The following is a 107,346-nucleotide window of genomic DNA, read 5'->3' as shown; positions in this document are numbered from 1 at the left end:
TGTGGGTCAGAACTTTGGACAGGGCAACCCAGGGATGTCTTTGATCTACCACGTCTGGGGCCTTAGTTGAAAGGCGAGGGGCTGGAATTATCTGAAGGCTCATTCACTCACATGCCAGTTAGTTATTGCTAGCGGCCTCTTGGGAACCTCGGTTTCTCTCCATGTGGTTTTTCTGCCCGGTTTAGTTTGAACTCCAAATATGACAGCTGGGTCTCAAGGGCGAGAGTCTCACAGAGTGAGGGAACCAGGCAGAAGCTGTACCCACTTTATGGCTCAACCTTGGAAATCACATCGCATCCATTCTGCCATGTTCTGTTGGTTGGTGCATCACAAGCCCCCACCCACTTTCCAGAGGTGGGGACATAGACCCCCAACTCTCAGTGCGAAGTGTTACTCACATTGTAAGAGGAGCATATGAGATGCACACATAGTATGGAAGATATATATTGGTGCTGTCCTTGGAAAATCTGCCACAAGCAGAATAACAATGGCCAATTGTTGCACACTTACTATATGCAAGTACTGTCCTATACCCTCGCCTGTTAATTCTCCCAACATCCGTATGAGTTACATACAATTTTTGTTCTCATTTCAGATAAGGAAACTGAGGCCCAATGGAATTAAACGTCTTGCCCAGGGTTGCATAACAAGCAAGTGGTACAGCCAGCATTTGAGTGTTGCTTCATCCGGTGCGGGGTGACAGGCTCAATAAGGTAATGAAAATGGATTATTATAAGGATTAAATAAATTAATACATGTAAAGTGCTGCAAACAGTGCCTCACACATAGTAAGTGCAGTATATGTGCTTGCTATTATTAATGCTGTCATTATTATTATTACTACATTTGAGTCACCAGATTGATACCTCTGCTCTAATAGAAGATATTTGTACTCTGAATCTCTCAGGTGGTTCCAGAAACAGGGAGCCAGTCCAGGGGCGCTGGGTGCAATATACCCTGGTCCCAGTTGCCTCCACTTGGGCTTTGGGGAATGGACTTGAGTTTCTATGATGTCAGCTGGTCCAAATCCCCAGGGCTCGTTTTTCCGGTTTGGAGCACCCCATCCTCCCACACCCAGGCCTCAAATGTCCTCGCTGACCATCCAAGGCTGTCTGACACTAACCTGGCTAGAACCTTTGATGAAGCCGACTATTGGGCTGGCTCAAGGTCAGGTCTCCAACTTGAAAGGACATGGGAGAAGGTTTCATCACAGCCTGCAAAGGGTCCATTGGGAAATAACTTGCCCTAGGGGTTTACGGGAATCATGGCAGCATGACCTGGATAGGAAGTGAGCACTGCACCTGTTCCAGGGCCTTTCTCTTGCCATCTCTTGGTTTCCCAAATTTCAGATCTTTGCATCCAATTTTTGGAATTTTGCCATAACCATGCACTTTCCATACTAAGAGTTACTTAGTATTTTTCTTTGAGTTGCTTCACATTGTAAACTTCAATAGATTTAACTTAAAAGGAGGATTGTTTTAAAATCATGGGCTTTAGTTAAAAAAAAAAAAAAAAGAAATCATTGTCCTAAGTCAAAAGTAATTAGAAGAATAAATAAAATAAAAAGAAACCAGTGCTGTCCAGTCGCAGCAAGATGTCGAAGTCTCTGGCCCTGAAGTCTTCTTTGGCTGTTACAAAGAGAGGAGTTACCAATGATGAGGTGTTAAAGGGACACTGACACCCAGCCGAGACCCTCTCTGTGGTGTAATGAAGAGTTAAAGAAAATTGACACAGGGAATAACTTTCACTCTGTGGGATTAAATGTTATTTAAATACTGTCTAGTACAACATAAAATGATCTGTGTTTCCTTACGGGTCTGCCTCTCACGTGTTGAGAAATATTCCACCATCTAATTCGGTCTCAATGACAGCTCCTTTCTGTCCCTCCTCTCAGAGATCTGAAGACATGTCCACAGAAAAACCTGCACACAAATGTTCATAGCAGCCTTATCATAATAGCCCAAAAGTGGAAACAACTCAAATATCCATCAAGTGATGCATGGATAAATAAAATGTGGTATATTTATACAATGGAACATTATTTGGCCATAAAAATGAGAGAAGTACTTATACATGCTACAGTGTGGGTGAACCTTGAACAAAATCATGCTAACTGAAAGAAGCCAGACACAAAGGACCACATATTATATGATTCCATTTATACAAAATGTCCAGAATAGGCAAACCTAGAGAGACAGAAAGTAGATCAGTGGTTATCTAGGGCTTTGGAGGTTGGGGGGAGATTGGGGGTTGGTTGAGACTGTTAATGGGTGTGGGGTTTCTTTCTAGGGTGATGAAAAATTTCTATAATCGATTATAGTAATGATTGCACAACTTTGTGAGTATACTAAAAACTATTGACCTCTTGGCTTTAAATGGATGAATTGTATGCTATGTCAGTTATATCTAAGTAAATCTGTTACTAACATAATGAAAGCAGAATCTGTCACTCTGCTTAAATCCCTGCAGTGGCTGCCCTTGTCATTGAGGGTGGAATGCAAAATCCTTACTCAGCCTTTCAAGATCCTGTGTCTTCTAGGCGCTGGCTGCCCTTCTGATCACACCTCTGTACCCAGTTCCTTGATGACTCTAAGCCAGGTCTTGCTTGCTCTTGCCTCAGAGCCATTGCACTTGGCTTTTCCTTCCTCTTGGAATGCTTCCTTCACATACTCAGAGGGTCCACTCGCTCACTTTCCTTGGGTCTCTGCTTAGCTTAAGGCCCTTAGTCACCTAGTCATCCAGGGCTTCCCTGACCACCTTACCTGAAATGGTACCCCCGCCCCCCCATCACAAGCCATCTCCCTCTCCTGCCTTGTTTTCCTCCATAGCACTTGTCATCTTCTCATCTTTATGCCATAATACATTTTACTCATTTGTTTATCATTTGTCTCCTCCAACTCCACCACCCCCCCCCAACTAATTGAAGTTTCCAGGTAGGCAGAGATTTTAAATTTTTGGTCTTATTCATGATTGTATTCATAGCCTGGTATATAGTTGCCATGCAGTCAATATTTATTGAATAAAAGGAATAATGAAAGGTATGTATGATTAGCCCCAAGTTTACTGATGAGGGAAACCAAGTCTGGTATTTAAATATTCATTTAGTAAACATTGACAGAGCACCTACCACAGACCACGCCCGAGCCCTGGAGATATTAAGTGGCAAAATTTTGGTAGAACTCAGGAGGGCCATGAGAACCGGATTGAAGTCTCTAGATGTGAAGTTATAGAAGCCAACTCAGATTTTGCATCAGGGAAATGATTCCACCAGAATCTGACAAAAGATGGATTAGCTTTTAGGGGTGTGGGGAGTTGGACAGCAGGGGAGTTGTTCCAAAAGTGGCTCTCAACCCCAGCTGCACATTAGAATCTGCTGGGAGCTCTTAAAAATCCTGATGTTCAGACCACATCCCAGACAATTAAATCAGACTCTCTAAGGGCAGTGCCTGGGCTTCAGCATTTTTAAAGCTTCCAAGGTGATTCCAAGTGCAGCCAGGGTTGAGAACCACTGTGTTAGATGGTTAGAGGAGTGTTGATGGCCCTTGTTATCTGATGGTACTGAGTATTAGGAAACAGCTTCTTGAGTGCATATGCTCAAATTGTTGACAACTCTCAAATATTTGAGGGGATGAGGTGTTATTTTACTTTAATGTTCACCATAAAAGTCATATTTCTTGTATCTAATAAACACACCTAATGAAACATATCTAATAAAACATATACTCTGAGTCATTACTATATCATGGTTAGGCATGGGGACTCTGGAGCTGGACTACTGGGATTTGAATCCTCCTTAATAGCTGTGTGTCCTTGGATAAGCTACTCAGGCTCTCTGTACCTCAGTTTCCTCCTCTGCAAAATGGGAATATATTAGGATCTACTTCATAAGGTCATTTTTGTGTTCAGTGAGTTAAATCATATAAAGCTCTTAGAACAGGGCCTGGCACAGAGGAAGTACCCAGTGAATGTTGGCTGTTATTATTCATTAATAAATAAGATATGAAGCCAACATTCCTTGAGCATTTGACATAGATCACTAATTTGATTAAATTCTCTTGAACAGTATAAACTGCAATTATACATTTTAGTAAATCTGATTCTTTTGAATGGTTCAAGCATATTAAACAGTAGACCAGGGACTTCCTTGGTGGTACAGTGGTAAAGAACCTGCCTTCCAATGCAGGGGACGTGGGTTCGATTCCTGGTAGGGGAACTAAGATCCCACGTGCCACGGGGCAACTAAGCCCGTGTGCCACAACTATTGAGCTCATGTGCCTCAACTATTGAGCTCACGCACCTCAATGAGAGAGCCCGGGTGCCGCAAACTACAAAGCTCATGTGCCCTGGAGCCCGCGCGCCACAACTAGAGAGAGAAAACCCGCATGCCACAACTAGAGAGAAGTCCGCACGCTGCAACTAGAGAGAAACCCGAGCAGACCGTGAGCCATGACGCAAAGATCCCACATGCCTCAACAGAGATCCCGTGTGCTGCGACTAAGACCCGACACAGCCAAAAAAAAAATAAGGAAAATAAATAAATAAATAAAATAAATAAATATATATATAAAAAAACTAGTAGACCAAGTATATACAGATTCATTGTGGATGAAACTCATGCATACTCTTACACCAAGATAGGTTACAAAAGTGATGACCCCATGGAATTTAGTTTATTTCTTATTCATATTTTTAGAAAATCATAGTTTTAAAAAATTTATAGATAGAACTATAGAAATTACATAAGCTGAACACCAGAGAGAAAATAGACTGAAAAAATGAACAGAGCTTCAAGAATCTGTGGGATTATAACAAATGGTCTAACATTTGTGTCATTGGAGTTCTGAAAAGAGAGGAAAAAGAGGAAGGAGCATAAAAGTATTCAAAGAAATAATGGCTGAAAACTTCTCAAATTTGGCAAAAGAATAAACCTACAGACTCAAGAGGCTGAGTTAACTCCAAACAAGATAACTAAAAGAAACTACACCAAGGCATATAGTCAAACTTCTGAAAACTAAAGACAAACAAAAACACCTTGCAAGCAGTGAGAGAGAAATGACATCTTACCTCTAGAGGAAAAACAATTCAAATGACAGCGAATTTCTCACCAAAATTCATGAAGTCCAGAAAAAAGTGGCATAACATTTGTCAAGTGCTGAAAGAAAAAAGCTGTCAACTCAGAATCCTATATTCAGTGAAAATATCCTTTAGGAACAAAGGGGAAGTCAAGACCTTCTCAGATGAAGAAAACCTAAGAGAGTTTGTTGCCATTGGACCTACTCTAAAAGAATGACTAAAGGAAGTTCTCTAAACCAAAAGGAAATGATAAACAAAGGAATATTTGAATATCAGGAAGGAAGAAAGAACACAGCAAGCAAAAATATAGGTAACTGCAATAAACTGTTTTCCTCTTGGGTTTTCTAAATTATGTTTAATGGTTGAGGCCAAAATTATGACATTGTCTGATGTGGTTCTAAATGTATGAGGAGGAAATACAAGATAATAATACTATAACAGGGTAAAGTAAAGGGACATAAAGGGAGATAAGGTATCTATACTTTACTGAAATTGGTACCAGTAGACTGTGCTGAGTTATGTACATACAACGTAATAGCTAGAATAAGCACTAAAAAATCCATACTAATAAATGCACTCAAAATCACTATATAAAAATCAAAATGGAATTCTAAAAAATGTTCAAGTAATCCACAGGAAGGCAAGAAAAAGAAAACAGAGAAATAAGAGAGATAGAGGTAGAGATAGAAAATAGATAGAGAACATATAGAAAACAGAATGGCAGATTTAAGCCCTAATATATCAACAATTATGTTAAATGTAAATGGTCTAAAAACACTAATTAAAAGACAGAGCCTAGCAGAGTGGAGTTTTTAAAAGCATGCCCCAACTGTATGCTGTCTGTAAGAAACACACTTCAAATATAATGATATATGCGTATTGAAAGTAAAAGGATAAAAAAATATATATGGCAAATGGTAGTCAAAAGAAATCATAAGTGTCTATATTAATATCAAAGAAGGTAGACTTCAGAACAAAGAAAGTTCCCAGAGACATAGAGGGACATTATATAATAATGAAGGAGTCAATACACTAAAAGATTTAGCAATCTTAAATGTGTATATGTCAAGCAACAGAGCTACAAAATATGTGAAGCAAAAACTGATAGAACTGAAAAGAGAAATAGACAAATCTACATTTATAGAGACTTCAACACCCTTGACTCAATAATTGATAGAATAAATAAACAGAGAATCAGCAAGGCTATAGAAGAACTTGACAATACCATCAAACAACAGAATCTAGTTGACATTTATAGAACAGTCCGCCCAGCAACAGCAAAATACACATTCTTTCAAGTGACTATAGAACATATAGAAAGATAGTTATGCTGGACCATAATACAAACCTCAACAAAGTTAAAAGAATTGAAATTATACAAGGTTATGGTTCTTTGACCATAGTGGAATCAAATTAAAAATCAGTAACAGAAAGATCATAGGAAAATCTCCAAACACTTAGAAACTAAACACCTCACTTCCAAATAATCCACGGGTCAAAGAAGACATCTCAAGGGAAAATAAAAAATACATTGAACTGAATGATAATGAAAATACACCACATAAGATTTGTGAGACACAGCTAAACCAGTGCAGAGAGGGGGAATTTTTATCATTAAATGTATACATTTGAAAAGGTGAAAAAGATCTCAAATCAATAATCTAAGCTCCCACTTCAATGTCCTAGAAAAAGAAGAGTGAGAAGCATGGAAAAAAGAAAGATAAGCCTAGAAATCAATGAAATTGAAAACAGAAAGACAACCTCCAAGCATTGTTTCTTTGAAAAGAGGATTAAATTTAAAAATCTCTAGTAAGACTGACAAAAGGAGAGAGAAAAATGCAAGTTACCAAATGAATGAATCAGGAATGGATGAATGAATCAAGGATATCACTATAGAACCTGCAGACATCAAAAGGGAGTACTAGAAACTCTACATGCAAACATTTAACAATTTAGATGAAACAGACCAACTCCTCAGAAAATATAAACTACCACAATGTACTCAATATGAAGTAGATAATTCAAATAGCCCTATAACTATTAAGAAAATTAAATATAAAATTTTGCAAAAAATAAAAAAAAATCTATAGGCCTAGATGGTTTCACTGGGAAATAATACCAAACACTTAAACAAGAATTAACACCAATTCCATGCAATCTCTTCTAGAAAATAGAAGAGAAGGGAACAATTCCCAGCTCATTTATGAGGCTAGTATTAACCAGATACCAAACCAGACAAAGGCAATAAAAAAAGAAAAACTACAGACAATATCCCTCATGATTATAGATGTAAAAATCTTTAATAAAATATTAGCAAATAGAATTCAACAAAATATAAAAATAATTATACATCATGATCAAGTGGCATATTCCCCAGGGATACAAAGCTGGTTCACTACAATCACTGTAATCCATCATATTAATAGGCTAAAGAAGAAAAATCATTTGATCATATTAATTGATGCCCCCTCCCAAAGCATGTGATAAAATTCAACACTCATCCATGATAAAAACTCTCAGAAAAATAAAAATAGATGGGAACTTTCTCAATTTGGAAAGGAGCATTTACAAAACACCTACAGCTAACATTATAGTTAATAGTGAAAGATTGAATGCTTTCTCCCTGAGACTGTGAATCATGCAAGAATGTTCTTTTTCAAACTCTTATTCAACCATAGTGCCTGAAGTTCTAGCCAGTGCAACAAGGCAAGAAAAGTAAATACAAGACATACAGATCTGAAAGGAAGAAATAAACCAGTTCTTATTTGTAGATGACATGATTGTCTATATAGAAGTCTGAAGGATTTGACAAAAAAAAAAAAAACACACACACACAAAAAACCTCCTAGAATAATTAATGAATTGAGCAAGATTTTAGGATATAAGATAAACATACAAAATTCAATTTTATTTCTATATACTAGCAGTGAATATATGGATCCTGAAAAAAATAGAATACCATTTACATTGCTCAAAAATGCAGTACTTATGTGCAAATCTAACAAAACATGTATAGGACTTTTCGGCTGAAAACTATAAAATGCTGATCAAAGAAATCAAAGAAGATCTAAATAAATGGAGAGACATACCACATTCATGGATTAGAAGAGCCAACAGAGTAAAGATGTCAGTTATCTCCAAATTGATATACAGGTTTAATTTTTGTAGATATAGATAATATTATTCTAAGAATTTACATAGAAATGCAAAGAAACTAGAATATCTGAAACAATTTTGAAAAAGAATAAAGTGGGAGGAATCACTGTCCCTATTTTCAAGACTTATTATACAGTTACAGTCATTAAGACTGTGTGGTATCGGTAGAGGGATAGACAGTTAGATCAATGGAACAGAATAGGGAAACCAGAAGCAGATCCACCAAATATGCCCAACTGATTTTTGACAAAAGTGCAAAAGCAATTCAGTGGAATAAAGATAACTTCTTAAACAAGTGAAGCTGCAGCAATTGGTCAATGGTAGGCAAAAAAAAAAAAAAGAACCTCAATCTAAGCCTCATACCTGATATAAAAATTAACTCATGGACTTAAATATAAAACATAAAACAATAAGCTATCAAACTTCTAGAAAAATCTTCAGGATCTAGGGCTGTGCAAAGAGTTTGACACCAAAAGCGGGATCCAAAAAAGGGAAAATTTGATAAATTTGACTCCACCAAAATTACAAATGTTTGCTCTTTGAAAAGTCTGTTAAGAGGATGAAAAGCCAAGCTATAGACTGGGAGAAAATTTTTGCAGACAACGTATCTGTCAAAGGACTGGTATCTAGACTATATAAAGTACTCTCAAAACTCAACAGCAGAAAAAACAGTCCAATGAGAAAATGGGCAAACAACGGGAGGAAATAATTTCCCCTAAAGAGGATATACAGATGGCAAAGAAGCAGGTGAAAAGATGTTAAACATCATTAGCTGTTAAGAAAATGCAGACTAAAACCACAGTGAGATATCTCTACACCCCTATCAGAGTGGCTGAAATAAAAAATACCACCCCAATGCTGGCAAGGACGTGGGGAAACTGGCTCACTCATACATGGCTAACAGAAATGTAAAACAGTGCTAACTCTTTGGAAAATCGCTTGGCGGTTTCTTAAAAAACCAAGGGTGCAACTACCATACAATCCAGGACTGTACTCCTGTGCATTTATCCAAGAGGAACAAAAAGACTCCTCCACGCTCCAACCCACAGATGACTGACCCACCGTGGGAGAAAATAAGAAAAACAATATCAATAGCAATAACTGCCAGCAGACCTCTTGTCTAGTAGAGACCATTATTGTCATCACCCCCACTTTGTGGTTGAGAAGACTGAGGTTCAGAGGCGGTTGTCAAGGCCACGCAGCTAGTATGTGGCAGAGCCAGTACCTGAACCCACTTAGTACTAGTAAGTGATTTCATCTTCCGGTTGTCAGTATGGCCCTTTTCACGGGAGAGTAAGGAAGGGTTCAGCCAGTTGCCCCAGGCCACATAGCTGGAAAGTCAGGAGGTTTAAACCGGAGGCTACTCTGCCTTCTGGGCTGGAGTCCTGTTCCTTAGTTCTAGGGTCGAACTTTTCCTAACTTTCCCGGATCTCTTTCGCCCAGTCCCAGGGGAGCAGGCACCACCCTTTTCCTCCGGGAGGCGCAGGGAGAGGGCGGGTCCCCAAGCGCAGTCCCCTCCCCAAACCCTCCCCCAGGCTATAAGCCGGAGCCGGGGGGCCAGGCGCGGGCAGTCCCGGACTGGCCCGCTCCGCGGGGCGATCGCGCAGATGGCGGCGCTGGCGACAGTGGCCAAGAAGGTGTGGAGCGCGCGGCGGCTGCTGGTGCTGCTGTTCACGCCGCTCGCGCTGCTGCCGGTGGTCTTCGCCCTCCCGCCCAAGGTAACGCCTCCTTTGCCTGTGGGCCCCCCGTTCCGCGCCCTGGGCGGCCGCGCGACAGGCAGGACCCTCTCCTCCCGAGCCTCTGAGGCGGGACACCGCTGAGATCCCAGTCTAGACAGATTTCACCAGACCCCCTCGACCGTCCCCCCTTTACCCTGACTTGGACGGCTGTGAACACCTCTTGCCGCAGTTCCCCTTTTCCAGCTGCTCCTTGGAGCCTGGGTCCCACCTAGCCTTCTGGATCTTCTCACTTCTACAGGAATGATTTCTTTTTATTGAGCTCTAACTATGTGCTTGGCGCTGTGTTGCACATTTCACTTGATAATCACAAGGAACACTTGATGAATGCCAAGACTGTGTAACCTGGGGCAAGTCATTTAACCTCCCTGAACTTCAGTTTACTCGTTTGTAAACATGGGGGAAACGATAATGCCAATCCACTGGGTTGTGGTGAATATTAAATGAGGCAATCTATGTAAATCTCTTAGAACTGAGCCTGATAGTAAGCTTAGGCAGAGTAAGTGCCTACGACGAACGCACAGGCTGGTCTTATTTCCACTCGCCTTATATGATGGGGACGGCCAAGATTTAATAAACGCTTACCGGGAGCAAGGTGCAGTGCTAAAATTTGCTTTATGTGCATCATCATATTTAATCCAGACTGAAAGTGCCCCTCAGAGGGGGAAGATTATTTACCCCATTTTCCAGAGGAGAAAACTGAGGCTCGGAGAGAAGTGACTTGCTCACAATCACACAGCAAGCAGCTGAGTGGGATTCAATCCCTGGCTTATCAGAATCCAGAACATGACCTGTTTCTAGACTCTCAAAGGAAGTAATCCCTAGAAGATCAAAGGCTGTAGATTGAGGTCAGGAGTGTCATGATAAAAGTCACCACCAATGGGAGCTGGAAGGAGATGGTACTGCAGGTCCCTGTTGGGTCCCTCATCTCTGCTCAGCCCATTTGCAGCATCATGGGAGGGCACTAGGCTCATTAGACAAGGCTTCTACCTCCAGGAAGTTGTTTCACTTTCCCTCAATGAGATAGTAAATGTTCATAAAAGTAAAAGTAAAGAGAGTGTGTAACTTAGTGGTGGATTACCCAGCACCACCAGCAGAGACCAGGGGAGCTTGGAGAGGTGTTCAGAGAGGGACGCCTGGAGGAAGGAGCCCTCCTTGGGCCCAGGGGGTGAGGAAGTGATACGAAGGAGATGGTGTCAGAAGATCCAGGGCAAGTTCTTTGGTGTGGAATTATCCAACCAATTAGACTTTCTTGACATGCAAGAGAAAAACAATAAATCCTGGTGTAAGGATTAGGTTGCTTATTCAAAAACTAGCCCACCCCAGACCACTCGCTGACTTCAGGACCTTGGACCAATCTCCTTTCTTCTTTGGGTCTCCCTTTCTTTGTCTATAAAATGAGGCGATCTCCATGCTAGCTTCTGAGATTTGATGTGAGGGGCTGAGTAAGGAAGTTGCCTCGCTTTGTGAAGCATCACCGGTGGAAGGCTGGATGGGTCTGGGAGGTCCCAGGCGGAGCTCTGGGGAAGAAGTGATGAAACACACACAGTCTCTCTCCTCAGCAAGGGGTTCTGAAAGCTTCTCTCTGCTCTGCCCTCTAGCAAGATTTGTGACCTCAGGGGCAGGTCCAAGTGTTACGGGGCCTGAAGCATGTACTATTTAAGGGGCTCTCTTTAAGAAAAAGCATACAGATTTACAGATACAAAATTCAGTACAGGATTTGGGAGTGGCTCTGAAGCTTAAACTTCATTAGCTTCACAGAGAATCCACTTCCATATGATCCCCAATGTGCACATGTAACAGCGAATGCCTGACCCTCTGCGAGGGTGGTGAGCCTAATAAATAAAGTGTTTCACTGAGTGCTTCACTCTTCTTACGTGCCAGGCTCCATGCTAAGAGTTTCTCAGGCATTGTCCTATATAATGTCCACGTAATCAGGGAAGCAGCTGCTGTTAGCGTCCCTGTAGTACAGGTGAGGAGATGGCAGCTCAGCAGGGTTACGTGACTTGCCGAAGGTCACACAGCCAGTACAAAGCCAGAATGCAGTGTCTGTACTTCTAACAGCTGCATTTTATACTCTTTCTTTCGTTATAATTGACTAAGAACCTCTCCTGTTTCCCTACAGATCCCTGGTGGGTACTCTTGGTGTGGCCCTAGATGTCACTACCTTTTAAAGTGGCTGATTAGCCAGGGCCTCCTCCCAGGAGGCAGGTCTGACGTCTTGGGAGATCTTAGCCTCCCTCAAAATCTCTGTCGGCACACTCAAAGCCCCCTCCTCCATGTAATGTGCACGTATTTATCGTATTATATTATTATTATATCCTTGGGTATTACTAACTGACATGTCTCTTAATGTACAATGTGAATAAAAGCATCCTTAGAGAATAATGAACAGAGAAAATTGCTGTTTTTATTGATCTGTGACATACATTTAAAGCAAACAGAGTGGGTGTGCTCTGCACACATAGTTTCAAGACAATTCCTGTAATCGTAACCAGTTTTAATCCCGTGATAACCTCCCCAAACAAAGGCTGGCAGTCTAAAAAAACATTGTGCTTTCTGTGCAAATGAAGCTTCAAGGCAAGTGTCCTCCGTGTCCACCCCACCCCCAACATCAGATTGCTGCTTCTAAGCCGCTCTCACCTGGAAACTCTGGAGCCACCAATGCCGGTCATAGGGTACACCTGGGCCCCCAAAAACTTTTGCAAAATTGTAGGTATCGGGAAAGAAGTTTGAGATCCTTGGCACTGATCATTTGCCCCTCGCTGGGTTCTGTTTTTCGGCTTGATAAGGTCTACAGGCCATTGCTACTCTGATGTTCTAGAAGTCTGTGTGATCAAAAGGGTTGGTTCTCATACACCTGTCCCCTGGCGACTGGTGAGGGAGGCTGCAGGGAGGCTGGGGTTAATCTGAAGGGTAGAGCCAGGGGGTGGGGATGGCAGGGGATGGGAACAATTCTTACATTATGTCCTCCTGGCTTGGAACCCTGTCAGCAGGGGTGAAAAGGAGTGGGATGCCCTTCTGGAATGCAGTGGCTGCAATTTCCAGGGCCACTGGGGATCATGGCTCTTGCCACAAAGAGTGCCAGAGACTAAGGAAGTCAGGACAGTGCCAGAGGGACCACCTCAAAGTTTTCCAAGAATGGGCATCTTGGGAGGTGGATATTAGAGGACCGGCCTTGGGCAGCTAGAGGGGACGGATGAGACAATTAAATCAGGCTTGCAAATCTGCACCAGTCCCATGTGTTTGCAGAGAAATCTTGCCTCCTTTCCCTCCTTACACCCACTGAAAGCAAATTTAGCTGGACTGACCATCTGGCCAAGATGAGTTCTTACAGCAGGTACTCATAAGTGACTCTTTCTAAGGATGCTTTGAGGAGGAGGAGTTTGGGGGAGGGGGTGCTCTGGGCAGGACTGCTGCAGAGTGTTCTACAGGCTGTGCACTGCACAAGGAGACCTGAGGAGGCAAAATGAGACTGAACCAACCTGCACTCCACATGCCAAGCTGTGTACTCTGGTGCAGTGCTGGATCCACCTGAGGAAGAGCCCCTTTTCCCAGTTTGCACAAAGGCATCAAGTCTGGCTAGCAGCACACTTGTTCTGGGGTGGTAGTACATCTGTGAAGTCAGAGGCCCACTTTTTTTTGCATATGCCTAATTCTTGGGTGGAGGAAATTCAGGTGGGTGACCAGGAAAACGGTTATTTCATTCCCAGTTTTGAGTCTTTGGAATCAGAACTGGATACTCATTCCACATCATTGCTCTGTGACCTTGGGCAAATCATTTGGCTTCTCTGGGCCTCAGTTTCTTCATTGATACCATGCCCATAACATCACCTTCCTCCCTGGTTATTATCTGGGCCCAATGAAATCGTATATTATACTTGCACCATAACGTCTTACTTTTTTATTCAACACTCAAGGTATGTTTTAACTCTCCTATTTTGCAGATGAAGAAACTGAGACTCAGAAGTAAGATGATCAAAGTAGCATGGGCCTTGGAGCTGGGAAGACCTGGGTTTGGGTCTTGGTTCTGAAACTGTGAGTCAGGGAGCTTGGGTTGGAGATTTCACATTTCTGAGCCTCGGTTTCCTCACTTGTGAAGTGGGGAGAACTCACATGCTTCCCAAAGGGCTACTATGGGACTTAATTAAGAGAAGATACAGAAGTTGTCCAGTGCCGTGTCAAACATGGTGGGAGTTTATAATAATAATAATTGCTAAAAATTTTTTCCATTTGCCCCACACTGTTTTACATGCCTTTCACATTTTAGTTCATTTACTCTTCACATCAGCCTTAAGAAGTAGGAATAATGATTATCCCCATTTTTACAGATGAGGAAAGTGAGGCCCAGAGAAGGATGGAAGTTGCCTGAAGCCTCACAGTGAGCTGTGAGTGGCAGGGCGGGGGTGAGTGCCTCCATCTCCCTCTTCTTGTCCAGTGATTCCCCCATCTCAGGCTCCCAGTCATCACTGTTTTATTCTATCGACATTTCAATTAATCTCTGAAGCCTAACTTCTAGATTAGGGATGCGGGGAAGCAGAGGTCAAGCTCCCTTATTTTCGTTCAGATTATAGTAAGCCCTCAAGAAAGGATAGGAACAGCTAATATTTATTGATTACTTACTAGAAGCTCAGGCCCCCTCTCTCCCTCTGCACCAACCACACTGGCCTTCTTGGTGTTCCTTAAATATCCCAAGATTAATCTCACCTCAGGGCCTTTGCACTTACTGTTCCATCTGTCTGAACTGCTCTTCCCCCCAGGTGTCTGCAAGCCTTGCTCCCTCACTTCATTCATCTTAGTTCAAAGATGAACCTCCTCAAAGGCCTTCCCTGGCCACCCTATCTAACATAGAATACAAAAAATCCTTTACACTTTCTTCTCTGCCTTATCTTACTTCATGGTCTTCATCACTATCTGCCAATATATTATGTATTTAAGGAACGGGCAAGTCAGAGTAAGCAGACTTAGGACTGGCTAGTTCAAATAATTTCAGTGGGCTCTGGGACATAGACACTGTCCCTAGTTGTTTGGTCCCTGGCCTTGGATGATTACAGCAGGCGGATAGTGGCCTGGAGTGAGAGAGCCCAATAAAGGAGGTGGTTGGGGGTGTGGGCTCTGGATTGGCTGGCTTACATTTGAAAAACTGTTGCACAGGTGAGTTGTTTACCATCTCTAGGAATTAGCTAGCACTGGGAGAGGCAGACACTCCAGGTTTAGCAAGGTCCCAAGATGCCAGAGCATCAAATTCAGAAACTTGAAAACATGGTTGTTACAATCTCCCATACTCTTCTCTTCTCTCACTATGGTCCAGCCTCATAGGCCTTCTTTTGGTTCTTTAAACCTGCCAAGCTTGTTGCTGCCTCAGGACCTTTGCACTTGCTGTTCTCTGCCTGGGATGCTCTTGCCTCTGATCTTCCACAGCTGGATCTGTCTGGTCATTTGGGTCTTAGCTCCAAAGGCACCTCCTCCAAGGAGTCCTCCTTGATTACCTTTTCTCAAGAACACTTACTCTCCTCACCGTACAAAGCACTCTCTAAAACAGCTTCCTATTTTATTTCCTTCATGGCATTCATCCCAATCTGAAGTGTTCATTATCTGTTCACTGTCTGCCTCCGCCACTAGGCTGTGAGTGATGTAAGGGCAAGACCCGTGTCTGTCTTGTTCCCTGCAGCATCCCCAGTGCCTAGGACAGCGTCTGACACATAGTAGGTACTCGGTAAACAAGTGAATGAATGAATTTGCATTTGAACTCAGGTATCTCTGATTTCAGAAGACGTGCACTTTCTAAAACCCCAGACTGCTACTAATTTGTGGAAGATTTGAGCTGGAATCGGTGTTTCCAGCCCTTTCGTTTTTCAGTTGGGAAGACTGAGGCCCAGAGGGCACATGGAGGGACTTTCCCAGCCCCTCCCAGCCAGGTGGTCCCAGAACCCTCATCTGTGCCCCCTCCATGTTCTCCCGCCAGGTTTCACCCGTTGCCCACACAGACCCCTTGGCCTCGGAACCGCTCCTCTGAGGTCCAGCCAACTTTCCACTTTCCCGGAGCTCCTGCCAGGTGTGTAAACAGGCCAGTGCGATTCCTGGTGATGCGGCGGGGAGCAAGATCGTGTTTCCTGACCTAACTCGGCAGGACAATGCCCTCTGGACTGATGAGCAGGATTTCAGACACCCCCAGACCTTGAAGACACAAAGTCAGCATCCTAGCTAGGCTGGACCTGGCCAGGGCCTGGAACAAGTGACACAGGTGTGCCCGAACTGCTCTCTCCAGCGGAGGTGCACCAGGGACGAGAGAGATACACAAGGCCACGCCATCTCTGGCAAGCCTCCATTTCCTCATCTCAAAAATGGGCATAATGAAACCCACCTGCTTGGAAGACTTGACAGTGCCTGACGCATAGCAGGTACTTGGTAAAGAATTGAGGCTCTTTCTGTTATCTGCAAAATAGGGGTACCAGGCTCTCAGCTCTATGTACTTGTCCCTGAAATTCATAGGGGGAGGGGCAGCCAATGGGAAGGAGCCTGTGCTGGGTGGGGGGTGGAGGAAGGCAGGAGGACTGATACACAGGACAGAACAGTGATCCCCAGTCCGATAAAGACATTGGAAAAGGTCTGGGGAGGCCAGCATGCCCCTCCTGGCCAGCCCAGTGGTTCCCCTGCCCAGTTCCTTTTGCTCTACTCTCCTGTGGGGTCCTCTCTCAGTCTGGACTGAGAGAGGGATTTGATTTCAGCCGTATTAAGCTCTCCTACAGGAATGTGCTGGTCCCTGGGAGGCTCAGGAAGTGAATTCAAGTTTGTTGATGTCCTGGGCCACATGCCTTATTCATACTCTGTCCTCTGTCCGCCAAGAGGCCTCCTAAGAGCCATAGTCAACACCTCTCTAGCATTTATGAAGTGCCAGGCACGGTTCGAAGCACTCAAGATATGCTTGCTAGCTCGTTTATGCTCGCCCTGGCTCTGTGGCGCAGGTGCTGCTATTATCCACATTCATAGATGAGGAAACCGAGTCACAGAATGGTTCAGTCACTTTCCCAAGCTCCCACGTTTTGGATGTGGCAGAGCTGGGATTCCGACTCTGGCATTCAAGCCCCAGAGTCTGTGCTTTTAGCCACTGTGTGACGCAAGGGTGATGGACCCATTTTACAAATGAGAAGGCTGAGGCTCAGAGAGGTGAAGTCACCCGCCACCTCACGGCCACTGAATGAGTAGTGAGGCTGCCAATCGAGCCTACGTCTGCCTTGTTGAAAGCCCACACTCCTTCATGGTTCAGTGGAGGCAACGGGGAAAGGAGTGATTGTGCTGGGTGTGGTGGGGGACATTAAGAAAGGCTTCCCAGAGGAGAGACCTGTCATTCTGACACTGGAGTGGGAGTTTGGAGGTCTCAGAGGGCCCTGAAGATAGGAACTAACGTGGCTGGTCAAACATGATAGGTAGGAGCTTGGATTTGGGTGCTTGGGTTCAAATCCTGGCTTTTTAATATGCTGTGTGACCTTGGGCCAGTTACTTAACTTCTCTGTGCTCAGTTTCCTCATCCGTGAATGGGTATGATAATAATTAATGATGCTTGTAAAGGGCTCAACAGATGTTGCCTGCCTTCATGGATAAATCACTGCCTGTGTCCTGGGCTCTGGGAAATCCTTTAAATCAGGGTTCTTAAGCATTTTGCTCCCCAGGAGACATTTGGCAGTGCCTGGAGACATTTTCGATTGTCACAACTGGAAGGAGCTGCTACCGGCATCTAGGGATGCTGCTAAACGTCGTATAGTACACAGGATGGCCCCCACAACAAAGAATTCTCGGGCCCCAAATGTTAGTGGTGCTGAGGTTGAGAACCTCTGCCTTCAATGCGTTAGTTTGTTTCATCCCCCAGCAGGCTGTGAGGCAGGCACAGTCAAGTCCAATTTTCTGTCAGGGACACTGTGTCCCGGAGAGGGGAAGTGCTTGCCTGTGGACACACAGCCTGGCCACAGAAGGCCTCCCAGGGTGGAGGGGATTTGGAAACGGAGGGCGTTCCAGGCAAGACAAAACACCCCCTGGCCCTCCAGCCCCGCTCCGGGCTCTGCTGTATGGAGCTGACCCGTTCCCTCTGCCCTCTGGGCTGTCAGCGGGCGGGAACAGCCTCCTTTCCCTTGGCTGGGAGAAATAACAAGAGAGGCCCTTGTTTGCTGCCACCCACAGCCCTGATTGTCCCCTCGATTTCACATGCTGCTTGCACCTTACTCTCATGACAATCCACTTTGCTGGCTGGCTTGGGAAGCCTGGAGAGTGGGAGAAGGAAGGAAGAGTCTTCCTGCTCCTTTTAGCCATTTCCTGCCCCTGTCTGGAGCCCCCTTGGATTTCTCTGGAAAGGGCTGGGACTCAGCAAAACTTCTCCTGGTGCCCAAGCAGGGCATTTTACAGCACAGAGTCCAAAAAACAGAAGTGTAGGCAGTTTCCTGAGACATGAGTCCTGGGAACGTGGTCTGCTGTGCCGACATCTGGGACTAGAATGTGGGGTCTCCAGGCCTGGGGGAGCTGGCAGAGGCCTGATGCAGGGCCCTGCCCACGACCCAGCTCCCACCTCTTGTTGGGGAAACTGAGGCTGTCCTGAGAGGCTCTTCCTACCTCTACTAAATTGGCCATCTACCTGGGAGACCTGGCTTCCTTTCCTGCTCCTGATCTTCTGTGGGATCTGGACCTCCTTCAGACCTTGGCTTTCCTCCACTGGACAAGGGGTCTGCCCAGAATCACTGGGTTGGTTTGTCCCCCAGAATCACTTTCTGAGGGGGAGGGGCAACATCATGAGAGTATGAACTCTAACACCAGATTTCCTGGACTCCAGGACGGCTCCCCCACTTCCTGGCTGTGTGACCTTGGGCAAGTTACTTAGCCTCTCTGTGCCTCAGTTTCCTCCTCTGTGAAATGAGGTGCACTAATGGGACCTACCTCAGAGGGGTGTTGTGAAGATTGGTTCAGATACCTAAAATACTCTGGGCTGCTCCTGATCATAAGAGGTATTAGGTAAATGTCTGTTGTTACTATGGTTGGCAGTGGTAGTATTGTTATTTGCATTACAAATGAGCCTGTGGATCCCGTGGAAGTGCTTTATAGGGGATGAGACTTTCTTCTGCATCCTACTGGATTCTTCCCTTTACTCTCTGTGTAGGTTCTTGGGTTCTCTGAGCCTCCATTTCCTCCACTGTATATGGAGTAAAGCTCATCTCCTAGGAGCTGCTGGGAAGATTAAATGAGATAGTGCTTATTCAGAGAAGAATCCCAGTGAAAGTTCCCTTTCCATTCTTTTTTTTTTTTAATTTATTTATTTTATTTATTTTATTTTTGGCTGCGTTGAGTCTTCGTTGCTGCATGCGGGCTTTCTCTAGTTGTGGCAAGCAGGGGCTACTCTTCGTTGCGGTGCACAGGCTTCTCTTTGCAGTGGCTTCTCTTTGTTGTGGAGCACGGGCTCTAGGCGCACGGCCTTCAGTAGTTGTGGCACGTGAGCTCAGTAGTTGTGGCTCATGGGCTGTAGAGCACAGGCTCAGTAGTTGTGGCGCACGGGCTTAGTTGCTCCATGGCATGTGGGATCTTCCTGGACCAGGGCTCGAACCTGTGTGCCCTGCATTGGCAGGCGGATTACCAACCACTGCGCCACCAGGGAAGCCCTCCCTTGCCATTCTTATTCTTGCCCTGAAGCCCAGAACCCCAAAGGCCTAAGAAGTGAGGGATTGTGGGCAGTGGAGGGTCATTGTCAAGAGGGGCTTGGAAACTCCACAGGTCAGGCCTTAACAGCAGGAGTCAGCTTTCCCATCCCCCACTGCATCAGCTCCCAGGATGCCTGGGGCAGGGCCAGCTGGACCAGAGTGGAGGTGGGATGATGGTAAACGGTAGAGAATTGAAAATGTCAGGGGCAGGGAAGACCTCAGTGCCCAGGAGAAGTTAGGCTAAGTGGTGGGCACACAGGATGCAGCCTCAGATGATCCAGGATTGATCCCTGCCAAGAACTTGCTCTGTGGGGGGAAGCAAGACACTTCCCTTGCCAGCCTCAGTTTCCTCATCTGTCTCATGTACCCGCTTGCCTCATGGGGCTGTGAGGAGGAGCCAGGGAAACCAAGCACTTTGTAAACAGCGAAGTACCCTTCAAATAGTAAAGTACAAATAGGGATCCTGCCAATCTTGTTCTCTAATATACACCTAGCACTTGGCAAACAAGGTGCTTAATAAATATGTCCAGAATGAATACGGAATCAAAACAATATTTCTTTAGTGTTTCCTGTGTGCCAGACACTGTCCATAAGTGATTATTACATTTAGTTTAAAAGTATTAATTGAGCACCTACTACATGCCAGCTACTATTGTAGAGGAACATGGCAATGAACCAAATAGTCACAAATCCTTATACTTAAGGAGCTGACATTTTAGAGGGGTAAACATTAAAAACAAACAAACAAAAAAAAGCAAGCAGATAAATAAGTAAGATCTATAGTATGTCAGATGTTGATAAGTGCTATGGAGAATAAAATCAGAGAAGGCAGAGAGCCTGGAGTGGAGGTAAGTGCAATTTTAGAGTCAGGAAGATTTCGAGAAGGGAATATTTGAACAAATACCTGAAGGAGATGACATTGAAGCAAAGACTTGAAGGAGCCCTGAGTGCATATAGAGGAAGATCATTCCAGGTGAGGGGACAGCAAGTCAAAGGTCCTGAGGTGGGAGCATGGAGAGTGTTCAAGAAATATCAAATGGTCTTTCTGGGTCCTCGTGACAGCCCTTCCAGGAGACTGACCCCTGGCCCCCTGATCACAGGGAAACTAAGTTGAAGATCTTAGAAGGGATTTAAAGGCAGATCCCAACATAATGCCTTCAGGCTGGATTTTACTTCAACCAGAGAAAGGCTTCCTTTCCACACCAGGCCTCCAAAGGTGTGGGACAGGCTGTCAGGAGCAGCGAGAGGTGGAGAAGCCCTGAGCGGGCTTTAAACACACCCGCCACCCATGTTGGGAACTGAAGGGCCCTTTGGACAGATGGGGAGACTGAGGCCCACACAGAAGAAGGAACTGCCCAAGGTCACACAGTCAGTTGGCCTCTTTTTCAGAAGCACATGCTCTGTCCTCCTCTGGCTGAGCCAGGCCGCTGGGGACTCCTGGGTCCCATGCAGCTGCCACCCTGCCCCCAGCTGCCTGTCTGGCTCATGAATGATTAGCGAGGCCTGGGCGGCAGTGGGGTGTGAGCTGCCCCAGGAACGCTTTTAATGAATGGCTCGAAGAACTTTAACTTGTGACAACACCTGCTAATAAGTCCAGGGGTCTAACACAGTCCGTTCCAGAGGAAGGGGTAGGAGGATAGAGTGGCTGCCTCAGAGGTCTCCTGGGACAAGTCCCCCCCCTCCGCTTTCTCCTCTTTCCCCCATTGAGTCTTGAGCCCAAATAGACACAGGTGGCTCCTAGCTGCTTTCTCAGAAGAGAGGGTAGGAGGGAGCCCTGCCTGGGAATCAGAGACCAGACATCTGCGCTGTCTCAACTATTTCCCTCTGGGTCACCCTGGGCTGGTTTCGGTCTTAACCCTCCATGCCTGTCTCCTCCTCCAGAAGGTGGGCACTAAGATCAGCCGGGCTTATCCTCAAGACTGAACAGATCCAGAGAGGATGTGAAAGGGCCTGTAAAGTGCTTTTCTGTTGAATATCTGTCCTTCCATTTCCAGAAACTACCAGAGTGTGGGAGGAGCAAAAGTCACAATAAGTGTAAAAGGCTTAGCTCAGCACCTGTACATAGTGAGTCTCAGTAAATGCTGGCTGTTACCATCACTACTGTTACTCTCCTCACTGAGCCCAGGACCAGAGCCCAGGGGATCAGGACCATGGCCCCGAGCTCGGACCACTATGCTGAAATCACGGCTTCATCCCTTGCTGGAGATGCACACATGGATGAAGAAGCTGCTGGACCTCTGTGTGCCTCCAGTTTCTCATTTCTAAACAGGGTTGTGAGACGAGCAGGTGAGCTAATGCAGGCAAGGCTTGCTGCCTGGTCATAGTAAGCCCTCAATGAACGGTAGCTTTATTATTCTCACCCGTCATTCACACTGAGGCAGTGTGAACTTGGGCCAGTCACTCAAGCTCTCTGAGCCACACGTAAACTGGGAACAGCGGTCGTAGCTGCCTCGTGGGGCTGTGGGTAGAGCTGAGTGAGGGAATCCACGAGCCGTGCCTGGCACATAGTAAGTGCTCAGTGTGGGCAGCCACCTTGAATAACAGCGCTGCTGCTCTGAGACCATGAGGGACAGCTGCTCGGGAGACCACGGAGAGAGATGCTGCCAGCGTTGCAGGGCTTCCAGAGAACAGCCGCATCCATCCATGTTCTCTTTGATCTCCTTCCCAGCTCTCTCAGGATGGCGTAATAAGCATCCTGATTTACGGATGAGGACGCAGAGGCTCAAAAAGGCCACCGGTCCTTCCGAAGCCTGAAGCTTGTAGGTGGTAGACCAGGATTTGCACCGGCAACTCTGTGACTCCTAGTGGCCTTGCACCCAGAGCCTCAGCTGGCCTTACTTAACTCCCTTTTTGCAAGTGGAGGCTCATGCCTCAGTGCCTCTCGGCCTCAGCGGAGAGGGTTTCTCCTGGGTTGTCTCGTCTTACTGGGTCCTTTGCCTGGGCCTGCTGTGTGTGCTCCAAACTCCTTTCCTTTTGGGGTCAATATCTACCTAGCATCATTGCCTTCATCCCCACATGGCAGACTGGAAGTGCTTTAGGGATCACTGAGATGAAACTTCTGATATAAAGAGGGCAAGAAATGTGCAAAAGTAACAGATTCCATCAGTAGGAGGTAACATTTTATATATATTCCTTACTCTACCAGCACTCTGCTCCCAGCACTCAACCTGCATTCACTTTATTTAATCCCCATAACAATAACTCTATGAGGTTGAAATTCTTATCATCATTATCATCATCCCCATTTTACAGATGAGAAAACTGAGGCATGGAGTTACGTCACTTTTCTAGGAAGCGGTAGAGACAGGATTCGAGCCCGGGCACCCTGGCACTGAAAGCCAAGCTCGTGACTCAGGCTCTTCTGCTCTCAGCATCAGGTCCTGATTTCAGCCCCCGTCTCCTAGCTCCCTGTCCACTGCTCTTTCTGCTGATCCCGACAGCTCCAGCTTCTCGGGAACTCGTCATTTTCCAGGTGCTGTACCACTGTGACTCTGAGATGCCATCGTTCCTGGGTTATCTGTGAGCTAACTGAGCTCCGAGCCTGCCCAAGGCCACTCACACCAGTCATGGATGCCTGAGCCACCGTGCTTCAAGCCCTGAGTGGCCCCAGGGGTTTTGACCACTGTGTAGGCCCAGCCTTGGGCTGGGGGTGATGAGGGGATACTGAGAGGTTTAAGGCATGGCTTTGGCCTTTCTAGAGTTCAATGTTCAGGGCTTCCCACAGCCCTGGCCCTGGACACTCCTGGGGAATGGGCCTCTAGTGGGCAGCAGGAGGGCACCACTGTGGGCAGCTGGCCCTGGTCCTGCTCCCTGAAGGGCCTGGCATGGAGCCTCCAGTGCCTGCTGAGAGCCTGGTCACAGCCCAGTGCCTTGACAAAAACTCAACCCAGCGGGGAGATGGGGCACAGGAGGGAAGGTAGTGGTGGATGCAGTTTCCGGACAGCTCCTGCCCTGGGCTCGGAGAACACACCATTTCTCTTTCTTTCTTTTCCTGAGTGAGGGGGGCAGACTTGAGGGCAATGGGGGAAAAGTTGCCGTGTGTCTGCCTGGAAATCATTCCCCAGCTCAAAAATTAACCGCCTGACATGGCACTTTCTTCTTTCTCCCCTGTCACCTCTGCGTGTTTTGCCTGCAGACTTTAATCCCCGTGGTTATGGATTGGCTGAGCCTGAGAAGCTGGGATTTCTTTGGCGGGGGGATTATAAAGCTTCCTGTAAGAAATGTCTGGGTTGGGTTGGCATGAATCAGGCTGGTCAGGGACTAAGGGGACCCCTGGCCCAATTCTTGCTCCCAACCAGGGTCAGGACTAGGGAGAGCCAGGTGAGGCACCCTGGGAACAAAGTTTAAGGAGGGACTCACTGTCAGGGTCATGCACCTGCCTCACCCTGGTCCCAGCCCAGCTCTCAACTCCTGCTGTCTGATAAGCCTCAGGGCACAATGGTCTTTCCATGAAACAAGGTAAAACAAGTCCTTACTTCTGACTTGCTGTGTGACCTCAGGCAAGCTACTTTCCTTCTCTGGGCAGTCATTGTATTAGGGGTTAAATTAGACCAGGGTTTCTCAGCCTCAGCACTGGTGACATTGATCCTATTGGGAGCAAATAATTTTCTGTTGTGGGGCACTGTAGGATGTCTAGTATCATCCCTTGCCTCTACCCACTAGATGCCACTAGCATCATCCCCTCCAATCACCCAAAAATGTCCCCTTGTCCCCTGGAGGTCAAAATCATCCCCTATTGAGAACCACTAGATTAAGTAATCTCAGGTTCATTCTGGCTCTGATATTTTAGGATTTATTTAAAGATTTAAGAACAATGTGTTTGAAGCTCAGCGTTTAAGAAATTAAACTTGTATTATTAAGAATAAAGTAACATTAATATATGATTTTTAATAATTATTACAACGTAACAATAGCTCATATTTGTTGAGCATTCCCACGTGTCCATCACTGGGTCAGTGGTTATTTTATATGAAATAAATCACTCTCCGAGGTAGGTACTATTATTATGTGCCTATAGCACACAGGGAAACTGAGGGTGAGGGCAGTTAAATAACTAGGTCACACAGCTAGAGTGTGGAAGGATTGAGCTCAGGCTTGTCTGATTCCAAAGCCCATACTATTTCTACAGTGCATGTTTATTGAAGGAAGATTAGAAAATACAGATAAGCAAAAGGAAATATAGTACTTTCTGATGACAAAATTATTAGGTGGAAGGCACTTCTGGTTTAAGTTGGTGGAGTCCAGACTTTTCTGTTCCATTCACCTTTCTGAAGCAGTCTGAAAACAGCAACAAAAAGCAACAAATGGAGAAGAAAATGCCATCTCTGATGAAAGAAGGGCAGACCACAATCCCGCCCTTGGTTTGTGAAGAAGAGCTGACAATGGTGGTGGGATTTGGACCAAATTGCAGGAGGGAACCAAGAGCTTCTGCAGCCCCTGGGCAGGAGGCAGAATTCTCCAGAAGTATTTTTCAACTCTATGAGCCCTTCCTAATCCCAGCAAAGCCTGAAGCATGCACACGGGAAGGGAGAGTCGCTGAAATGCATGTGACAGTTTAGAGTTCAGATGGACTGGATGAAGAGGCTCGAAGACCATTGGTAAGAAGCAGGATGTTAAAGTGGCAGGTGAGAGAAGGATGGGTAACGATCAACCATATGGTTGTATGGGTTCTAATTTTCTCTCTCATAAGTCGAAGAGACTTACTCAAGGAGATACTGAAGAACTGTGACATTCTTGGGTCTTTACACTTAATCTCCACACTAAGTCTATTGCTTAGAGTAGAGATATATTTCAGGGAAGTGGTGGTGAGGAAGGGTTCTGAGATAATCCACAGGGCTACTGCATAGACACCTGCTGCCCCAGCTTCCTCCTAGCCCCTCTCCCCACACTTTCTTTTAACAAAGAACTGTGCTAAGTAGCCAGCATGGGACCTACAAAAAGACTGTGTGAGAAATAAGAAGAAAAGGAACATCAAATGAAAAGTAGACAAAGAATAAATACTGGAAGAGCTGTGTAATGAAGAGAAACTACTGAACAGACATTTCTCTGTGAAATACACAAAAAATGAAAGAAATGATGGCCTTCCTAAAATAAATCTCAAGATGAGAAATAAAAGGTCAAAGAAGAGATAATAAAAAGTAGATGGAGATGAAAAAAACAGTCTTCTGGAAGTGGAGGGAGGAGAAAAGTAAAGCCACTCTATTATAAAAGCTCTTTTAGAAACAGCAAAATGGAAAATATTAAAAACATAATTAAGGACATGTTACACAGGCTAAAGAAGATTGAACAAAATGAAGTGGGAAAGAAAGAGTAAAAAAGTATGAAAGAAAGATGATCAATAGGGGGGACAAAGGAAATCTAACTTCTGCATAATTAGTATTGCTGAAGAAGAAAGAAAAAGAAATCAAACAAGTAAAACAGAAAACAATATTGGAATCTTTAATAGTAGAAAACGTCTCTGAAACCAAACTAACTTAAAACATATGCAAATTTTCTGTCTCCCAGAAAAAAACTTATAGAGACTCATCAACACTGGTATTCATGGTAACATGAATGAACTTGAGGATTCAACCAAAAAATCTTATGGCTATCCAGGCAAAAATTTTGATGAGCTGTAAGAGGGAAGAAATCAGGCTGGCCTCAAATTTCTGCACGGTGAAATCTCTCCTAATTCTCAGAAAAAGAAAGCATAACCCCAGAATTTTACAGATATATTAACTGTGTATTCAGGGAACGTCTACTTTAAAAAATATATATATTTATTGTTGAAATTTGGAAAAGCAGAGCATATAATGAACACATTTATTCATAATCTCACTCCTAAAATAGTCTGCCTGTCAAGTACATATTTCAAAATGCTTTCACGTGCATTCATTCTAATGGGATCCTCTGTGACGTAGACATCGCAAAATTATTTCCAATTTGCAGATGAATGAACTCAGTGACTTGACGCAAGAATTCAGTGGCCAAACCACTACACCCAGGCTTCCCGGCCCTCAGTCCCGAATGCTCTAGAGTAGCTCTGTCCAACAGAACTTTCTGTGGTGATGGGATGTTCCAGATCTGCTCCATCCAGAAAGGTAGACACTAGTCTCACGTAGCTGTGGAACACTTGAAATGTGACTCGTGTGACTGAGTAACTGGAATTCTAAATTTCATTTAACTTTAATGAATTCAAACTTACATAGCCACAGGTGGCCTGAAGCTACTATATTTGGACAGCCCAGCTTAGAGATTTCCTTGTCATTCTTTTCCCTTCTGAAAAATAAAGCTGACCACTTTCCACTTCAGCCATCTCCCAAGCACATCCACATCAAGTTCTTCCAAATTCTGGCCTCTGGGATCATTCAGCCTTCATAATTAGGACCAGCCTTCTGGCTTCTGGCCCCTGTCTTCTCGGGCTGCAGTCTCCTTCGGGCTTGTCCACCCCTGGAGGTTTCAGCTGAGTCACTCCAGCTTCTGCTGGCAGAGGGGACAGGCTGGGGATGTGAGAGATGTTTTACCTGGAGCCACGACTCCATCTACCCTGGGCCACCTCAGCAAGATTCCCCTTCCTGAAGCTGAGCCTCTGGACAGAACAAGTGGCAAAGTGGCAGACTGCTGACTCTTGAGATGACCCAGAAAGTGAGCCTGCAAGATCAGACACTTTCCCCCACCTCTGGACTCCAGAAGTTAAAATTCAAAGGAACAGGGTCTCGGGATCATGTGACTCTAGCCTTCTACCCTCCTTCTACCCTAATCTGCCCTTGAGGGATCAAAGGAAGATTCCATTCTGCAGACACGCAGGCTGACTCTCCCTGTGTCCAGGTGGCTGCTCTGAGTTCACCAAACGGGGCCCAGAGGTAGAGGTGGGTCAGACGTGCTGTGCACTGGAGTAAAATCATGGATTCACTGGACCCCACTCCCTGATCCACTATTTGGACTGGGAGCCATGAGATCTTCTCTTGTGCTCTGTGTAGTCCTGAAGAGATCACTCCTCCTGTGACCTCAGTTTCTATACCTGTAAAATGGGGATTTTAAGACGGAGCAGGGATTTTTCACAGAGCATCCTGATTCCTAGTAATCTGTGAAACAACTTGACATTAGATTCCAAGTTGTGTATGTGTGAGCACTTTTCTGGGATTTTCCACTAATTAAAACCATTTAGACGAGAGGTCATAAAGTGATGACCATGGGTCTGATGCATTTTGCAGATGTGTTTTTTGGCCCACACTTTCCTTTTAATGAGCAAATCATTTAAAATGGTGAGATTTCACATAAAAGCACAATTTCAAGCTTCTCTTGAAAAAACAGGAGATCTGGCATCATGGGCCCCACGTTTCCCCATGGCAACAGCCAGGAGCTGAGCAGCAGTTGCTGTTTCCAAGGGGCCTATATTCCCCACTTCACCACGGTCCCCACTCCTCCCTACTGCACCCATGACACTAAAGCCCAGTGCCAGCTGTAATTTATCATCAAACTTGGGCATTTTTTTCCCTGCTAAAAGGATGGTTTTCTGTACCCACAACACTGTCAGAATTGCAAATCAGACTTGAGAAAACAAGGTGATATTTCTTACGCCAGCCCACTTCGTTCATTAAATTGTCCCTTGCATTTGAGTTTGTGATGCCTGATTTAGAGTACTTAATCATTCATTTAAAAAATGTCCATCGAGGCCCTGAAGACAGAGGTGAACAAACACAGACAAGGGCCCTGTTTGTATGGAGCTTACAGTCTGGTGGGAAGAGAGCTAATGATAAGTGAACAAACAAGAAATACTTCGGCCATTGGTAAGTGCTTGACAAGAACAAGGCTGGATGGTGGAGATCAGACCACAGACAATAGCGTGGTCTGTGAAGAGGTGACCTTTGAGATGAGACCGAACAACAAGAAGGAATGAGCTGGGCAGAGATCAAGGGGCCAGAGATCAAGGAGTGAGGGCCAGGCAGAGGAGACAGCAGGTGCAAAGACCTGGAGGTGGGAACGGGCTTGGCCCGCTGGATGTCTGAGAGCCCACCACTTAGTGTCCACAGGCCAGCTCTCTGGTCGCTGCCTCCATGCCTCCTGGGAGACTTTTGCTCGGCCCACCAGGGTGGAGGGGTGGGGGTGAGGGGCAGTAGTACTTATTAATTCCTCACCAGATGTCTGGCATCCAGATGGCAATTCTGAATCCAGTTTGCCCACAGGAAGCTCAGCTGGGGCAGGGAAGCTATTTGGGGTCACCTCAGCCCTGCTGCAATCCCTAACCAGCAAGGTAATGAAACACTCTTGACCCACTCACTGCCCAAGCCCCATGTGGGCCAAGGATCGACTTCCCAACTCTTGTCATTTCCCTCACGTCACCTCCCTGGCTGACACATGCCGTATCTGGAATCATTCCTCCACAAAGGATTGATGTTGACATCCCGGCAAGAGCACCCAGAGAGCGAGGAGAGAATAGGAGGGAGCGAGAGAAACAGAGAGAGAAAAGAGGGGAAAGAGGGAGAGGGAGAATGCATGCCTGGGACTCAAGGCCTTTGAAAGGCAACACTTGCAGCCAGAATTTACCAACACTTCTCCCCCTCCCCCCCCATTCTATAATGTGCAGAATTAATACATTGCACTAAAGAACTGGCAGAATGTCACCCCCGAAGCAGAAGTCCTTGAATATTTACAGCAGCTTTATTCATAATAATGCCAAAATGGAAACACTCCACTTTCCACCAGCAAGAAGATGTACAAAGAAAGAGTGGTATATTTACAGGATGGAATACTATGCAGTAGTAAAAAAGAATTAACTGCTGATACATGCAACTTCATGGATGAATCCACAGGCATTATACTGAGCAGGAAATACAAAAGTACATCATTTCATTTAAGTAAAGTCCAAGAACAGGAGAAACCAATCTATAGCAATGGAAATCACAGCAGTGTTTTGGAGGGGACGTGAGGATTGACCTGAAAGGGGCTAAGGGGAACTTTCTGGGGGATGGAAATATTCTATACCTTTTTTTTTAAACTATAGTTGATTTACAATGTTCTGTTAGTTTCTGGTGTACGGCAAAGTGATTCAGTTATACGTATATACATATATATATATTCTTTCTCAGGTTCTTTTCCATTACAGTTTATTATAAGATATTGAATATAGTTCCCTGGGCTATGCAGTAGGTCCTCTATTTTATATATGGTAGTTTTTATCTGCTAATCCCAAAGTCCTAATTTATCCCCCCAACCTTTCCCCTTTGATAAGTTTGTTTTCTATGTCTGTGAGTCTGTTTCTGTTTTGTAAATAAGTTCATTTGTATCATTTTTTTAGATTCCACATACAAGTGATATCATATATTTGTCTTTCTCTATCTGACTTACTTCACATAGTATGATAATCTCTACATCCATTCATGTTGCTGCATATGGCATTATTTCATTCTTTTTTATGGCTGAGTAATAGTCCTTTGTATGTATATTTCTTTATTGGAAATGTTCTATGTCTTGACTGGGATGGTGGTTGTATGGGTACGTACATTTGTTGAAATGCAAACTGTACACTTACAATGGACGCATTTTATTGTACGTAAACTATAGCTCATAAAGCTAATTTTTAAAAAAAAGTCATGTTTATTTTTCTCGCCAGCTATTGCTCTAAAATGTATTCAGTAGGGGACGTCCTTCCCCTATAACCTGGACTAAAATTCCTGCAGACCATGACTTTCCCCATCACTCTTGAGAAGGAATTAAAATCCTCCAGTTACTTGAATATACAAACACGATCTCTATTCAGAAAGTCAATGTTCAGTTCCAGGCAAGGATCAAAATGTGGAACTTGGTTCGAGGAAGTCTTTTTCCCTCCCCTACCCGGGTGCTCCACGGGCTGGGAGCCACTGAGAGGGAGATCCTTCTCTCCCGGACTCCCCCTTTAAGTTCTTCCTCTTCCTCATGTTCTAGAGAGAGGTCTCTGCCATCCAGTGTGAGAGAAGCCAGGAGGGCAAGAGGAGCCTGGGGAGCAGGTGCGTGCTTGCGGCTCCTCTGCTCGGCTGGCTTCCCCCGCTGGGGGCCTGGTACGTCCCCTGACACATTGTCTTGCGCGCATCGCAGGAGGTGGGGGAATAGAGGGTCCCCACTCCAGAAACACTTTCCTTGTGGGATACATTTTCTCTGATAGGCTGCGCCCCTCCAGTGCCTGGTTTTCCATTGGTTTGCTGCATGTGAACTTTTTGGGGGGTCCTAGATAGAAGCAGACTTCTTAGGCAGGATTTAAAGTGGCCCTGGTGACCCACCTCTGGCCCTCAAGGAACACTCGGGATTTTCCTCCTCACATCTTTGGAGTATCTGTCCAGCTAGGGTTGCCAGATAAAATACAGGGTGCCCAGTTGACTTTGAGTTTCAGATGAACAGTGAATAATTTTTTTAGTATAAGTATATCCCAAATGTTACATGGGTTATACTTATGCTAAAAAATTCATTCATTGCTATTCATCCGGATGCTGATTGGACATTTGGAAGTAGCCTGCTTAGCTTCTCTCCATCTCCCCCTTCTGTACTGACATAATGCTAAGCGGAGGCCCCGGAACCTGCCTGTTTTATCCAGTAGGCCGCCCTTGTGACCTTGGCCAGGTTACTTAATCACTCTGTGCATTAGTTTCCTTATCTGTTAAATGGAGATAATCACAGGACCTACTTCATAAGGCTGTTGTGACAATCACAAGTAAACTGAGATAACACAGGGACAGTAGTTGGAATGGTGTCTGGCACATAGTACATTCTCAGTAAATGTTGAGTCTTAGTAGTCTTACTGTGGTGGTGGTGGTTGCTATCCTATGAAGAGAGGGAGGACTATAGCTTCCAGTTAGATTATTCTCTAGAGAAAAAGAGCCAAAATGGAAGGAAGGATGAGGCTCCTGGATGGGAGTATTGGGAGGGGACATGGTGATTATTAAAAGCATGCCCTTTGGAGACAGTGGGGCACAGACGAGAAGTGATGGAGGGACATAGATGGCAAGGCCAGGCTTGAGAGGGGTTCTTTTGGTCTAGGAATGCGAGAGATTCCAGGGATGCTAGAGAGTTAGAGGCTGCAGGAATGTGGCAAGGGCACCCATGGATCATGCAGAGATGTGGAGTGGTACAGAGTGCAAACTCTGGAGTCAGACCGCCTTGGGTTCAAATCCTGGCTCTGCCTCAGCAACCTCGGGCAGGTTACCTGACTTACCCTCTTTGCCTTAGTTGTCCCATTGCTAAAATGGAGATAATAATACCTGCCTGCAAGCGTGGCTGTGGAACGGAATGAGTTAATGCATGTAAATTACTAGGAAAAGTACCTGGTCAGTTGTAAGCACTTGTTCATTAACTCTCATTATACTCGGAGCCCTTTAAATGTTTAGGGGAAGAGAGTTTAAAGATTAGAATTTCTGTTTAGATGTGCAGTTCATGAACAGCAACACTACCCTGGGACCGAATTACCTGGGTCACAGCTTTACATGCATGACTAAATCGATGTCATTTATAATCCCCTCTGAAAAATAATAGGACCTCTCATTAAATGAATTAATACATGTAAAATACCTGGAACTTAATAAATACTCAAAACATGTTGGTGGTTTTGGTTGTCATTATTATCATAATTATTCTCCTGCATAGTGATGTGAGGCAGGATAGAAAAGGCAGCTCTGAACAGAGCTTCTTAGGGTTCATATTTTCCAGGTGGCTTTTCATGCCACTGACCTCAACCATTATAATATTCTCTTTTCTTTTCTTTTCGTGCCCTTGTAAGGATAACCCAGGTAGCAGGGTTACCGTGGCCTCACAAAATGAATTGGGAAATGCTCCTCTTTTCTCTATTCTCTGGAAGGGTTTGTGTAAGATGGGTATTACTTAGTCCTTAAATGTTTAGTAGAATTACCATTGAGGTCAGCAGGACTTAGAGGGTTTTGTTGTTGTTGTTGTTTTTTGAGGGGAGTTTTTAAATGATTGATTCTCTTTAATAGACAATGAAATATTCAGCTTTTCTTTTCTGATAGTTGGATAAGTTATGTTTTTCAAGAAGTTTTTCTGTTTCCTCTGAGTTATCAAATTTATTGGTATAAAGTAGTTCATACTATCCATTTAGTATCCTTTCGAAGCTGTAAGATTAGATTAGTTCATGAGGGCGGGGGGGCCCCCATGATGGAATTATAGCCCTTATAAGAAGAGAGCTTGTTTCTGCATGCCTGGCACCAAGGAAGGACCATGTGGGGACATAAGGAAAAGACAGCCGTCTGTAAGCCAGGAAGAGAGCTCTCCGCACAACCCAAATCTTCTGGCACCTGGATCTTAGATCCTCCAGTCTCCAGAACTGTGAGAAATAAATGTCTCCTGTTTAAGCCACCCAGTCTGTGGTATTTGCTTGTAGCAACCTGAGCTGATTAAGACAGACATATTATTCTTCAAACTGGAATACCTATTGGTCTGTCAGGTGGTGCATAAAACAGGATAGTTGTGTCTTCCAAAGCCAGCAGCAAGTTTCCAACTTTGACAGCAAATAATTGTATATTTTTAAACAATGGATGCATTATGGAGCATGATACCACACATGGGTTGAAGAATGTCAAGTTTGCACCAGAATGTGACCCAGATTCCTTGAGGGCTTTCCATGGATGTTCTTCTGCCTGGAGGCCCACAGAGTGACTGGAGCCCATGTACTGGCTCACGAGACCTAATGGTTACATTTTCATGAATTTTGCTAGGTAGTTGTTAAACATAGATACTATTTTAAATGAAATTTTATTAATTGGGGTTAAAAAATTATATCAAAACAAAGGTAATAGATAGTCAAAACTCATCACTTCCTAATTGTTTTACTATTATCTATGGTCTTGAGGTTATTTACATCTACTGTTATTTACATCTATATGTGCGGAGGAATTACTGTGGAGTGTTGTGATACAGTCCATCTCTTTCCAACACTGTGCTCAGTGATGTAACTTGGTGGCTTGAAATCAGCCATGTGGGCGTATTTACACCATAGAAATCACTAAACACTACAAATCAGGGCTTAGCTCATTGTTTGGTTGCTTGTCTAGACTTAAGAAGGTAATGGGAAAAGTTAGTAATACAGATCACACTTAAAATGTGTTGTCTATAGCTGTTATATTGTGACTAGCACAAAAAATGAGGAACTATTCTTCCGGTATTTGAAAACCATCATTTGATTCAGTAAAGAAGACACACCATTGGTAAGCGAATGACGTTCTGACATATTCCTTCACTGTGTCTGTTTTGTCTTAATAATTAATGTAAATGAAAACATAACCGACATTCATAGTGGAACTAAACTCACTGGTCAGTGACATGAGTGACTTCTTAGCTGAATTGAATAATAATCAAGAACTTTTACACACACACGCAAACATATACACCCGCAGTTTTTTCAGAGAGCCAGTTGTTAAACATTTACCAGCACACCGCTTGAGGGATATTTGGTGGGTAGAGTCTGATAAGGTCATTTGAGTTTGCGAAGAACTAGCCATTGAGAATGGTCCTATGATTGGCACTGTCAGATTTCCTGGTAAAAGTGCCATGACTATGTCTCAGTCATTTTCGTAGTCTCAACTCCCAGTCTGGTGCTTAGCACATGGTCAGGAATAATGTTTGCTGAATGTATGATAGTGAACATGTTGTAAGCACTGTCTGAGTTGCAGAAGCACGTATTAGTTATTCAATAAATATTTTGGGTTCCTACTATGTGCCAGGCACTGTTCTTGGCTTCAGGGACACAATCCCTGCCCTCCTAGAGCTTACATTCTAGTGGAAGAGAAAACCAGTAAAGTATAAAATCTGCTTACAGGTTAATTTTATGTCACCTTGACTAGGCTAAGAGATGCCTAGTTAGTTGGTGAAACATTATTTCTTAGTGTATCTGTGAGGATGTCTCTGGAAGAGATTGCATTTCAATCAGTAGACTGAGATCTGCCCTCACTAATGTGGTGGGCATCATCCAATCAACTGAGGGCTTGAATAGAACAAAAGGGTGGAGGGAGGGCAAATTCCCTTCTGCTCGATCAGAGCCATCCACTTTCTCCTGCCCTCGGACATCGGTGCTTCCGGTTCCCAGGCTTTTGGACTCAGATTGGAACCTACACCATCAGTCCCCTGCTTCTGAGGGCTTTGACCTTGGACTGAATTATACCACCAGCTCTCCTGGTTCTCCTGCTCACAGATGGGAAATCGTGAGACTTCCTGGCCTCCATAACTGTGGGAGCCAAATCCTATCACAAATCTCCTCTTATATGTATCTAGATATGTCCTATCCATTCTCTTTCTCTGGAGAACACTGACTAATCCAGGTGGCAGCAATTGGTTATATGAAGAAAAATGAAGCAGGATAAGGGGATGGAGACAAGTGGTGTCACGCTTCTGCCACACAAGGAGCCAGGACATGGCCTTCTACTTAAAACCTGGCTCCATCTCTAGGAAGCTGTGTATCTTCAGAGTAGTCACTTGACCTCTCTGAGCTATGAAAACTGTCTCTAACTGATATTCGGGTCCATTTGTGGACTCACAGGTTCCAAGCCCTAAGAAGACCTTGTTGGCCAAATTTGCTTTTTTGTGGTCTGAACCTTTGGATTCATTGGCTTCCCGGGTGGTCCCTGAAACTCCACTGGCAGAACGTGGGCATTCCAGAAGCTTCTGTAAATGGGGTGCTGTTTATTGTGCTGCCACTTTCCTGCATCTTTGTTTGCTGTACTAGGAGTACCTGGGTTGGGTCTGCCCCTTTGTTTGCCTCTGTGGAACCCTGGAACGATGCCTTTTGGCTCCAAGCACCCATTGAGACAAAGAGGTCCTTTTCTGTAACAGATGCAGCGCAGGATCTCAGCTGCCTGGGAAACCCCAGTTTGGGGTTCTAGAAACATGCCTGACACCTATCTGTTGCCTCTCTGGTCTCAGTGTTCATATCCGTAAAGCAGGGGGCTTGGCGATGGTCTGACTGTCCTCCATTGAATTCCTGGATCAGGGAGGTATTCGGTTTGCCAGGGTGGGTGGGAGGGAGGGAGCGAACAGGGGGCCTAGTAGAGAGCTCCTCTTCCCACTTCTCCCAGAAAAACTCCTTTTAACTAAATTTTACTCTCAGGGTTTGTCTGTTTTATATTGTGATTCAATATACAATTTTGCTTGGACAAAGGGCTGGAAGTTATAAATACTTATAAATCTGTGATTATCTAAGATCTCTCATCCCTGATATGTAGGAATCTGCCTGGTATAGGAACCAAAAAGATGTTAGGAAATCAAAACTTAGGCAATTTTTAGTCGTGGTATTTGATTCCATATTATTGCTTTTACTTTCGATCTTTAAAGTGTGTGTCCAATAATCTGACCTCTTAAAATATTCGTTTCAAGTGGTGTTGATTTGTTTTACAATTATTCTTCCCTGACCCCTACAACTCAAAACTGTGAGAACTAATAAATGAATTCAGCAAGGTAGCAGGATACAAAGTCAACACACAAAAATCAGTTGCATTTCTATACAATCTAAAAAGGAAATTAAGAAAATAATTCATTTACAATAGCATCTAAAGGGATAAAATACTTAGGAATTAACCAAGAAGGTGAAAAACATGTACAATGAAAACTACAAAACATGGCTGAAAGAAATGAAAGACATAAATACAGATCTTCCTCAACTTGCAATGGGGTTACATCCCAATAAACACATTGTAAATTGAAAATATCATAAGTCAAATATGCATTTGATACACCTAACCTACTCAACATCATAGTTTAGCCTAGCCTACCTTAAATGTGCTTACTTACATTAGCCTACAGTTGGGCAAAAATCGTCTAACACAAAGCCTATTTTATAATAAAGTGTTGAATATCTCATGTAATTTATTGAATGCTGTACTGAAAGTGAGGAGCGGAATGGTTGCCTGGGTACAGAATGCTTGTAAGTATATCGGTTGTTTACCCTCATGATGGTGTGGTTGGCTGGGAGCTGAGGCTCGCTGCCACTGCCCAGCATCAGGAGAGAGGATCAGACTGCATATTGCTAGCCTGGAAAAAGATCAAACTTCAAAATTCTACTGAATGCATATCACTTTCACACCATCATAAAGTTTAAAAAATCGTTAAGTTGAACCATCAGAAATAGGGGACTGACTGTAAGTGGAAACATATCTTGTGTTCATGGGTTGGAAAACTTAATATTGTTAAGATATCAATACTACCCAAAGTGATCTAAAGAGTCAGTGCAATCCCTATCAAAACCCCAATGGTTTTTTTTGTGGAAATAGAAAACCCATCCTACAATTCATGTGGAATCTCAAGGGACCCCAAATAGCCAAAACAATCTTGAAAAAGAACAAAGCTGGAGGACTCAGAAGTTTTCCTGATTTCAAAGCTTACTACAAAGCTGCAGTAATCAGAACAGTGTGGTACTGGCAAAAAGACAGATATAAACCAATGGAACAGAATAGAAAGCCCAGAAATAAACCCTCACGTGTATGGTCAAATGATTTTTGGAGAGGGTCCCAAGACCATTCAATGGGGAAAGGACAATCTTTTCACCAAATTATGCTGGGAAAACTGGATATTCATATGCAAAAGAATGAAGTTAGACCTTTATCTAACATCACATACAAAAATGAACTCAAAATGTGCTCATGATCTAAACATAAGACCTAAAACTATAAAAATCTAAGAAGAAAACATAAGACAAAAACTTCAGGACATTGGATTTGGCAATGATTTCTTGGATATGACACCAAAGGCACAGGCAACAAAAGAAAAAATAGAGAAATGGGAAAAGAGGATTTGTTTTACAAAAATTCCCTCTGTAAGAGACTTTTTGTAGGTCTGTAAATTGCATGAGAGAATGTAAACACTGGTACAAAAGCTAAGGCACTTGGGAAATGGAAATTCTCCAATGTTGGGCGTGTTAAGCAGTCTCAGGATATGTTTTCAAGGTTTGGAAATGGATGTAGGTGTGTCTTACAGTCTTCCCTCTCTCAGTAAGGGACAACCTCATTCTTCCATTGAGGCCAACAACTAGAATTACCCTGGGCTTCTCTCTTTGCCTTACACATCATAACAGATCCTTGGCAAAGCTATCTTAGAAATAGATCCAGAATTTGACGACTTCTCATTACCTACAGTGCTCCCATCAGACCCTAGCTGCCAGTATCTGTTGCTTGGATTATTGCCAAGGCCATCTCATTGGTCTCCCTGGACCATTGGACCTTGCCCCTTTAGATGGATTAACTAATCGTAGTGTCTGCACATAGTTTGATGCCTGTCCTGTGTAGCTGAAGATATGTTCTATTAGGATGGTGCTTGTTAGGATGGAATTCAGTTCAGTGTGCTGTGGACACTGAATAAAGTCGACAAAACCTACTATGAGTAAGAAGTAAGAAGAATAAATGGCACCAAATGGCACCAAATCCAAGAAATAGTCTGTGTTCACTGGAACATGCAAGATCATTGCCTTGAGAGAATATAAGAAAGCAAGGTCAGGGCAGTAGGCAGTTTTATTTAAATAGTGACTATGGGAATAACAAGACACTATTTATTATGGATCCTGTGGGACACTGATGTATCGGAAGACGTTACCATTACTGAGCTCTTGTTTCATCAGCAGGTGAATAGTTTCACAGGTTTTGACAAATGTACAAACCCATGTAACCACCACCCCAATCGAGGTCTAGAACATGTCTGTCACCCCAGTAAGTTTCCTTTGTGCTCCTTTGCCGCTCCCCCTCTGCAAAACACAAACATCCTAACCCCAGCCTTGGCAACCACAGATCCGTTTTGTTTTGAATCTTTGAAATTGCATTGTCAACCTGAATGCATAGATTCTAGCATTCAGCTGATAACAGCTGTGGGGTACTTGGTTAAGAGAGTTGGCTCTGGAGGCAGATTGTCTTGTTTGCACAACCATTGCCTTGCTACTGACCTCCTGGAATCTCAGTTTCCCAATCCACCAAATGGTCATAATAATTATACGTACTTCACTGGGATTTTGTGAGGAATAAACAATAGCTGGTACCTACTAGCCCAATAAATATCAGTAATTATTATTACTATTTATAGAGTGGGTACCAAGTGTTGGACATTGTGCTAAATGCCGTGTATGGATGCGGCAGTTGCTACTGGTGCTCTGTCCACATCCCTGTTGGCGGTTACCATTCTGCACATGCCAATAGCTTCTTGCAGAACCCTGGATGCTCTGCACGAACTTGTTATCTGGCTGCTGCACACGGCAGGTCGAAGTGCTGGAGAGTTAACGCTCCCATGAGCAGCCCTCAACCAGTGATGACCAAGAGCTGGCAGATAAAGAGCCAGCTTCCTTGCCTCCCAGGGGGACTACTCTGAGGCATGATCTACACTGTCTTCTAGGGTCCCCATCAAGATTGAGCCCCAGCTGCCCTCCGTAGTAACCTTCTTGTTAATACACTGTCTTGGCGCCCTTCTCTGACTTCCTCACTGCCCTTCCAGAACTTTCTGAGATTCCCTGTCGAGCAAACTACTTTTCTCTCTCATGCTCATCTCAGGGTCTACTTCTAAGACAATGGGGGTATTTCATTTTATCGTCAAACAATCCTATAAAATGGACAGATATAGCTTCCCCATTTTATAGTTGAGCAAAATGAGGCCCAGATAGGTGACACCACCGGCTCAAAGTCTGAGCCTTGGGCACTTACCCTCTCCACTGCCTCTCCGAGGAATGGGCCCTGATGGGCCTTGCTCCAGGACCTCTTCTCCCTCTGCCACCCCAAGCTCTGCTGACCCTCCTGGGCCTGCATCTCCCCCCTGCAGGAAGGTCGCTGCCTGTTCGTCATCCTGCTCATGGCGGTGTACTGGTGCACAGAGGCCCTGCCCCTCTCGGTGACGGCCTTGCTGCCCATCATCCTCTTCCCCTTCTTGGGCATCCTGCCCTCCAACAAGGTCTGCGCCCAGTACTTCCTGGACACCAACTTCCTCTTCCTCAGCGGTCTGATCATGGCCAGCGCCATCGAGGAGTGGAACCTGCACCGGAGAATTGCCCTCAAGGTCCTGATGCTCACTGGGGTCCAGCCGGCCAGGTAAGGCCAGGTAATGGGTCCAGCCCAGAGGTGGCGAGGCAGAGGGACCACATCTCTTGGAGCCCAAACCCACTCTTCCTCCTCTGGTCATCCAGGGCAACAAACTCATCATGTCCCACCATCCACTTGTTTATTCGTTTCTCAAATATTTAGTGAGCCCCTCTGTGTGCCAGACACAGTGCTAGGCCCTTGGGCAGTTCTCGAAAGTACGTAAGAATCACATGGGAATCAGTTGAAATGCTGATTCCCAGACCTCACCCCCAGGGATTCCTGTCCAGTAGTTTTAGAGGGGGCCATATTAGCAGTTTGACTCAGACTACTTGGGGCTGAATCCCACCTTTCCTGCTCTGGGAGGTGACTTAGCCTCTCTTTGCCTGTAAAATGGTGATACAGTAGCTTGGACCTGCACAGTAAATGCTGGCTCTTATCATCCTGGTTTTCTACTTACCAGCCACGGTGACATGGTGGGTGGGGAGTGGATGGAAAGATGGCCTTGGAGAGACAGGGAGGTAGGGTCCATTCCTAAGGGCCTCGGGCCCCCTAGCTAGGATTCCAACTTTTATTTTAAGATGATTGAATGGCCTTTAAAATAAGGTCATTGTTGTTCTTTTCATCTTTTTTTTTTTTTTTGCAATTTGTTGAATCTTAAGGATTCCTTCCCAGTAATGTTTTTAAATGCATAAAGCACAACACATAGGATTTAAAACAACAACCACAACAATTACAGCAAAATGCACTTATCCAAACAATTTTTTAAAACCACGCAAATTTGTGATAGAATACTATGTGTACTTCTTTATTAACACAATAAATGATGAGATCTAGCAACAGCCTCATAGCTGTAGTTTTGAGGCGGTTCTGAGTGTCAGTGATATTCCAAGATGTCTCAACTATTATAATGTGATATGGAAGTGTCTGTGATCTTTATTGGTAACAACTCCCCTTCTAATAGAGAAAAATTTTTTAAATTAATTAATTAATTTATTTATTTTTGGCTACATTTGGTCTTCGTTGCTGCACGCGGGCTTTCTCTAGTTGTGGCGAGTGGGGGCTACTCTTGGTTGTGGTGCGCAGGCTTCTCACTGTGATGGCTTCTCTTGTTGCGGAGCACAGGCTCTAGGCGCGTGGGCTTCAGTAGTTGTGGCATGCGGGCTCAGTAGTTGTGGCTTGCGGGCTCTAGAGTACAGGCTCAGTAGTTGTGGCGCACAGGCTTAGTTGCTCTGCGACATGTGGGATCTTCCTGGGCCAGGGCTCGAACCCGTGTCTCCTGCATTGGCAGGTGGATTCTTAACCACTGCACCACCAGGTAAGTCCTCCCCTTCTAATAATACTGAACTTTTTTGCCTATGTTTATCACTGAAGGAAATATTTAATTTCTATTAGATGTTAGTAAAATAGAGGTGTATTTTCCCGTATCGTGTCCATTCTGAATTATATCCATGGCCCCCCTGGTTATCAATCTCTGCTTTAAAAAATTCTAAGCTGGGGAGTGACATGACCAGATTTGCATTTTTAAAAAAATTCCTCTTGGCTGCCATGTGGGGATCAGATGAAGGTGAGAAGCTGGATGCAGCCCAGGTAAGAGACTGTTCTGGGGATCCAGACGAGAGATAGTGCCACCTTGGACTAGGGCGGTGGCAGTGGAGAGGGACTGAATGGATAGGTTTGAGAGCTCTTTTTATGGTGGGGATGGGGGTGGCGATGAGGGAGAAGGAGGTTCTGAATAACTCATGATTTTCTAGTGTCTGCTCTGGGCCAGGCATTCTGCTAGGCTCTGTAGCTGTTTCTTCATGGAGGAACTGTCAGTCCTATGGGAGAGACTCCATCTATAGAACTGATCCCAACACAAAGCAGAATTTAATACCTAAGGGACACATGGTGCAATATGAGCCCACATGAGAGCTATAGGGTGACTTCTTGGAGGAGGTTACATTTGGCCTTGAAGAATGGATGAGGCTGCTGTCAAACATGTTTTAAAGTTACAACAATGAAAACAGTATGACACTAGTTCAGAAATAGATTTTTAAAACACAATAAATAATCTGGAAGAAATCTAAATCCGTGGGAAAGGGAAGGATTCAAGAAGTGGTGGGTGTTGGAATAATTTGTGTATTCTTTAGGAAAAAATTCTACTTAGATCCGACTTTGTTCTATACAACTAAATAAATTCCAGGTGGATTAAGAGTTCAATGTAAAGAAAAACAAATCACTAAACTTAGATTCCTGTTGGTGGGAGGGACCAAGCAATGGCAGGCAGGCAGGACATCAAGGTGTGTTTGGGAGCTGGCGAGAAACTCAGCAGAGCCTGAGCAGGGGTGCCTGGGAGGAGTGGGAAGGGAAGGGGGAGAGGAGGCTGGGAAGACCACTTAGGGTGAAACAGTGGAGAGTCTTGGTGCCAAACCAAGACACCTTTATTCTGCAATGGGAGCTATCCAGGATTTGTGGGCAAAGGAGAGAAAATTTCAGGGTTGGTGTGTCTTTAGAACTATTTTACCTTGGGCACCTGAGGTCAGTTCACTTACATACACTGAGTCTGTTTCCTTAGATCTAGAATAAGCACGGTGAATGGATTTGGTTTCCACTTGGTCACTAGCTTGTCCTCTCTGGGCGTTAACTTTCCATGTGTAAACAAGTGGGATGCAAACCAGAGGCCCCAGTTCTAGGTCTGCCTCTAACTCCCTCTGTTCCCAGGCTCATCCTAGGGATGATGGTGACCACCTCCTTTCTGTCCATGTGGCTGAGCAACACGGCCTCCACGGCCATGATGCTGCCCATCGCCAGCGCCATCCTGAAGAGTCTCTTTGGCCAGGAGGTTCGTAAAGACCTCAGCTGGGAGAGTGAAGAGAAAGCAGGTGAGTCTGTGGGAAGGGACTGGGAGGAACTCCACCAAGGTGGAAGAGTGGGAGTGGGGACATCCAGAGGGTGTTGGGGAAAGCCAAGGGGATACACTTATTGAGCACCTACTATGTGCCAAGTTTAATAATAATAACTGAGAATTCACTAAGTCAAACCATGGTACCTTTTTTAAAAAATTGCATTTATTGAGCATTTACTATGTACTAAGCAATGAGTTAAACACTTTACGTACATTAACTCCTTGGCCTCTCAAAACAGCCTCATGAAGTAGGTACTACGCAACTTGAAACAATGATGAGATTTATTTCAATGAGATTGGCAAAAATAAGAAAGCTGGATAGTGCCCAGTGTTGGCAGGAATGGGAGCCATTGGAACTCTGTGCACTGCTAGACAGTGTGGACAGTCAGCCTTTCTTAAGGGCATTCTACAAATATTTAATCAAATTAAGTGTGCATATAACCTGGAACCCAGAGGTTTGGCCCTGAATGCAAGTACTAAAGGCATTCTGACACTGGTTCATGAGGAGACACGTGTGACCACGTTTAGTGCAGCATTCCCTGTGGTATGCTGGTTAGGGTTCGGGTTCGGGTTCGGGTTAGGGTTGTGGTATGGCCACCATCGCCAGTAAAGGAGGGGATTGAGGGTGGTGGGTGCACGTCACTGAGCACTATGCTGCTTTTAGGAAAAAGGATTAGAGGGACATATAGTTACATAAATAAATCTAATAAAACCTAGTTGTGATTGGAAAAGCCAGAAGGAGATATAGAACACAATATCGTTATATAAATTAAAAATACTCACAGAAGACAAAATGTTTGCAAGAACATAAACAAAGGAAAAGCTACACATTAAACGCATCCCAGTGGTTGCTCTGGGAAGGATGGGATTGGGAAATGGGGATAAAAGGGACCAAATTAATAAATAAAACAAAAAGAGTGGACTTGTGCAACAGATAGTGAGAATGTGCCGTGAACTGAGGGATTGGATTCACTTAAATCTCTGAAATTGTGTTCTAAAGAAAACAAAACACACGTAGCTGCCATGTTTTTAAATGACTAACTGAGAGCTCAGAGAGGGGAACTGACTTCTCCAAGTCACACAGCGAGCAAATGGTAGAGCCCAACTTTGCACCCAGGCAGTCTGGCTGCAGAGCCCACCCTCCTCCCCATGAAATCAGCTGCATCAGTGAGAATTCTTTTGGCTGCAGGTAAAAGGATGCCTGTCTGCCAGTGATTTAAAGAACAAGGGTTTATTTTCCTCAAATGTCAAAAAGTCAGAGAAGGGCAGTTCCAGGGTCATTTCAGAGGCACAAGGATGTCAGGGCTGTTCACTGGCATCTCTGTGATTCCCCTGGTCTTTCCCTCATGGTTGCAAAATGGCTGCCACATCCATCTGCATTAAAACGTCTTTCTTTACACACATGTATTTTAAAAGGAAGTTTTAAATTGGTATATATGTGGGCAGAGATTGCAGTATTAATTCTCCCTTTGTTCTTTTAGTAATAGAAACCCCTACCTGGGCACATGCTTGTGCAGAGAAAAGACTGAATGTCTCAGCTTCCCTTGTGATTAGATGTGGTCATGTGACCAAGATTAGCTAATGGAGTATGAGTGGGAATGGTGTGTGCAGCTTATGGGTGCTGCCCTTCCTGCTTCCTACTCCTGCTGGTTGGGATGTGAATAGGATGGTGCAGATGAGAGATGCTACCTAGGACCCAACGATGGAAGGTGTGTGTTGAGAGAGGGGATCGTAGATCTGCTCCAGTAGCTTTGGATCATTTACTCCAGTGAACACAGCATTTCCCACGAAACCATGGGCTTTGTGTGCTAGTTATATTTTTTCGAATATGCATGAAAATAAATATATATCTGTTAAAAATCTAAATATTGATCCATGTGCCATCTATGTTAATCTCACTTACTGTGGTATGGGTATTTCCCCATCATGCAGTAAAGGATCTTGATTATTTTATAACTGTGACAGCCCTGAAAGCTAGAAATGATTATAAGTACTTTACAGGGGAGGTTTAGAGAGGTGAAGAATCAGTCACAGTGTTGGTAAAATAGTAGAGCCGGGATCTATGCAAGGTCAAAGTCTTCCACATGGAAGGGAAGAGATGTTCTATAGCAGAGGTTGGCAAACTTTTTCTGTAAATGACAAGACAGTAAAATATGTTTTGCTGGCCACTTGGTCACAACTACTCAAACTCTGCCCTTGCAGGGAGAAAGCATCCATAGACAATATGTAAATGAGTGGGTGTGGCTGTGTTCCAATGAAATTTTACTTGTGGGTGCTGAAATTAAAATTTTGTATAATTTTTACATCACAAAGTATTATTCTTCTACTGATTTTAGCCATCCACTTAAAAATGTGAAAACCACAGCTGGCAGGCAGCAGGCCAGATTCAACCTGTGGACCATAGTCTGCAGATCCCTAGTATTCCTTAGTAGAAGCCTAGTATTGGCTTTGTCAGTTTTCAAACTGTTTCCCCTGAGTCTTGGGGCTCCAAGAGAATACCTCATAGTCACCTTGGGGTGGCAGCAAGCAGTTAACTGTGCTCTGTCTCTCATTTCAACCCAGCTGCCCCCACTTTACCTACTTTATACCCTGAGCTTCCAAGTAACAATCACCGATGTTTATTGAGCACTTACTTCTATGCAAGGTCTCATCTAAGGGCCTTACATCTGAATGATGTGGAGCTAGTTTTGACCTCATTTAGAGCAGTGGAAATGGAGGAAGAATTTTAAAAGTGGTTAAAGTAGTCCCCAAGGTCACGTAATTCCAAAACAGGAGCTCTGGTGTTTTGAATCCAGGTTGGTTGATTTTAGCACCTGTACTCTTAACCTCTGTTGTTCTGCCTCCCATAGAAGATGTTTTTTCTAAGAGTTTAGTGGCCAAAAAAAAAAAAACAGTGTGAAAACCAATTCCCTCATCATATGAAAGAAGATGAAAAACCTGAGACTCGGGAAGGGGAAGGGACTTGCCCAAGGTCACACACAGCGTCAGGTGCATAGGCGAAATCCAGAGTCTTTTCCCTTACGCTGCAGGATGTCAGGAGGCAGGAGACCCTGGGAGGCTGGGGCAGACCCCTGCTTTCATAGGCGGCGGGATCAGAGAGCGGGGATTAGTTAATGATCAGCCCCAAGACCTAAAACGGGTAATTCCAGTGCAAAGAGAGATGTTCTCTTTCATACAGTTTCTGTGCTCTGTCCTGGTGGCAGGAGGTAAGGACAGGAGTGGAGGGAGTGGAGACTGTGTTTATGGTCCAGGATAGGGACGAGGAGGCTCCTGGAGGCTTTAAGTCCCTGAGGGACACCCAGAGCAACAACTATAAGGATGATGTGAGCTACCATTTCCTGAAGACCCACCCTATGCCAGATACTGTGCTAAGTTTTTCATACCCATTAGCTCATTTAATCTTCATAACAGTACTATGAAGTAGATGACACCCATTTTACAGATGAAGAGACTGAGGGTCAGAGAGGCAAAATGTTTTGCCCAAAGCAACATGGTGAGTTGGTTGCTGAGCTTTGTCTGAATCTGGAATCTGTGCTTACAAGCCAGAACAAGATAGAGCCAGGGGCAGGGCAGGGCTCACTGGACAAGACCCTGGGGATCCTCAGCCTTGGAGGGCAACCCTGCTCCTTCTCTTCAGTTCTTTTACACACTCTGCTCCTTGCACTGCCTGGGGGACCAGGGCCACATGGGTGGTGGCTTCTCCTTCTACATGCATGTTCTCATTAGACCCTCCACTTCAGCCCTGCAAGGGTGGCCCTATCATCATGCCCATTTTACAGAGGAGGAAACTGATGCACAGAGTGGTGAAGTATTTGCCCAAAGTCCCTCAGCCAGTAAGGGGCCCACTTGGCTTTTGAATCTAAACTCTACCACTCTTTCCCCCTCCTTTTTTCTGCCCAAAGAAGGCTAGGTTGCCACCCATGCCTTTCCTTTAGGAATGCCCAAGATGCTATCATTCCAAAAGCAATCTTGTAAGCTGAGTTAAGCATTGCCCTCCTCTTCCCTCTTCATTCATGAGGCTGGGAGAGGGGACCTCTTCCTGAGGCTCTTCTCTCATCTATAAAATGAGGACAAAACCACCCATTTCGCACATATCGTTGTGAGGCTTACATGAGAAATGAGAGCCTGGCACATAGACGTGGTTAATACATGGCAGTTATGCAATTGCTATTACATAAAAACCAGTAGAAGAGTTCCAGGAATCGGAAAGAGTGGGTAATAAGACCCTACACCTTGATTCAGGTTGAAGTTTCCTATGACTGCTAGTTGAGAAGGATTTGTTTATTACCCGTCTCCTCCATGGACTCCAGGTTCCATGGGAGCTTGTGTCAATCTTTCTCATTGCTGTGAACTATAGTATTGTTCACCTAGAACACTGTTTGGCACGTAGTAGATAATCAATAAGTGTGTGAAATAAATAAATAAACAAACCAGTTACTGAACAGTTCTATGCCTGTTTCCTCATATATAAAGTGGGGATATTAATCCTTAACCACCCAGGTAGTTGTGAGAACTAAGTAAATTAATGGATGTAAAACTGCCCATCCTGGGGACCTTTGACTTTCCCTGGGGTGCTGTTTACCTAATCTGATACAAGAACTCTTTCCTGAGAGCCTTCTGTGTGCCAGACTTCAAGAACATTTCAGTCATACCGGGGAGGTTCGATTAGAGTTAGCTGTTCCAGGTCAGAGCCAGGTGGGTGCCTTTGGAGGTGGGGTGAGATTCAAGGGGTGGGGAATCAGTAGTCCTGGGAACAAGCCCGACTCTGCCATTAACCCAGTGGGTCATCTTGATCCCACCCTTCCCCCATGTCTCCGGGCCTCAGTTTCCCGAGGTGTAAAGAGGAAGGTAATAACCCCTGCCCAGCTCTCTCAGTCTGTTCTGAGGCTGCTGTAAGATTACAAATGTGAAAGTTCTCAGTTCCCCCACCGGCTATAAACTCAGGGATTGTTATTATTTGAATAAGATCTTACATAAGCACCAAGCTCCTAACCAGCCTGCGATTTCTGGACCCAGGGAAGTCAGAACCTTTGGAGACTTTGGCCTGTTTTCGTGTGGTCACTTGGGTCACCGTGGTCACAGGAAGTACAGGGATGACCCGGGATAAATGGTTAAGAGTAGCCGAGCTGCTAGGGGCTGAGTAGCACCTTGGTTTTCCAAGTTTTTTTCAACTTCATCTTCATTGGTTTTATCATCATCATTAGAAAAAAATAATGCTTGGTATCAAATTTTTTCACATTACTAATTTGCACAAAGAAAAAGTGAAACTCCCTCCTTCCTAATTTTAATTGCTACAGATAATTACTGTTCATAGCCGTGTGTGTATGAATAGCTTCCTCTGCCTCGTCTGTAGCACGTACAGTTTTGTATCGGGGCTCTCCAACTCCGATGCTGGCAGCAACCAGCTTCCATGGCTGAGAAAAGCGGCCAGGTGAGGACTGTGGCAAACTGGTGAGCACTCACCCCCTCTAAGGTCATGGGCAGCCACTGGAGGCTTCAGTTCCCCATCTCTAACTTCAGGGGAGTCTTCTCAACCCTGCCTGCCCAAAAGAATGACCTACAGAGCTTTAAAAAATACTGAGTCCCCAGAGCCTCTAAAGCAGAACCTCCAGGGTGGGACCTGGGCATTCTCAGCAAATTCTAATGTTCATCCAGGGCTGAGGAAGGTGGCCTATTGTTATACCCGAGATGCTGGTGAGCTCTGCGGACATCTGATGCTGCGTGACAGCCATTCCCAACCCGGGTGAGAAGGGTACAGAGAGAGCTAGAGATGGGTGGGGGTAGGGAGTCACTGGGTCAGGGTTCTTCCTGTCTGGCCATCCCCTGGGGAGCGACTTTGCCCACCAGCATCAGTGTCCTATTAACAGCCCTTCACTTCCTGCTTCAGTGCCCCGGCCTCCGGCCTCGTGTGTTGCATGTGGACATGTGTTCCCATCACGGGAGCCCTGAAGCCCTTGTCCCCATGGCCCAGGGTGAGCTGATCTGAATTTAGCCTTCAGACCCCTGCTGGTGGTCACCAGCCTCAGGCACAGTAAAAATGACCCAGTCAACCACCATGGAATCCTGCTCCCTCGTGGTACCAGCAGGAAGAGAACAGCCCAGAGTGGAGAAGGGCAGGGACTTCCCCAAGCCCCCTGGTGAGACAGGGAAAGAACTGAGGCTGGAGTCTAGACCCTTCCACCCAGTCTACATGGCCAAAGCCCCCCAGGAATACATCTTAAGTTAAACAGGTTGAGTTTGTCATCGTTGCTGCAGTGAGGGAGAGCACACACCACGGGCAACTACAGTCAACTCAGAGGGTGCTAGAAAGCACCTCTCATAGGATTTGGGCTTTGGTTGGGTCATTTGGGCTGGGGCTGGGGGCTAAGGAAGCAGGGTTTGCTCTAGATTGGGTGCTGTCAGAGACTGGGGACGATTCTGTGATTAGGCAAGAAGTAACCATTTATTTAGCAAGAGAGGTGGAAGCTTGATATTTTGTGGGTGGCAAGTGGCTTTGCACTTAAATGAGATTAGGAGGTGTCCTTGCTCTGGCTCATTTTATCAGTGTCAGAGTGACTTTGTCTGAAGTCGGTGGTGTGTCAGATTATTTAGGTCCAACAAGAGAATGATGTGTCGTATCTGGGTCAGACCAGTTCCAGACTTCAGGGACCACTCTTATATTCTTTCTTAATAGTAACCTACATTTTCTAAATCCCCACTAGTGCTCAGATTCCTGTTAAATTTTTTAAATCAGGGGCTGGTAAACTTGGGCCCACCAAATCTAGCCTGCTGCCTGTTTTTCATGCAGCCTGTGAGCTAAGCATAGGTTTTATGTTTTTAAATGGTTGGATAAATCAAAAGAAGAAGAATATTTTGTGACATGTGAAGATTATATGAAATTCAGTTTCAGTATCCAAAAGTAAATGTTTAGTCACACTTACTCATTTCTGTATTGTCTACGGCTGCTTTCATGATATCATGGCAGATTTGAGTGGTTACAACAGAGATCATATGGCTTTTCATATTTACTACTGGCCTTTTACAGAAGAAGTTTGTTAATCCCTACTTTAAATGACGTTTTAGTTGTTCAGGTTGCTATGACAAAAATACCAGAGACTGGGTATTTACTTCTCCCAGTTCTGGAGGCTGCGAAGTGCAAGATCAAGGCGCCAGCAGATCCAGTGTCTGTTGAGGGCCTTTTTCTGGTTTGTAGACAGCCGTCTTCTCACTGTGTCCTCACATGGTGGAAAAGGCAAGGGAGCTCTGTGGGGTCTCTTTTATAAGGGCACTAATCCCATTCATGAGGGCTCCTCCCTTATGACCTAATCACCTCCCCAAAACTCCACCTGTTAATACCATCACATTGGGGATTAGGTTTCAACATATGAATTTGGGGGGTGATGAAAGCATTCTGTCTATAGCAAATAAGTCAACTCTTTAATCCTCTTGATAACCCTAGGGGAATTATTATTTCCATTTTATGAATTAAAGATGTTCAAGGAGATCAAGGGATTTATCTAAGCCAGAGTTTCTTAACTTCGGCACTATTTGACATTTTAGGTAGGATAATTCTTTCTTGTGGGGGCTGACTTATGTCCTGTAAGATGTTTAGCAGCATCCCTGACCTCTGACCACTAGATACCAGTAGCACCCCAACTCCCCCCATCCCAGTTGCAACAACCAAAAATGTCTCCAGACATTGTCCAATGTCCTCTGGAGGCAGAATCGACCCCAGGTGGGAACCACAGTGATCTAAGGTCGCAAAGCAAGTGATGGAGCTAGGACTTGAACCCTGAACCCATGTGTTCAGCTACCAGTCACACTTCCAATGCCCTGGGATGGATTCTTTTGCTCTTGGTGATGGTTTCAGCTGCAGAAACTTTTAATCCCTTCAGTTGTCTCCACGACACTCCAAGGCTCCTGCGGGGAGACTGACCTATCAAGCAAGGGCTTCTTTAAAAATGAAGTCAGATCCTGTCCTGACTCTCCTCTGCTCAAACACTCCCCTGGCTCCACTCCCATCTGGCTCAGAGGAGAAGCTAAAGTCCTCACTGTGAGCCCCTAGACCTCTGTGTGATCCACACCACTTCCTGCCACCTCACCCCTGCCACTTCTCCCACCTCTCCTCCTCCTTCATGCCCCTCCAGCCCCACTGATCTCCTTCCTGCTTCCCAACACACCAGACACACTCTCACCTCAGGGCCTTTGCACTTGCTGTTCCTGTTGCCCCCACCCTTCTTCCCACAGCTCTTCAGATGATTGGCTCCTTTGTATCCTTGAGGTCTCAGCTCAAGTGCCATCAGCTCATATGTCTTCTCTGTTGACATGATCACAATAGTCCACCTGCTCCTCCTCCCCACGCTGCAGCCACTTTCCATCACATTGCCCAGTTTCGTTTCCTCTGTCACTTTCATCACAACTTGAAGTTTTCTTTATTTGGTTATTGTCTGTCTCCCTTTCTAGAATATAACTTTCATGGGAGCAAGGACACTGTCCTATATTATTCACTGTGTACCCCAAGCTCATAGTCAATTGTACACAGTAGGTGCTCAATAAATGCTTTTTGAATGTATGGCAGACTGGGGTCACCCATCCCATTGCTGATTCATTACCACTCAGAGCTAGTCTTTCCCAAACATCCCTTTGACAATGACAGCTCAGGTTAGCCTAGGCTTGAGTTACGGGTTGTCAAGCAGCCTTGCAGCTAACTCCCTGCCCACGGGCCTGAAGCCCTCTCCAAAAAGGGATGGGTGGGACAGGAGGATGGAATTTTGAGTATCTTTTTTCTTTTGGATGCAATGACTAGTATAGGCCAGGACCTGAGGAAGCACTCTTGATAGGCTGCACAAGAATGGGACACTCCTGTCCCATTTACTACATCACACTAAAGACATCGTGTTCTTTCCTCCTAGCTGCTGTGCGGAAAAACGGCCTGCATACTGTGCCCACGGAGATGCAATTTATTGCCGACACAGAAGAGTGAGTTCCTGGTGAAATTCACAGAGGAGCCAGTGCTTGATCCAAGGAGATGATGAACAAGAATTCAATGCTCCAAGCAATCCTCCGCCTACCCCCCAGTTTTTCTCCAAATGACCTAATGCCCAAGTTTCCACCATTTATAGCTTTGGCTCCAGCCTCCTTGAAAAAAGCAGATGTGGGAAGGGCAGGGGAGCACATTAAATCCCTAAAGGTCTGCTGAGGTGCAGGGTCTGGAAGGAGGGACCAGAAGAACAGGAGGCACAAGCCACACGACAGTAGTGGAGGAGAGGGTGTACCAGGCCAAGCAGCTCCAAAGACAAAAATGTCCTGAGACACCCTTCGCACTTGTGTGACTTAGGAAGTATCTTGACATTGACAGCACATTTAGTCTTTGGTGTCTTTTGTATATGGCAGCGTGGATAAGATCTGGGTGCTTCGAACCATGCAGACCTGGCTTTGAAGCCTGGCTTTGCCGCTTACCGGCTCTGTGATTTGGACAAGTCACTTAACCTCTCTGAACCTCAGTTAGTTTCACTTACCAACTGGACACGATATCAGAACCCACCTTATAGGGCTGTTTTGATATTAAATGAGAACATGTAGCTAAAGCAGGTTTCTGGGCCTTCCGTGCACAGATGGTAACGCTTGTTACTAATGGCACTGTTATCTCGATTTAATGGTGATGAAACAGCAGGAAATAAAGTGACTTGCTCAAGGCATTGCTGGGCATCAGTCAGGTCTGTTTCATTCACTCAACAAATATTTATAGAGAGCTTATGATGAGCCAGGTACTGTCAGGGATACAGCAACAAACAGAAAAAAAACCCTGCTCTTGCGGAGAAACAAATGCACAAGTAAAATCCATAGTGTGTCAGAAGGTTGGTGAGTGCTATGCAGGAGAACAAAGCAGGAAAGCAGGCTAGGGATGGGGTTGGGGGAAAGGGCAGTTTTTAAATGGGTGGTCAGGGAAGGCCTCACTAAGAAGGTCATTCTTGAGCAAATGGCTGTGGGAGGTGAAGGATCTGTGGGAAGAGGGTTCTCAGCAGAAGGACCAGCAGGTGCAAAAGTCCTGAGAGTTCAAAGCAGCCAGGAAGCCAGCGTGGCTGGAGGTGGGGGTCAGAGAGGTTGCTTGTGTGGCAGGAAGACAATGGTAGAGGGACAGAGCATGGGGGACCTCATCGGCCATTGATGTGGCTTTGACTTTGAATGAGATGGGAGCTGGTGGAGGGTTCTAGCAGAGGAGGGACATGATTTTACATGAGTTTCTCTTATCCCATGGCCTGCGCTCCTTCCTGGCACCTTGTCTGGGGGCTTTGAGTCCAGCTTTGAGATATGGGTTCTATAGTTGGCCCAGCTACTCACTACCATGCAACCTGGGAACCACCTGCCCATGCAGAGCTTGTGCTGAGTCTTTTGGGAAAGAGCTCATCCCCACTCTCTGGAACTCCATGTCCACTGGATGCAGTACCCAGCCCCACTCCGGGCCTCCGTTTCCCATCCAAACGAGGAGGGGAGTGAATGAGACGAGCCTGAGGGCCCTTTCCCTCTCTCATTCTCCTGTGAGGCTCAGTCTGGTTGGGGCCCCAGGTCTGAGGGAGGCCACAGGTTCCTGACCAGGCCTCTCACCCTGAAAAGTCAGGCCAAGGCATCTGTCTCCAGCCGCTTCCAGCCGTTGTCTTCCTTTCAGACCCAGATCGCATCCCCACTGCCCTCTGGAGAAGGGGCCCCTCATGTTAGTAATTAAGGCCTGAAGATATTTGAACTATCTTTCATTCTTTCAAAGAAATTGATTTGTTACGCAGGGACAATTCTTAGTTTTATTCACTTATGAACATTTTATAATTGCACAAGTAAAAAGAAAAAAACTCTTAAACAAAAAGAAAAATGTACTCAGTATCTCACTCCCAAAGATAGAACAGTTAAGTAAATACGATTCTAGACTGTTTCTTGATATCTCTCTATATACATAAGTGCATTTCTTTATTTAAAAAAATTGATCACGCTATATATGCCACTTTATAATGCATCGTCTCACTTAATGGAGTGTAGTGGACATCTTTTCACCTCAATAAATTTGTGTCAACATCATTATCTTTTAATCATATAATTAACAATTCTTAATTTTATTTTTTCCCCAAACTCCTCAACTGTACCAGGAAAATAACCCAGATAGTACAAATAAAAAGAGGGAAAAAATCCATAATTCCGTCCCCAAGAAAGGCACCAAAACAACTTTGGGTATACCATTCTAGACCTTTCTTAATATTCATATATTCATGAAATATGTGCATATTTTTAAAATAAAAAAACTAAGTAGTGCTGTTACCTACCTTTTCACTTTATATAATGGACATCTTTCATTTTAGTAAACACCCATCTAAATCACCATTTTTAATAGCTGCATTGGTATTCCATCCAGAAAGAGGATCATCTTTTTTAGCCAATCCCTTTTTGATGGATATTTAGGTTGTTTTCCATTTAAATTATATTTAATACCAATTATTACTTTAGGACAACTTCTTAGAGTAGAACACTTAAGCTGAAGGGTTGCACATTTTTAGAGGTTTTTGGAGCCTGTGCCAATTGCCTTCTAGAAAGTTCACTTAGCTCTCCCGTCCTGGGCAGTGTGTTTCCCCATAAGGCCAGGAATTCTGAGTGTCTTCTGAATGGCTTCTCTTTGGGTTTGTTTAAAGCAAAGACTGTCCTGAGGAGGCGGAGGCTCCAGTGGATCTCCAGGCTAACTCCAAGAAGGAGGAGGAATATCGCAGGAACATCTGGAAGGGCTTCCTCATCTCCATCCCCTACTCGGCCAGCATCGGGGGCACCGCCACCCTCACGGGCACGGCCCCCAACCTCATCCTGCTTGGCCAGCTCAAGAGGTAAAAACCAGTGCCCCCCCCCTCCCCAGCACTGGGGTTTCTGCTCCTCCTCCTTCATCCAACATTCAGGGGTGTCTGTTGAATGTCTTCTATTGGCCAGGCTTTGGGGACCCAGCGATGCACAAACCCCAGCAAAGTCCTTACTCTGGAACACTTCCATTCTGGTGGGAGAGACAAGCAATACAGGAAAAAGCAAAAGAATATATAATATGTTGGTGTGACGAGTTATGAAATAAAGCAGGATAATGGAGTAGAGGTGACAGGAGTGATGCTGTTTTATGTCGGTTGGTCATGGATGTGTGATCTCTCTGATATGGTGACATTTGAGCAGAGACCTAGAAGTGAGGGGGTGAACTTTGTGGACACAGGAGGGAAGAGCATCCCAGACAGAGGGAATAGCTTGTACAAAGGTGGGACTGTCCTGGGGAACAGCACAAAGACCAGCCAGGCTGGGGTTCAGAAGGGGATAAGGTAAGAAGAGGCCAGACTAAGGCAACAACTGTAAGGACGCAGCTCTTCCTAAAAGTGAGATGGGGAGTCAGAGGAGAGCTGAGAGCCGAGGGGTGACACGATATGACACCTGCTTCTAAAACCAACCCCGGTGGGAGGTGTTGGTGTATGGCTGTGATGTACCGTGAGAAGCTTTGCAACCAGCCACACGGGCCAGCAGTGGAGTGGATTCTGCCAAGAAGTGAAACCTCCCCATCGCTGAAACTGTTCAAGCAGAGGCTGGGTGGCCATCCGTCAGGGCGTGAGAAGCAGAGAAGGATTCGACCAGATGGCTTGTCGTTGATTCCATTATTCCAAACCTCTGAGTCTGAAGATTTAAAAAATCCTTAGAATCCTTCAAGATTCTAAGTATTTTCAGATTCCAGGATTCTGAGAGGTGGGGTTTCTAAGACTTCATTGCAGTGGAGATGCATTTAATCTATGAATGTAAGCATTTGACAAACAAACAGCAACAAAATTATTTGGTATTCCACATGGCCACATGTGCTGGCTAGCTTCTTTATCTGGTATTCAACCAAAGAATCAAGGACTTACTGGGATGATGGAGGGAAAGCTGGTTGGGTTGGTCTTCCTGAGAGTGGGCTTGGTGTACATAAATCAGTACTATACGTGTGGGTAGTCAAAGTTATTTTCATGAGAAAACTTAAGTACGCCCATGTCTTACCTCGTGAACCAATTTTAAAACCTTAACCCTGCACCATATTCTCAGGTTCTCAAATCCTTTGATTTTAAGAGTATGATGAAAAACAGTGATTCTCAGCCATGGGTGCATTTTAGAGTCTCCAGGGAAGGTGAAAATAATATGCTTGGATCTCGGTTGCAGAGATTCTGATTCAGGAGGTATGGGATGGGGGCCAGGTATCAGTATTTCCCCAATTGATTTCAGCCCACTGCAAACCTTCGGTGTCTTTTTGTCTCCATTCTTTGAGCAAGACTTGGCTGTGAGACTGGAAAACCAGAAGCCGAGATGGTCCTGCTTCAGATGTAGGGGCGATCTGGGCTGACCCTTTAGTCTCCTCCATTATCAGGAAGTGCCAGCGAAGGGGCAGTTGACTGGGAGGACAAAGCAGAGTGTTGGGTATTAGTTCTTGCTGGAGCACATCCCCAGGGCTGAACAGGAAAGATGTGGGCTCTGGGGGCCTCAGGGGCTGGTTCTGAGTTGGGGGTTGGGGAGAATGAGAGGGCATTTGCTATCAGAGGGTTTTTAGGCTGCTTGTCTGCTCTGATGTGAGCAAGCCTTTGTTCCAACTTGAAAAGAAATTAGGGGGAAAATGCTGGAGCTGTAAGTAAAAGTATCAAACATGAAGGATTTTGAGTAAAGTGCATGCAAATTACATGCAAATCATATATAACATTTAATTGCACAAGCTAGGACCTTCTGGTCAGGAAGGAGGGTATTTGAAAGGAATATGGGGTTAACGTGGGGTTCTGAATCCCCATCGGGGAACCTGGGGAGACAGGGAAATGGCTGCCCTGAATGTTCTCCTTGGCCTTTGCTCCCCAAATACATTTTATTAGTTTATTCTGATCATGCACGATATAGACACATTATAGAACACTCAGAAAAAACAGGAAAAAAATTTGAACGACGTTCAATCCCACTGGTAATATTGAGCATACTTCCTTTAGTTTTCCTCTGTAAGTATATGTGCATCCATCGGCGTGGCTGACCCCGGCGGGCTCTCACCTCTCTCTTTTCTCCAGTTTCTTCCCACAGTGCGACGTGGTGAATTTCGGCTCCTGGTTCATCTTCGCCTTCCCTCTCATGCTGATGTTCCTGTTGGTGGGCTGGCTCTGGATCTCCTTCCTGTATGGAGGGATAACCCTGAGGTACCCTGGTGTTTCAGCTGAGCTTTGCGGCGGGATGAACCGTGCTCAGTAGCGTGTGGCCTTCCTAAGTCGTTACAGTTTCATGTCAGATGTGGTGCCTGTAGTCCTCCTCGCCTCCCAGGGATGTGGGGATTACAGGTGGTGTGGGAACTCGCCTGCTAAGCCCAGGCCCTCAGTGAATGTCGCTCACCATCAATAATTACTAATAGTGTTGTTACTTAAGTAAGGTACACACTCATATCAGAGGAGAAGATGTGTAGCGTTTCCCATTTCAAGGGGCCTCAGTACAGGAGAGAGTCTGGGGGGTCATGAGGACAAGGTATCAAATAACATTGACTCAGACAGTGAGAAAAATATTCCTTTATCGACTCATGTAGAATCGATCTGCTTATGTTGGGGAGAAAGTCTCAGTAGGGTGAGGAAAAACTTTAACTCTCTAACCTTTCCAAATTAGCCTTTTAAAAAAGAAAGAGCCGGGCTTCCCTGGTGGCGCAGTGGTTGAGAGTCTGCCTGCCAATGCAGGGGACACGGGTTCGAGCCCTGGTCTGGGAAGATCCCACATGCCACGGAGCAACTGGGCCCGTGAGCCACAATTACTGAGCCTGCGCGTCTGGAGCCTGTGCTCCGCAACAAGAGAGGCCGCGATGGTGAGAGGCCCGCGCACCGCGATGAAGAGTGGTCCCCACTTGCCACAACTAGAGAAAGCCCTCGCACAGAAATGAAGACGCAACACAGTCATACATAAATAAATAAATAAATGAACGTGAATTTCTAAAAAAAAAAAAAAAAAAAAAAAAAACAACACAGTATTTTAAAAAAAAAAAAAAAAAAGAAAGAGCCAACCTCAGGCCCAGAGACTAGAGCCAGCAGTGGTATCTAGCCACTTTGCTTTGCTTTCATGTCTTTATTTTCGTGGGTACTTTCTATGTATGACAAGTGATTCTTGTTTTCTACGTATGGGAGCGATAGAAAGTTTTCCATTTAAATACATTTCTTTAATTAAAATGCTGAGTCTAGTTGGAGGAAAATATTAAGGAAACGTGAGCCCCGTAGTATGTGGCTATAGGAACATTTGTGAAAGTAGGTTATGAATGCCTGGAGTTTGGGGAATACTAAAATAGGAGCTGCAGCTCAGGGCTGGGGTAGCAGGCATGTCATAAAGTCATTCTCTGACTCAGTCCCCTCACCTCTCTGGGCCTTAATTTTTCTCATCTGTAAAATGGGACCAGTAAGAGCTACTCTGGATCAAAGAGATGTGAAAACACCTTGAGAATAGAAAGGCTCTGATCGTGGTGTTCCTTGATCCCTCAGAGCAGAAACTCAGGGTTCAAAGCCCAGCTTAGCCGAGAGAAGCAAGCCCAGACATTGGGCTCAGATAAACCAGAGTTCACATCATGGTTCTGCATGACCTTGAGCAACTCTGTCACCTCCCTGAGCCTTTACTTCTTTAATTTCTTCACTTGTAGATGGGGGATAATAATGAGCTACAGCTAAAATAAAGTCTAAATGAGGGAGAGTGTGAAAACTGCCCAGTGCTGAGCCTGAAACAGAGCCCCTTTCTCCTGTCTGCCTGTTCCTTGGACATCTGCAATACTTGGTCTCGGAGGAGGCTGTGATGAAGAAAATGCAGGTGGAGGGAAGCCCAGTGAGAGAGGTGTTTCTGGGTGGGTAGCAGGAAAGGTTCCGGCCAATCCCATGACACCGCCTTCCCTCAGCAAGTATCCACCGAGCATCTGCTACGTGCCTGATGCTGTCACAGGTGCTGAGGATGCAGCCCCTGGGCAAGGCTGAAGCGTTCCTGCCCTTGGGGAGCTTGCAGTCTAGGTCGGGGGAGACAGACAGTGAACAGCTAATCAAGGCAGAAATACCAGTCATGATTAGTGCTGGGAGGGAAATGGATGGTGAGATCTGAGGGTGCACGCTAGAGGGCTCTCACCTTACTGGGAGGGCAGGAGAGCTTCCTTGGGAAAGTGCGTTTTGAGCAGGAATAGGAAGAGTGAATAGATTAACTCAGTAAAGGGAGAGAAGGAGATAGGGGTGATGAAGAGCATTCCGGGCAGATAGAACAATGAGTGCAAAGGCCCCCAGGCCAGAGGTAGCAAGGGGTCTTCTGGAAATGAAAAAAGTTAAAGGGACTGAGTTCAGGGTGTGAGGGAGATTTGTGGGCGATGAGGCAAAATGACCAACTGGGCATGATTTTACCTCCCCCCACCTCACCCCGACCCAGGGACTTTTGGCAACATCTGGAGACATTTTGGTTGTCACAGCCGAGGAAGTACTACTGGGGTCCATGCGGTAGAGGCCAGAGATGCTGCGAAACATTCTACAATATACAAGTCAATGCCCTATACCAAAGAATTATCCCACCCCACAACAAAGAATGATCCTGCCCCAATATTGTCAAGAGCTCCAAGACTGAGAAACCCTGGGTTAGATCACTGAGGGCCTTGTGGGACATGGATCTTCATAAAAAAGAACCGTTGTGAGTTTTTTAAAAAGCATTTATTTGTTTAATTTGGATAAGCAACATATACACACAGTTCAAAAATCAAAAACAATACAAAGAGGTATGCAGTGAGAATTCTTCCCAACCATGCCTTCGATTACCCAGTCACCCAATACATCCCCCCCAAACAGGTATCCACTTTTATTGGTTTCTCGGGTAATCTTTCAGAGTTTCCATAAGCAAATACAAGCAGATACTGTATGTTTTCTGGTGACTGGTCTCCCTGACAGATACCATTTTGTATAGTAACAGGTATTTTTGTAAGGTAGATTTCCATAGGAGGGATTTCTTTTCTTTTTATTTTTTTAAATTAATTTATTTATTTTTGGCTGCATTGGGTCTTTGTTGCTGCGCGCGGGCTTTTCTCTAGTTGCGTCGACCAGGGGCTACTCTTCGTTGCAGTGCGCTGGCTTCTCATTGGGGTGGCTTCTCTTGCTGCGCAGCACGGGCTCTAGGCGCGTGGGCTCAGTAGTTGTGGCTCACCGGCTCTAGAGCGCAGGCTCAGTAGTTGTGGCGCACGGGCTTAGCTGCTCCGCGGCTTGTGGGATCTTCCCGGACCAGGGCTCAAACCCGTGTCCCCTGCATTGGCAGGCGGATTCTCAACCACTGCGCCACCAGGGAAGCCCCATAGGAGGGATTTCTGGGTCAGAGAATAAACACTTTATTTTAATAGATACTGTCGAGTCGTTCTCCATAGGAATTGCACTAATTTGTTCCCCCATTTATAATGTATGAGAGTGTCTGTTTCCATGCAGCAAAGTGGATTTTTGCCAATCTGATAAGAGAAAAATAATTTGCATTTATTTTAGAAGTAATTTTGAGAAACTTTTCATATTGAGGAGCAATATGAAAACTTTTCATATATTCATGGGTGACCCTGGTATTTCCTTTCCTGTGAATTGTTAAACTGTGTGTTTATATCCTTTGTACATTTAAAAAATTGATTGTTGGTCTTGGTTTTATTGATTTTGAGTACTCTTTCTATATTAAAAGATTAGTGCTTATTTTGAGTATGAGTTGCAAATATTTTTTCCTGATTTTTTACTTTCCTTATAGTGCTTTCTTTCATGCAGAATTTTTTAGAAACATTTTATGTAGATGAATTTATCAATCTTTTCTTATGTGGCTTCTGAATTTTCAATTACAGTTAGAAAGGTCTTCCCATTATAGGAGTTATAAAAGAATAATTCCATGTTTTCTTCTAGTATTTTAATATTTTTTATGTTTAAATTTTTTATCTATTTGGAGCTTATCCTTAGGGTGCAGTGTAAGGACCCAACCTTGGGGTACAGGTTTGGATCCAACTTTTTTTTTGTTCCAGTTGGCCATCCAGTTGTCCTGATACCATTTACTGACACACAGACGTTTTTAATTTTAATGAAGTCAATTTATTTTTGGTTGCTTGTGCTTTTCGTATCATGTCTAAGAAATATTTGCCTAATCTGAAGCCATGAAAATTTACCCTTATGTTTTCTTCGAAAAAATGTTACAGGTCTAGCTCTTCTTCTATTTAGGTCTTTGATCCATTTTGAGTTAAATTTTGTATGTGGTATGAGGTAGGGGTCCATGTTCATCCTCTTGCATGTGGCTATCCAGTTGTCTTAGCACCATTTGATGAAAGACTATTCTTTCCCCATTGAATGGTGTTGGTACCCTTATCAAAAATCAATTGACCATAGAAATGTGGGTTTATTTCTGGACTCTCAATTCGATTCCATTGATCTGTATGTCTAACATCAATGACTGAATAGGTCATCTTTTCTACACCAAGCTAGGATACCAACTTTATCATAGATTAAATCCCCATTTATGGTTTTGTCTATTTCTGGACTTTCTATTTTATTTCCTTGGTTTGTCTGTTTATTCATGAGTCTGTTTGACCCCCTAGAGGATTTTAAACCTGGGAGCCATATGATCAGATTCACATTTTTAAAAGACTATCCAGGCTATAAGTGGGCAGAACAGATTTTAGAAAGGGAACATAGAGGCAGGCAGACCACTCAGCAGGCTGTTGCAGAGTCTCCAAAACAGAGATAGTGAGACCTGGCCAGATGGTGGTGGGGTAGGTGAGACGTTAGTTAGACTGCAGTGGCCACTCCTAACCTCCCCACTTTCTGTTTCAGGGGCTGGAGGAAGAAGAAATCTGAGATCAGAAGTGATGCAGAAAATAGGGCTCGAGCCATGATTCAGGAGGAATTCCAGAACCTGGGGCCCATCAAGTACGTGGCACAGAGGTCCTCAGGGTGGGGAGAGAGCCAGGTACTAGACTTTCAGGAGAGCTACCTCTTGGCTTAATCCCTGACCCCCTTGGAGACTGAGTCCCAAGGGGATTTCAGGACCAGTGGCCTGGGAGCCTAGAGATGGAGGGTAGGGAGATGACTTACACAGTCAGCTCTTGCCCTGTCACTGGGGTAGATACCCTGAGGACCAGTAAGCCTCTCAGGTTGAACTTGGAGGGGGAACCTGTCACCTTCCCGCCTAATGCACACTTTCCTTCCTGGTTCATGGAATACCCGATGCTGCCTTGGGTGGCTTCCAGAACCTTGTTTAGTGCGTATTTCTCACATAGTGAAAATAACTAAGAGTTAGCAGGCCTTCACACAAGGTCTGACTCTGCCACTAATTTCTTGTGTAGCCTTGGGCAAGGCACTAACCCTCTCTGGGCCCTGCTCCCTGATCTGTGAAATGGGCACATTGGGTAGATATTTGCTCTAACATTCAGGGATTCTCTCTTTCTCCCTCTGTCTACCCCTCTCTCCATGTCTGTCCCTCTCTGTCTGTCCCCCTCTGTATGTATGACTGTTCCTCTCTCTTTGCCTAACTCTCTGTTTCTGTCAGTTTCCTTTCTCTCTGCTTTTCTGACTCTGTCTCTGTTTCACTTTCTTTTCCTCTCTGGATTGTCCCTAGGACTCTGGGAAATTCCCAGTGGGAAGGATATGAATGGTTTGTGGGGAGGGGTGCCTGATGCTCACGAAGGATCCTAGGGCAGCATGGGAGCCCCAGGAAAGGAGTCACTTACACCTGGGACACCACTCCCCACACTCTCGGGACCACCTGGGGAGTGAACTACTTCCAGCTTTCAGAGGTAGGGCCTGGCCCAGTCACACCCAGTGGGCCCCTGCCCGAGGACTTCCTGTGCTGTGGTCCGGCCACAGCCCACGGTCACCATGGTGTCTGCATCTCTGTGCCACAGGTTTGCTGAACAGGCCGTGTTCATCCTTTTCTGCATATTCGCCATCCTCCTCTTCTCCCGGGACCCGAAGTTCATCCCTGGCTGGGCCAGCCTCTTCACCCCTGGGTGAGACTCTGGGGACCCATGGGATGGAGTTCAACAGGGAAGACTCGGGGCTGGGCCGCTGGAGCTGAGGAGGCAGTGCAGCTGGGGAGAACTGGGCTAGGTTTCCACCTTTCATCCCGTGTGATTATTAACAGTTCCTTCTTTTGCCCTCAAAAGAGTTTAGGTTTGGATGATAAAACATTTAGGGTCTCATGTGTTACGAGCTTTGCGTTTGGAATCAGACAGAACTGGGTTTGAATGCCAGCTCCGCCACTTACAAACTGTGCAACCCTGAGCACATCATTCATTCATTCATTCACTCAAACAACTTTTATTGAGCACCTATTTTGTGTTAAACATTACGCCAGAGCTGGGGACAGAGATAAAAACAAATAGACAACAAAATAACTGCAAATTGTAATGAGTGCTATGAAAGGAGGAGTGAGAGGGTTATATTATAAAAGAATGGAGTGGGGGGCATTGACTTTGGATAGTTCTGGAAAGAACCAAAATTTAGGAAGAGTAAAAATTAAAGACACACTGGGAATATCTACTAAAAGCTTGAGGTGGAAATCAACATTTGAAGAACTGAAAGAAGCCCAGTGTAACCAGGGCCTGGTGGGAGGGAGGAAAATTGGCAGACATGTGACTGGAAGGGCAGGTGAGGACCAGACCATGAAGGGTCTTGTTGGACATGCTAAGAGTTTTGGTCTTGTTTTTTTTTTTTTTTTTTTATGGGAGATCAGTAGCAAGCTATTGAAGGGTTTTAAGGCACTTAACCTCTCTGTGCTTCAGCGTTCTCATCTGTAAAATGGCGTTGTAAATAGTCCAATTTTCATTGAATTGTTCTAAGGAGCAGTGAGTTAATACATGTCAAGTGATTAGAAGGGCACCTAGAAAGAGCTCAATCAAATGTTAGCTGTATTTATTAGGGAATGGATAGTGGGGGCAAAATATAGGTGGGGAGAACAGTTAGGAGTTATACCACCACCTAGATGATCCCAGCGGTCGTCAAACCAAGGCTCATGGACCAAATCTGGTCCACCGCTTGTTTTTGAATTTTTTTAAATGTTTTTAAGTGGCTAGGGGAAAATCAAAAGACAAATAACATTTTGTGGCACATGAACATTATATGAAATTCAAATTTCAGTATCTACAAATAAAGTTTTATTGGAACACAGCCACACCTATTCATTTACGTATTGTCTGTGGCTGTTTTCGTATTGTGTGCCCTTTATAGGAGATGTTTACTGAACCCTGGTTGAGGACGAAGGCTTCGATGGCTTGAATGAAAGTGGTGGCAATGGAGATGGAGCGGACAAGATATATTTCAAAGTTGGAAATGATAGGACTTGCTACTGGGTGGGATTTGGGGGCATGAGGGAAAGGAGTACGTGCATAGGTGGGTAGTTGGAGAATAACATTTCTTTAGGGGGTTGGGGGTGGCTTATCAACAATTCCATTTTGGAGTTGTTTTAGACGTGTCAAGTCTAGAATGCCTTTCAAATACTGCAAAGGGTAGTTGGATGCGCAAGCCTGAAGCTCAGAGGAGTCAGGTTGCAGGTATAAATCTGGGGGTCACCATATAAATTTCCAATTTAAATCCCTAGGAATTGATGGGTTCAGCCAGGGAAAGCATATAGAAGCGTAGAGAAGACTCTGAGGAACCCCAACATTTAGGAGCTGGGTAGAGAATGATCCCATTAGAGAAAATGGAGAAGAAGCAGTCAGCGAGGTAGGGGGAAACACTGGAGCAACGGACTAGCGCAGGCCAAGAGAGGGGAGTGTTTAAGGAAAGAGTGAGTGGGCAAATGTGTCAAATTCTGGTGTGAGTTAGAACACGATTAGATGGAAGATATGTCCTCTGGATTTGGCGAGCTCTGATGATTTTGATCAGCACCATCCAATAGAGATGTAATGTGAACCACAAATGTAACTTAAAATTTTTTAGTAGTCACATAAAAAAGTAAAAAAAAAAAAACAATGAAATTAATTTGAATAATGTATTTTATTTAACACTATATCATTTCAATATGTAATCCATATAATAAATTATTGTTGAGCTAGTTTACATTCTTTTTTCCACACTAAATCTTCAAAATCTGATGTGTGTTTTACACTTGCCACATTTAGTCTTGTCACATTTCAAGTGTCCGCTAGACACATGTGGCTCATGGCGACCATACTGGATAGAGCAGCCCTACACACTTCACCCTCTGAGCCTCAGACTCCCCCCACCCCTGGTAAAATGGGGGATATACGTTCCAATTTCATGAGGGTTCTTATGAGGAAGAAACAACATAATATCATGGAGCCAAAGGAAGTGGTTCTTATTACCATTCTTTTATTTTTCCAAAATGTAGGTACTTTGGGTTTGTTTTCAAATGAAAGCTGGTGTTATAAACATTCCAACAATAGTTAAAATCACTTAGAACCTCAGTCTCCAGTTCTGATGTACGTCTTTTTTCTGACTTAAAAAATACCTGTCTGGGAACTGTTCTACATCTTGATCGCATTGGTGGTTACAGGACCATATACATTAGGCAAAACTCATTGAACTATATCCTTAAAATGGGTGCATTTTATGGCATGTTAATTATACCTCAATTCAACTAATTTTAAAACACATGCAAACTCACTAAAAAGAAGCCTAGCAAACACAAGAATTTTTTAAACAGAAATGTGATTACAGTAAACGTAGTATTTGTTGTTTTTTTAACTTTTTATTGTATATTGGAGTAGAGTTGATTAACGATGTTGTGATAGTTTCAGGTGTACAGCAAAGTGATTCAGTTATACATATACATGAAACGTAGTATTTGTGATCTGCTTTTTTCTTTGTTGTTTAGTTACAAAATTATGCTCGTTATAAAAAACTCAAACAATGCTAAATTGAAAAAGTAAAAGTTAGTTTTCCTTCATTCCCCAGAGATTATCACAATTAACAGTTTGGTGTATAACATTTCAGATACACACACACAACCCATATTAATACATACACACATACATATATGTTTACATATAACAAAAAATTGGAAAATACAATAATACGCTCATAGACAACTTGCTATTTCTGACCTACTTCATTCTTTTTAAACAGTGCATTGTAGTCTATAGAATGGGCACATCTTAATTTATTTAACCAATTCCTTTTTGGATCGTGTCCAATACTGCAAATAAAAACTTGCTTTTTGTTTTTTTAATTTACAAGGTAACTTGGTTGTATTTCCATGTCAAATGTAACAATTGATATTATCTTTTATCCTTTTTTTGAACAGCTGAGGGGTATTTCATTATATATATTGTAATACACAATGTATTTATACATGTGCCTACTAAAAATCCTCCATTTTTTCTAATCTTATCAATAATGAACATCCCGCCTGGTACATAATCTGTGTACAAGAGCCCAATTATTTCCTGAGGATAAATTCCTAGAGGTACAACAACTGGATTAAGGGGTATTCACATGTAAAGTTTTGAAATGTATTGCCAGCATGTGTTTCTCAACATCCTCATTAGATATTATCACCCTTTTCACGTTTTGCCTGTCTGTTAGCATGTGTTTTGATCTGTATTTCTCTATTACAGTGATATTGACCATCTTTTCCAGTTTCTTGGCTGTTTGAATACTCTTATTCCCAAATATGTGGGCTGAAAGCCCTTTTGTTGGCACTTGGCTCTGTGCTTCATTGAACTTGGAGCCAGATGTATCTGAGTTCAAGGCCATCTCCTCTACAGACTATGGTCTGGCCCTGAGCAAGTTGCTATTGCTCTTGGAGCCTCAGATTCCTCATCTGAAATGGAAGATGCCTGCCCTCAAGGGCTGTTTCTGAGACTTCCGTGGGCTTCATGTCTCCATAGGACATGTTGTGGATCCTTGCAAGGTGGTAGTGAGGTTTTGAGGGGCTATGAGGTGGGCTCCATCTGGGCTCTGCTGGTGTGAATGGGCTGCATCTCTATGTACTAAGCTGCCCATCCCAGGAGGAATGCAAGCAGGAGCTGAACAAATACATACAGGGCTGTTACAGGAGCCCCGGTGATGGTGATGCATGGGGGTACCATAGACCCCAACCTTCTGTGGCTCTCAGATTCTCCCCTCTTTGATCAAGTCCCTCTTCCTAGGGTCCTTGAAATGGGAGGATAAACATTTGTTTGGCTCAAGCAGAGTCTAAATGCCCCGGGGAGCAGTGGATAAAGAGCTTCTGCATCCGTGGGTGGTTGCATCCCTGCTGATTGCAGTGCAGAACAGAATCCGGTGGCCTCCAACAATGTCGCCTTCCCTGTGGGCCTAATTCCCTTCGACAAATCCTCATTTGCAAATCTGCCAAACCTTGGCCTGCTGAGATGCCCAGGGTCACATGCTTTGGGGCCTTGTCATTGTAGGTTTATTTCTGATGCTGTCACTGGCGTGTCCATTGTCACCATCTTGTTCTTCTTCCCGTCCCAAAAGCCATCTCTCAAGTGGTGGTTTGACTTTAAAGGTAAGGTGGGCAAGGCTGGGGTGTCGGTGGCCTGGAGCGTGGTAATCAGTGGCCTGAAGGCAGGGCCCTCCTGGGACTGACAGCCCTATCGTACTAATCACGTGGTGCTGCTTCTTCCCTTTCCCTGTCTGAGCATTTACCATGTCTGGGTACTCAGTGCTGCCAGAGGTGACAGTCCAGGGCAGGGATTAGCAATTATAGTCCATGGGCCAAATCCAGCTGGCTGGCTGTTTTTATACAGCCTGTGAGCTGAGAATAATGGCTTCCACATTCTTAAAATGGTTGAAAAGAATCAAAAGAAAAATATTTCATGACTGGTGAACATGGCATGAAATTCAAATTTGTGTCCACAAATAAAATGTTTTTAATTTCTTCAATAAAAGGTTTGCGGACATCTATTAATATTTTCTTTAGTCATATAAGTACCTATACAATAGCCTCGACTTTGCCCAGAAAAACTCTGGGCCCAAAGCAGGAGTTGCGAGTCAGTTGCCCAAGGGCCCAGAGATGAAAACCGCAAGCTGGGTTTAAACAGATAGCAAGTGGTGGGGGAACTGAGGCAAAACTGGCTATAGGCATTCAGATTCAGCCTCAGGGAATCACTGAGCCCTCCACACCAAACTGCCTGTAGGCTGGCCTTCAGATCACCGATCTGTGACCCCACCGGAATTCCAGCCGGTGTCTGCAGAGGAAGGTGCCAACACCTGCCACCTGTGACAGAGGCTGTGACTGGCCCATCTCCATCTGGGGCAGTGGGATGAGCTCTGGACCAGGAGTCAGGAACTAGGGGGTCGTGACCCAACTATCTTCTATTGTTGGAAAAAAATAGCATATTACACAGGACAGCTCCAGTTTTCAGGAGGAGTGGGGTTTTGTGTGTGTGCAGTACGGCATACGGACCAGTAGGGAGCCGATTTCCCAGGGGCGCACAGACAGTTACTGTAGCAGAGCTGGACCTCGAGGAGCCTAGCCCTGGGTCCGAGGGGGCTTAGGCTGTGGCCCCTGAGGCTCTGCCACTGAATGGGGTTCAGTTATTCTCTTCCTCTCTGCTTCTCTGTCTTGCGGCCAGCCGGCATTCCTCACCATCCACTCTCGGTATCGTTTCTTGGTCTGTTCAGAGTTTCTACTGCTTCTGAGTTTTGGCATCTTGGTGGCTTCTGCTTCAGCCTAGTTGCCGCTTCACTGTAACTTCTGTTCCCTGGTGGGGTGGCGCCCTCTCCTTCACAGTACCTAATCCCACCGCTCCTGCTACTTCCTGCCTCCTGTTTCTGTCTCTCGAAGCATCGAGTCCCACACACCTTCTGCTTCCTCGTAGCAGCTACTCTCTTAAAGGGTTTACTCCTTCTCCGGGTGTGTCTGCTCCCTCCGAGCCACTGCTTCCTCACGGTACATATTTCCTCATATGTTCTGCTTCCTCAGAACTCACCCCACTCACGGCCTCCATATCACCCGGCCCTCTCTCTCTGTCCGCTCTTGCATCTTCAGTTATCACTTCTCTTCACCGAGTTGTCTCTCTACTTCCTACTGATGCTTCTGAGAGTCAGAAACTGCTTGGTCCAGCTTGTTCTTATAAAAGCAGATCGCTTCCTACTGTGTCACCCCGCAGCCTCATAGTTTCCTGGCCAGCCTGTGGCCTGGCTGCTCTAGATCAGGTGCCCAGCCATGGTTCTGTCACCTGTGGGTGGGCTCATAAGGCCCAGAGCTTCCTCTCAGCTGGGACTGTGGGGAGGGCACTATGGCATAGATGTGCGGAATCCCAACTCTGTTACGAATTTGCTGGGTGACCTTGAGAAAGTTCCTATACCCTCTGGGCCTTGCTTTCCCAGTTAGGAAGTGAGTGGGGCCCTTAGTCACTTTTCACCCCTGGCTTTAGCAGTTCTCTAGGACATGTCCAAACTCAAACGCCACATAACATTTTTGTGTGCAGCTGATTGGATGCAGGAGAATGTGTTTGGTGAAACTTGGCCCTCCCTGTCCATCTCTCCTTTCACATTTTTGAAACAGAGGACAGTTTCTGTATTACAAGGAAAACAGCAGCAGAGGATGATCGTAATTGGCAAGACCTTCAGTGTCAGAGCCTGGTGGGATCTGTGGAAAACAGCCAAGCCAATGTCCAAATAAAGGGGGCAGCTGTTACTCAGTCTCCCCTGACTGTCACTATGTAGGAAAGCACGACTAGTTTTGCCAGATTTGCTGATTTTTTAAGAGAAGCAAAGAATCTGGAATTTTAGGAAATCTCCCTGATTTTAAACTTTGACAACTAACACTGGAAAACGAATACTACGTGGGCCCATCCAGTAGTGTTAAAACACATCTCTAGGTTGGATCTGGCCCATGGAGTGTAGCATCCTGCCTCAGCTGAGGGTTCTTTGAACTGGAGTTTTCAGTGTTGCCCAGTGGGTGGGGAGAGGGAATTCCATCTGCACTGCCCATCCTTCGGCAACCAGTGGGCCCGTGCAGACTTGGCTGAAATGATACTTTCTAGTACTCAACACCCATGTCTTACAGGCAGCCTTAGAGAGTGGTCAGTCAGTTTCCACGGAGAGAAAGTGACTTGATCAAGGTCACACAGCTAGGTATAAAGAGACAGGAGGTGGAACCCAGACATCCAAGCCAACCTTGATTTTCTTATCCTACCCACTGTCTTCCATTCTTCTATGGATCTGAGTTGCAGTTGCAACTCCCTTTATGGTCAGTCAGCAAGTATTGATGCTCTGCCCACTATGTGCCAGGCACTGTGCTTGTGGTTGAACAATAATGATGATGATGATGATGATGATGATGTTGATGATGAGGATGATGTTGATGATGAGGATGAGGATGTGGATGATGAGGATGATGTTGTTGATGGTGATGATGATGATGATGTGGATGATGATGTGGTTGGTGAGGAGGAGGAAGAGGAGGTGGAGGGTGTTGTTGATGAGGAGGAGGAGGATGTGGGGGATGATGATGATGATGATGTGGATGATGATGATGATGTGGATGATGTGGATGATGATGATGATGATGATGTGGATGATGAGGATGATGATGATGATGATGTGGATGGTGATGATGAGGATGAGGATGATGATGAGGAGGAGGAGGAGGATGTGGATGGTGATGATGATGAGGAGGAGGATGAGGAGGAGGAGGAGGAGGAGGAGGATGTTGATGATGATGAGGATGATGATGTGGATGGTGAGGAGGAGGAAGAGGAGGTGGAGGGTGTTGTTGATGAGGAGGAGGAGAATGATGTGGATGATGATGAGGAGGATGATGTGGATGATGATGAGGATGATGTTGATGATGATGATGATGAGGATGGTGATGTGGATGGCGAGGATGAGAAAGAGGAGGTGGAGGGTGTTGTTGATGATGAGGAGGATGTGGATGATGATGTGGATGATGATGATGATGTGGATGATGTGGATGATGATGATGATGATGATGTGGATGATGAGGATGTTGATGATGATGATGATGATGATGTGGATGGTGATGTGGATGGTGAGGAGGAGGAAGAGGAGGTGGAGGGTGTTGCTTGATGATGAGGAGGAGGAGGATGTGGATGATGATGATGATGATGATGTGGATGATGTGGATGATGATGATGATGATGATGTGGATGATGAGGATGATGTGGATGGTGATGAGGATGATGATGTGGATGGTGATGTGGATGGTGAGGAGGAGGAAGAGGAGGTGGAGGGTGTTGTTGATGAGGAGGAGGAGGATGACCACCATGTGGATGGTGACAGCTTCCATTTCCTCTTTGCCCAACAAGCTCTTCCTCCAGATATCTGCATGGCTCACTCCATCACTCTATTCAGACTCTGTCCTAATGTCACCTCCCCAGAGAAGCCTTCTCTGACTACACCATCTGTAAAAGCACCCCTCCTTTGTCACTCTGTCCCTTTCCTGTATTTTCTTTTTCTTCATAGCACATAAAATGTCCCAACATTATACGTTTATTGATTTATCACCTGCCTCACTTATTGGAATGTAAGTTTTCCAATGGGCAGGACTTTGTTTTCGCCACTCCCGTATCCCCAGTGTCTAGAAGAGTGCTCGACACATGGTAGGTCCCCAATATACACTTGTTAAATAAATGACCGAGGACTTGCTCTGGGCCACATCCTGTGCTGAGCCCTTTGCATATATGGGCCCGTGTCATCTTCCCAACTGGCCTCTGAGAAGGTACTGTTGCTCCCTTTTGCAGATGAGGACACTGAGCCTCAGAGAGGTGGAGCCACTAGCGCAAGTCACATAGCCGAATGGCAGAGCCAGGGTTGAATTCTAGTTCCACCTCAAAGCCTGTGCTTTCAGCTACTGCTCTAGAAGGCAGCTGGCATAACGTGGAAGTGAGAAATTTAGACAGAGGCTGCACTTATGAGAAACAGTGACAAGGGCATGGTTGGATGGGAAAATAATAAAGGCAATAACAGCTAACGTTAACGGTAATGACCATATGGTGAGCCGTCTTATAAGCGCTCACCACTTAACTCACTTAACCTGCATTATGTTAAACTCATCTCAGGGCCTTCTGCCTCCCCTGTCCGACCCTGTAAAGTGAGTCACTTTACTTTTTCAGACCTTGGCTGTCTCTTTAATGAAATGCTATTTTATCGCCTGAAGGCAGAGGGCTGGGCCTCCTGACATCTCCAGCTGCCTCTTCTAGTTCTGGGCTTAAATCATACATTGTGTTTGGCCCAAGAATCCCCTGGCGGTGTGTGACATCGGAACCCAAGGGCTGCAAATTATCTAGGAGGGCCTTTATTAAGTAGCTTTGATTGTCTTTATTATCCAATTATTAACTTTTGTTTTAGAAAACCACGGTGTAAAATTTTGAAAAACACTGAAAAGGGGAAACAAAATATCAATGGGTACTTAACCAGGAACTGTCCTGACAGAGGGCGAACTGCTGTGAATGGGCCAGACCCATCCTCCTCCAGAGAGGCCGCTGGCAGCCCACGGTGAAGAGTGCCAGTTCAAGAGTGCTTATTCGGCACCAGGCACTGGGCTGTGTGTGTTGAATATATTATTCGACAAGTACTTATGGAGTGACTTCCAGGTGTCAGGCAGGGACACTGGGATACGGCTGCAAACTAAACAGAAACGTCCCTCCACTCACAGCTCCCTCGTTGCTTCATCAGTGCCCACAAGAACCCCCAGGTACTATTATTGTGTCAGGTATTGGCTGAGGATATGGGGGCTTAGAGGCAAGGTCACGTTTCAAGGGCACACAGTGAGCCAGGGTCCAGGAGGATGCTCTCAATGCAGGGATGACAAACTATAGCCCGTGGGCCAAATCGGGCTGCCACCCACTCTGTAAATAGAATTTCATGGAAACACTGCCAGACCCACGTGTATCCGTTTTGTCTGTGGCGCTTTCATGCTACCGTGGCAGCCTTGCTGCATCAGAGGCCCACAAAGCCTAAATTAGTCACTCTCCAGCTCGCTACAGAAGACATTTGCCGACCCCTTATTCTAACTACTGCAGACATGGCTGCTTTTGAAGAAATACAAATCATCCTGTACTTCCATGGACCAAACATTCCCTTGGTTTCTATTCTCCTGCATTCCCTTCCTCTTTTTCCCCTCTCTGTACACCTTCAGTTACGAAGAGGGCCTTTTCTCTTGTAAATGAGGGTGAAAGTAGTACTTACCCAGAAGGGCTGTTACGAGATTTAAAGGATGTTCTGCGTGTGGACTGCCCAGTTCCAGAAGATTCTCAAGCTGCATTCTGAGTAGAGCAGATGTCCCAAATCAGACGCTGGAGCCAGATTGTGGCTTCCTGGAGACCCCTGAGTGTCCCCACCAAGATGGGGCTGCTGGGGCCGGTATCCCCTCCTCCGGCTGACTGTCCTGAATGTGTGTTTGGTCCCCTCCCTGCCCCGGGGGGAAGGGTGTCCCCTCCCAGGCTAAGTGCCTTCTCTCTGCCCAGCTCCCAACACAGAGACAGAGCCCTTGCTGACGTGGAAGAAGGCTCAGGACACGGTGCCCTGGAACATCATCCTTCTCCTGGGAGGGGGCTTCGCCATGGCCAAAGGCTGTGAGGTAAGAGCAGCAAGCGGGCTGCAGCCTGGGGAGGCGCGCGCCAGTCCCGGGGCAGCCGCAGAGGGCGCAGACTACACGGGCCCCGCGGGCACCACAGATTCCCCACCTGCCACATGGGGGTCATCAGAGTGGACACCTCACAGCTCCATACTGTGCCTGGCGCTGCCCAGAAAGAGAGGAAAAAGGTACGATGGAGAATCGCAAGGAGCTTGCAGTGAGCATTATACGAGTACTACTACTAATATCATGACTGGAGGGTCCTGTGAGAACAGAGGAGTAACACCCTAGCGGGCTCACCCTGTACCAGGCACTGTTCAACGTGCTTTACACATATCGCATTTAAACTTCCCAGCAAGCCTATGAGATAGATGCCATCGTTATCCCCATTCTACAGATTAGGAAACTGAGGCACAGGGAGGTAAAGTAACTTGCCTGAGGCCACACAGCTATGTACTCAGGATTAGAATCCAGGTAGTTTGGCTCTAGAGCCTATGCTCTTGACCCCTATGTTAGGTGTTGTGTTACTATTAATGTTATTCTAGAGGGCTCTGTGAGCACAGAGGCAGAGCCGGGACTAGACTGAGGCGAGTGAGGCACTGACAGAGCAGAATCTCCAGAGGCATGCGGTCTCAGCACAGCCAGCCCTGCTCAGAGGAAGTGCAGCTTCAGTGTCCAACATGTGTCGTAACATATTATCTCATTGAATCTTCACACTGGCTCTCAGGGTTAGGGAATATTTATTTTTTTTATTTTTTTAATTTTTGGCTGGGTTGGGTCTTTGTTGCTGCACATGGGCTTTCTCTAGTTGCCGTGAGCGGGGGCTACTCTTTGTTGCGGTGCGCGGGCTTCTCATCACGGTGGCTTCTCTTGTTGCGGAGCACGGGATCTAGGTGCGCGGGCTTCAGTAGTTGTGGCTCTTGGGCTCTAGAGTGCAGGCTCAGTAGTTGTGGCGCACAGGCTTAGTTGCTCTGCAGCATGTGGGATCTTCCCGGACCAGGGCTCGAACCCGTGTCCCCTGCACTGGCAGGCGGATTCTTAACCACTGTGCCACCAGGGAAGTCCCGGGAATATTTTTATACCCATTTTCCAGGTAGAAAAACCGAGGCCTGGAAAAATGAAGCAATTCTCTTAAGGTCATACAGTTGCCCTCTGCTTAAGGGGTGGGGTTCGAACTCCAGTCCGTCTGATTTCAGAGTCCAGCCTCCTAACGGCTCACTCTTGAGAACTTCCCAAGTGCCAGGCACCTCGGGAAGCACTTTGCAAATACTGACTCTGTTAATCTTCAAAGACACAGTTGAAGTAGATACTGTTGCTGTCCTCATTTCCAAGATGAGGAAATGGAGGCAACTCGAGGCTAAACAAGTTGCCTACTTTTGTGTAGCCAGAAGGCAGAGCTGGGATTTGAATCCACAGCTCATGAAGCTGGGCCCCAGTCCACCCCTACATTTCTCCATGTAAGCCGAGGTACTCAAGGCCACAGCCAATTAAGGGTCAATGGGAAAGTAAGGTAAAGGAAACCTGAAATTACTTCTCAAATTGCTTACTTTTTAAAATTCAGTCTTGTGTTTGCAAGGCAGAAATAGAGACACAGATGTAGAGAACAAACGTATGGACACCAAGGGGGGAAAGTGGAGTGGGAGGGTGGGATTGGTGGGATGAATTGGGAGATTGGGATTAACATATATACACTAATATGTGTAAAATAGATAACTAATAAGAACCTGCTGTATAAAAATAAATAAATAAAATTCAAAAAAAAGGAAAAGAAAATTAAGTTTTTTAAAAAATTTATTTTATTGAAGTAAAGTTGGTTTACAATGCTGTGTTAATTTCTGCTGTACAGCAAATTGATTCAGTTATATATATATATATACTTATACACATTTGTTTTCAAATTCTTTTCCATTATGTTTTATTACTGGATATTGAATATAGTTCCCTATGCTATACAGTAGGACCTTGTTGTTTATCCATTCTCTATATAATAATATGCATCTTCTAATCCTAACTTCCCAATCCATCCCTCCACCACCCCTCTCCCCCTTGGCAACAAGTCTGTTCTCTATGTCTGTGAGTCTGTTTCTGTTTTGTAAATAAGTTCATTTGTGTCATATTTTAGATTCCACATATAAGTGATATCATACGGTATCTGTCTTTCTCTTTCTGACTTCCTTCACTTAGCATGATAATCTCTAGGTCCATCCATGTTGCTGCAAATGGCATTATAAAATTCAGTTTTAATTATCAGTTTCAAATAGTGTTAAAGAAGCCCAGGCTTGGGGATCTGAGTACCTGGATACAAATCCGAGCTATCCTACTCCTTGCTAGGGCCCTTTAGGCAAGTTCCTTAACCCCTCTGGGCACCAGTTTTCTCAGCTCTGAATGGGCTCGAAGTTCTTACTCTATGGGGTTGTTGGGAGTAATGAAAGAAGAGAGTAAATGAAGGGATACACCGCTAATAGGAGCCAAGAGCTCCCTGCGTGTTCTCTCGAAACACTCACTCCATGGTGATTGCGGGTTCAGCTTCCAGGAGGCTGACTCTGAGGCGGGGATTAGTGAGCAGGCATTAGGCTGTGCCCTGTGGAAGGGAGGGAAGGAAGCAGGAGAGGTGAGGAGACTCCGCCCCAGGAGTGGTATAACCTCGGGCAGGACAACTCCCCAGTCTGAGACGGTCCCTCAGGGGCTGACAGTGAAGGCCGTCTGCTGCCCGCACTCCCTGTGCTGGGGCAAAAGGCCTTCAGAGTCCCGAGAGCGGAACCATCACGCTATGGACCCCACACCAAGGCCGCACTGAAGGGGGGCTGGGGGGCACATCCAGCTTCTCTACATAGCTACTCTTTTTTTGTGATATGTGTTTTTATTTTGTTCATTTTTTTCAATAAATGACACATACAAAGGTACAGACTTCAAAAGGAACAAAAGGATGGACGAGCAAAAGTACTGTTTTTGTCTCCATTTTAGGAATCCTGAGGACCAGAGAGGTTAAGTGACTCATGCTAGGGAACACAGCTCATAGGTAACAGAGCTGGGCTTTGAACTTGCATCTGTCTGACTCTTCTCACTATTCTCACTATTGCCTCCTACTGGGGATGTATCAGGGAAGGCTTCTGGGAGGAAGTGGCATGTTAGCCATGGCCTTGAGGAGGCCATGCAATGCAATGGTAGAAAGCATGGGCGGTGGACCCAGACCATCTGGGTTGGAGTCGATCTTTCACCTCTGAGCTGTGTGCCTCCATTTCCTAATCTGTAAAATGGGCATAATAATGGTGCCCATCTCATAGAGTTGTTACACTTATTAAGTGAATTAATACATGTGGAGAACTTAGAACATAGCCAAACATAGTTGTTTATTATGATTAGATATTATGGAAAAGGGGAGGTTCTTGCCCTGAGCAACTCGGTGGAAATGATGCCATTTATCGAGATGATATGAACCTCGCCTCACCCTGAGTCTGACCTGCACCCCAAAGGCTTCTCCAGGCTCAGGGAGTAGTGGACAAAGCCTGGCTCTCAATGGGCCTGGCTGCAGGACCGCTGAGCATGCCGGGAGGCCAGTCTGGCTCCAGGCCCAGCCTTGGGCAGCTGGCCGTGGTTTCTGTTCAAAAAGGACTTTGTGTGACAGCTGCTCCCTCCCCCAACCCCTGCTCGTACCATCCCCCGCCACAGGCGGCCTGCTGTAGGAGGGACCAGAGTGCTCACGGCATGTCCTGCTTCCTAGCCCTGCCCAGTGCCCTCGCCAGGTCACAGCCAGGCCTCCTGGGGCTTAGAGGCCTTTGCACTGGGACTGGACTCCCACCTGCTGGTTCTGAAGGGCTGGAAGCAGATCCCAGTGCTTGCTCTGAGCTTGACCACTTGATGTCCTCAGTGCAGGTTTCTCCCCCTGCAAAACTGCCCATATAATTAGACTCTAGTCTGATGGCTTGCCTTGGCCTACACACGACAGCCCCTGCCTACCTTCCTGCTGTCAGCCCTTACCTCTGTCCCCTCGTGGGCTCCCCTCCAGTCCCACTGGCCCCTTAGTGTTCCTCAACCACACGACTCATTTGCACCCCAGGACCTTTGCATCTGCTTTCTCTCTGCCGAATGCTCTTGCCTGAGATCTCTGAGTCCTTACCCTCAGGTCTCGGCTCCAAGGCCAGGTCCTCAGAGAGACCATCCCTGACCACCCTGTCTAAAGTAGCGTCCGCCCGTCACAGTCACTCTCCCTCTTATCACCCCACTTATTTCCTTTACACCATACCTACCCCCCAAGTTATCCTGTTCATTTGTTTGTTTGTCTATTGGTATCTCTGTTACTAGAATGTAAGCGCCACAAGGGCAGGGACTGTACCTGTCTTATCCATTGCTGTTCTAAGCATCTAGAAAAGTCCTGGTACATAACATGCTCATTTAATAAATATTTGTTGGACAAGACCTACAATATGGGCTGTTTTGAGGACTGATGACATGATGGATGGCAAGTACCTAGCAGAGGGCTGATACAGACCAGGTGCTAAAACCAGCAGCCTATGTCAACCTCGCCACTTTTCCTGTTATTATAATTTTACTGTCTCATGGAAAAAGGTCTTATTCTGACACCTTCATTTATATCTCTTTTAATCTCTACCCACAATAAACTTATCTACAAATATATTCAGTGATACAAGCTTGGTATTAAATCAGGGTGGAACAGACCCTATAGGCAAGTAGAAACATGTGTATTCTCCTGAATCCCTCATTTCCTGCTGGAGAGTTATCTTATTATTATTGTTGTTGCTGTTGTTGTTATTTTATTGACGAGGTAGACTGATGAAGTAAGAGCCAGATCCTGGGCTCAAAATTCCAAACTTATTTGACTTATCTGGGCAAATCACAACCTCTTTGTGCCTCAGTTTCTTCAACCATAAAATATAGATATTTATACTACTTACTTCATGGAGTTGTTTCGAAGATTAATGAGCTAACATCAGCAAAATGCTTAGAAGAGTGCCCAGCACAGAGTGAGCACTATATTAAGTGTTTGTTAAGTTAAATAAATAATAATAAGCCCTGTTCAGTACTTACTATATAGAGGAATCGTTTTTACCTGTACTCATTTAAGCCTCACCACAACCCCTTGAAGAAATCAAGGAACAGAGACGTTCATTAATTTGCCCAATGCCACACAGCTTGTAAGTATTACAATGGTTTGAATGTTCACACATGTGCGTAAAGTCCTCCTCCTTTCCTTTAATCAAATTGACTGGCTCTCTCTACCTAAGAATTCTTATACAGAGTTGTATACACACAGCTGAGCCTATTGTGTTTTATGAGGCTTTAAAAGAGCTTTTCAAGGGTTTTCTATTGAGATTTCAACTTTTAAAAAAAATATTATTTATTTATGGCTGCATTGGGTCTTCGTTGCTGCGCGCAGGCTTTCTCTAGTTGCGGCGAGCGGGGGCTACTCTTTGTTGCGGTGCGCGGGCTTCTCATTGCGGTGGCTTCCCTTGTTGCGGAGCACAGGCTCTAGGCGCGCAGGCTCAGTAGTCGTGGCTCACAGGCTCTGGCTCACAGGCTCTAGATCGCAGGCTCAGTAGTTGTGGCTGGCGGCTCTAGAGTGCAGGCTCAGTAGTTGTGGTGCACGGACTTAGTTGCTCCGCAGCATGTGGGATCTTCCCGGACCAGGGATCAAACCCGTGTGCCCTGCATTGGCAGGCGGATTCTTATCCACTGCGCCACCAGGGAAGCCCCAGAGATTTTAACTTTAAACATTCCACTTCTACCATAACACCCTCCTTTAAGATCTGACCCTACTATATGTCAGAGAGATCAGGGAGAGAGGACCTCGTGGAACTGGGAAAGGAGGAGGAAGAGGGGGCCAGCTCAGCCTCCCCCTCCCATCCTGCGATGTGGCCTCAGGCACCTCTTGGCGTCTGTGGGGGCTATAAGGAGCACAGTTTGACAACCACAGCACGGGGCAATTTCTGAGTGTTCCACCCCCTCTGACATCTCGTGACTTGATGCCACTAATGGCAGCTGGCATATTTTGGGCACTTGCCTGGTGCCCAAGCACTTTTCTAAGTGCTTTACAGATTAGCTCCTTTTCTCCCGACAGTAACCCTCTGGGACAGGGACTGGTACATCTCAGTTTACAGAAAAGGAAATGAGGCACAGAGAGGTTAAGTTACTTGCCCAGGATGACACAGCTAGAATGGATTAAGGTGGGAGGACAAACTTAATCTGATTCCAGAGCCCTTGTCCTCACCCCCTGGGCATGCTGCCTCTGACCTTGCCCGTTGTTGGTCCTGGAGTCCCTGGGAAAACCATGTGGCTGTGTGTTTCCAAGGAAACAGAGCTTCTGATTCTAAGGGAATGGGAAAGGGCAGGTGAAGCCCGTTCGAGTCCCCTTGAGAGCAGCTGGGGGGGTCTCCTCTCTCTGGAAGCTGCCAGACCTCCCTCTGGCTACGGAAGCTGAGCCAGGGCCCTGAGTGGCTGCTGGGACGCTGGCTGGAAGCCTGGCACCCAGAGGCCCGGCTACAGGGAAGCTCTTGGCTCCTCATTCATCCAAGTCATTAATATTCCCTCTCTCCAGCCGCTCTCCATTTAATTGCACACACTGCTGTCGGTCTCTTTGCCAGAGCTGTGGCCTCTGGGAAAAACTAGTGGACCCATTTTTCCCTGCAGCGTTCCCTGGGCCAGAGGAGGGGCTGGGGCTCGACTCTGCCATATACTATAATTTCTAAGCTATCAAACAGTGCAGATATGAAAGAAGCACCTTAATTTTAAAAGGTCTCTTCTAGGGAAAACTAAGCATGTATTATTCATTCCTTGAAGGTAACTTTTAAGTCATATTGTAGAGACAAATGTATTATTTTATTTATGTAAAAACAGAATACTGTATTCTGGAATCCACTATGAAAGTTTAAGTTCTGGAATAGGCAGCAAATTTTCTATTAAACACGAAAGAGCATAAATTTTCTCTGATAAACCGAAGTTTGTTGGTACCAAAAGATACTGCGTAGACATACAAGTGTGTGTCTACCATAAAAGGGCTATGGTAGACATACACTTGATTCTAAACGTTAGGGGTCTAATCCAACTTTGTCCTTGATCAGCTCCTAAGCCTACAGCTTTGTTATCTTTGTTAAGAAAACGACCTAGGCAGCGCCCTTGCAGCTTTAATGAGATATTGCTGCGTGGCACCACCAGAGGGTAGCATCGAGCACAGTTTTACATCAGTTTTTCCTCTTTGTGGTCTTAATGAAGGTGCATTGGATTCCGGGTTGTTAACGATACACTTGAAGTGGTGAGGACAGAGGTGGGGGAGAGTATCATTATTAAATACTCGTAAGTACAGTAATTCCTGGAGAACTCAGCAGAGAGAGAGCTCGGAGGTAATTCTGCAGCGTTGATGGCAGGTGTAGTCTGGAGCCAGGGAGGAGACAGTCTACCTTGTCTTTTCTCTGTCCTGGAGGACAGTGGTCCGCTCTGGGCACTGCCCTTCATTAAGACGTGCAGTGACAGTCTGGTGTATCCAGTGGAGGGTGCCCAGTGACAAGGAACTTTGCAGGAGAATGTTAGTTTACTGACGTACGTGGCCCTGAGTGCAAAATACATCTTAGTCACTATTCTGGGGACCTTGAGCAAGTCACAAAAACTTTGCCAAGTTAGGGTTCCTTCTCTGTAACACAGGGAGGAAAGCTTACCTTGCTGGATGGTTGGGAAGAGTCAGGGAGGTAATGCAGGCAGGTGCCTGGCGCCCTGTAAAGCCTCAATAATGGTGATTCTTACGATAATGAATAATATGTTACTAATGTTAGTGTTTGTGGTACCGCCATTGTAATACTCATTATAAATATCTTTATTATTGATAATCCTATTCATTGTGTTGTATTTGATATAATCTGACACGTTTCCTATTATATATGATATATATAATATCTTGTATATATTTGGTATGTATTAATACATAATAATTATAAAACTAATAATGAATATTTTGTATAAATGTGTTAATATTTTTGTAATTAATAATGATCACTGGAGGAATGAGAAGATTTAGCATGGAGGGTCCAGTTCCCCTCTCCCAGTCAAGTTTAGGGGTCCCACAGCCAAATGGATTATTTGGAGAACCAAATGGATTATTTGAGGATCCAGGGGTTTGGGCCCTGGGCCTGCAGAGTATGGAGTACAGAGCAGCTCAGGAAGCGGAGAAGCTGACTGAAGTCCAGGCTGGAATATGTGACCTTGCGCAGGTGACTTACCCTCTCTGAACCTCAGGCAACCCGTACGTGAAAGGGTGTAGTTGTCAGCGCTGTGGCCAACCCTAACCCTCCCCCCTTGGCCCAGGCTCGGGGTTGGGGGGGCGGCTGTTGGAGGGCTGGGGGGTGAAGAGGCGTCCTTGCTTCCTCCCCTGTGCAGGAGTCGGGGCTGTCGGCGTGGATTGGCGGGCAGCTGCACCCGCTGGAGAAGGTGCCGCCCGTGCTGGCCGTGCTGCTCATCACTGTGGTCGTCGCCTTCTTCACGGAGTTTGCCAGCAACACGGCCACGATCGTCATCTTTCTGCCTGTCCTGGCGGAGCTGGTGAGGGTCCACATAGGGTCCTGGGGCGGGAGGGAAACACCTCTCCCCAACACACGTTCAGAAACCTCTTCCTCGCTCCGGGGAGCTCCCCCAGGAGCCACAGATGGTCATTGCTGTCGTCCAAACTGCATGATAGTGTCAGAACCATGATATATTTTTTAAAAAGAATACTGTTTTTTTCTTTAAGAAATGCATAAACAGAGTAAATATTTTCCAAATGCACCAAATTCCCTCCTTTGGGAAAAGTAACCCATGCTGACGTGGAGAGTTTTCTAGGAAAATAGGAATTGCCAAATATGGATTAAGAAGAAGTAGAAAATCTGAGTGGGCAAATAACCTTAGGAGAAATTCTAATGGTAGGCAAAGCCCTAGCCTCCCTCTAAAGCAGGGTTTCTCAGCACTATTGACATTTTGGGCAGGAGAATTCTGTTATGTGAAGCTGTCCTGTGAACTGTAGGATGTTTACCAGTATTCCTGTTCTCTGCCTACTGGATACCAAAGGCATCCCCCCTAAATTGTGACAATCCAAAATGTCTCTAGACATTGCCAAATGTCTCCTGGGGAGACAGAATTATCCCCGGTGGAGAATCACTGCTCTAAAAATCACTAGCCCCAGAGGGATGTCTGAGGTGAGAGCTAGCAAACCTTCAAGGAACAGACAGTCCCCACTTACCCCAAGTGTTCCAGAGCACAGAAAGATCGAGAAAGCTGTTCAATCAAGGTACAAGGTTAGCAAAACCCTGACACCAAAAACAGAAGGAGAGCAAAGGAAAAGAAAGTTATAACTCAATGTCACATGTAAACAAAGATGCGAATAACAAAATGGATCCAAGATCGTATGAATTCTACTAGAAATTTCAAAACTGATTAACAGAAACTATCAGTATAGTTTTATATTTAAATAGACTAAAGAAGACCAAACCATATGATTATCTCAATATAGACCAAAATGATAAAATTAAATCAGTGTTGCAAGTATATGCTTTGTATGCAAACAGTGATATACCAGGCACACTATCTGAATCACTTTTTGCTTTTTGTTTATTTATGCATCAATTTATAATGGATATCACACTGTATTAGCACACACAGATACACTTTATTCTTTCTCAGTGACTGGAGAATATTCCATTATGAATCCATAGTTGTTGATTTTATTTAAGCAATCTTCTACTGATGAACACAGAGGTTGTTTCCAGCCTCTGCTATTTCCCAACAATGCTGCCTTGGCCTCTCCTTGTCTGAGCACCTTTTTATATGTAGATACATCTAGATCTCCAGAGCTGAGATCCCTGGGTGAAAGAGCATGTGCAGTTACAATTTTGTAAGAGATGGACAAATTGCCCTCCCAAGTGTGGGCGTGCCATTTCCACTGCCACCAGCAGCGTGGGGTAGGGGTCCCCATAGCCTTGCTAAGTGTGATTGGATTTAATCACACCCTTCCCCAGGATCTGATGGATCTGGCAATTGAGAGAGATGGGGGTGCTCTGGGGGAGAGGAGGGAGAGCGGACCCAATCAGGTCTGCAGGGGCAGCTTTTGCTGAAGAAGATACTAGCAAATGATTTATTCTTGTAAACGTTGCTTATCATCAAAATCAAAACATTTTACATGCAAGGGGGTGATCTTAGTGCTTTTTGAGAAAATATATATGCTTTGGTTTACAAAAATTCCCCAGAGGGGCCAGAAATCCTTATCTTAAATAAAATGCTGGCGAAGTGATCAACATGAGTTACAGGTGGACATGACATTTGGGGGAGGTGATGAACCGGTGGTCTGCTAACTGAGGCCAACCCACAGACACCTTTGATCCACACGGTCTTAGAAATTTGGAAATGAGTGCTGACAGGTGCTACCCTGAGCTCTCTTTATCTCTGAAATCCAGTGAGGCCCCAACAAAAGGTACCCAGACTTGAGGTTTTTTAGAGCCGTGATTCTCAAGATGTGGTCCCTAGACCAGAAGCCTTAGCATCACCTGGGGGCTTGTTAGAGATGCAAATTCTTGGGGCCCCCCCCTGCCCCAGACCTGCTGACTCAGCAACTCTGCAGGAGGCGGGGCGAGTGCTCTGGGTTGTAACAAGCCCTCCAGGTGATTCTGATACGCACTCAAGTTGGAAGAGGGAGTGTTCTCAAATAATCTCCCCAGCCCATCCTCCCTGATGAACCTGCATGTGCTTGGAATGTCGCTAACCTAGGAATATTCTCTCCATATCTCCCTCGGTCTGGTTCTCTTCTTGTCTGTCTGTCTCTATTTCTGCCTGTGTGTCCATTCTGGCCACATTTCTCTCTGTGTGTCTTTAAATCCGTCTTCCCGTTTGTTTCTCTCGTTCTCTCTCACTCGCCAATCTCTCTCCATGCGTCTCTGTCTCTCCACCTGTCTCCATCTCCCGTGTGGTTTCTCTGTATTTCTCGGTCTTGGTCTCCGTCTCTCCCGCCCCTGCTGGGCCCAGGCCATCCGTCTGAGGGTGCACCCCCTGTATTTGATGATCCCCGGCACAGTCGGCTGCTCCTATGCCTTCATGCTCCCAGTCTCGACACCCCCCAACTCAATCGCCTTCGCCTCTGGACACTTGCTGGTCAAAGACATGGTGAGTCTGGGCATTTTCTCGCAGAGGTCCGGGGAGGTGGGTGGACACCAGGGGTGGCATGCAAGGCATCAAGGCAGGACTTGTGCTTCCCCCAACATCCTGCAATTTCTGAATAGGTCCTTCCGAGTGGGACCAGAAATATACCTTTTATCAAACACTCTGAGATGATTCGTATGCTTAGGCAACTTCAGGAAGCACTGCCTCAGCGACTACTTTCCAAAGTTTGCTTCAGAGACAAGGGGCTTCCCCTCTCTCCGGGCACCGCCCTGTCTTCTGACTTGTTTGGCCAAGCGCTCTGTGCCCGGTGGTGGTGTCTCTAGGAGAGGAGCAGCGGACCACACCTGGGACTTAGGGCCGGGCCTCGGTGCCCAGCCTGCTGGACAGGAGGCAGAGGCCGAGGGTCGTGGCAGTGGCGGGGGACCTCCAGCTTTCAGCAGGACTCTCCCGCAGACTCCCCTGCTGAACCAGCTCCTGCCCCCTCCTCTGCCTGCTTCCTGCCGCCCTGCCCCCTCCACTGGCTGCCTGGGGTGTCCGCACCGTGGGTGCTCAGGGACCTAAGCTTTGGGGTCGTAGGCTGGTGCAGCTGAGAAGGGGGAATCTGCTTAACCAGTCCTCCACCCACGCAGGCTCTCCAGGCACAGAGACCCCAGCAGGACAAATGGAGACAGTGAAAGGGAGAAACAGATCACAGAGCAAAGAGACAGCAGGGACCCAGGCAGACAGACGTTCATCCACCGTGGGTTCATTCACTGCACAGATATTTGCTGAGCGCATTCCATGTTCTGGGCAGGGGGATGAGCAGCGTAGGGGAGACACAGGCCTGCCTCTAAGGAGGTTGCCTTCTATGAGGGAGACAGTAAATGAAAAGCAGAGGGTATGTTTACTGATCAAAGCAGATTATTTGCAGGTTGTGTGATCCTGGGTGAGCCAAATTCTCTGAGCCTCAGTTTCCTCTTCTGTAAAATGGGAATAATGATGATGATGGTGGTAACAGCCCTCACAGGGGTGCTTTCAGGCTCTGCGTCGACAGCTGCATGGCACAGTGCCTGGCACCTAGAAACCGCTCAGTGAATGGGGACTTTTTCAGCTCCTTGAGGGTCAGCCTAAGGCGTGTAAAGATGGAAGGGTCTTGGGTATCGACCAACCTGGGTTTGTGTCTGGCTCCATCACTTCCCAGCTGTGCAATCTTGGGGGAAGGACTTTCTGACTCTGAGCCTGGGCTTTTCCATCTGTCTAATGGGCCTCAAGCAGGCCCCTCCCTCACTCTGGGCTCCGTTGCAGGCGCGGACGGGACTCCTGATGAACGTGATGGGCGTCCTGCTGCTCAGCTTGGCCATGAATACTTGGGCACAGACCATCTTCCAGCTGGGCACCTTCCCGGACTGGGCCAACCTCCACCTGACCAATGTCACAGCACTGCCATCCACCTTGGCCAATGACACATTTCAGACCCTCTGAGTCCCCCTCAGGTACTGTCTTTGGGCTGGGCCCTCCCAGAAGGTCTCGCCATCATCTGCTGCCAGGACCCTACAGGATGATCAAGCAATTCTTCTCTGTGATCCAGTACGCAGCAAGCAAGGGTGACTTCCAGTGGTCCACTTGGGTCCATAGTCTCGTTGTCTAGGATATCTTCTCCTCTGTCATGCAGTTGAGGGTGCAGCTACCTCCCAGATCTGCCGCCTGAGCAACAAACTCCTTTATCTCTGAGCTGTTCTGTGGTTAGGAAGCAAGAAAGCCCAATTTCAGCAACAATAAGCAAATCTGGAATGGCGTTTGCCTTGAATAGGTAGGGTAGGAAGCGCAGCTAGCATCCCTCACTGACTACACGAGTTACCATCTGGAGAGACCATCTTGCCTTTAGGGATCACCTTCCTTCAAGAGACTTTGGGGCTGCTGTGTCCCAGTCCAGCTGTTCCAGCTGTCACAGCTGGTGTGTGCTCTGCTTGGTGGGGGCCAATTCTCTGCCAGTTATTCGAATATCACCCCTGCTGATACCCAGCAGCCAGGGGTATTTTCAATCCCTGGAGACAGGGGGAGGGACAGATGACATCCTGAGGACATGGAGATCGTGCAAAGCCTCCTTGCTGCTTCTCCGGGCTCCCGAGCACACAAGGGGAGTTCTAGACCTTTCTACCCAAGCTTATTAGGATTTTCCTGTTCAGTCTGATTCAGTGTGGCCACAGTTCCAGGGTCAGGCCAAGTCTGGGCCATGCCCTCTCACAGGTGACCCATGGCCCCTCCAGCCAGGCCCCTCCCGCACGTGGCCTGCAGGGGCCTTCGTGGCTGCAGGCTTCTTCTTGTTCCAGGAGCTGGTCTTTACCTCCCCACCCCGACCCAAAGCGGTAAGCATGTTTGATTAGCAAAGGCCACATTTTTTAAGGGTGAGAGAAAAGTCAAAAGATAAACTGGGGCCTTGTAAAAGGTCAAATGTCTCAGGCAGGGAAACACCATAATCCTCTTCTACAGACAAGGACAACTTAAGACTTCCCCTGAGCCAGTGGCTGGTGGGGCCTGTCCTAGAGGATCTGACCCCTCCTTGCTTCAAGTAGGAACATCTTGGCATCCCCAGTGAATAGCACAGTTTGGACCCAGCGGGTGCTCAGGAAGTACCTGTGGAATCAGTAGGCAGGCATTAGCCCAGCATCAGAAAAGGCACTGGCTGAGGGGCCCAGAAAGCTCACCCCCAACTTCCTACGCCTCTGAGGGATGAGGTTCCCCAAGCAGCTCGGGCTGGGAAGCAGCACCCAGGGACTGAACTTGTTCTTGAAACAGCCCAAGTGAGTCATGGATGTCCCCCTGGGAGCAGTGGGGAGGAAGGAGAATGGGCTCCCTGTCCTTCCCGTGGGGTTACTTCAAGATTTAGTCACAGTTACAGCCCCTTGGGGTGGGGCGTGCACTCTATTGGATGGGGCAGTGGAGAAATTCATTCACAGAGAAACCCAAGGGGCTTATAACCAGATGAATCGTGATTTCAAATACTTCTGATTGAGAATTCTATAAAATAAAGAATGTTAATCAACCCTGGGCCTGGAGATTATTTGCCTTTGTGGCCATAAAAGAGCTTCAAAGCCCTAAATTCTGGAACTGGAGGTTTCACAGAATTGACCTCCCTGACCTTACTTCCTTACTGCTCTCCCCTCTCCACTCTACTCCAGCCACATACTCAAACTCTCCTGCCTCAGGGCCTTTGCATATGCTATTTCTGTTACCTAGAACACTTTGCTCCTAAATATATGCTTGTTTCTCACTTTATTCAGGTCTCTGCTCAAATGTCACCTCCCCAGAGGCTTCCCTGACCATCAGGTCTAAAATATCACCCTCATTACTTTTTATACCCTTATCCTGCTATATTTTTCTCCTTAATATTTAGTCAGGACACTGTATTATTTATTTTCTTGTTTATTAACTTTCTTTCCCTCTAGAAAATAAACCTATGAGAATACAAACTTTATTTTGTCCAGTGTTTTAACTCCAATTCCTAGAATGGTTTCTGGCACATAGTAGATGCTTAGTAAACATTTGATAAGTAAATCTATACCAGAATTTATGAGAAAGCAAACTCACTCTTCAATCTGGGGTCTGTTTGGTTCATTTCTTTATTCACTCATTCTTCCATTTATTCATTCAACAGTATTTATTTAGAATCTGTTACGTGCTAGTTCACTCTCCCTAGCCACATGGAACTTAGCCCAGGAGACAGGCAGTAGGCAGGTAAACAAATAGGTAAAGTGACTCTGGGTCATAATGTGGGCTAAGAAGAGAATGAAACTGGCCAATGTGAGAAACCTACTCAGAGGCTATGTTAGCCAGGGTGGTCAGGGAGGACTTCTCTGAGGAGGCAGCCCTGGGCTGAGACCAGTAGGAGTCAGCCATGTGCTCAAGGTGGTGTGGGAGGAAAGGAGATGGCAGGGGTGGTACAGAGTCATTAGAAGTTTACCAAGGACTCATCTGGAATACACAAGGAATACCCAGAACCCAGAAGAGACAAAAACAAAACACTTACCTGAGGCTGCATAACAAATCACTCCAAAGTTCAGGGCCTTAAAACACAACACATTTCTGCACTTGGTCAGAGTTCTGCAGGCCCGGTTTTGTCTCTGCTGTACATGGTGTGGCTGGGGCCACTCAGCTGGGGGTTTAGCTGGTGCTGGAAAGTCCGTGATGGCTGTGGACCCTCCAGGGTCATGTGGCTTCTCCAGGAGTCCAGCCTGGACCTCTGTACACGGCAGTGGGCTACTCAGAAGGCAAAAGCAGAAGATACAAGTCCCCTTAAGGCGTGGGCTTGGGAGTCCAAGAACGTCAATTCTGCCACATTCTATTGGTCAAAGCAGGTCACAGGGTTAGCCTGGTTCAAGGGGAGGGAAATAACTCCGCTCCTTGATGGGGGGAGTGACATCCGCATACAGGGCAGAAGATGGCTAGCCACCAACTTTGGAAGCCTTCCACCATAACACCCAAGAGAAAATTGGGTGAAAGTTATGAATATGCCGTTCTAAAAAGGGATATGTAAGTGGCCAGCGGGTTTATAAAGAGATGCTCAGACCACTTGTAATCAGGTAAGTGCAAGTTAAACCAAGGTTCAACAACATGCCAATCAGACTGGCAAAAACTAGAAAAGTGGACAGTGAGTGATGGTGAAATGGGAGGACACAGAAACCCTTGTTTTCTGTTGGCGAGACAACAAACTATTACCATCAGCCTGGCAAGCAACTTGGCGGTAATCGGGGATTCATTGTCTGCATTCCCTATGGCCCATCCTGTTCTTGGGCTTCTATCCCAGCGAAATTATCGCATGGGTCCCTAAGGAGACAATGTAGGAGGATATTCATGCCACAGTTGTTTGAGGTACCAAGGAGCTGGAGGCCACCAAGGTGACCATCACTGGGGAAGAGGGGCATTTAAATAAAACATGGAGCAAGCACACCGTGGAAACATGGCCACAAGCAGACGTGATGAAATGTGGAGTGATAGCACGGACATGGACAGACTCCGGCACAAACGTCAAATAGAAGTGCAGGATCATGTGGGCAGAGGGATGGAAGCTGTGATGGTAAATGGGGGAAAAATGTGAGTAAAAGTCATTGAGTGAGGAGTTCAGTAAGCCGCATTGGACAGCTGGCTCCACCCATAACATCTGTATGACCTTAAGCAGGCCCTTTACTGTTTGGACTTTGGTTTCCCCATCTGAGAGAGGAGGGTCTAGTTACAAGGTGTGGGCAGGTGGTCACTTATGGAAACCACAAGAGAAAGCATAGACCCTGGTGGTGAGAGGGAAGGCTAGTCATGGAGAAGCACCTCTCAGCCCGGGGTCTGCGGGACAGCTGCTGACCTGGAGCTGGCAACTTTAGTCCAGGAACACACCCAGCCCTTGATGACTTCACAGGGAGGTAGCTGCCCTGGATCTTCCTCCCCTCTCTCTCTCTCAGCTCTCCTGCTGGGGCTTCCCAATGGGCAAAGACAGCTGTATCGTTGAGGGTTCTCCAGAGAAACAGAACCAACAAGATGTGTACGTATGGAAAGAGTTGCAGTTCAAGCCCAAAGGCAGCCTGCTAGCAGAATTCCCTCTTGCTTAGGCGAAGTCAGCCTTTTTTTCTATTCAGGCCTTCAACTGATTAAACGAGGCCCACCACATTATGGAGAGCAATCTGCTTTATTAAAACTCCATTGATTTAAATGTAACTCTCATCTGGAAACACCCTCACAGAAAGATCCAGAAGAATGTTTGATCAAATATCTGGATACCGTGGCCAAACCAAGTTGACACATAAAATTAACCGTCATGCCAACAGAAGCCAGAATGTAAGGGAGTCCTTTGATGCAGCCAATCCAGGTCCTCCTTTATAATTTTTTGTATTAATTACATGTTAAAAGGATAATATTTTGGATGTATTAGGTTGAATAAAATATTTTATTAAAATTATTTTCACTTTTTTAATGTGACCACTAGAAATTTAAAAACTTTCTATGCGACTCACATCATTTCTCTAAGAGAGCACTGCCTGTTTGATAAGACTCTAGCCACCTCTCCACATTCTGAAGCCAACTGGATGGTGGCAACATTCTACCCCCACAAGCTGTAAAATTCAATGACTCTAATATTCTATGGACCTCTGATTATGATTCTAGATCTGAAGACTTACCACTTCCTCTTCATGTTCTGTCTTATGGCTCTGAATCCTCCACCCAGAATTCCCCTCAACAAAGCTCATTCTATTTTTGATGATTCAGACACTCCTTCCAGATGTTGTGGGCTTAGGCTCAGGCCAGCCTTATATAGGCAGAAGTGACTGCCTGTATGTGCTGAGAAAAGCCAAAAATATCTTCTGCCCTTTCCCTCCCTATGCTCACATCCTCCCAGATCTTATGCATCCACTAGAGGCCCTGGGGAAATGACCAACATGTTCCTTAACCAATCAGCTCCCTTGTGCCAGTGCAGTAACTAGGCAAATGCCAGTGTTTTCCAGGACTTTTCCCTCCAACCAGCACAATGCCCTGAAGTTTCCTGTGTGATGGGACCCAGGCCATGGGATCTGGTCCAGTGGGCATCATAGAGGCCTGTACGATCTGGTCTGAGAAGCCTGAGGCTCACTCAGGCCAAGCTATCAGTCCAGGTTGGAAGGAGCTGGCCTGGAGCATTTACATATTGTTTACTGGGCACTGAACATACATTATCACATTGAATTCTCAACCCTAAGAAGCACGTACTAGTATTCTCCTCATTATAGCAGAGTACATCCAAGTTCAGAGAGGGACAGTGTCTTTCCCAAGGTCACACAGCACAGTAAGTGGCATAGCTGGCATTTGAGTGAAGGTCTGCCACCTCCACCCCAGGGACCCTGCAGATCAGAGGAACAGCTAGACAGCTCCCTGCATCAGTCCTACTGAGGCCTCTGTCAGAATTTGTAAACTGGTGGCCTTCATGCTGGCTTTGGCCCACAGACCTACCAAGATTGGCCTGCACAATGGTCTTTCATTTTTTTAAAATACTGTCTTTTGAAACTTGGAGACTTCTACATAAAATTGGGAATGACTGGCATCTTTGGAAAAACTGGCCACCCTGGTAATGTTGGGCCTCATTTTCGAGGGGCTTCAACCCTTAGCTGAAGCGGAGTAGAAGCTACCCTTTTCGAAGGGCCTCCACATGGCAGTTCACCGCTGTTTCCACCTGGCCCTCTGCTCCTTACCTTAGGTGGCCCCTGCAGGTGCCTGCGTTTCCTGCTCTTGGTCTACTCTGTGTGCCCAGTTCTTTGCAGACTTGACAGTGGCCTGGCTTCCTAGAGGGGCTTGTGATCCAGGAAGGGTGTTAAGCCCTCTGACGACTACAGGTGTCTCATCCAATTGTGTGACTATGAGAATGCCACTTCCCTTATCTGAGCCATGGGACACGCTCCTTCAGGCCTGAGCAAGTGACCCAGGCAATGTCCTTAGAAAGGAAATGACAGGGAGTCTGGAATACTGCCTAACTGTGCCCCCCGCCCCAGTCCATCCTGTAGGGTGGGGGGCTGGGGGATCAGGAGAGGCCTCCTGGCGGAGGTGGTCCTGCTGGCAGTGATGGGGCACAGAGACACTGGAGTGTAGGCGGGAGGAGGGTCTGCTTTCCAGGAAGGGACTGGCTTTCAGAACAGCCCAGAAGTGCACCTGCGGGGCAGTGACTGCGGCAGAGCCCACAAAGAGAGAATTCACATTCACTGAGTGTCTACTCTTGGCAGTGCCAGATGCATCCCAAGGTCAACGTGAATCTTGTGAATTCTTCCCTCCCCACCAGTAGGGCCCAGTGGCTGACCAGTAAACTCTGGAGCAAGGATGCTGACTATAAATCGTGGCTCTACCCGTTACTAACTGAGCGGCTGGGTTAAGGGACTTAAGTCTCTGGATCTCAGTTTTCTGAACTGAAGAATGGAAATAACAGTCCCCGCCACAAAAGGTTGTTGGAAAAAAAAGATTCAGTGAACGCTAATAGAAGCTATGTAGCAGCGTGCCTGATACTTAACAAGTGCTCGATAAATGTTAACTGTTCTTATCAATACGCTCTGTTAAGAGGAGAAAACTGAGACAGAGAGGCAAGATCACCTACCCAAGGTCACACAGCTAGGGAGGGACAGAACTGTGATTGGAAGCCAGGTCCATGTTGGGATAAAGACAGGAAGGGAGCTGAGAGGGAGACCAGAGTCCCTGATGATTGGAAAGAGTCATAGCAGAGGCCCAATTGTCTCCTGTGGGTTTCCACCCCCTAAGAGTTAGGGATCAGGCTCTTCTGGGGGCACATAACTATGCAGGGGGAGGGAACATGAAGCCGAGCTGAGTTCTAGCCCCAGCACTACCGCTAATGAGCTGTATGGCTTCTCTGAGCCTCAGTTTCTTCCTCTGTAAAATGGGACTAATTCTACCTTCCTGCTATCAGGATTAGAGACTTGGAAAAGGCCTTTTCTCTCCTCCCACACCTTCCACTGGCTCCTGCCTGCCGGAAGAGGATGAGTCAGCTTGCCCAACCCCCTGGGAGGTGGGCCCAGGCAGCGCGGGACAAGGCCACCAGAGGCACTTAATTCAGGGCAGAAAAGCAGAAGTGATAATTCTGGTCACTTCTGGAGGACGGAATTCCCCCCACTTCCTCTCCACTTACCTTCGCTGCCTGAGCCTGCCTGCCCAGATCTGCTGCTGTTCAGGGAGCATGAGGGCCCCCCGGGAGATAGCTGAGCATCTCATCAGGACCGGGTAGGTCTGGGGACTTGGACACTGGGGGCCACAGGCAAGAAAACAGTCAGTGGTCAGGCCTGATGGGTATGAGCTAGGTCTCAGTCTCTGCCATTCCCTGGCTGTGTGACCTTGGGTAAATCCTCACCTCTTTGAGCCTCAGTTTCCCTATCTGTGAAATGGGAGTAATAATAATGTCTACGAGACTGTTGTGAGAATTGAATGAGAAAACGCATGCTTAGGGCTTGCCATTGTGCTCAGCTCAGAGTAAGCACCCAACGAATGGCAGCTGGTTCCTTAGCATTTACAACATTCAGCACAGACCTTGCACCCAGTATGACTTAGAACTGGTTTTCCATTCCGATATCATTCAAATTATTAGCTATCATTTTAACAGCTACCATGTTTTAAATGTGAATTATACAGTAGAAAGCAGTTTAGTCCCAAATTAAAATGTCAGCGGGACCGGGAAGACCATAATTCATCACCTCTAACCTCAAGTGGGTCCTCAATGCCGCCCAGCATGTATATAACTTCCCTAGTTCATTTACTCTCCCACTTTCCTGGCCACCTATGTTATACCTTCTTCTTCACCTTCAAATTTCCATCATCTCCTCTAGCATCCTCACCATCAGTGCTGACCTGCCCTTGTCCAGGTCACCAGTGACTTCCACGTGGCTAAATACAATGGTCATTGCTCAGCTCCCATCTTTCTTGACCCATCAGCAGCACTTGGCACATTTGCTCACTCCCTTCTTCTTGAAACATTTCATTGACTTGGCTTCCCAAGCTCCACAGCGCCTGGTTTCTTGGTATCCTGTGCTGGTTCCTCCTCACCTCCCAGCCCATGAACCCCGGAGTGCCACTGGGCTCTGTCCTCAGAGCTCTCTCCTTCCCGTCAACACACTGTCTTAAGGAATCTCATCTACCCCATGGCTTTAAATACCGTCTATCAATCCACAACTCCCAGCTTTATATCTCCAGCCCGCTCTCTCCTCTGAATTCCAGATTGTTTCCAATCACACATTCAGCAGCTCTGCCAAATGGCAAAATTGGCACCTCAAATTTCTGACTGCCAGCTGAATTCTTCCTCTCCCCCCTCCACTCAAACCTGTTTCAACCACAGATTTCCCATCTCAGGAAACAACACCTCAGTGCTTTCAGCTGCTCAGACACAAAACTTCATTGTCATCCTGAACCCACCTCTTTCTCTCACACTCACAACCAGTCAGTCTGCCAATTGTGTTGGCTCTTCCAGCAAAATGTATCCAGAGCCCAACCTCTTCTTACTATTCCTCTGCTCTCACTCTTCCATGGAAGCTCTATGAGGCCAGGAGTTCTCCTCTGTTTTATCCATTCCTGTTTCTCCAATGGCTAGCACATAGTAGTTACTTAATAAATATTTGTTGAATGAATAAATAAGAGTACAATAGAGGAGAAAAGTTCCTCAGAGATCAACTGGTCCACTCTTCCCATCCTCTGAATTATAGAGGAGACAATGAGATCCATAAAGAAGGAGTGTCCAGGGTCACACTGAGCTGACCAAGACTATGAATTCAAGTGAAAAAGCATCTCTCCCCATTTCTCTCTCATCCTCTCTCTTTCATTTGTGCTTCTCTCTCCATGACTCTTTCATTCCCTTGCACCAGTTGCCCTCACAAGACACAAGCAGCCCAGGTATTCATCCTCTCATCCTCAGGAACTGCATGGAAACTAGTTCTTCCCTGACAACTCAGTGAGAATAATCCTGGGGAAGGCTCTGATTGGCTCAGCTTAGGTCATGTGGGTTTGGGATGGGTTACTCTGATTGACCCACCTGGGAGGAGTGCCCACCACTGTGGCTAAAGGGGTGGAGCCTGTTGGCAGTTGACGAGTTTGTAGGGCAGGGGCATTGGGCAGACACACAATGCCCCAACCCTCCTGATAGAGGCTCCCCCTATTTCCTTGTGTGCAGGTGGAGATTCTGGTACCTGGGGCTCCACAAGGCCCTTGCCCTGCTGCAGGCCGCCTGGGTTGCCTTCTCGCAGCCTGTCCCAGCCAGCTGGGGCCAGCTGCTGACCCAGCTCCTCCTGTGCGGTTCCCTGGCCATTGCTGCCGCGGGTCTGACCTACCATGGGCTGGTGTCCCTGCTGCTTTATCCTCTAGGGCCCTCGGCCATGGTGGCCACTGTCTGTGGCCTCCTGGCCTTCCTGGGCCTGGGCCTGGTGCCCCCCGCCCGCTGTCTGTTTGCACTCAGCGTGCCCACCCTGGGCACAGAGCAGGGCCGCCGCCTGCTCCTATCCTGGAGTACCGTCACCCTGGCCATTGTCGTGGTGCCCAACATCTTGGCCAACATGCACGCAGCTGGGCAGGTGCTGAGGTGCGTCACGGAGGGCTCCCTGGAGAGTCTGCTCAACACCACTCACCAGCTGCACAGAGCAGCCCAGGCTCTGGGCCCTGACGGCCAGGCAGGCAGCCAGGGCCTGATGCTCCAGGCCCAGGGCAATGGCTCCGCCTTCCGGCTCCACATGTTCAGGGTCACTCAGCAGGTCCTGGAGGACTTCTCTGGCTTGGAGTCCTTGGCCCAAGTGGCAGCACTGGGGACCCAGCGGGCAGTCACGGGGCTCTTTATGCTGGGCCTCCTGGTGGATTCAGCCTGGTACCTCCATCGATACCTGACTGACCTGCAGTTTGATAACATCTATGCTACCTGGCAGCTGGCTCAGCAGCTGGCAGAGGTTGGGGCCACACACCTGGTGGCCTCCCCACCAGCCTGGCTGCTCTGGGCGGCCCGGCCAAGGCTGTCCCAGCGGGAGCTGCTGCGTTGTCTCCTAAGGCTGGGGCTGCTCACCCTACTCCTGATGGCCACAGCTGTGACAGTGGCCATGGACCACGTGGCCTTTCTCCTGGCGCGGGCAGCCGTGGGCTGGGCTCAGGAGCTTCCCACTGTGCCCGTCACGCTCACCGTCAAATATGATGTAAGTGCCGTGACAGGAAGGTGGGCATAGAGTCATTTCCTTGAGGGAAAGGATAGGGTTTGTTAAACCCTTGACTCAAAATTGAATTTTACTTGCCTTCAAGTCGTGGTCCTTGGATACGCTGTGGGATCCAGGGGCTTTGGCGAATGAACCACGTAATTCTCACAACAGCTGAGGCAGTGGGTTCTGTTTTCACCCCTTATCGCAGGTGAGGATACTGATACCCAGAGATATTAAAATAATTTGCCCCCCAAGGCCACTCTTCACACGCCGCAGCATATCCCAGCCTCATTTTTCTCACTTGTACAAACTGGATCGATCCTCCTTACCCTACAAGGTTACTGTGAGTCTTAAAATGTGTTAGTCTCTAGAAGTACCTAGTCAGCTCCATGCCACATAGGAGATGTTTAATAAATAGTGACTATTAATTATTAATAGCTCACATCTGTAGATAACAGACTGGAGGAAGCCTTAGGAACAGCCCACGGGCCAATTCTGCCAGCTTCCTGTTTTTACAAATTGAGTTTCATTGGACTCAAATTAGCCATGACTTTGTTTACATATTGTCTATGCCTGCTCTACAGAGTTGAATCATTGCAACAGGGATTGTATGGCCTGCAAAGCCTAAAATATTTACTATTTTAATGGTAATATATATTTACCATCTCTTTACTGTTGGAAAAATTTATGATCTCATCAAGTTTTGTGGTTTTTAATATTTTCTTTGGCCATGAATCTTTTTCTTTTTAATGGTGAGATCTCACACAAAAGTCCATTGTGTAAAACATGCCAAAGTGTCAGACCCTGAGTTAATAATATTAATAACTAATATTTGCTGAGTACTTATTATGTATCTACTAGGAAAGTGTTCTTCAAACTGCATAAAATCAATTTAATCAATTTAGGGGGTCATGGTCACTGTGTTTTTTTTTAATGGATAGAATAGACTAGAAATGTATTTCAGAGTATACCATAGGTGATGGGGGATGTATTGTTCTATGAAAATTTTCTTCAGAAAATGCATTTCTTACTGTCAGTCACAGTAAAGAAACATGTCAGGCAATGTGCTAAGTGTGTTACCTGATTTTCTGTATTTCATCAAATCTAAGATGCCATTTTCTGCAAGTCACATCATCATTCTATGCACCATTAGATAAGAAAAGGCTGCCACTTAAACCATGACACAGTGCCTTCTTATCATTTAGAATGTTAATTGTATTCATATAAAACAGTTCACTGATCATTTAACATAGATTTATTTTATCATCTTTCTCACGGATAACAAGACAAATAGTGAAGCAATTTTGTGAAGCTTTTCCTGAAACCTCCTCCCATTCAAGCCTGACTCTTTGGAATGACTCTGCGTGAGTTGTCAGTGTCTGGTTTTTCACCTGATACTGTTCTCTGTGCTTTTGAGACAGAGCACTGGTGATGCTCCACTGTGTTTCCCAGCATTTTCTTCCAGACTGTGGACACTCAGTCCACAAGTTTTGCTGCTGGCACCCTCTGACCAGAAAGCATGTTACCAGTCATATTGATTTGAAGACACACCTTCGGGCTTCCCTGGTGGCGCAGTGATTAAGAATCTGCCTGCCAATGCAGGGGACACAGGTTCGAGCCCTGGTCCGGGAAGATCCCACATGCCACGGAGCAACTAAGCCTGTGCGCCACAACTACTGAGCCTGCGCTCTAGAGCCTATGAGCCACAGTTCCTGAGCCCGCGTGCCACAACTACTGCAGCCTGCACGCCTAGAGCCCATGCTCTGCAACAAGAGAAGCCACCGCAATGAGAAGCCTGCTCGCCGCAACTAGAGAGTCTGCGTGCAGCAACAAAGACCCAACACAGCCAAAAAAAAAAAGTCTTCCTTCTGACCCTGAAATATGCTCTGCCCCCGTGTAACTTAAAAATAAAGTTTGAAGACACACCTTCATCGCAAAGATGTGAAAATGTGGGAAAAAAAAAAAGAATCCCAGAACTGATGAAATAAAATAGTTCATTTAATTGCCACTGTGATCCTGTAAGAAAGACAGGAATTAGTATCACCGCTGACTTACCGATGGAGACACCGGGGCTCAGAGAAGTCAGTGAACTTGCCCCAATTCATCCAGCCTGTAAGTGCAGAACCAGGGCTGCACTGTGTCTTTGGTGGGCCCTAGACAGGTTTACTTCTGCGGACGCCTTTCTCCAGAAAAAATATTAATGATGGCATTGGTATAATGACAAATATATTAGTATTATATGGTAAAACATATTCGTCAACTTAAAAGTTTGGTTTTTAATTCTCATTTTAAAAGAAAATAAAATATTTTCGTAGGCCCCTAAAAGTACTGTGGGTCCCCAGCACTGTGCTTTATGGGGAAGATGTCCGTGGGCAGAGCCAGGATCCAATCCAAGAAGTCCGTCGCCGAAGTTCAAATGGTTAACCTCTGACCTCCCTGCTTCTCTAGACCCCATCCTTCTTGTTCCAACATGCCCCATGGAAACTGTAGGGCCTAATACTTAGGAGCAGGATATTGGGACCCACCCTGGCTGGGACTGACCCCTGGGTGGGCTGCATGTAACCCATGGTGTGACCGTAGGTTCCCGTCTTTTAAATGAGGCTCTTCATGGACTCAACTTCATAAAATTGTGCTTATTTGATGGACTAGAACATCTGAAGTTTCACTAAGGGCTCAGAAAAGAGTAAATGCCCGTAAGCATGAATTGGTTTTCTCTAAAGTGTTCTCTGCAAAGAGAGTAATAACAATATAAATAGCATTTGTATGGTGTTTTTCATTCCGCAAAAAGCCTGTTTCAGATTCCTGATCTCAGTTGACCTTCCTCAAGATGGTCAGATTTTGTGCCCATTTTGCAGATGAGGACAGGGAAAGTTGGACCCGTCCAGACCCACGAGCATCCGGATGTGGTGGGGGGCAGGGAACGGCTGGGGTGTCTGTCTGCTGACTCGGCCTTTTTCTCCTTTTTGAAGGCTGCATACACCATCCTGGGCTTCATCCCTTTCCTCTTCAACCAGCCGCCTCCGGAGAGCCCCTTCCTCTCTGCCCGCAGCTCCTTCCAATGGGAGCTGCGCTTCATCGCCCCTGGCTGCCCGCTGCTGCCCGCCCAGCGCCCGCACACAGCCGCCCCCCTGGCTGCAGGCGCCCTGCAGCTGGTCGCTTGCTCCACTGTCCTCCTGGAGACCTACGCCCGCCGCCTGAGGCACAGCATCGCTGCCTCCTTCTTCACCACCCAGGAGGCAAGGAGGGTCCGCCACCTTCATGCCCGGCTCCAGCGAAGATATGACAGGCACCGAGGCCAGCAGCTGGTCCCGGGCACTCCATCCTGCTCCTGAAACCCGGGCCGGGCAGCAAGCGCCTAGAACGGCTAGACAGACCTGCTGGATACCTGGAAGGACAGAGAGCAGTGGCGCCGAGAGGAAAGCACTTTGGAGTTGCCCAGACCTGAGTGGTAACCTTGGCCCTTCTGCTGCCTCCCCTGTGTGACCTTGGGTAGGTCGCTTCACCTCTCTGAGCCTTGGTTTCTAGATCTGCATAAGGACTGCATAACAACAATTAATGTGACCTACTTTGCACACGGGAATGTGTTAAGGGAGGAATGAGATATTGGGCAGGAAAGGCCTCGATAAACAGAAAAGGACGATGCAAAGTGAAGACAAGTTTCCTGCGGCCGGTGCCAGGTGTCTGTCCAGGCTCCCATCTGCATCGGCTGCTGTACCTGGTAGATGGAGACTTTGCACCCTGACTGTGTCTAAATGCCCCTGGAACTTATTTATCTGTCTCTGAATCTTCTGAACTTATTTATAGTCATTAAAATTTTCTTGATTTTATAAATAAATGTATTTATTAAATTCTAAATTAGATTGTTATTCCTTTGCTTCAAATTCCTTCAGGGGTTTCCCATCTAGGGTTGCCAGGTTTAGCAAATAAAAATACAGGACACCTGGTTCAATTTGAATTTCAGATAAACAACGAATATGGGTTTGGTATAAGTACGTCCCGAGGCTACTTATGCGAAACCCATATTTGTTGTTTATCTGAAATTCAAACTGATGGGTAATCCGTATTTTATGGCAACTCCAACCCTATGGAAGTTACAATAAAATCGCAACTCCTTACCCTGTGGGCTTGGTATTCCCTGTTTTTCCCTCCAGGTTATTCTCTGCCTTTCTCTCACCTGCTCTCTTTCCCAGGAGTCTGACATTTGTGGTTCTATCACCCTGGTTCCCTTGACCTCTGACTCCTGGTTGGGCTCAGCCAATGGGAGGCACCGGCAGGTGATTTAAAGTGGGAAGGGAGAGAGAGGTCAGGCTGTTTATCCCTGCGGCCTTCTGGGCGCTTACTTGGCAAAGGCCACGTTCCATGCTCTGGGTGACCTTGCTCCCACTGCTACGGTTCCCCCTGAGTTCCAGAGAGGCACAGCTTCCATCTACCAGGTACAGGTCTCTGGGGGTGTCATTATCATTCCCTTAACCAAGTCCCCACCTCTATGCCTTCATTAAATTCTCTTTAGGGAATTCCCTGGCGGTCCAGTGGTTAAGACTCCGTGCTTCCACTGCAAGGGGCACAGGTTCAATCCCTGGTCAGGGAACTAAGATCCTGCATGCTGTGAGGCCAAAAGAAAAAAAAAAAAACAACTCTCTGTAGTTATCCCTTTGAGAGCTCTTTCCTGGGTCACAAAACCTTGACTGAGCCAGCCTCTTCCTCCCTCTCTATGCCCTGGCCACATGGACTTAAGCTCCTCACAGGCTGGCTTGCACCTCGGGGCAGTGCCCTTGCTATTCCCACATCCTGGAACACTCTTCCTTCAAGTCTCGGCATGGCCGGCTTCTTTGCATCATTTGGGCATTAGCTCAAATGTCACCTCCTCAGAGAAGCCTTCCCTGACTATTCTACCTAAAACTGTCCCATCCCACCTAGTTCTACTCTATCACCAGAGTCAGCAAGCTCCAATCTGTGGGCCAAATCGGGCCTGTTTCCGTGAATAGAGTTTTATTGGACCATTGCCACACCCATTAGTTTAAGTATTGTCTCTGACTTCTTTTGCTCTGATGGGAAATTTGAGTAGTTGAGACGTGGCCTAGAAAATCTGAAATATTTACTATCTGGCTCTTTAAATAAAATGTTTGCTGACCGCTGATCTATCATATTAAGTTGTTTTACCATCTTTATACATACCCTTATCAATATCCTTCATTCCATGTGCATTTGTATGTTTAGCTGCCTCTTTTTTTTGTTTACTTGCTGGTGTGTTTCATGTCATCCCCACAAACATGTAAACTCCATGCTGTCTGGTCCTCCACAGTTTTCCTAGCATCTAAAGCAGAACCTGAGCCAGGGCTCAGTAACAATTAGTTGAACGGCCAGATATCTGGAGGTAGAATTGCGCTCTCTCTGGTCTCGGCTCCTTCCTGAAGATTTTGGGCTTGCAGAAGGGAATAGTCAGGCGCTGGAAGCAGCCTGCATCAGGCCAAGTTTGTGGCCAAAGGGAAAGATACAAAGCACTAAGAAATACATCCCCTAGGGAGAGTGGGAGGGAGATGCATGAGGGAGGGGATATGGAGATATGTGTATACGTATGGCTGATTCACTTTGTTATACAGCAGAAGCTAACACACCATTGTAGAGCAATCATACTCCAGTAAAGATGTTGAAAAAAAAAAAAAGGAAAGAAAAGAAATACACCCCCAGACAAGAGTTTCAACTTAAACAGCCAGTATGTTTGAGAGAATCACATCAGGCCCCAGGAAGCACATCAGCTTTGCCTCCTAAGGCCAGCTCCCTCGTACCACGCATGTGGTAGACAGAATAATGCCCCCCAAAGCTGTCCATACCCTAATCCCCAGAACCTGTGAATATGTCACCTGACATGGCCAAAGGGGTTTTGTGGATGTGATTAAGTCAAGAGTCTTCCCCAGTGAGGGTGGGATAGTGGAGGAACATATGAGTAGCCAGGGCGCGTGCCCTGGGACCTCAAACATGAAAACCATGAGGTGACACCATCCAACTCCAACCTGGAATTCAGCACCAGAGGCCTTGGACAGCTCCCCAACTTTATGTTAAGAGAAGGTTTCTTCCTGGCCTTAAATTAAAGTTAATCTTCTAGGTCAGACTTGCTCTGCAAACCCAGTCTTATTTTTCCAGCTGATGCTGCTGTACTCTAACCCCAATAACTAGAGTAAAATTAATCTCTTTTGTGTCTTATTTTCTTATTGGACACCATCCCAAATTTTATTTATTTCTCCTCTGCATCAAAGTTAACTATAATGTTATTGCATAATGGTTATAAGCTTGGGCTCTAGCATCAGAGTGCCTGTGTTTAAATCACAGCTTTGCCATTTCCTGGTGGTGTGACACTGGGCAAGTTTTCTTCTTTAACTGTTCTGAGCCTTTATTTAATAAGTTCATTTAACAAATATTTATTGAGTTCCTCTCATATACAACGCACTTGTCTGGGTATTGTGTATGTAGCTGTGATTCTTATGTAGCCGCTTCTGTTGGGATAAGAAAGATAACAAATAAATATTCAACGCCATGGTGGTCCTGGTGGTGGTCCGGAGCTGCCACATGGTCACACCCACCAACTGTTACCTGGTGAGTCTGGCCACCGCGGACCTGCTGGTGCTCCTGGCTGCTGAAGTGCCCACCGTGGCCGAGGCGGCATCCACTCGGGTTTGGGTCTTCGGCCACGCAGGCTGCCTGGGCATCACCTACCTGCAGTACGTGGGCATCAACGCGTCCAAGGTGGAGCGCTACCTCGCCACCTGCCGTCCTCTGAGCGCCCAGGCTCTGTCCACCGCGGCACGGACCAAGCACACTGCAGCGCTGGTGTGGCTGGACACCGGCGCCTACGCGCTCTGGCTCTTCCTGGTGGACACGCGCGAGACCGTGTGAGCCGACGGCGTACAGGAGCAGGGCGGCTACCGCGTGTCACGCTCTCTACCCGCCCGTCTATTTCCCGGACTTTGCTCTCTTGTACGCGCTGCCCCTGGGCCTGGCCACCGTGTCCTATGCACTCATAGCACGTGTCCTCCTCGCGGGGCCGCTGCCTCCTGGTGACTGGGGACGATCGGGCTCTGTGCACCAGGGCGGCCCCGCTGGCCAAGGGCGCTTCTCCTCCCGCGGCAGGAGGGGTGACCTCAACTCCCGAAAGCAGGTAGGGACGTCCCTCCTCATTCGGACCCCTGTACTGAGCCAGCAGCAGATTGGTGGATGGAAGCTTGGGCCCTCCTAGCGTCAAGTTCAAGTTCAAGTCCATGTGGTGCCACTTACTAGGCTTGTTTTTGGCGATATCACTTCTGAGCGTTTCTGAGCCTCCGTTGCCTCTCCTGTTGTATGAGGTAATGGCACAGAAATGGCATGATTCATTTAGAGTCAATGTCACAAACTAAACGCTAAATTCATCTCGGTTTGTTATTAAACTTCCTCAGCGAGTCCCTACACCGTAGCTGTTATTCTCTTTCTTCTACTGATGGGGAAAGTGAGGCTCAGAGAGGTGAAGTGACTTTCCCAAGACTATACTACGCCATCTGGCGCTAAAACTGCTCCAACGGGCCGGGACAGTCTGAAAGCCCAAGAGGATGGGTTCTGGGGAGATCGAGAGAAATTCAGCATTTATTGAGCACTTACTGTGTACCTGATTCTCTGATGGTTCCTGATAGTACCCCTATTTGGGAGGTTTCATACCTGTTTTTATGGACAAGGAAACAGGCTTAGAGGGGACAAGGGAGCGACAGAGACGACACACTAAGGGAACTGGGTGCAGGAACGCATGTGTCCAGGCTCCTCGTTTCCTCCACCCCCATTCCAGCAGTGCAGCCTCCCAAGGGTTTTCTAGGAATGCAGGTGGGAGGAGCGCTCTCTGGGCGCAACTGGTCTTTATCTTCAGCCTTCCACCCCCACCCACAGCTCACGGGGGAGGCGGGAGGACACCTTGTCCTGGCTGAGTCACTCCTGAGCCAGGCAAGGACCACATGCGCCATGTCCCTGCCTCTCCAGTGGGCACACTGTTGGGGGCTCTTCCAGCTGCCCTCAAAAGCCCCTTTGGTCCATCCTGCTTGCAGCCACTTTAGGTCAAAGCAACTATTAGAGGGAAGGGGGCAGGGCACAGGCTGAGCAGGTTTGAAATATTAACTTTAGGTGCCAGACAAATGCACCTCCTGCCCTCCCACTGGCTTATTTACTACTGTTTACCACTCTCAGACTCAACCTGGAAGGACTGGGGTCAAATTCCTGCTTGTATGCTTTAGGTGAAACTTCTGGTGGTGAAAAGAGTATTCCAGACCTGGGTTCTGGCTCCTAGCTTTGCTAACGTCTTGCTGTGTGGCTTTGGGTAAGTCACTTCACCTTGCTGAGACTTGATTTCCTCCTCTGTAAAATGAGAACAATTATAGTGCTCATCTACCTCAACGGATGGTAGTAAATATTATAAATATGGCATATAGTAAGTATTCAACATATGGTACCTATTATTGTTGTTTTGTTGGGGCATTAATGTCTTTTTTCATACTGGGTGGGCTGTGTCTATGGACCAAGTGTTCCTTTCATGCCTACGAGAGTCCTTGCAGAATGCAATGTAGAATTCCAACAGGGAAGAGGCATTAAAGGAAATCAGAAAGCCCAGTGCAAGGTGGAGAATAATAACAACAACAACAACAACAATTAACATTTGTTGGGTATTTGCTATGTGCCGGGCACTGGACTTAGTGCTTATACAAATTTACATTTTGAATTTTTATAACAACTGTATGATGTATGAACTGTTATCATCTCAGTTTGACATATGAGGAAACTGAGTCACAGAGAGGCTGCCCAAGGTTACAGAGCTGGTAAGTGACAGAACCAAGATTTGAACCCAGGCAACCTGGCTCCAGAGCCCACACACTGCCATCCAGCATTTATCACCCAAACGAACCTAAAATGGAATGGAACAGGATCTGAATTTGGTAAAATCAGGAGTCAAGACCTACTAGGGAATTCCTGCGATTTCACGCTTCCTGGAGAATATTATAGCACAGGAGTTTATTGCCTTAGCCAGAACCAAGCCTCTTAGGAAAGGAACTAAACTCATGGACTCTGAGACATGATCATAAGCTGGAACATTCCAGGCTAGCTTCTTCCTTGATGAGAAAGTTGTCTCTCCCGTATTCCCCAGAGCTGATTGAATGTATCCAGGGTTTTCTGGACAGAACCAGTGCCAGAACTATTTGGGCAATTTAAGCTCTAGTAAGTGAACTCTTGCCACCCACGTTTTGGTCTCTGAAGGGGTCACTGAGGACCCCGGGGGTAGGAGTACCTGTGAGCTGCTGTCCTCCCAGGTATTAAGGATGTCCGGCTCCATTGACGATGTCCCCTTGTGGTGACTTCATTCCGGAATTTAGAAACTGTCTATCTTTTGAAACACCTTCCAGCGTGTACCACCTCTAGGAGGCTTTATTTAGTCTATGCTGTCAGGGAAGTGCTGGCTGAGATCTGAAGAGTTAGGAAGTGAAGAGGAGGGAGCAGGGAGAGGCATTACAGGCGGTCCAGGGCAAAGGCAGGAAGGAGCATCAGGAGGGAGGGAGCAGGGTGAGTGAAAGAGCCGGAAGGGAGCGTGTGGCTGGGAATGCTGGGGAGAGAGGGACATGTCTAAGGCCAAACAGCTGGTTCGTGGTGGAGCCAGGATTCTAACCCAGCTCTGAACCTCATGCAATTGCAATAGTAATAGTAGTAGAGGTTATGTTAGTAGTAGTAGCAGCAGCAGCAGTAAACCCACAGTAAACCCACATAAGCATCTACTACAGGCCTGGCACTGTTCTACATTCTTTACTGGCATTAACTCCTTCACTCCTCACGTCCACCTACGATGAAGGCAGCACTGTGTCTCCGTCTTATAGAAGAAGGAGCTGAGGCTCAGCGGATGAATGAACTTGCTTACAGTCTGTGGTAGCCCAGCCAAGGGCTTTGGAGGTAGATTGCAGCTGGGAGGTTTCCAAAAACTTGAGCAGGGCAGGGAAGACTGTCTAGTGGCTTTCTAGGTGGGGATGAAGTTGAAGGGAGAGCATGCATGAGGGCACAGCTTGGCAAGGCCCGGATACTCTTTGGGGTTACTCCTCCCGCAAGCTCACAGAGAGACCCAGAACCCAGGGTTCTCCCTTGGCACCCATGCCTTTCTTTTTTCCTGTCTTACCCTGCAGGTCACCAAGATGCTGGCTGTGGTGGTCGTCCTTTTTGCTCTGCTGTGGTTGCCCTATCCCACCCTGGTGGTGGTGAATTCCTTCCTGAGCCCGCCCTACCTCAACCTCGGCTTCCTTCTCTTCTGCTGCCTTTGCATCTATGTGAACAGCGCAGTCAACTCCATCATCTATGCCCTCATGTCCCAGCGATGCCGGGAGGCCTTCCATGGACTATTTCAGTGCTGGCTGGCCGTGCCCCAGCTTCCGCCCCAGGAGGCCACCCCTGTTTACTACAGTGTCATCGAAGACTGTTCCCAGCACAGACTGGGCTCTTGGAAGGAACAAGGAAGTGTGATGCCCAGGCAGGGAGGGGATCCTGGCACATCAGGGCAAGGCCCACCCTCTTGCCCCTGCTGAGGTGAAGGGGTCTCCATGCATTTGGGGAAACATGGCTATTGGAGGAGAGAGTGGTGTCCAGGGCTGTTCGGTAGAGGTGCACACGTTGTGCACTGCACAACCCTAGGGATCACCATTAACATTGCAGACAGCCTAGATTTGTATATTTAGTAAAACAGTTTCCCAGTTTAATAAAGATACAAATCTAAGAGGTTGCCACAATTATTTATTATATGAACAAATGAATAGATAATGAATAAAAACTAACTTTAATCTTAATACTCAACACCCTTTGCTGAGATCTGGCTACCAGTGTGAGGTGTAAATTGTGACTTGTTGGGAGTTCTTTGTTGGCAACAGAAAGTATCTCTGGCTAATTAAAACAAAAAGGAATTGATTGGAGTTGGAAAGAACCATAACCCCAGGGATCCACATAGCAGGAATTAATGGGCAGTGGCTTCACGGCATCTATATCAGAATGAATCAACCCCACCTAGGCCAGGAGAAGGATGGGCAGTTTATTGGACTGTCATTCAATAGCTGCCATTGACTGTTGTATAGTTTGGGTACTGCTCCATTCCAGTGGGTACCACTCAGCAGTTTAAATGGATGGATCCTCTGAAGTTGTGCAGTGCATAGCCGATGTGAGTGTATATGGCAGACCTTAATGGGAATAGGGTGGTTCCTCAAAGGAAAGTTGAAGTGCTTGTTGTCAGAAAAAGGCAGTATGGATGTCAGAGGACCAAACAAAAACAAAAGTAAAAAAACTAACAACAATAGATATCCACCACAGAAGAGTTCACCCAGGTTCACAGCAGCAGGACCCTTCTGCCAGGGCAGCAAAGTTCACCTATAGTCAACAGCCGCTGGCCCATGATAATACTGTACGTGTCTGTCTCTGTGTCCAAATTCTGCATGTTGCTTCCTCCCCCGCCCCTTTTTTTAGTAAAGACACAGTCATATCAGATTAAGGTCCACACTAATGACCACATCTTAACTTGATCATGAAAAGACC

General features: G+C 46.2%; 3 protein-coding genes across 8 annotated transcripts; all 3 read left to right on the top strand.

The window, feature by feature from the left end:
* Positions 1 to 618: 618 nt before the first annotated feature.
* SLC13A3 (solute carrier family 13 member 3) lies at positions 619 to 87,156 on the top strand. Of its 6 annotated transcripts, XM_007185352.2 has the most exons (15): positions 9,862 to 9,947; positions 13,913 to 14,003; positions 15,931 to 16,366; positions 39,383 to 39,648; positions 42,340 to 42,500; positions 51,415 to 51,481; positions 54,175 to 54,360; positions 56,575 to 56,700; positions 61,330 to 61,425; positions 62,400 to 62,504; positions 66,870 to 66,967; positions 72,897 to 73,009; positions 81,389 to 81,550; positions 83,999 to 84,136; positions 85,418 to 87,156. In XM_007185352.2, exons 4-15 carry the CDS (start codon positions 39,413 to 39,415, stop codon positions 85,592 to 85,594), a joined length of 1,665 nt encoding a protein of 554 aa, XP_007185414.2. In that variant the 5' UTR covers positions 9,862 to 9,947; positions 13,913 to 14,003; positions 15,931 to 16,366; positions 39,383 to 39,412; the 3' UTR covers positions 85,595 to 87,156. The 6 variants fall into 6 exon arrangements, with proteins under 6 accessions (XP_007185416.2, XP_007185411.2, XP_007185414.2 ...); XM_007185350.2 differs by lacking the exon at positions 15,931 to 16,366; XM_007185354.2 differs by lacking the exons at positions 9,862 to 9,947; positions 13,913 to 14,003; positions 15,931 to 16,366 and adding an exon at positions 619 to 713.
* Positions 87,157 to 92,804: 5,648 nt separating this feature from the next.
* Positions 92,805 to 99,410, top strand: OCSTAMP (osteoclast stimulatory transmembrane protein). Its single transcript, XM_007185452.1, is given in 5 exon segments — positions 92,805 to 92,848; positions 94,782 to 95,784; positions 98,754 to 99,109; positions 99,111 to 99,255; positions 99,258 to 99,410. Coding segments are annotated over 5 exon segments (1,701 nt in total).
* A 2,905-nt stretch (positions 99,411 to 102,315) lies between these two features.
* LOC103012136 (thyrotropin-releasing hormone receptor-like) lies at positions 102,316 to 106,373 on the top strand. Its single transcript, XM_028167218.2, is given in 3 exon segments — positions 102,316 to 102,716; positions 102,718 to 102,937; positions 105,957 to 106,373. Coding segments are annotated over 3 exon segments (1,017 nt in total). The 3' UTR covers positions 106,353 to 106,373.
* The last annotated feature ends 973 nt before the right edge of the window (positions 106,374 to 107,346 follow it).

Source organism: Balaenoptera acutorostrata, chromosome 15 (genome assembly GCF_949987535.1).
Source record: "Balaenoptera acutorostrata chromosome 15, mBalAcu1.1, whole genome shotgun sequence".
NCBI classification, from domain to species: domain Eukaryota; kingdom Metazoa; phylum Chordata; class Mammalia; order Artiodactyla; family Balaenopteridae; genus Balaenoptera; species Balaenoptera acutorostrata.
The sequence above is the reverse complement of the archived record's forward strand: the minus strand, read 5'-3'. Positions and strand labels throughout refer to the sequence as shown.

Excerpts from the sequence above, each read along its gene's own strand:
- SLC13A3 (XM_007185349.3), top strand. The coding sequence starts at position 9,837 with ATGGCGGCGCTGGCGACAGTGGCCAAGAAGGTGTGGAGCGCGCGGCGG. Across the intron at positions 62,505-66,869 it reads GCCAGCCTCTTCACCCCTGG|GTTTATTTCTGATGCTGTCA; the intron begins GTGAGACTCTGG and ends TTGTCATTGTAG. Across the intron at positions 84,137-85,417 it reads ACTTGCTGGTCAAAGACATG|GCGCGGACGGGACTCCTGAT; the intron begins GTGAGTCTGGGC and ends GCTCCGTTGCAG.